The sequence below is a fragment of the Amphiura filiformis genome, chromosome 17 (assembly GCF_039555335.1).
Source record: "Amphiura filiformis chromosome 17, Afil_fr2py, whole genome shotgun sequence".
Classification (NCBI taxonomy): Eukaryota; Metazoa; Echinodermata; class Ophiuroidea; order Amphilepidida; family Amphiuridae; genus Amphiura; species Amphiura filiformis.
This window is the reverse complement of record NC_092644.1, coordinates 14,355,937-14,457,966: the sequence shown is the minus strand read 5'-3', so window position 1 is coordinate 14,457,966 and position 102,030 is coordinate 14,355,937. Positions and strand designations below refer to the sequence as shown.

The 102,030-nt window shown below is 37.9% G+C and overlaps 3 protein-coding genes across 5 annotated transcripts; 2 read left to right on the top strand and 1 right to left on the bottom strand.

Annotated features, from left to right (window-relative positions):
• Window positions 1–773: 773 nt before the first annotated feature.
• On the bottom strand, window positions 774–45,313 carry LOC140137359 (serine/threonine-protein kinase Nek7-like). 3 transcript variants are annotated; one of them, XM_072158999.1, is made up of 9 exons: window positions 45,002–45,313; window positions 36,119–36,355; window positions 34,657–34,719; window positions 32,823–32,933; window positions 31,209–31,317; window positions 29,324–29,526; window positions 12,605–12,718; window positions 11,629–11,739; window positions 774–8,160 (listed from the first exon to the last, which is right to left on the bottom strand). In XM_072158999.1, the coding sequence occupies exons 2-9, from the start codon at window positions 36,293–36,295 to the stop codon at window positions 8,053–8,055; spliced, it is 996 nt and encodes a 331-aa protein (XP_072015100.1). In that variant the 5' UTR covers window positions 36,296–36,355; window positions 45,002–45,313; the 3' UTR covers window positions 774–8,052. The 3 variants fall into 3 exon arrangements, with proteins under 3 accessions (XP_072015100.1, XP_072015098.1, XP_072015099.1); XM_072158997.1 differs by lacking the exon at window positions 11,629–11,739; XM_072158998.1 differs by lacking the exon at window positions 12,605–12,718.
• Window positions 45,314–51,578: 6,265 nt separating this feature from the next.
• Window positions 51,579–72,083, top strand: LOC140137355 (NXPE family member 3-like). Its single transcript, XM_072158994.1, has 6 exons — window positions 51,579–51,694; window positions 67,293–67,494; window positions 67,951–68,077; window positions 69,434–70,172; window positions 70,637–70,683; window positions 71,229–72,083. The coding sequence occupies exons 2-6, from the start codon at window positions 67,384–67,386 to the stop codon at window positions 72,011–72,013; spliced, it is 1,809 nt and encodes a 602-aa protein (XP_072015095.1). The 5' UTR covers window positions 51,579–51,694; window positions 67,293–67,383; the 3' UTR covers window positions 72,014–72,083.
• Window positions 72,084–77,440: 5,357 nt separating this feature from the next.
• On the top strand, window positions 77,441–95,129 carry LOC140138204 (scavenger receptor cysteine-rich domain superfamily protein-like). Its single transcript, XM_072160122.1, has 8 exons — window positions 77,441–77,489; window positions 78,900–79,220; window positions 81,747–82,067; window positions 83,119–83,439; window positions 84,410–84,730; window positions 94,020–94,340; window positions 94,670–94,702; window positions 95,089–95,129. Exons 1-8 carry the CDS (start codon window positions 77,441–77,443, stop codon window positions 95,127–95,129), a joined length of 1,728 nt encoding a protein of 575 aa, XP_072016223.1.
• Window positions 95,130–102,030: the final 6,901 nt, after the last annotated feature.

Sequence of the window (102,030 nt, the reverse complement as noted above, 5' to 3'; positions counted from 1 at the left end):
AAACTTAAAATTATCAATGTACATCGAGGGGTGACACCCCTAACTGAATTAATATTTTCATCCTTATTTTGTTTGTTACACCATGTATATTTATATGGGTCACCCTGTATAATGACTCCCATTGTATCGTTTCTGAAATCGTCTGAGTATATGCTCTCAGAATATATATACTTTTATTGGGTTCTAATGTAAACTTTTGAAGTTATAGTACAAAACCTGTAAAAGCATGTGATTTGTTTGAAAAATACACATGCAACGCAACTGGTGCCCAACATAAAAAACATGACCAGTTACAGAAAATGCTACATAGTACACTACCCTCAATGCATTCCCAGTGTTTAATCATCAATACTCCAAATTCACTTTTGATTGACTTTAAAGGGGCATTCAATGATTTACTGAACCCACACACTCCACCGTGTTTTCTACTTTACATGTATTTTGCTCTGTTGTTGTTGTTACATTTACATTGGACTCTCTGCTTAAGCACTGAAAATGCTTATCCCTCTCGTATCTTCATATCAATGCAAAGCTGGTTTCATCACTCTGCTAGCTGTCGTTCAATAATGGCAATACAGTCAGCTTATACCATATATACCTGATATGCACAGCTTCCACAACACTATACCAAACTTTAACAGACTCCGAACATAAGCAGGTACATTAAGTAACAACATTTGTATCATGCTGTGGGTTGCACCATATTTTTTTCTCATGAAATTTGGGTCACTGGAAAACAGTTTGGTAAACTGTGTGAACCATTTTTATTTAACAATAGAATGAACTTCGATGGGCCAATTGACTTGATCAAACAAATGTAATCTATTTGTGAAGCAGTTTGTAGGATAGAAACAAATATTTTTACAGAAAATCTCTCAATGCCCGTAAATATTTTTCTCATGTACTTTTCCATGAAAGAAAGCGGCATTGTGTACCATCAAGGAAACCTTACACCAACTGGCACCGTAACCCATGATACTACTGTTGATACAATGTGCAATTCCATTTGAAACTCATACACCCCTGTGGAAGACATGACCTTTATCTCCCACATAGGGAGTGTAAATTTCAAATGGGCTACCTAAATGGCTGAGTCCATTTGAAATCTACACTCCCTATGTGGAAGATTAAGGTCATGTCTTCCATAGGGGGTGTATGGATTTCAGTTCTAATAGCCCAATTGTATCCATCTGATAAGGATTTGTCAAAATTCAGCGCATATATAGTTTGGGTCTTTTTATGTCAGGCACGTAAATTACTATATCCCACTGTGTTTATAGTATGGAATTGAATGTGTCTGGCGAGAGTTCAAAAGTTTTCCACAGAGAACCAATCTAAACATTCAGAAATCCAAGACTTGACACATGGCTTCAACTACAACAATACAACATAGTATCTTACAGGACTCTTTTGTCATGACAAAACGGTGAATGAATATTCATTGCCTGGATTGATGTTTTGACAAAGGCCTGACAAAGCATTATGTACCCAATGTGGTGAGTGCAAAAACATCTTTGTGAATTGAAGATGAATTGCTGCTTCATGTCAAATGCATTCTTGTGCAGCACAACCAGCACACTGGGCCACATAAAAGTCGTAAGTTTTATATTCTATCGATTGATATGAAATTGGCTCAATGTAATAATGCAAACGGCAGCTATTGCTTCTCTGTCTACATAAGAATGTTCCTGCACATTAAGTCCCATGAAATGAGACATACTTCTGCTGAAAAGAAATGCTATTCATGAATCAAACAATTCCCTCCATGCTGCATGCTAAACAGGGTATTCATATTTGCCCTCACGGTCTTATTGTATCTACATACTTTGTTGTATGTGTCATACATTCCAAGTTTTGTTATAAAGAAAAGAGTAAATTTGATACATTTTTTATATTTCAATGTTCTCGCAACATCAATGGGCTATTCCAGTTGAAATCCATTACCCCTTATGGAAAACATGATCTTATTCTTTCACACAGAGTGTGAATTTCATATGGGGTTACCTGATGAATGGTGACTATTTGAAATATACACATACACCCCTTATGAGGGCGATTTAAGGTATTGTCTTCCATAGGGGAGTGGATTTCAACTGGAATAACCACATACACTACAATCTGTGCTTTCACATTACTGATGTTATGAAGGATCTGTGTATAAAGCATGCTTTTGAGGGGGAAAACGAGGTCACAATTCTCAACAGAAAATTCTATATGTACACAAATTAACTGTATTGTAAGCAAAAGTTTAAATGATCTAAGCATAGTATTACTAACTGCTGTAAGAACTGTATCTTAGATATGTTTTCCCTAAATCCACACCTACTTGCTTTCAAAGAGTATTATTAACAAAAGTTCAATATTTTTAGAATTATTATTAGGCACAGTTTGAACCAGTATAATATAAATAGTATCTCCAACCCAAATATGATAATTATTAATTATGTTACTCCTTTTTTCGTCAAATTGTATTTTGCCATCAACTCTGTGTGCTACCCAAGTTATCGGACAAATCCTGTTTCACAATCACTTACGGTTTCATACCAAATTAACACTGAATAAAAAAGTTTATTTGACCACTTAGATATTTAACTTAACGAACCCTGAACTTAAGTTCATGAAAGAAACAGTAGGCTGACGGAATTCATTTATATCAAATATGGAATGCTTTCCTGCTCTGAATTTGGTCAAATTTTATTTGCATAAAACTCTGTACACTCTTGGAAACATAAAAAGGTTCTTGGGCTTCCCATATGTAGGACCATACATGGTTTTATGAAGAACCAAAAAGGGTTCTGGAAAAGCTAGATTGAACCATTTTAGACATAAAAAGGTTCTGGAAAAGCCAGAAAGAACCACTTTGGGGTTCTTTAATTTTCAAGAACCTACATAAAGGAGACCCAAGAACCTTTGTTCTAAGAGTGTATAGCTAATAAGGAAAACAAAATCATTATGTACGAGGGGGTATCAAAAGGTTTTAGAAATCGCCCAGAAGTGAAAGAGCTATATCAATGAAATTTTGTCAGTGCAATCACTGGTCCTTATGTACACTATGATGCAAAAAAGGTCTTATAAGAATGTTTACTTTTTTTTACAGGCGGTAGATGTCAGTACCTGCCTATGTAACCGCATAACCAGCAAAATGGAGAAAATTGAGGCATGTAGCATGATTAAGTTCCATTTAAGGGTTACAGTGCCCAAAAAATCTGTGATGAAATAAAATTCATTTTCCAAAAAGCAACAGTGACAATATCACAATCACCACCGAAGATAACTTTCATTTCATCATCGATTTTCTAGGCACTGCAACCCTTCAAATGCAGGATCTTAATAACGCTGCTTGCCTCAATTTTCTCAATCTTGCAGTTTATGTGCAGTAACTGGGGCAGCAGGTTATTAGCATCTAGCGTAGCCTGTAAAAAGTAAACATACTTATGAGACCATTTTTGCACCATAGTGTACATAAGGACCAGTGATTGCACTGACAAAATTTCATTGATATAGGTCTTTCACTTCTGGGCGATTTCTAAAACTTTTTGATACCCCCTCGTACTTGTACAAACCAAACATTACAGAATTTACAAACACGCATAACCCATTGCTACCAAAGTACACAATAGTAATGGAGGAAAAATTATAAAAATGTTTTTAAGTGTCACAATGTTATGTTACAATACCATTAGTAAATCAGTATAATAGGTATAATATGTCTGCTCCAAAACCTTTGTGCGTATCATCATGAAAAAGACCACAGATATCCTGAATAAAAGACAGGAAATTAGTTTACGAATATTATTATTCTCTTAATCAGCAGGCATTTCAGTAGTCTTTTTCAAGCTGGTGAAACATCTTAGAACTCAAATGAAGCAATTATTTCAGCCGAATTTCACCCATCAACTATTATTTTTGGCTATCTGAAAATTAACATTCTGTATTCTAATGCCAGTTTTGGTGACAACTCTCTGGTCCCAAGGTTCCCTAGTCCCAAGGCTCAATTATTCCAAAGGTTCGCTAGTCCGAACACGTAACTTACCATTCGCTAGTCTGAATTCTGAAAAGTCAGAATCTCTGGTTCTCTAGTCCGAAAGTTGTGCTAGTCCGAATAATAAATAAGGTTCTCTAGTCCAAATATAGAATAAGGCTTGCTAACCCTAACCCTAATTCTATATTCGGACTAGAAAACCTTCGGATTAGCAAACTTAATTTGGTTTTCAGACTAGTGACCCTTCGGACTAGAGAGAAATCACGCCAGTTTTATCCCTATGGGTGAACCCAAAAGTGACGGCTGCAAGTGCACTAAATACACATATTGTGTAGAAATGTCAACTACTACTTACTCAATTCAACATAAGAATGATACGCATAATTGAAATTCTAAAGAATTTGTTTAACCGCTACTATACAAGCAAAATTAGCGATGAGATAACATTTATAATTATATTCTGTATACTTCAAATTCTAGTTATAATTACACGACAAAACAAAACAAAGTAGTACCAAGTTATAAGGGTGGTAACACAAGAAATATCAAAGATTGCACACATTTTTTTTGATGGTGGAATGGACTCACCATAAAGTTATTAAATTGGACAGTCATTTGCTACAGAATTATATCAGGTCTACAAAAAGGATTTTTAATTCCTAATACAACACAACTCAATCATGGTATTATCACTAGCTGTTCTGCATAGTAACTAATCCAGCTTACACAAAAGTTTTAAATGCCATGTTATATAAAGGGTATATAAAATGCATAACATATTTTACACTGAAACACATTTTTTGAAAACTTGCTTCAAAACTTATTTTTCAAAAATGTTTGCCCTAAAATGTTTTACAATAACATTTTTAAAACGCTGTAGTTGCATGCAAAACGTTTTCAAGGGGGTGACCCTATTGCTTTAGGATATGTATTTTCTTCAAACTTACGCAGGGTCAGGACCTTTTAATAAGTTTTCATGACCTTTATATAATCCAACATTTAAATATTATTAAGATGTTATGACCTAAACCAAAACATGTTTATAACACGTTTATACATGGTTATTCGCACAAAAATTGCTAGGTAACGTGATATTATGTTTTTGTGTGTTCGGGCAGAGTCAAGTAACATTCGATATTCAAATACCTTGTTGACCGCTACAATTGTATTCGAGTGGTGTAATGATATTGCTACTTTACTTTGCATGGGTTTAATAGATATGATAAGGCAAGAAGAGAAAGTTGTGTTCTGCAAAGAGATAGTTATGTTCTATGCAAAAGATTAAATTACACCTCAAATTTCCACTTACAATAAAAAGAAAAAGTTCAGGCATTTCATGGGTATGGTGCAGTTATCCAATCGGGTCATTGCTCCAAATTTACAAGGCTCGTTATTACAAAGGGTTATTACTCTGAAGGGTTATTACTCTGAAGGGTTGTTATTCCGAAGGGTTGTTATTCCAAAGAGTTGTTATTCTGAAAGCTTGTTATTTCAAAGTTTGTTACAAAGGGTCATTAATCCAAATTTGGGAATAACAGTAATTCGGAATAGAGATCCTTACCGTAAATTCGGAGTAATGAGCCTTCAGTACAATGACCCTTTGGAATAACGAACCTTAACTGTAATTTTTTTGGAAAAATTAACCTTCAGAATAATGACACTTTGGAATAACAAACAGTTACCCAGAGTTAAACATTTGTGACCAACAGCCATGTTCCATCTTGTGCAATGAATTGAATCTAAAGTACTCTCTTTTTGTTGTACACTTGAAATTGGCACCAAGGAAACCGTGGAAGAGGCTGAAGTTGCTACCATAGATATGACTGTAAGTTTCACCTACATCAGACAGCAAGTGCAGAAATGCACAATGCTGTCCGGTAAGAAGGTAGGTAGCTAAAGAGTAGGTACTTCAAACTGAAAAGTGGTGACTTGTTGACATATAATATATCCATATTTTCAATACACATGCAGAATGGTCGACTGCAGATCCGTCGGATAACACTTTTTCTATGGGAAATGAACTTTGCTGCTTGGATGATGTCACGATGAGGCTAGCATTTATTCCGCATTGAAAAGCGTGTTCCGACGGATCTCCACTCGACCAGCCTCCTTGATATCAGTTTTCACTCAAAACTTTGTCTTCCATGAGTCTGTTAAAATCACTAATACTGAATCGTACAAATTCAATACTACATACAAAATATAAAAGGAATCAAATAACATACAAAAAAAGTTCCATTTTTGGACCTGATATATTCAATTCTCTCTAGATATGGTGACATAAGACAATGATAAAAACAGTGAATTTGCAACATGTTCTTTGTACTTCAGATGAAAAATAAAATCCCCTTGTTGAAATATGTCCTACTTCAGCACCCCTGAAAATGATCAACATCAAAAAGGTTGTAAGTTCTTTGTTATCAGTATGCACTTATTGCCTTCTTGCATGCGACCAATGTTAGTCATGTCCACACGAGAGCCAGACACTCAAGAGGAAACTCAGAGGATTCAGTCAGAGGTATGTATCAAGAGGACCCACTTATACAGCTTTGATACTCCAAGATAAACTCACCTCAAACCCCCAATTTAGTTCAACCTCCCAAGTACAATGGACTATTCCAGTTGAAATCCACACTACAATTGATTTTGGAAATATCTTCCACAGGGGGAGTATGATTTTTAAATGGAATAAGCACATTAGGCAGCTCCATTTGAATTTCATACACCCTCTGAGAAAGTCAACTTGAATCTTCCCCTGAGGGAGAACGAGTTTCAAATGGAGCTGCTAATGTGTTAATTCCATTTGAAATTCATACTCCCCCTGTAGATATTTCCAAAATCTTCCAGAGGGGTAGTGTGGATTTTAAATGAAATAGCCCAATGAGCGGAAACTTGCAGGATTTTGTGGACACATTTGAGATTTTCGTTCGGACGTTCACCATATGATTGTACATAGCGATTGGTCAATTCCTGCTTCTACACCTTTAGCTCATGTTTAATAATCACTTAGCGATGAAATCAAAACTCGACTGGCGATTGACCCCCGGTTCCGTCCATTTACCATTGTTTAGAACATTAGAAACTTGACGGAAATGGACAGAACTGGCGGTCAATCGCCAGTCGAGTTTTGATTTCATCCCTTAGGAAGTGGCTCATGTGTTTCTGTTGGCAAAACCACCATGTGAGCACAACTCGTGAGCGACTTAAAATTTCAGATATATTTGGAGTTTCATGCCCGTGTGAACATATCCGTAATGTGAAATTATCAAAGGATACTTAAAACCATACAGCCCGCCCAGGTGAGTCAATTTGTACTTGTTTGTGAAACTAGAAACTCAAAGCTATCCGGGATAAACATAGAATTCCACAGAACATGAGACATGTTAAGCTTAAGCATTGGATCTATGATCATCAAGTCCGTGTTACCCGAGACAGACGTTATTGAATTTGGAAATGTTGAGTCCCCAGAACATTAGGAGAATTCCATTTACCAATCCCTGTCAATTACCTTTTTTGAATATTTGACATATCTTCTTATCCAATGCATATATTCATTGTGGAATATGGATGAAAGTTGAAACTTTATATTTGACAATGTAATGATACATTTGATTTACATGCCTGTTATAGGCATCATGTTTCCTTGGAGGAGATCCCGTGCAAATCGGTCTGTTTGTAACATAATTGACATATATTTGGGAAAGTTGCACAAGAATCTGAAGCCCAGGCTCATCAGCGGTTGTCACATTGATAAATAAGCGTGATACATGCCTGACTATAACAGTCTCATTTTATGAGACTTGTTTAAGAATAAGGCAATTTGATATGTCTGCCCTCCCACATGATGTAAAATGCAGTAAACAACAAACAAATTCTTAAACACTTGAGAAAGTTCCTGCAATCTTATTGGTTCAAAGCAGTGTTATATGACACAATATTTATAAAACAGTTGGACAGAAATCATATATAAACAAAAAAAGTTGCAAATACTGCCCTCATTGTCTTAAGTAACCATAATTCTTATGATTTTCCCAGCATTCCATTATGACATCACTTCCTGTTTGTATTAATTACTGTACGGTGATCATGTGCATCTTTGTGGCGATATCGTGGACTGTCTCGATACTGGGCCTGTTTTCCGGTTTGGGAGATATACACTGCTTGACAAGTTCTCGAAGCTGGTGGTGAAAATGAAGGTATAGAAAAGAGTCAATGACATGACATGATTGTATAAAACAAAATACAATACACACAAAAAATCTTAAACCATAAATCTAATGAGATGCTAGGTTAACTACTATAATATTTTGCAGTAAACCTTTGCCGAGAGCGTATTTTAAGCGTACATCATATATTAACTGCGTTGAAACAGATTTGTCTCTGATTGGCTGCCGAGGCGATCTGCTGTTGCCGCGTGGAAATTTATGAATGAACTTTGCGCCGTACGCGTTGTTAGCTCCACCTTTGCAACAACACGGTAGTACGCGCTTGTCAAAGGTTTACTGCACAATATTATAGTTCACCATACACAAAGTAATTGGGCTTATCCATTTGAAATTCAAACCAAACGAGGAAGACTTTGGAATTCCACACAAATTGAAGAGTTTAAATAATTCCACATTCATCCATTTCCATTGATAAAGTGTAAAATGTGTGGGTGATTTTGGAATTCCAAACAATATTTCTTTGAGGCCAATCCATGTAAACTTCAAGTGGATTTGATATATTTCAACAATTTTCAACTGGAATTTAACATGTAAATCGGGCAAAAATGTCCAGCTGGATCAAACTAAGGTGCAACTGTAATTGAGATGGAAGTGTACTGTAAAAGTAGACATTTTCGTGAGGTTTTTATTTTCGCGAATTTCGCGAGTGGACATAAAATCGCGAAAATAAAAACTCGCGAAAATAACCTTTTGCATTAGGTTCCTATTGTATCAATATCAAAACCGCGAAATGTAATTCTCGCGCAATTGACAAAATGTTCAAAATCGCGAAAATATCTTCTCGCGAAAATATTGACTTTTACAGTATTCATTCACAGGGGGTGTGGATTTTAAATGGAATAGCCTCTTATAATTACACCATATTCTAAACAGGTCACAATTTCTGGGTAACCCAAAGACTTTAGACTAGGAGAGTCTGCACTCTGCACAGCCCAATGCAAAACCTGCAGTATTGGATTGTCATGATTGAGACCAAAATAGTAGCGATTTTGTGACAAAGGCTCAAATTGAACGATATTCTGCATCTTAAATCATCAAACACTCTATCCCACATTACACAAATATTGATATACACATCTAGATAATTCACATTTTCTATACCACTTTCCACCCTAATGTGGCAGTGACATCAGTGCGCATTTAATTGGGCGTAGTCTCAAAACTCTAACGTTTGCTCAAAGCGATGGCGTATTCCATGTACACTGCTTAAAGACGCCACATAGATGTGCGAGCAAAACAGCTGCTTGCACATGTTGATGGCAATGCCACATCAGGGCGAAAAATGGTATATAGGTGCATGACTAAAAATGAGGTACTTCTCCAGAGCAAAATATAACCATAACGGAGTCCAGATTCTCCTAGATTAATCTCTTTAAGTTACCTATACCTCTGACTATGAAAATGGTGCATGGGTAGAACAAGAACAGCGGGAAGCACAGCAACCTATCAACAACTTAAGGTCATTCACTTGCCAGCTTCCAACATATCAATATTGAATAAAACGATTAAGTACTGTGTGAGTGGATATATGTTGTGTTCTTATTTTCACGGTACCGTAAAAACTCGACAGTTAGCATATGTGCTTGCTATCCGCTTTTGAAAACATGAAATTGTACCATAGTCCGGCACTTCAGCTAATGGGGTTGAGACACAAATTTGCAGGTTTACTTGTTCATATAGAACTATGTGTATCAATGATTTGCTTAAAATCTGTTGCACTTTTGTGGATGGGGCTCTTCATGTTTGCATGTTTTAAAAGCGCTCATATATGCTAACTATCGAGTTTTTAAGGTAGATGCTTGAACTGAGAAAGAGCAAAAGTATCTACCTGTCTCAGTTGGAATTTGGGTATAAAGAAGTACTGAAAATTAAATACATGTTTTTCTGTTCTTTTCTTCTCCTATCTCTCTCATAGCAATGTTATTGTGAGTTTGTTGGATTGATCCCCACAGAATTGACAGGTTCTGAATTTTTTGCTCTCTAATTTGATTATCCGATAGCTTCGCCCAAGTTTCCTTTTTCGTTCAACTTCAAAAGTTTTGAAGAAGCTACTGCAAATTTAATTTTCAAAGGACCTTGAGATATTGATTCACCTATGCATATCGGCTCCAAATAATCTGAACCAATGTGAATTGAAAGGAAAAAAAAAAAGATTCTCAAATTCCTATTAATAAAATTGCAGTCATCCTAAGAAACAATCAGTGACATTCATTGAAGCATGTATATTTCATTAGGAGTTTGGGTCTCAATGACATGCTCACTCTACGACCATACATATTGATCCAATCATATTGGGTTTCTTTATTAATCGGATTCATGAAATTTGAGGTATATTTGTGTGTTACGTATACTTCTGCACTTTGTAAAACAACCCACATGGACTCATGCTTTCTTCTTACTTTTTTCTCCCACCTCATTTTTTGCCCCATTTCTCTAATTTCGTTATAAACTAGATTAAATCACACATGTGGTAAGCTTACTCCTCAACCATGTATGTGATCTGATAGGATTCATGTGCTCGATATGGGAAAAACATGAAATTTGAGTTGTATTCACTTGTATAAGCATGAGCATCACATTATGAAAACTAAGCCTTGCACAAATTGTTCACACCAAAAGTTTCACAATTAAGTTCAATATCCACACACACAAAAAAAAGGATTGTCCATGTATGAAGGCAGACCTATGCACCACGAAGTGGCCATTGTTTGTGGGTGCTCTATTTTAGTTAAAGGGATTTTCTGCAAGAACATAAAAGTTTTTATTATACTTTGATAAGCTTGTAATCGGGGGAATTATTAGGCTTTTACCGCTACGCCTAAAAGTAGATCAACATTAAGAAGGATATAATTGATCTGCCTGGTCTATATTTTGTGTGTTAAAGAAAGTAATCAAGTATACATGTAGGACTTCAAATAATTTGTAATACTTCTGGCGAAATGTCACAAGACAATTCTCCAAATAAAATATATTGATATTAATCCGCTATGTTATAAGGCACGTCAATTACGAGCTGATCAAACTACAGAGTAGCTTATGAAGCAAGGATAAGTCAATAGAACTACTTTTAAGTAAAAGATTTTAAAATACTTTTCAGGATAAATCAACAAAATAGTAAAAACAATGAAGTATAAAAAAGGTTTTCTTGTTTGACTCTCGTAAATTGAGATTTCTTTTAACCGTACTCAGGTCATGACACATAATGGCGCTATTCAAAATAATGGGAATATATTGAAAGCTTCTTGAGTCATAAATCTACATATTTAAGAAGAGTAACAGTATACAGCTTCATAAATAATTTGTTTAATGTTAGGAAACACTTTCTGTTCTTTTCCTATAGGTTTTTTTTATCTAAAGTTAGTTTTAAAACTCTTCTTCTTTTTTTTTTTTTTCCTTGCCTGGACATCAATTTATTCTTACCTCTGTTGAAAAATATACCGGCAAAGGAGGGTATTCGCAACGATCTATCTTCAGACACAATGTAAATAAGTCTAAGCCCTCGCTATAGAACGGTGAATTGAGGGCAGCAAGCTGACAAACAGAAAAACACACCGAAGTAGGGAGTACACAAGAAAATACAATTTAATCACCATGGAAATATCTATTGCCATGGAAACATGATATTGTTTGACTAAATAGTATAGTACTGGCTTTTAAACTTCATCACATCAACTTTATGCATGGAAATCTGTTTTGAACCGTATAATTTAGTACAGTTCTTTCATCCCTTTGTTAATGCACATGAATGGACAAATTGTTAACATGTAAATCACTCTGTGGGCCATTAACACAGCCGTTTGATTTACTAATATTGCAGACACTTCGTAATCTACAGCTGTCGCCATATAGGAGGCCTAAACTATGGTGAAGCACCAGTTCATACTGTTAGTCATACAATTTTATGTTTGATGAAATATAATATATATTTTTTCAAATAGGGTGATCCAATTCCAATGTTTGTTCAGATAGAAATTTAAAACTGCTCATTGCACTGAAAACACATCAAACAGAAATTGGAAACAATGGGCTATTCCATTTGAAATCCACACTGCCCCTGTGGAAGATTTTGGAAATATCTTCCACAGGGGGAGTATGTTTTTCAAATGTAATTGGTCAGGGTTAATCATTTTGAAACCCATACTCCCCCTGTACTATGGCTTAACCTATATCTTACAACTGGAGTGAGTATTTCAAATGGAAGTTTCCCAATTGGCTATTCTATTTGAAACCCATATTCCCTCTGTGGAAGACTTTAGCTAAATCTTCCACAGAGATAGTGTGGATTTTAAATGGAATAGCCCAATACTATAACACAGTATGGTACCTCACAAAGATTGAAAATTGGATCACCCTATCCGTACACACATTATATGCAATTTTTTTCGAATCCACTCACCTCTTGCGAATAATGGTCTGCTGGGAGAGGGGGATAATCACATTGCTCTATCTTCTTACACAATGAATACAGGTTCATCTTATCTCCATAGAATGGAGACTGCAAGGCAGCCATCTTGGAGGGTCATATGAGGTCACAGGTCAATAGGTTGTTGATTGGATGGGTCATATTATGGGCAGGCAGATGGTGGTGATGGATGTACGTTGTTTTTGAAGTAGTTTGGTAGCAGGCAGCAGGCAGTGCATGATGGGTAACATATAGGGGTGGGATAAAAGAAAAAGGCAAAAAAGGCAAGCAAAATATGAAGATTAGATGTGGCCCTATCACCATTAATAAAAGTTTGCACCCTGTGACCCAGCCCAAACTATTCACAAATCGTCAGCCTGCTACGCTAATTGCCTAAGCCATTTTTTGTAATTTTGAGAACAAAGAACAAAATGTGGTTCAAACATGCATCAGTTACATAATCAACCTAATTATTTTGGATTATTCCCATTTATTAGTATCATTATCATTTATTCTTGTGCAAAGATTGGTGAATAAATATGTTTTAATGCATGCTTGAATCATATTTTGTACGGTACTTTGTTCTCAAAATTACAAAAAATGACTTAGGCAATTAGCGTAGCAGGCTGATGAAATACTTGTTGAATCTGTATATCAACATGCCATGGCAATACAACAATTTACAGAACGACAAACTATTACTTATTAATAATAGAGGTGCAAGTGACGACATTTTTGTTCCTCCATCACCAAACGAAAAATGTACAGACCCAATTATTTAATTCGTTAGTGAACATCACAGTTCACGGACAGTTTCTTTTCAGGCACATTAAACATAACACAGAAACAGTAAGATTGAATTTTAACACTATATCCACACACATAAAATATTATCTCTACAAATGGAATTGGCCCTCCCATCTTTCATTAACAAGCTTTAAGAGCGAGAGTCTGCACTCAAGTGTCAAGAGGGCTGTCTACGATTAGTATCAAAATAGGATTGAGCCATCACTTAATACTGACAGGGACAATTTCCAACTTCTCAAGAATCTACGATTCAAAAGAGGTCATAACCTGATGAAGATGGCCGACTCATTCTTACTGGCGACAGATGAGATGCCATCTGGATAGTCCAAGAATTTTTTTTTAACATTTCTGATAAAAAGTTTCAAACTCAAATATATTTCTACCAACACAAATGAACTTTCACGAGCAGCAGTAACAACATCTTTGCACAACTTCATTTAATACCTCTACCAAATTCTCAAGCAACAAATGATTAATCATAAACGTCATGTACACTTAACATATAAAGTAACTACTCAGTTTTATCAGCCGTCATCGTTTCCAAGTTATTCAATAAAACAAAATCTGAAATATACGTTTGGTGTCTTCTTTACTTTGGCATCTCATTTCTTTAAATTGAGAAAAGAAATGGTGATCTCGGGCAAAAAAGTATGTCATCATCAACAACAAAAAAGTTGATAAATAATAATGAGATTCTGGAAGAGGTTCATTTGGATAGCAATGTTCAATTTGTAGCTTAAGTTCAATAAAACATATCCATGTGGCTCAAAATATGCTAAGGTGTCATATTATAGCCATATATTTTGACATCTTTTTTTTAAAATAATAATTATAGAAATGGAATATTTGCTAGTTTAGTGGCAAGTTTAGGTAGTAAAGACATAGCATACACAATTTAAGTAAAATCCTTTCACTCTAAATAATAATAAAAAAAAAAAATAGCTGTAAAAATGCCTATTTTTTACACTTTTATTTGTAACATGCCAAGAGGCGCCTTTTTTCAACAGCTTTTAATTTTTTTTATGGATCCTTATAGAAATTCATGTGACCTGTTTCCCAAAATGGTGCAGTAAACCAATCAAAAAAACAGAAAGAGGCATTATGAATTATAAGTTAACAGATCAAAAAAAGGATTTAAAAGTTTGCCTTGTGTATGTTACTATTGTCTGTCAAACTTTTGATTGATTTTGAAGTCCCTCAGTTTTTTATAAACAAAGACTTGAAGCATAAACTAAAGGGTAAATCTATTGTAAATAACTTCATTTCTCCATATTATAATCAATTTGTAAGTGGCTGCCATCTTTTTTGAACATATATAACAATTTTAAAATTTTTCTTGAAATGTCTGTCAAATAGTAACATACGCAAGACAGTGCTGTAATTCCTGCTAAACTAGGGTGATACAGCTAATTATGCTACATGACATAGCATTTAGCTCCACCTAGCTTTGTGGCACTATCACTTTGTGAGGAGAAGCTTTTTTGATGACACAATCCATTGTTAAGTGTTGTCTGTCAAACATTTGTACGCAAGTAACATACGCAAGATTTGTATGTGTCCGTCAAAAGTAACATACATGTACGCAATACGTTTAAAAAAATTAAAAATCACTTGATGTTCACATTATGATGATAGTTTAGAGTTTATAAAAGTGTTTTAAAACATGTGATTTATAAACTGCATGTGATCTTTATTCAATTTCCCATCTTGAACTACTGTTTTTGCCAAATTATTATTCTGTATGTTACATTTGACAGACATCTTGCTTATGTTATGGCTTGACAGACACACATATTTTATTTATAACAATTTATCCTCCTTATTGTAATATTTGGACACATTTTTTTCCACAATCAGTTGCTGTAGGTCCTACACCTAAATAACCACAAAATACCTTATGTAATACTTTATAAATTTTTATTTGATTGCAGAAAATCATCAAAATTGTGTCTGTCAAATATAACGTACGCAAGGGCTAGAAAATTTAATTTGTGAAGTAAATGGTCTATAACTTATCTTTCTTTTAGTGTATTATGAACGATATATGTGCATACTATAATTTAAACCTGGTTGGAGACCAAAAGAAAAGAGCTGGAAAAATAATTGTGTGTTACACTTTTATGACACCTTAGCTTATTTTGAGCCATGTACAAAGTACTCACAATTTATGGAGACTTGACATTTCGAAACCTATTTGCCTTGTTTCCTAGTCAAGAGGTATGACTTGATCCAACAACACTGGTGGTGTTTCTAGAAACACCACCAGTGTTGTTGGATCAAGTCATCACTCATGACTAGGACACCAGACAAATAGGTTTCGAAATGTCAAGTCTCCATAAATTGTGAGTACTTTGTACATGGTTATGTTCTAAATTTTAAAAAATAATGAGATTGTCAATTGGATATCATGGCATGGCTTTAGGGCACACCAAAGCTATGACATTTGCTAGGTTTTCCACTGATGATGCACGCATGAACACACACTTACTGTGTTGTATGAATGTTGCAAATGAGATGTCAAATTAATGAAAACATCTTCCATAACTAAATGTATATTTTGGATTTTGTTTTATTGAAAAACTTACCAGCAATGGCAGCTTATAAAACAGAGTATTTACTTTATGGGTTAAGTGTACTATGCAACTCCATGGGTATTTTGCTTATCACACAAGTTGTAGGCAACCACCGAAAGACATACATGTATACAGCATGTTCAAAAAGTAATTTTCCCTTTTTAAAATTTATTATTTTGCCATGTTCCATTGAAAGCAAGCAATTATAGATTAAGTTAATTAGCTCCTTTTTTCACTGTATGAAAATAAGTTCAAATAATTATGCAACATGTACACCATTTGTTCCATAAAGCGTAAGTCAATTTACAATATTCTTTAACATTGTTTTCATAACTATGTGTAACAATGCCAAAAAATAGTCATCCATTTCAGTGCAATGTGCAGTGCCCTTAATATTGGTGACTTCTAAATGATGAGTATACAATACACAGTAACCTAAACAATGGGAAATTGGTATAGTTGTAGATCATCTTTTGGACATGAAAATTATATAAAACTTGTGTTTCTTATAACCAACTTGTACTATTCTCACTTACTGCCTCGACTCTAGAACTTGAAATATTCAATGTACTTTTTAATGGAATATCCAATAGAAAATAAACAGTCTGATGTCTGGAGCAGTTTGGACACTTTGTGTTAAATAGGTAAGCTTAAAGCGGCAGCTACAAACGATGTACATGTAGAAATAAGAGTATAAATTGACCAGTAGATACCCGTTGTAGTCCTACTAATTCATGGCACATTGAATAGCCCCAGGGAAATGTTAGCCAATATTGCAAGACTAGTATCCATGCCTTCTAGGTGAAATAAACCTGCTCATGTTACAATCAGGCCACAGCTGGCCTGTTGTCTGATCTTTCCCTGGGAGAGATTAAATTCTAATCTCCCACTTCAAAGGCCAGCCCAAAAATCTGGAATTCCATCATTTTAATGTCTATTTAATCCAGTGGCAGATGAGTGGCTAGCAGTGATGCCAACGCCGCGCCTTAGGCGCACAATTGGGCTACTTGGCGATCACTTGCGCTACTCAAAAAAAGCATGCCGCTACTTGTCTAAAATTGGGCTACTTTTGCCAGTCTCAGGCAGCTGCACTAATTTGATGTATTTTCCTTTCAATTTAGCCGATTTATAAAGGTTTTGAGTCTTTGAAGCTCCAAATTGAAATTATACAATGGGTTTTGTGACTATTTATTGATCGGTCAGTAACTTCCCAGTAAGTACCGGAAGTTTTAAAGTTTTAAAGTCAAGTGCTTTTCCGCCCAATTGGGTGTTTTTGCGTTCTAAATTGTAAATCCACCCAAATATTCGGTATTGGGCGCCTTTTTGGAAGCTTAAACAATTGGGCTACTTGAGAATCCTTTACCGCGGCCTGGCGAGTCAATGCGCCGCGCCTTGACGCTGAAAAGTTTTGGCAACACTGGTGGCTAGACATGGGATTGACTGCACCAAAACCCCTTACATCCACTTGCCCAATTTTGAGAACACATCAAAAAACCATCAAAATAATCACTGATATAAGGTGTTTTTTAACAAAAGCAATTTTTGGCGGACGCTCATCCTACCCAAGCATCCCGCCAAAAACTGCTTTTGTTGCAAACCCCCATATATATCATCAGTGATTTTTTTTTGATGATTTTTTGATGTGTTCTTAAAAATGGGCAAGTGGATGTAAGGGGTTTTGAAACAAAGCTCTTCATATGTCCATATCCCACAATGCAAATTGATTAAGATGGCCTTCAGGTGCAGATAGCGTTTACAGTTTGAAAAATATCATGCAGAGTCCCACTGGTCAACTGGACAGGCCTTTAACTAAACTTTTTGGATGGGCGGTAAATAGAAAAGATTTGTGGGTGGGAGCCTATCGGGCATAGACGCTTAATGGAACAAATACAGAATGTTTATAATCATACATTGGAGTTTTTGCAGGATCAGCAGGATCTCATAATTAGTGTTTCTTGCATTCCTAAAATCATCCTTTCATAAAGTGGCCTTAGTATCTAGTTAATCTATGGCAACTAAATGAGTACAATGAAAAACACCCACATTTCAGTTAGTTTTTGTTGTATTCCTAAACCCCTTAATAATGTTGATTTAGTATGAAGTTCATCTATGGCTACATAGCCGGGAGGATGATAAACCAATAATATTTTTAAAGATAATAAAGTCTTGAGTTCAAATTTATTACAAACATTCCATTTTCTTCATAGTTTTCTACACTGCGCCCAAAGAGTCATTTAATACCTCTACCAAATTCTCAAGCAACAAATGATTAATCATAAACGTCATGTACACTTAACATATAAAGTAACTACTCAGTTTTATCAGCCGTCATCGTTTCCAAGTTATTCAATAAAACAAAATCTGAAATATACGTTTGGTGTCTTCTTTACTTTGGCATCTCATTTCTTTAAATTGAGAAAAGAAATGGTGATCTCGGGCAAAAAAGTATGTCATCATCAACAACAAAAAAGTTGATAAATAATAATGAGATTCTGGAAGAGGTTCATTTGGATAGCAATGTTCAATTTGTAGCTTAAGTTCAATAAAACATATCCATGTACAAAGTACTCACAATTTATGGAGACTTGACATTTCGAAACCTATTTGCCTTGTTTCCTAGTCAAGAGGTATGACTTGATCCAACAACACTGGTGGTGTTTCTAGAAACACCACCAGTGTTGTTGGATCAAGTCATCACTCATGACTAGGACACCAGACAAATAGGTTTCGAAATGTCAAGTCTCCATAAATTGTGAGTACTTTGTACATGGTTATGTTCTAAATTTTAAAAAATAATGAGATTGTCAATTGGATATCATGGCATGGCTTTAGGGCACACCAAAGCTATGACATTTGCTAGGTTTTTCACTGATGATGCACGCATGAACACACACTTACTGTGTTGTATGAATGTTGCAAATGAGATGTCAAATTAATGAAAACATCTTCCATAACTAAATGTATATTTTGGATTTTGTTTTATTGAAAAACTTACCAGCAATGGCAGCTTATAAAACAGAGTATTTACTTTATGGGTTAAGTGTACTATGCAACTCCATGGGTATTTTGCTTATCACACAAGTTGTAGGCAACCACCGAAAGACATACATGTATACAGCATGTTCAAAAAGTAATTTTCCTTTTAAAATTTATTATTTTGCCATGTTCCATTGAAAGCAAGCAATTATAGATTAAGTTAATTAGCTCCTTTTTTCACTGTATGAAAATAAGTTCAAATAATTATGCAACATGTACACCATTTGTTCCATAAAGCGTAAGTCAATTTACAATATTCTTTAACATTGTTTTCATAACTATGTGTAACAATGCCAAAAAATAGTCATCCATTTCAGTGCAATGTGCAGTGCCCTTAATATTGGTGACTTCTAAATGATGAGTATACAATACACAGTAACCTAAACAATGGGAAATTGGTATAGTTGTAGATCATCTTTTGGACATGAAAATTATATAAAACTTGTGTTTCTTATAACCAACTTGTACTATTCTCACTTACTGCCTACGACTCTAGAACTTGAAATATTCAATGTACTTTTTAATGGAATATCCAATAGAAAATAAACAGTCTGATGTCTGGAGCAGTTTGGACACTTTGTGTTAAATAGGTAAGCTTAAAGCGGCAGCTACAAACGATGTACATGTAGAAATAAGAGTATAAATTGACCAGTAGATACCCGTTGTAGTCCTACTAATTCATGGCACATTGAATAGCCCCAGGGAAATGTTAGCCAATATTGCAAGACTAGTATCCATGCCTTCTAGGTGAAATAAATCAGACAACAGGCCACAGCTGGCCTGTTGTCTGATCTTTCCTGGGAGAGATTAAATTCTAATCTCCCACTTCAAAGGCCAGCCCAAAAATCTGGAATTCCATCATTTTAATGTCTATTTAATCCAGTGGCAGATGAGTGGCTAGCAGTGATGCCAACGCCGCGCCTTAGGCGCACAATTGGGCTACTTGGCGATCACTTGCCGCTACTCAAAAAAGCATGCCGCTACTTGTCTAAAATTGGGCTACTTTTGCCAGTCTCAGGCCGCGGCACTAATTTGATGTATTTTCCTTTCAATTTAGCCGATTTATAAAGGTTTTGAGTCTTTGAAGCTCCAAATTGAAATTATACAATGGGTTTTGTGACCATTTATTGATCGGTCAGTAACTTCCCAGTAAGTACCGGAAGTTTTAAAGTTTTAAAGTCAAGTGCTTTTCCGCCCAATTGGGTGTTTTGCGTTCTAAATTCGGGTAAATCCACCCAAATATTCGGTATTGGGCGCCTTTTTGGAAGCTTAAACAATTGGGCTACTTGAGAATCCTTTACCGCGGCCTGGCGAGTCAATGCGCCGCGCCTTGACGCTGAAAAGTTTTGGCAACACTGGTGGCTAGACATGGGCTTGACTGCACCAAAACCCCTTACATCCACTTGCCCAATTTGAGAACACATCAAAAACCATCAAAATAATCACTGATATAAGGTGTTTTTAACAAAAGCAATTTTGGCGGACGCTCATCCTACCCAAGCATCCCGCCAAAAACTGCTTTTGTTGCAAACCCCCATATATCAGTGATTTTTTTTGATGATTTTTTGATGTGTTCTTAAAAATGGGCAAGTGGATGTAAGGGGTTTTGAAACAAAGCTCTTCATATGTCCATATCCCACAATGCAAATTGATTAAGATGGCCTTCAGGTGCAGATAGCGTTTACAGTTTGAAAAATATCATGCAGAGTCCCACTGGTCAACTGGACAGGCCTTTAACTAAACTTTTTGGATGGGCGGTAAATAGAAAAGATTTGTGGGTGGGAGCCTATCGGGCATAGACGCTTAATGGAACAAATACAGAATGTTTATAATCATACATTGGAGTTTTTTGCAGGATCAGCAGGATCTCATAATTAGTGTTTCTTGCATTCCTAAAATCATCCTTTCATAAAGTGGCCTTAGTATCTAGTTAATCTATGGCAACTAAATGAGTACAATGAAAAACACCCACATTTCAGTTAGTTTTTGTTGTATTCCTAAACCCCTTAATAATGTTGATTTAGTATGAAGTTCATCTATGGCTACATAGCCGGGAGGATGATAAACCAATAATATTTTTAAAGATAATAAAGTCTTGAGTTCAAATTTATTACAAACATTCCATTTTCTTCATAGTTTTCTACACTGCGCCCAAAGAGTATCCAAACACTTACAACAAAAGCCATATCTTGAAGACACTAAATCTAAATTGTAAAATTAAGTAGTCAATAGATGGTGGAGAATTTTGTTCTCAGTTCTTTGATAAAAAAAAAAACTTATTCGGCACAATGCGATCGAAGTCTGCTCTAGAGGCTTGATCGACACCGACAACAAAAATAGGCAGACTCGTTTGTCCAAACAACTTAACAACCCAAAAAATTCAAGGTATTGAAAGAGCAAATTACCAAGTCTGTTCTCATGTCATCGTATTCAATCTTCAATTCGAGACATGAGCCAAAGTGGAATGTCCAAGAAGTCATCATATAACGTTTTCTTCCCACCATGATGTATTTCCTCATTGTTTATATGTATTTGCTGTTTGTAATCGTGTTTACCCTTGCCTGAGATCGGTATGGATCTCAGTTGATCTTGGGGTTATATGTTTTTCTTCTTTTGGTTAAGGCCAAAAAAAAAAGGTTCGTCCCAAAGCTTGCGCGCGCGTTTGTAAAATCCCACGATTTGACAAAAAACAAATGCGGAAATTTTTTTATTTCAAAAAAAAATTTTTTATAGTTTTCTAATCTAAAAAAAAAAAAAAAAAAAATCGCATTTCGCATTTTTTTTTAAATTTCTCGTAAGCTTTGAAAAAAACCTTTTTTTTTTTTTGCCTAATAAAGATGATTAAATAAAATAAAACCAACAGCAGGTTTGGCATCATGATACCAACAGCATTTTGCACAGGCTTCTCCAAGTCTTTCCAAAATGTAAGTTTTATATTTTCAAATAAAGTTCGTCTATGGCCAACTCAAACATCTCTCTACTGTCCAACAGACTAACCATTTTGGGGAGGCCCTTACCAAAGATTACACACTTTGGAACACCCTGTATAATACACATTGCTTACTGTATATTAGAAATGAGTCCCACCCACAAATGCCATTGCCATTAAATGCATTTGTTAAATACAGGGCAAAACTAATGATCAAGCATGTTATTACACATCCACCTGCGTCGTATCCGGGTATAATATTCCCCCTTCAAATTAATTATCAAGCTGTTTGCAGACATCATTGAAACCTTGTTAATGTGTCTATGCCATAAATAATCTTATTAAGCCTCTTCAAATTTCAAATGTATCAAGGTTACAAAACACTTGTGTTTTAAAAGCCTGTTTTAATCTACTTGATACAGTTTTAAAAGCTGTTCTTTGAATAATTAGTGGCTACATGTGATTATCAATCAAGTGATTTTGACCAAATTTGCATACATGTGGGCAGAAACATCCAATTTCTTGAACCTAACAATCTATAATTCTGTTGAGCTTGTTAAGAATGAAACCGCAATTTGAATTTGCTTTTCATGCTATTTTCAGAGTTTTATTTCACTGAAGAATCGCTATCATTGGATTTACAATTCTACTAGTTTTGGCTCAAAATCAATATTACTGACAAATCACTCATTCAGATTTAACAAATACATGAACTCCTGCTGTCTGGTTGGTTTTGCATGTCCTATTAAATTATCATTGAGATGACTGTAATTATTGACCTTCATCTCCTTGTATTTCAAGTGTGACTGACCTTACCCAACATACAGGGCTAACCCTAACTACCCTAACCCTATTCATTGTCCTTTTTAACCCAAACCCTAATGTCCTTTTAGAGAACTGTGCATTGGCATATCTGTCAGCCTCTTTCACAGACCTCGTATTTCAATAACCCTCTCCAAGCTGAACAATCTCCTAACGAAAGCGTGCTTTTAAAAGTTTCATTAATATATTTCTGTGTTATATTTAGCTTAATCAGGGTTGATGAAAAAAATAGTATTTAAAAAAAATGTAAATCGGATTTTTTGTAGAAACATTGCGAATGAAGTATAAAACTTGCATTTATCAAAAATGGTAAAAAATGAAAAAAGTTGTGATTTATGAAAAATCAAGTGATTTAATTCATGATTTAAATCATTAAATCGGTGTGATTTAAATCAAACAACCCTGGAACTTTTTCTTATCCAGATTTTTCACTTAACTCTATCTCTGTCTAGACAATGGTCCTCTTTTTTCCTTTTAAACTTCATGCACTTTTTCCATTTGCATCGAAAACAATTTTATACAGGCAATTGACAAGACAATTTTGTAAAAATGTTATCAATACTTTCCATATTTAAACAACAAGTATACATTGTACACATTTAAAATGATATCTAACATACACCGACAGATTCCACAAAATTTCACAATATACAACAAGTTTCACCAAATGCCAACAAGTTTCACAAAATGCAAACAAAATTCACAAAATGCAAACAAGTTTCACAAGTGCAAACATTTTCAACTACAAAAGTTGATGTGCAAGTTCCACAGAGTGCAAAGTTTTAAAACTAGAAAGCCACAAATTTACTACATAAAGTGTCATGCTATAAACAATTTATACTCATGCAAAATATCCATCATTAAAGCATATTCACAACAAGCTCACAGAGTTTCTCAAATGCTCATATGGATAAGCCATAATCCTAACACAAAACCAAATTAAAACCCTAACTACCAATTTAACCCGACTATAATCCTAGTTTTAACCCTAATCCTATTGCTAACACTAACCCTAATATCTGACACGATCTGGTCCATGGGGGTCAAAGGAGGCCGCCTTTGACCCCCATGGACCAGATCGCGTCACGTATTACTAACCCTAGCCCTCACCATTTCCCTAATTCTCGGACTAATGAGATTTCGACAAATGGGCTGTTCCCAATGCCACACCCAAACCTAACAAGTGCTTTGCTGTACTAAAAGAATTCCTCCAAGGAAAAGCAGAATTTTGTATAAATAGGTACATACATGTATGCTGGAATAGTAAAACAGACTCACTGTGCAGGAGCTATAGTAGCCCCCCCCACACCCCATTTGAGGAGTTTGGCCCAAAGCGCTGAATAAGAAGAGGCACCTGTGAACATTCATCTGGCATGAATTTATTTTTAATTATTGATTCAGTTCTAACCCGGAGTAATTCTAAAAACGGGATGTAACTTTGTGCATCATTTAAAGACACATCCAAATGTCTTCAAATTATGTATGAAGACATGCTCTGTGTTCCAATTACTGTTTAGTTAAGCAATAAATGCAGCGTACAGAGAGGGCATAATACGACAGGGCCCTGTTGCTGTAAGTCAAGCAGACTTTGGACTCAATTAATCACATGGGCGCGCTGAATACATGGCAACCATGGTCTGTGTATTATGACAACCTCTCTATACACTCCCCCATCCTGCTTTTAGTGCAATATAGAATGTGATTGCATCCCATTTGTTGACATGATCCCTGATTAACCAACAAAAAACATCGCACAGAATACCTCTAAATGAAGCCTGATTAGCATATCAAAATTAGTCACTGCATGCAAGGTTAGTAAAATCACTTCAACTATTATACACAGGGGTCTCAGAGATATAAGAACCGACAAGTACTCTAAATGTTGCTTTAAATAATAAATGTTTGGTTATTTCATTTAAACCCAGTTTATTTTGACATCATAATATTATCACACACTCAGGCAAAAAAAATGTGTTTGTTCTCATCCGACCGGAGCTAATCTAGAAAATCTGGAAAAAAGGTTTTACTGTACAAAAGAATAATGACCCTAATTTTGGAAATTCCAGAAAAAGATTTTTTTTCTTCTTTCAAAATGTTTGACATGGTGAAAAGTTGTTTCAACAGTTTGAAGAGATATATTCGCAAGATACAGATGAGAAATATCTGAATTCACACCTATTTGGCCAATTTATTATGCTAATTAGGAACATGCATTTTTAGCTAGGCCTATGACCTTCAATAATTTTATTCAAAAAAAAATGTTTAGAATGGAAAATCAAACAATTTCTTTTGGCTTTATACAATGTAGTGATTGATGGTGTATGTCACTCCCAGTAAATAAAATTGGCCATTTACTCTCAAGCTTGATTTTTCACTCTCATACATTTTCTCTTGTTGAGAACATTGCATAACCAGAGTTTCTGTCTCACAAGACAAGTTTTGAGTAATTTTGAAGTCAGGCTCTTTTATCTCCAAGATCATTAAAAGCATAATTGTTTTGAAATGAAAGATTATGGTGAAGTTAGTAAATATACAGCAAGCATTAGCACATACATGATACACCAGGCAAGGCAAAATGGGATACAAGTTAGTGCCATTCACATATAGATGGGGTGACATTTGTTTACATTTAGTATGCCCTCTGTTGATCTGATGTGGACCAACTGATAGTCAAAGCATTTTTGCATTAACTTTTGGTTTTAAAGCAAATAATACCAAAATTGTTATCAAATTTGATTACAGGTGCCACTAGCTACATAATATCATAAGATTAAAACATCAAAGATTTTGCAAATTGAGTTTTGAAAAGATTTGATGTGTTCTGCCATAGATACTATGTATCATTTTGCCCTGTGGGAATCAATAGAGGGCGCTCTGAATGCAAACATGTGATGTCACCAGTCACCACCCCATCTATAAACTGGGCATAAACAGTTTTGTTATACTTAAACAGACGGCAATATCTTCAAGAAACTGACACTCAATGAAAAAATTAAGTGTTTAACAGATGGATTTGTATATAACTTGAAATCCAGGATTTGTTACAATATTACCTAAATTGTTTCATGTTTTCCAAAAGATAGAATTTATCACCAAAATGACAACATTTCCATTGGATTTTCTTTCTAACGCACCAGCAATGAACAAAGCACACCTAAAGCCACTCAAACCCCCATGTTGCAGTACGCTCATTTCAAAAGGGGAGTGGTTAGCTCACTTGTTCATTTTTGCAAATCTTACCTTTCTTCACTTTAATTTCTGTATCGATCTTTCTCAAATCAAGTCATATTAAATTAAATTGGGTATCAAAATGGGCAAATTTCTCCATCCTGTTGATTTTCTCCTTGAGTCTTTAATTTTTATCAAGAAATCACCTCTTTATAATGATACTTTGCATTCAGAAATAAGTAGGCAGGGTTATACTGATAAGTAGGCACTAGGCAGGGTTATACTGATGATATTAGTGCCAAATTGGCATGCACAAAATGTGAAGACACATATTTTTTAAGGATAAGAAGGGTTCCAGCTAGGAGAAAATGCTAAGCTTGGAGGGCATACAAGGCAACACAGCTACTTCAAATATTGCTGACATTGCTGGCATTGCATAGGGTGAGCTGAGTAAGAAATGTGTCACAAGGTCATAAAAGGGATACAGAGATACATGTCGTCCGCATAAGGTTGACATGTAGGTGCGGATATCGTTGGAATGGAGGTAGGAGAAAATGGCAACTGTACTGTCACTTGCAACTGATGATGTCATGGTCATTCTAAATTCATTGTGCATTCCGATGTTTATGACTTATTCACGAGTGTTGAGAATTGAAGAATTCAGTGATAAAGCAAAACTTTTTTGTGGGGGGGGGGTGAGAAAATCAATATAAGTATTGATGCAAATTGGAACATACGGTATCATGACTATGAAGGTGGTAGCAAATATTCACAACTTGCTTCCACATAATTTGGACAATTAATTAATGATGATAAGAAAATGGCATCAGATCTGCATCAAGAAAATATGTACTTCAGGCTATATACAAAAATATGTCCGTTTCCCGTCAGAACTAAAAAAAACCAAGATATACAAGATGCACTATCGAGATCCAGTTCTAGGACTAGTGGATCCTAGTGACTGTAATTTATGTGTGGATGTGTCACATTTTAGGTTTCACATCAGGGGCCAACAAAAATGAAAAATGCTCAGATTTTAATGAAACCGGTCTCAAATTCATTGTCATGTAAAACCAGTAAGGAGTCATGTAAAATTGCCCAAAAAGCAAAATATGCGTACCCTACATAAAACAGCCACATTATTGAAGCCATATCTTTTTCTCTTTATTTTTTGTTTTTACCTATTTAATCATGTTGCATTGCTTTTACTGATTAATTTCAAACAATTCTCAACACTGTAGAATAACATTCAACAAGGGCAAGTACCTATCAACTGCTCAGTGCCAGAAGTGGGTAAGTGCAATAGCTGCCATGTGTAGCTGCCATGTACAGATGAGCATAATATACTGTGTGTAAATTGCCAAATGTTTACAGGGCAGCTATTGCACTTACCCACTTCTGGCACTGAGCAGGCGATGTGAAGAGCTCAGATGCAAAAACAAATATATCCATTTTTCTAATATTGGCAAATATCGGTCAAATATAAAAATACCAGAAAATGTGTGCTACTTTTGACCATATTGTCACCCAATTTTCCTTAGAATTTTTAAAGTAGGGTGTCACATTAAAGCCAGAATTATAACAGGGCACATATTGGTGGCCAAATCTCGAAAAGTTTGAAAATGGTGTTGATCTTGTTTTACATCTGAAATCTTCATGTGCAAATTGGATAAAATCACAGCACACAATTTTGTTGAAAAATGAAAATCACTTCTCACTATGGGCTATTCAGGTTGAAATCCACATACCCCCCCCTGGTAGACATTACCTTAATCTCCCACACAGGGGTGTAAATTTCAAACCGAGTCACCCATTCAGGTAACCCCATTTAAAATCCACACTCCCTGTGTGGAAGATTAAGGTCATGTTTTCCATAAGGGGATGTATCGCATGAATTTCCACCTAAAATTGGTGATGCAATTTGAAATCTACACCCCCTGTGTGGAAGATTAAGGCTATGTCTCCCACAGAGGGAATGTGGATTTCAACTGGCAAAGCCCAATTCTATGCTTCATACACTATATACTCACAAAACAGATGTAGGTATGCACACTTCCTGAATGATCAATGTTACTGTATCAACAAGTCAATTTGGTGAAATTTCCAAAGCCAAATTTCACATGACTTGTAGTTCGTTGTTGATCTCTAAACAATATAATTGATCCACTGAAAGTTGTATGCTCAGCTAAAGGTGAACAAACTTTCAAGAGTGCTGCATAAACCTAAATCTGTGTTGATGAGAAATGTGCATACACACATACACGCTCCCAAGGAAAGGCACAGTACCTGCCATGTTTAATGTAGCTGCTGTGGTTTTCCATGGGAGGGCAGACATACACAAGCACACCCATGCACTGTGCAATATGAATGTCACACTGCAAACTGACTGGTGCAAAGATAACTTGGCATAACTTTGGAATATTCATCACAGTTAGGCATGATGAACAACAAATTCACTACTTTTACTACCTGTGAAATGTATACCAAAAGTTATACCAAATTCTCAATATTACACACACATGCTGTCATAGTTTCTAAAGCAAATGCTACTTAAAAAACGCCTTTTCTTATCTTTATTTTTTTCACTCATTTGGAAGTGTGGAAAAACATTAAGTGTGCCAATAGCAGCATATTAATTTACTTTAGAAAATATGAAAAGCAAAAACCAGGAGTAACTTGTGTCCAAAATAACCACAAATTGACTAGTTATCCTCAATCTTCCACTCGGAGAAGGGGCAGGCCAAATTGACCTGACTAGTTGATTGAGCTTCTTATCCAATTGCAAGTGGTAAAGCATTGGAAACAAGCTGCACCTCAATGTGAAACAAACATGAATGAATTCAACACTGAACTTTGATCCTCTTATCACTTGGCCATTTAAAATAATTTACGTTAAAGCTCACAACTTTGTTCATCACAATGTTTTGGAACCAGTAACTTGGTTTGTGTCATAGGACCAGTTTTCAGTGTTCATTTCATAATGTATAAATTGTCACAATGCTATCACTCCATGATGCCGTTAGCACACTCACATCAAGCAATATTTATAACATTTTAACCAAAAATCATAAAAAAAAAAAGGATTTGGTTCTAAAATAGCATCCTTCAGCCATCCTCAAGATTTTCAGATGCACACAAGACCATGTCTTTTGCAAACCTGCAAAGGAGCTTTAAAATTATATTTATATCAGCTCCGTTGAGTGTTTATGAGTGAATTAAATGAATAGTCACCCAACAATGCTCATAGATCTAGCTGTAACAAATAGTAGCCATGTAGCTGTAACTACACAAGATGCTTTTTGAAACAAAATCCTTTTTACAACACACTAAATAACAAAACAAAACAAAATACATCAAATTCAACTAGTCAACACCTACCTCATATAACAAGCAACCTAGTGACCAGATGTCTGACTTAAAATTGTAGCCATTTTCATGTATGCGTTCTGGAGACATGTAGTACGGGGTACCCACCAAAGAGTGGGCGGCTGTCGTCTTTGAACTGAAGAAACGACCCAGTCCGAGATCTCCTAATTTGACCACACCGGTTGCCGTAATAAAGACATTGGCTGGTTTGATGTCTAGAAAGAGATGGGTTTAAAAAATCAATAGTATAAAAACAGATTAATTAATGTTTATTCAATACTTCCAAGAAGTTTTCTTTTAAACACAATTTAACTGTGTGATTGAGACCTGCAAGATTGTTGAGATGAAGATGAATGTGCTATAAACGGCTCAGGCTAAATTTCTATGCTTTGATGAAACTCCATCACAATTGAACTTACGGTTCCTGAGGTTATGGTAATTTTTATTTATTATTATGTTATGGTGAATCCAAGTGTATGTAAATATTGGATCCAAAACAATGATGATGATAAATTGGATGCTTTACGCCCAATATTTATTGGTCGAGCTTTGAGTTTTAAAATATTGGACTCTACAAAGTCAAAGCTCAACCAATTATAACAGGGGTGTGATTGAGGATTTGTAAAAATCCGAAAGCTACTCGGAGATAATCCAAACAACACCAGGGTGTCCAGGGGCCACCTTAGGGCCCCCTTGAAGCTCCTAGTTTCTAGCACATTAGAGAGCATTCCTACACATAAATCAACACTTACACGCTCCACAACATCGCGATGATGTTAATGACCTGCGTTTCATGATCTCTCAAGCATTGTTAATCTCATTTCCCAGCCGTTTCAAGACAACAAGAAGTTCTGCAATCAGGAATTTTTTTATTTTTTCTAATTTTAATTTTTCCTTTTAGTACTTTTTTCTTAAAGGTCCACCACCACATCTGGAATAATGAACTACATAATTGAGTTATGTGGCCCAGGGCATGTCATTCCAGACACCACCAAAGTCCAGACAAGTATACAAGTATACAGGAGTGTGATCTACAAGGACAAGGTTGACCAGGCCAATGATTGTGGACCTTTAATCACATCACAAATAATAAGCTATATACAAATAAAATTCATGCATTCAATTTTGAATAGTAAGTAAATATGAGTATCTTTTCCCAGACCTGTGTTGAGTGTTGACCCTAAATGAATCAAATTGGGATGTCGCCACTTGGTCCAAACCCATTTGGTCCATTGCCAGTTAGTCCATTAGTACTTAGTCCATTTCTACTTGGTCCAATTCCTGTTAGTCCAATTGCCTGTTGGTCCAAAACCCAGTTGGTCCATTACCACTTGGTCCAATTGCCACTTGGTCCAATTGCCACTTGGTCCAAAACCCAATTTAGTCCACTACCACTTGGTCCAATTACCACTTGGTCCAATTGCCAATTGGTCCAAAACCCACTTAGTCCATTACCACTTGGTCCAATTGCCACTTGGTCCAATTACCACTTGGTCCAATTGCCACTTAGTCCAATTGCCACTTGGTCCAATTACCACTTAGTCCATTACCACTTGGTCCAACTGGGTTTTGGACCAACAGGCAATTGGACTAACAGGGAATTGGACCAAGTAGACACATAAGTAGTCACATAAAAACATTTGCCCTGGCTTATTCTGTTATGAAACCAAGTCTCTCGACATTACACTTTATTTGTATGCCCCTGATATACCCACCATGGCCATTTGTCTAAACTTTCAAGTGAAATTAGTAGTATATGGCTTACTTGAATCTGTTGCTTTTCTGTACACATGGCCAGGCACTTAACCCTTATTTCCTCTCCCTACCTAAGCGCATAAACATCAAGTACTAAGTAAATCTTAATCATGTCACATCATTATATTGTTGTTCTACCAACCTCTGTGCATCACCCTTCTTGAGTGCATGTGTTGTAGAGCTCTGCACAGTTGCACAAAGTACTTCCATATCGTTCTTTCTGGAATAAGGCGTTGTTGCTTTTTAAAATGCTGAAATAACAAAATTCGTTGACTGTTATGTTAATATTCTTTACAAAACCAGCAATGTACAATGCATTCATACACCCTTAAATATACATGTGTGTTCAAATGGTTGCGCATCTACCAGCCCTCATCAATTTCATGGGCCACAACTCAAATAGTAAAATTTTTTATGACACTTTGTAGTTTGTAAGACTTCAAACTCGTAAATCAACAATAGGTGATGACACTGATTGATATTGAAGTCAGCATTTAGTCCATCTTGCTGACTTTTGACTTTGGTGACAATATTTCACGGCCCTGGGGGTCCACAGAGTAGCGTCTCGGTGGCCCGCAGTGATTTACACACAAGCTTTTGGTCTGAGGGCTCGCCTTATTTTGAACAGTGAATATACCATGCAAATTTGCAAAGTCCACAATTAATAGTAATTAAGGTTCTATTGCACACAGCTCACAAATTATGTAGTGTTGGCGGTCTCTACATTACAATGTAAGTGAAAAATACCACAACTGCAGCTTTAAAATGCAGGGTGAGTTTAACCATTTGGTTTTGTGCACTTCTTGTAACAATAGGCTGCCAACAATGATTTTGCATTTTCTTCCAATCTGGTTCTTATTCATAGAGGTGAGAGAGTCTGGACTATGTATAACATAATGGTAATGTATTGACCTGTCGTTCATGAGGACGATAAAGTGTTCATCCGTTAGTTTTTGGCAAAGGCCCAAAATTGACTGCAGTATTGGCACCTTAAAGCATGAGTGTTACAAAGGTTTGTACACGTAACTTTTTCTGCGTAATTGACCTTTTTGGTAAATCTTGCAGTTAGACCCAAGAGACATCGTCATTAGACATCACACCGACTTGCAATATGCAGTTACGATGTTCACTAAACGATGTGCGCATATCGGTGTGATGTCAAATAATGACAATTGGATTTAACAAAAAGGTCAACTAGATAAAAATTAGAGAGATACATGGTTTATTAATATGCTCATTAGCATTACAGCACATGTCAAATCAAAGCTTGCCAGGATAATGGCAAAATATTCTATCACGAGGCACACTAGTTTCCCTTAATGAGCAACACACAAACATGGCAGATTCTGTACTCCCCTAGCCTAACTAGACTGCTGCCCTCAGTCGTCAACCGTCTGGATTGACGACTGAGAAAACTATGTGGAAAAAAAGTGACGGATTTTGCAACAGGATTCCTGTGGCATAGAGCATGTGCAGTTGTGTCCAAATTGACCTTTTGACCGAGTTTGTTGTTTTTAGAAGTTCAGAGCGCGATCTTGTCACAGCGACGCGGACACGGGCGCCGCTAGTCAGTCGCGCTACGGCGCACAACCAAAGTCGCATTGAATAGTTTTCAGAAGTCCGTCATGATATGGACTGTAAGATAATCAGTCGTCACTACGAGGCATACACAGTACATGCGAAGTGTAGACGGCTGATTGGAATTAGTCTATAGTCTAACATCTTTGCTCTCTATTCATTCATCTATTATTCATACCTTAATCATTCTAGATAAGTCTCCTGCATCAGCTAGTTCTAATACTATGTTTAACTCATTATCTTCTATGAAGGATGCCAAATACTTGATGACATTGGGATGATTCAATTGCTGTGGAAGAGACAATAAATTGAACTGGTAGTTAAGTACATATTTGTTTTTTTAAATCCGTCTTTTAATCTTTTTTCCCCACACAACAGAGGCACCTAGTCCAAGTTTTTAGTGGCGAAGCCAGCTCAAGCAGTATGCTTGTCCTTTCGTTTGTCCCAAGTGAACGCTTGGTAAAATACCACACAAACTTTGAGATGTGTAGTTTGTGATATGTTAGTACACAGTAAGGACATTTTACGTGCATGGAACGGGGAATTGAAGATTCACATGCACATGTGCTTTAAGCAATGGCGGTACACATATTGGTTTGCTAAGTATAGGGCAATTCCAAGCACCATCATTCCGCAACTCGAAGTTTGCACATGAATTCTGTTTAATGCAGCAGCCAATTAGGTAAGTGAATAGTTTGATTTGATTTGATTTGTTCGGGTTCTGACAACCCTGGATGACCCAAGAAAGCCTCTATTGAAGCTTATTTCCATTGGGGTCCATTTGAACACCGGGACGGGTTGGGAACAGTCAGGGGTTAATACCCTACTCTTTTCGAAACTGGCTGCGAAATACATGTACAGGTATGGCTCTCTGCACTTATAATGGAAACTATCTTTGGTAAGTGAAAGATTAAGGTGGGAGTTTAAACTTCAGTTTGAATGTTCAACAAACTCAACATTTTAAATGTCAATTCAACTGAACGTAAATATAACTAGACTGTTTGGTGGCAATAGCAGTCCATGGGGCACTTGCAGTGGGCCCCCCAATTGATTGCAAAATTTAGAAAATCCCATAGAAAATTGCTGAAAACGGCTTGTGCCCCCCTATCAGACCCAGTGCCCCCCCAATATGATGACCCACACTACGCCACTGGGTATTGCAATCTAAGGCAATCTTGTTCAAAATTGTAAACCTACCTAGCTTCACTGTGATTCAATCAAAAGATGTCAACATTGGGCATTTTATTGTCCCACCATGTGGACATCACAAAAAGATCTCCATATACCTAATGCTGGTTTCATACTTTCCTGCCGTTTGCCCGCAGCGGCAATGATGTTGCTTCACTGCGCAGTCGCACCAAAAACGCTAGCGGTGACCAGCTGCAAACTGATATATGGATCACTCCACCGCTTTGCAACACCGCTGGGAGTTGGATTCAAGTCAACTCGGAGCGGTACAGCTTTGACGTATGAGAACAAAATATTTGAGCGGTGCTGAGCGGCAAGAGCGGCTGTCAGAGTCATGCCGCTGCCGTTTGCAGAAAAGTGCAAGCGGCATGATGAAACATCACACCGCTCACTAGCTTCACTGTGATTCAATCAAAAGATGTCAACATTGGGCATTTTATTGTCCCACCATGTGGACATCACAAAAAGATCTCCATATACCTAATGCTGGTTTCATACTTTCCTGCCGTTTGCCCGCAGCGGCAATGATGTTGCTTCACTGCGCAGTCGCACCAAAAACACTAGCGGTGACCAGCGGCAAACTGATATATGGATCACTCCACCGCTTTGCAACACCGCTGGGAGTTGGATTCAAGTCAACTCGGAGCGGTACAGCTTTGACGTATGAGAACAAAATATTTGAGCGGTGCTGAGCGGCAAGAGCGGCTGTCAGAGTCATGCCGCTGCCGTTTGCAGAAAAGTGCAAGCGGCATGATGAAACATCACACCGCTCAGCGGCAAGCGGCAGAAAGTATGAAACCAGCATAAAACTATATGAGTCTTACCTTTAACAGATCAATTTCTTTAATACAATCAGCTCTTGCTTTGGCATCCATCATTTCAAATATCTACGCAAAGAATCAAAATAACAGGTAAACCATTTTATCAGTTTTCTTTTCAAAATATTTAAAGACTTTTTTGTCCTCTTCCCTCACAAGAAAACACTTTCTTTTCAAACATTGATTTCAAGATGGTAATTTTTATTAAAAGACTCATGCAGAAGAAATTTGCAAATTATTACATCTGCATGGTCCTTGGGATTCTCCTGTTAGATGGCTACATTACTACATCCATGGGCCATCATCAAGCTGTCTGATCTTGTGTGGACTTATAGACCCATTGTCACATAATGAGAGATGTTTAAGGCTCTTCTTAATTGCAATGTCAAACATCCTTGTTTTTTGTTACCAATTGTGTTGGAGTTAATTACCCTCCACTATTAAAGGCCCATTCAGTGATTTGCTCATTCAGACGATCGTAAAAATCATCATAATTCAGATTTTGGTACCTTTGTCATTGTCATAGATGTGCTGCTAACATAGCCTGTGAGTGGTTCAGCCAAAAGTTGTGTATTTAAGACAAAATAAGACATTTTACACAAATCTGTAATTTACATGCTGACAGTATTGAAATTACCTACATGTATTTGAATGGGGCTTCAACTTCGTCAGTACTGCTGTTTTTTTTTTTTTTTGCCAAATTTGTCATTTCAAAAATATCAAATTATAATTTGAATTACTTATTCTATAAACAATTTTAATTTTTTTAGACTTGCGCTGGGATCACTGAATGGGTCTTTAATTAAAGGAAGTCTCCGGCAATCACAACACTATGCCTTATAGTTAGAAAAATATCAAGCACAAATTACATAGTTTTATTTAAAACAAACTCATATTGACCATGAAAAGGAATAAAACAACAGGTTCTTCAAAAATTCCCGGGCACCAAAAGTGTCTGGGGCAATGACGTCCCAGTAAAACAATGAATGCTGACGACAATTGCGCACAAATAACCATGACGTCATTGCCTCAGACAATTTTGGCACTGGAATTTTGAATATCGTGTGTTGAGAGCTGGCTTGATAATTATTTTTTAACACATATAAGGCAAAATGTTATGATTGCCGGAGACTCCCATAATGATTAGATTGATTGCTTGTTTAGGTCAATAATGTACCTACATTATGTCAAATCAAATATAGAGACCAATCACTAACAGGCAAAGTCCCAGCATCACCCATTAATGAGGGCCAATCATTCCATGAAGTGCAAGCGCCATCTCGTAATGCAAAGGTACGCACACTGCCATGATTTGTGAGACATCCACAATTAATTGATTGGCATTCATGAATAAGCAACAATTCTCACAGGAACCATGCCTGTTGGCGAATGGTCTGTATAGTTTCTCCGACTTCTCGTCTGTGGTTGTCCCTCTGATGTACATGTACCACATATCCAATAGCCTCACCTGTACTTTTTTCAGAGCTATTACACTGTTATCTATGATACACCTGGCTTTCCATACTTCACTGAACTGTCCCTTGCCAATTTTCTTCTCGATTTCAAAGTTCTTCAGGGTGCCAAAGATGTCGGCAGAATCTACATTGGCTCCAGCTCCTGTGTCCATCTGTTCTACCCCGTCCATCCTGACTAACTACCTGCTCTCCTGGCTTGTCAATGTGAAACCAGCCGTGTTACACTCAACCTGTGTATATATAATAATAAACAAATTCAAAAATTTTTCAAAACAATTAGTGATAGCCTATTCCACATACCGTATTCGTTCCAATAAGCGCCCATGCCCCAATAAGCCCACCCAGTGTATTTTCAATTTGCTAACCTAAAGGGTACCATTAATGTTGATAGATGTCGATACAGTGAAATAGCTGCAGGACTACAAGTCCTGCGTAAACTTGCAATACATTTTCTGCATCAGAAAAGCTACTAGAACATCTCAGGACCCTTTTATAACATACATAAATTTGTCACTAATAAACGCCCCTCATGAAAAAATTAGGTAAATGAGGTAAAAAAATAAGCGTCCCCAAAAAATGACTTTGTTAAGCGCCCTGGGCGATTATTGGTATGAATACGGTACATGTACTTTATATATGCACTCTTGGTCAGACTTGGTTATTTCTTTTTCTTACACCTCAGTCAGTTTAGACTCTGAAGGAAACAACAAAAGAAAATTGGTGACAAGAACAGCCTAAAATTGCACAACATTCAGATTGGTATTTTTGAACTAGAATTAATCGGCTATTTAAAATAATTTAAGGAATCGGAGAGCAACGTTGCATTCTAAATACTTGGAATGTCCTTCTGATATAAAATAATTTTGATTTTTGAAATTCACAAATGTTATGGCAAATTATTAAAAAAATGATATTTTTGATATTCAACAGTCCTCAGAGTAAACATTATAAGCATGATAAATGTACTTAAAATGTATGTAGCTGGGAGGAAAAGCCGTCCACCAATTGAACATTTTGACCTTTCGTATTGAAGATATATACATGTTGTCCCAAAAAACTTCAAAAAGACCCATTTTTAGTTGTTTAAGATGTATTTCATGAAGGTAAGACCGTCATGTGGGCCTAACACAGGCAGGGGCGTTTATTCTTCCGTTAATCGCCCCCAAAGGGGAGGGAATAATTTTACCCCTTTGGGGAAGAATTTTGCATTTTGAAAAAGAAAAAAAAAGAGAGGGGAAAAACAGAAGAAAGTCAACAGGATTCAAGGAAGATTAAAAATAAAATTTTAACTAATTTGGGGAAAAATGTATAACTGGAACATGTATTATTATGTTTTATGGTATTTTTGGAATGAAATAGATGGTCACTGGCTGGCAGTGACTGCTCTACAGGGTGGATGAATTCATCAAGTGTCATTTAGGGAAGAATTATAATGGGTACATTTAGCATACATGTAGTGGTCCCTTGGCCTTTAAAAAACTCATTCCCATCCCAAAAATAATTTTTGAGGGAAACCATGGACTTTATCATAAAACAGGGAAAAGTTGGGTCAGTAATTCTTCCCTGCCTGGGCAATAGTGACTAGTGGTCATACTATAGGTAATAATGCACAGTTTGCACACTAAGATTAAGGGAGCTCTGCTTTGCATACATACAAAATCCATTTTCCTTTTAGTTTGGACATCTGCCTATCTAGGGAAGCATTTGGGATTCTAAGGGAAGAACCATCAATTAGTTAACAGGTCTATTGTCCAAGTTTATCTTCCCTTTTAAACCTCAGCTTCAGATCCAAATCCTTGATTATTCTTCCCTAGATGCAATAGTTCAGTGGCATTCTCCGAACTCTGCAACAGCAGAATTTTAATTCTAAGGCTTTATAAATCGGGGGCATGCGAGTCACCACATAATTATATAAAAGAGCTGAAAACGCAAAAACCAGATAGCAAAAAGCTCAAAACACCTAGCAAAAAGATGCAATTTGGGAAGATCCTATACTTTTATACAGAGCAAGTGTACTGGTACAAAAAAAGCTGAAAATCAAAACAAAAAAGCTGAATTCTCACACCCCTGTAAATAATAAATCACAGCTAGCTCTGAAAATAATAAAGAGCCTAGAGGTGTTTACCAGCCTGTCTTCCCTTTGAACCATTAGTCCTTAGATGCAATGGTTCAGTGTCCAGGAAAGAATTTGATGTTTTAAGGGTAGACAGAATAGAACAACTCACAACACACCTATGTTCAGTCAGGGAAGGGAGGAACAAGAAAATAAGGAAAAGTACATGTAGATAGCACCTGGGAGGCACTCGAATATGAAAGTGACATACCTGTGCCCACCAGCGTATGAAACTAGGGGTCTATTGGTGTGGAAATTTTCAGAAAAAAGGGGGTCATTCGGTGTTGGCTATGTAAAAAATGGAGTGATTTTGTATGGGAGCGCCTAAAATTTCACATCATTGACAATCAAAAATAGCTTTTTACCCAAATTTACAGTACAACATAGACAAAACTCATTTATTTTGCTCAAAATGTGTGTGAAGCGCCAAAATTTCAATTTTGAGGACTAATTGTTCAAGAAAGGTGGTCATTCAGTGTAGGCTACTGAAAAAACAGGGTCATTGAGTGTAGGATTTGCCAAAATAACCGGGTCTTTTCATGAGCTCATAACGTATGTCAATATATGGGAGTGCCCCGGAGATAGCAACCAACCTAAAATTCTCCCTTTTTGGTCCATTTTTGGGGTTTTCAGTTGGGGAAGAATCTGGGGAACGAATGTGACACAGCGCGGTAGGGTGAGGGAATAATTTCAATTTTCTGGAAGAATAGACACCCCTGAACACAGGTTATTAAATGTTAGGAATTGGTGTCATTCTCTCATAAATGGTCGCATGTCATAAGGTGGGCATGCAAAAAGGGTGGCGGTGTTACATTTTATATGTACCGTGTGAGGTGTAATTAAAGAAAATACTACACTACTGGCTACATGCCTACCATGGGTAGTACCACCCCTCACCCTTCAGGTGGCCTGTAGCTATATAATGTCTTCAGGTTCAGGGTAGTATGCCTGTACATAGCCATTTACCTTGGTAAAAGTAGTTTCCCCTATTTTCCTATTACCCCGACATGGATCATGATGTACCGGTATTTGTTTATATGCGTTTTGAACTAAACACCCAAAAAGGGTGGTGGTGTCACACTTTTCGCCATGATCGTTTTGTTTTTTGAGCATATCTTTGAAAGTAAAGAAGCTATGGCAATAAATTTGGTAGCAAATGAAAGCTAATATATTAATGATGAGCTATGGAAAGTTACATGAAGGTATCTTGAACAGAAGCAGAATGGCATTCAATCCAATGACCCAAGTCAGGGGTGGTGGAGGCAGCGGCTCATGAGGCAGCGGCTCACTATGTGCAAACTCAATGGGAAATTTCATTTTTGGTGCCTCGCAGTACGAAAATGTTGAAATTTTCTTTAAAAACTAGTGTATATCAATAAATTTGGTATCAAAAGAAAGCTGACATTGTTATCTGAACTTTTATTCTGTAAAATAGTTGAAACAATAAACTGCCTTGAGCTAATGATAGGGGCAAGTGCTTTGAACTCAACATCTAAAATGGGTGAGTGGCGCCACATTTTTCACTGTGGTCATTAGTTTTTTAATGTATCATTGGAATAAAAATAGATTTGATAGTAAATTTGGTATCAAATGACAGCTAAAACACCATTATTAATTGTGGAAAGGTGTCAGTAAGATATCTTGAACATCTATAGAATGGGACTCAATCCAATTGGCCAAGGCAGGGGTGGTGGAGGTAGCGGGGCACTCTGTACAAAACTGTAAGCTTAAGTTTTCATTTTGGGAGCCTCGTCGTCAGTGTGCAAATAGGTTGCTATTTTCCTTAAAAATGAGTGTTTATCAATAAATTTGGTATCAAAAGAAAGCTGACATTATTATCCACACTTTTATTTTGTACAAAGTTAAAATAGTTAGCTGCTTTAGGGTATATGATAGGCCAATGTCCTCCAAGACAATAAGACAAATTTATTATATTTTGGTCACTTTCTGAAAGGTTGTATCATTTTATGAAAGTGATAACCCCCATACATTTATATATTGCAGGAAAGCCCTTACTCTGATCTATTAGAAAATGACATAAAAGAAGATGCAGGGGTAACACAGAAATGTTAGTGACACTATACCCCTGTACCACTGTCAGTTGATGTTTTGTCTCATTTACATAAATGTAGCATTTGAACCTTACATCTGACAGTATTTCTGAGTCTCTTGTTGGATTCCTTGTTCAATTTCCTTTCAGAAAATGTATACTTTTATCATGCTGGGGGGTATGGTTTGAAAAATATGGGCATTTGAAGGTGAAAGAGTGTCGCGAATTTCAAAAATCAGTGTGTGACGAAAAGTCGGCGACATTAAAACGCATGGCCATATGCATCATAAATATTTTCACTATCACAGTAAAAGTAAACAAAAGTCAAAACTCTGGTGTCGATGAGCATGACACCCGGCATGGTGGTTAATATGTTTGATATTTTGCTTTTAACTTTTTAAGGTCATGTTTTTTAAGTTGGGACCCCAAATATGGTGGTTTTGTGACATGCAAGACAAAATTTCTCACTTTAGATGGTGATATTTTTCTAGTGCTACATCACTGAGACCTGGTTTTGGTCTTATTTTGTAAGCAATTTAGTAGGCTAAAAGAATCAGAAGAGAAAACTAAAACAATTCCCTTTGACTAATTAGTAAAGCTCGTTAAGTGGAATTAGACAGGGGTGGTTGAGGTGGCGGAGCAGAGGTGGCGGAGCATGAGGTGGAGCAGGACAATGCTGTACAATGGTGATTTAGTACACATTGTCTCAATTAACATTATTGATGGGTTTCTACTTGAACTGTACTTGATATCAGCCAAGTGATACCACTTTTAGCATTCACTGCCTCAGAATTTGTTAATTGGACAATTGAAAATTACTAATTACTTGTTGCTACATGAATAAAAGTTCATTGACCTCTGTGTATTTAAATAGGGATTTCATAGGGAATATTGAAATGGGTGCTACGGATGAACGAAACATGATAAAAGCCTCAAATTTTGTAAGCAGACCTTGGTTGTGATCCTTGTTACTTTGGTAAACTAATATTTATTAAAACGTAGAAAGTTTGCGACAAATCTGAAAGAGCGCCCTCACGCTCTAATTTGATCCGAAAAGTCATTGTTTACGAAAACGCTTTGTCAAATTTTCTTTTACCTTTCAAAATTGGATTGTTGAGCTTATTTTACATCTAGTTACACACATCAATCATCAAAATTTGCATCTCCAGTGCCAGATAAGGGGTGTTTTGACGAAATTCATATAAATAATATTGATAGATTTTCGACCACCCTGTATTTACATAATCGAATTACTTGACTGGTAAAAGTTCTGTATGTGGGCAATTAAGTTAGATATATCAAACACGTGTCAAAACTTTACATTATCAATCTATGTTCAGGTGTGACCCCAACTGAATTAATATTTTTGACCTAATTTTGTTTGTTACACCCTGTATTATTATGAGTCACCCTGTATAATGACTCTCATTGTATCGTTTCTGAAATCATCTGAGTATATGCTCTCAGAATATATATACTTTTATTGGGTTCTAGTGTAAACTTATGGAGTTATAGCACCAAACCTGTAAAAGCATGTGATTTGCTTGAAAAAATGTCACACAATTGGTAGGGCCTACGTACCCAGTATAAAAAACATGACCTTAACCCGATTTAATTGGAGGATTTCTGTTCAATTGATTTAGATTTGTTATGCTAATTCTCTTAGTAACACTTCATAAATAACAAATATTTTGTTAAATGTTTAATAAAATGACGTATTCACTTCTTATTATCCAAAATTTAACTGATGGCCCAAAGTACATAGTCAAATTTTTTACTCAGGCTTTCAACAAAGTGGTAGATTCCAAAATCAGAGTTCTGTATTGAAGTGAGCCAGTATAAAATTGTGCCAAGATATGTTGCATTCAATTTTCTTAGAAACACTCCATAACAAATATTTTATGTAATAAATGACTTATTCACTTGTTATTATCCAAAATAACTGATGGCCCAAAGTACATAGTCAATTTTTTTACTCGGGCTTTTAGCAAAGTGGTAGATTCCAAAATCAGAGTTCTGTATTGAAGTGAGCCAGTATAATTGCGCCAAGATATGTTGCATTCAAATCAATAACATACCGTACCTGACTTTTACTGTTATTACAGTATTTTATTACAGTTATTTACTGATATTTAAAAGATTGAGCTCCTTGTTGAGCACCTTAGACTTTGTAAACTATGGAGAGTAATCAACAGAGCTCTTGTGATTTTCAAAAATGAAGGCCTTTCCAGGCCTTGTCTTTAGAGGCGCGTGAGCTAGATCGTGGCCCACCGCGCACCTACTGGCTAAAATTGCATCGAGGAGCGTGATTTATCAGCGACCCCATCCGTACAAAGCTCCGATCGCTTCTGCTTCTTTTCTAATGATAAATATTAACAACACATGAACAATACCACAGGTTATGCCTGCCACTTCCACATACTTGTGCATAATACGGAAGGTCGATTTGTGCCCATAAATGTTTAGGCCTATGTTAAACTGTATGTTATACAAATTGTACAGCTATCATTTCTACCCTATGACGAACCGACATACCTGTAAATCAAATAGCCCACAAAAAACTGGTCATCGCTGGTATTTTTCATGAAGAAAAACGACACTTTTTACGCCGAACATGTCCAAAACACGCCAGCTGACGTACAAGCCTCCCCACGCATGTACATAAACAAGCCGTGTTCATTGTTTAATTGTCACCTGCAGCTGTTCGCAAGAAAACTTTCTGCATAAAATTACCTGGGGTCGTTATCAGGCCTGAGACACACTGGCGCTAGTTTGAGGACAGTCACTATGAGTTACTAATGTCGGCACATGCAGAAATGTGTGATGGGTCACCATTTTGTGACTCGTGCAAACTAACACAAACAAATTATTGGACTTAATAATCTTTTCAAGTTTTAATAAAACGTGCATCTATCATGATAATATTACATTTTATTATTTTATTATTTGAATTACATAAGCTATGTCAATTTTGTGTCCATGTTAATTTTTATATGGATTTACCTGTGTTGATTTTAAACTGTTGTGAACGTGGAGCTACGCAAATTGGCAGGCGATTACCCACCATGCAATGCGAATACACGGAAACGATCCAGTTTAGGATGCATCGCAGTTCCTGTTGTGTAAACCAGGCGTAAACCGCCCATCCAACCTGATCGTGTGCACAGGATTTGTGCTGGAGGCTAGTTAATGCGCACAACCAATGCGCAGAAGAAGACCTTGATACTAGGCGGAGCTTACGTTTCACAAGAATGATTGACAGCTGTGAGTAAGTGAAATTCTGTTCTGTGATTGGTACAAAAATATGGTTCTCGATAAATGAATATATTATCCATGGCTTCAAAATTAGGAACGTTTCTTCCACAGAGCCCTATATAGGGCTCTATGGTCTCTACTCATCATACACGACCGTAGAAGATCTGGCCAGCGACGCCGCTTGCCAATCAGGCTAGCTATTTGTACGGAGTGGCCTCTCATCCTTTTTATTATCTCTGGTCTTGTCACGCTGGTAGATTCGCCCACCTGTGATTACTGACCTGGATCTGACAGAAGATTGTGGAATTTACGATTTTCAGCAGCAGGATTTTATGAAACTGCCAATATTTGCAAGTATTCTGAAGGATCGGTAATAATTAAAATATTTTTCATGGTGTCGGTAGTGCAAGTTGAAGTTAGTGCATTTGTGGTTTTGTATGTTATGTGCAAGAGTGTTTTCAGGAAGCGTAAATAGGCAGGCCGTTATGCTAAGCTCTCCATGTTATATGCAAGTTCGGCGACGAACTGGACACATCACACGGTAGTGTGATGTGTCCAGCCTGGATATAACCACAGGTATCGGCAAAATGTGAATAATCTACCGGACGCTTAATGGTCATTTTTATTTTCATCAAGTAAATGTGCATGAATTGCACGGGGAATAGCTTAAAGCTAATGTTTTGACATGTGGAAATCTGACAAGACGGGGCGATTGCATGATTTTTGATGTTTTTGGAACTTTTTTAAGACCAAAAATCATGCCGAATTCGGTGCAGCTCAAGACATTCCAAACTTGGAAGGTAGAGGCTGCTTATGGGTTCGAAACGGAAGTGAAAGATGGAATTGTTATGGTTCCAGCATGTACCGTACTGTAAAACATGGTTCATACTGGCCGGTCGCAGGACAAAGGAGTTTTAAGTTGTAAAAGTAAAGTATTATTCAGATTTCCTTTTACAAATTAACCATGTCGCGTATACGTGCGCGACGTCAAGCATGTGTATTGGACCATGTGTAAAATAATACACGCTGGACGGCTAGCAGTACGCTTCATTTGTAAAAGGAAATTATCTGAATAATACTTTAGCCAAAGGCTAAAGCGAAGACGTCAAAACATACACCGAGAATGCCAAGCGAGGGCACAAATTACATTGACAAAAAAGTCAAAATACACATGTATGATGACTGAGTGATGAACCCTCGCCTAAGCTTCCCCAGGAGAGCGATGAACCACTCACCTAGTCCTAGAGCTCAATAACAGAACTTTGTGAGGAGAGCGATTTGTCATTCGCCTACAATTTTCAAAAGAAAACAATGAAAAGGCCTGTCGGTTGTCCTACTAATGATTCTGATCAGAAAATAAAATTGGTCTTCAAACAAGTCTTAACAATGACAAAATGTGAAAGGTAGAGTCAACTTGAACTTGAAAATAGAAATGGAATTTTTCTACCTAGTACCTACAATGAATATTGCAAACGAATTTGGCAAAGTTTGGTAAACAAGAAAATCCGTTTTCCAGTTCGACAGTCTAGGCTTTTCACTCAGCACAACAGGTTGCTGTCATCATGCTGGCTGATGGTGCAGATGGACTTCGATATTCGTCAGCTGTACGGCTGCTTGTGGAAACTGACACTTGCAGGAGACAATATAGCTTGATACCTTTGCCCCTCACGTCCCTATTGATATTTTCATAATTGCCAAAATATCAAAACAAGGGTTTTAATTAGTGTACGGAAGCGCAGGAACGCTGAATATCTTCGATCGCTTCGCAACGGGAAATACCTGGGTTGCAATAACGTTTCTAACGTGTTGTTTGCGTATCAATTTATAAAACGTTTAAATTAATTTTAGCTATAATATATCTTTTTAAGTAAAAAAAAAAAAAAAAAAAACTATAAATAATATTTAAAAAAATTATTTGTGCAATAAATGTACAAAAAATATATAATTATGTATAATTATTGTTCCTTTCAACTTGCGATATATTCTAAAATAGTTAAATAACGAACGTTACAATATTTTCAGCTTTCGCATTGATCGGGATTGTGGTTATACCCGTGACCTTTTAATACCGACAGTGGTAAATATCCTATGCAAAAGGAGCCATAGTAATAAATAAAGCACCAAGCTCTTCGAATGATTATCGATCGATCATTCATGTCATATCAAAATCACTAAAATCAGGCTAGGGATGCAATAAGTGTGTAGGGCCTATTTGTTTGTTTGTTTATTTGTTTGTGTATTTGTTTGTTTGTTTGTTTGTTTGCTTGTTTGTTTGTTGGCCTAGGCCTAAAATTCTCAAAGTGGTCTGCCAACTTGCCCCCCTTTGGCCGTGTCAAAAAAATGCGGGTGCCATGAACCTTCCCCCCCCCCGCCCCCCTTGACGTGCAATATGTGTACCCGGGTTGGTGAATTTTCAAAATGGTCTGCCAAAAATCGCTTCCCCCCCCCCTCTGGCCGTGCCAAAAATTCCCCCCTTTTGACGTGCCAAAAACCTTTGCCCAGGCCCTTTTGACGTGCCAAAATTCTTTGCCCCCCCCTTACACATGCAAGAATTTGGGGAACCCGAATTTAAAACCTTAAATTGTCTAGTACCATTATACCGTAATGCGAGCGCAGCGTGCAGGAAATTTTGCATATATTTGACTGTGTTCCTAGCGTTTTCCTACCCCTTTTTAGGGCGTAGGCCTAATGATATAGCAATGTTGCCCAAAATATCTGTGCCAATAATCACATGCCCCCCCTTTGACCTGTCAAAATCGCTTGACCCCCACCCCTTCGACTTGCCCAAAAATGCTTGCCCCCCCCCCCACCCCCTTTGGCCTGCCAAAGAATCTTTGCCCCCCCCCCCCCTACCAGACCGGGGGTAGGCCTACAATTATTGCACCGTATATACCCCTAAGGGACTGTGCAATAATTATGAGCCCGGGGGCACCTTTGTTTCCAATGGATTTTGTGTGAATTTTACATCCGAACTATTATGTGCTATTAAATTTTTACGAGCCTTTTTATTTTACATGTAAAGTCTATGGGGTGACGATTAGAAATGGACGGCAATATTGAAAACCCCTCATTTTGGGCATTTTAGACACTAAATTGCTCATAAAAAAATAGCACTTAGTTCGGATGTAAAATTCACACACAATGCTACCTGAGTGAGTACAAACATAATTAAATACATTTCATTCGGGGGCTATAGCAAAAACAAACTCGCCAAAATTGCTTGCCCCCCTCTCAGCCCGCCAAAATGGCTTGCCCCCCCCACCCTCCCTCTCAGGCCGCCAAAAATCTTTACCCCCCCTTGCACATGCCCAATTTTTGGGATCCCAATTTGCAAACTTTAAATGGTCAATATACATGTTGCGAGCCCCCTCCCTGTCAGGAAAATTTGCATACCGATTTAAGCGTTTCTGTACGGTTTTCGTAGGCCTTTTTAGAGCGTGTTATTTAAAAGGCGCCCCAAGAATGTGTGCCAAAAATCGCTTGCCCCCCCCTCGGCTTGCCAAAAATTGCTCCCCCCTTTCGGCTCCTAAAATTTCTCCCCCCAATTTTACCCTCCCCAGGGCTCATAATTATTGCACAGCCCCTAAAAAGTAGGCCTACGCGTGCCCAAATATCTATCTATGCAAAAATCGTCCCCCCCTCCTTTTCGACCTGCCAAAATCGCTTATCCCCCCTTCGACCTGCCAACCCCCCCCCACCCCATGTGACCCCGCCCTTTTGGCCTGCCAAAACATTGTTGCACCCTCCCTGTCAGGCCTTATTATTGCACCACCCCTTAAGGGTAGACTAGGTAGGCCTCTTATGGTCGAAGCACCCAAAAAAATACCGATTTAAGCGTTTCTGTACGGTTTTCGTAGGCCTTTTTAGAGCGTGTTATTTAAAAGGCGCCCCAAGAATGTGTGCCAAAAATCGCCCCCCCCCCTCGGCTCCCAAAAATGTCTTGCCCCCCCAATTTTACCCTCCCCAGGGCTCATAATTATTGCACAGCCCCTAAAAAGTAGGCCTACGCGTGCCCAAATATCTATCTATGCAAAAATCGCTTTCCCCCTCCTTTTCGACCTGCCAAAATCGCTTACCCCCCCCTTCGACCTGCCAAACCCCCCCATGTGACCCCGCCCTTTTGGCCTGCCAAAATATTGTTGCACCCTCCCTGTCAGGCCTTATTATTGCACCACCCCTTAAGGGTAGACTAGGTAGGCCTCTTATTGGTCGAAGCACCCAAAAAAAGCGATTTTCAATAGGCCTATCAGTATATAGGGCCTCATTATTGAAAAATAACACTTTGATGTTTTGCAAACTGCGTTCATTCTCCAAATAAAAATACTTTGAAAACTTGCTTGATTTGTTGTTGTGAATGAGTTATGTACCGGTATAGGCCTACGTTTTACCATGGAAGAAAGAGATAAGAAGGAACCACAACGAACGCATTCACTTTGTCCACTCCCTTTACCGACATTTAGTTGACATTGTTATTCATGAGGATTTACTTTGATCAATACCCCGCGTTAAATAGGTGATTGGTATTGTATTCCATGTATTTGCATGTCTCCTGGAGCGTGTGTGAAGGATGATTTGAACTAATGACCTTCCGTGCAAGCACCCTATAGGATTTTCTTTGGTGACGTGATCATCGGTCATTGATGGCCTACATCTTTTCTTCCATTTTGCCCAATTTTCCCGAACTTTGATGACTTTTTTTCTCAGAGTTGGCAGTCTTTGGCACTGAAACGAGTTAGCTAGTTACGATTATACACATATAAACTATTAAATTAAACAGGTTTTATGTACCGGACTCAACCGGAACATTGTGCATTATTTAAGAACATTTTACATCTATTTTTCATCGAAAAGTCACCAAAATCTTACCTTATTTGCTAAAGATGAAACTCAGCAAAAAACGGCCGATTTTGATTACCTTTTCGATGTTTTATAGGACATTTTCTACACAACACGATCAAGAAAACAGTTTGACTGTAGATCCCAAAACAAAGCTACTATACATGTTCAGAGCATCAGTGAAATTTCATAATCTTACTTCTGGGTAGCGTTTGTTTGTTCGTGGATGGGTTTGTTATAAATTTTTTCCAGTAATGATTTTGCCAAGCATCGATCGCGGTAAATGGATCATACATGAAAGTAAGTACCATTGATAGCTTTTCTTTTCATGCGTCAATAGATAAGCGGATTAAAACTTGGCCGATCGAAGTCGTTGTGGTTCCTTCTCATCTCTTTCTTCCATGGTTTTACAAAAGTGTTGTTGTTCGGCCCTCTTTACAACATAACCTAACTCAAGAACCACAGAACCTACAAAAGTGTACTACGCGTGCATGATATTTAATCTCTTCTGCATACTCGCTATCACGAAATGATCAATGGTTTTTACAAAGCTCACTACCATTCGCTAGTGTTGTGAGGCTACAAAATCACAACAGTTTAAAATAGTTGCTAACCTTAAAAATAAATACAATTTTAATATTATTTATGCACGGGTATATTTAAAAAAATTTTATATACCTACATGTATACCTTTGGACCTTTACCTTGGACCTTCGATGACTCTTTTATCACAATATCTCTTCAAAAGTGGTAATTTTGTTATTTTTCCCAAATGTGAGGTTTATAGAGCCGTATCAAAATTGCTTAGGGTGCTGTATAATACGAGACGAAAAAAAACCTTTTTAAATTACATTTTTTTCTAGGAGAGCATTAGTACCATGATTACCACGAAATACTTTAAGAATACATTTCAAATGACTAATAATTAAGAGTCTATTAATTTTACTAAAACAGGTAGTGGTTTTTCGCAAGGGCAAATCATGTCGTACTCCAATTTAGATACTCGGCAATCAGAAAGTCTAGAGAAGTACTCGGGACGCAATGGAGATCAGAAGCTATCAGAAAGAGGGGGACAAAGGGGACAAAGACCACGAATAGACAGGAAGGCACTTATTTCCTAAGTCACGTATATGACCCACTTTTGAAGACATGGAAGTAAGACTACACACAACCGGAAGTCAGTCCCGGGAAAGTGGATCAGATGCTCACATCTGATGAAGTCCTCCGATGAGATGGACGAAATATTATTAAGTAGGCTAAACCTTACTGGTTTTGTCATAAAATTGCCATCAAATGTGTATTTTAACGCAAATTTCAAAAAATCAAAATTATTTGATATCAGAAGGACATTCCTCGTTTTCAAAATGCAATTCCATAGGCCTATGTCTTGTGTGCTCTCAGGTCCCATAAAAAATACGTCAAAACGTCGCGACGCGTCGCTATCCGACCAAAAAAAAACATGGTTCCCGGCGCATTGGTTCCACTAAATATATCAAAAGAAATCCCAAACCCATACGCTTGCGAAGTTACGTAATTAATCGGATTAACTACCGTAAAATGGGGTAACTTCGGTCAACGGGGTAACTTTGGTCGGTCAAATATATTTTTTTAAATGGTCATTATTTTCGTACATCAATATTGTTTTTAGTCATATTTGGTGTCAATTCGTTAAATAATAGTCGCTCATGTCCAATTTCCTCGAAATATACGAAAAAATCATGATTTTGACCAAAAATGAGCATTTTTACCTTTTTTTAGAAAAAATTAAAATCGATATTAGTGAGCAAGGATGTGTGCTTGATTAATTTTGCAAGGGGTCAAATGTCACAAAAAACAACAACTTGCACATATACAACGGAGATCAATTTTTTTGATTTTTTTTTCTTCATGGAATGTAATACTCTGACCAAAGTTGCCCCAAATGCGGGGTAAATTTGGTCAGGCTATTTTGAACCCCTAGGGCACCCTTACAAAATTATTTTTCAACTTCAAGGTGTAGAAGGAAACCCTAATGTCACAAAAAAGAGTTAATTAGAAATGTAATTGGTTTTGTTTGGAAGCAGTGATTTAAAAACTCTGAAAAGTGCCCAAAGTTACACCATTTTACGGTACCATAGCAATAGGTACAAACAATTTGGAATATACCGCGCTGCACTACAAGCAGGTTGCACTCATCACCTGTCTTCAATCATATAATAGATTGAATACAATACCGCTCTTTTCAAAGAGACTAATCTTACAGGTGCAAGTGATTAGCATTTCTTTGACAGCTATGGTTCAATGCAGAGGTACCGCATGAACGTAGTAGTGCAGAGCGATATAATCAAAAATTGTTTGTACCTATTGCTGTATAGTTAATCCGATTATTATGTAACTTCGCCAGCGTATAATAGCGCCAAGGCTGTACTATTTCAGAGAAGTCTAGTCTGTCTAGCTCTAAACGACGCATGCCCGGATATCAATTTGTTACGTCAGTTGACCGCGAAATATAATTTCTGTATTGTTTGGCATGACTGGCTGCTAAGTTTGACCCGAGATCCCTGTGAAAAAGACCCGCATTTTGGATCCAAATAGCATTTTGGACACGTTTGGACACAAAACGGGAGTATATGGAGAAACTGACACGAGTTTGAATTACTGATTACACTGGTTTTATGTTTCCGTAAACTGCCGCAAATATTCAAATAGTTATCATTTAAATTTCTTTTCCTTTGACCTTATATTAATTTGACTGGAAAATTAATTATGCTTGACTTTCCATAACTTAACAATTTTTTGATTTTTTAATGGGAGTTGCAATATATATAATGCTTCTTCACTCGTTTAAAAATCATGGTCACCCTAGTTAGTATTATTTTTTTAAACAAAAAAAGCATGATTTGACTGCAAAATTGGGACTTTAACGATGTACTTCCGTGTGTGGAATATTTTCTCCACTGGAGAGAACTACCAAATCAGACGAGCGTGTGGCGGATGAACAGATTACCACAAAGGAAGTTTCAAGTGGTGTTTTAAGTAGGCCTACCCCAAACAAAGAAAAGTGAATAGAGGTTAACTGTGGGTAATCGGATTATATGTTCGAGCGATCTCCTCTTTTCTCATCTTCTCTGACTATTTGCAATAATTAATGCATGATTAAGCCTTTTGTAATTAGCAATTATTCTGCACACCACCGGGTTTATATCAAACATATGGTCTGCAATCACAGATCCCGCAGTGCATGTCACTGTTTCCGAGTTTTAATTCCGGATTTTATAACATGTATCGAGGAATATTTTGGTTGAATTTGGTTGTTTGGGGAAAACGAAAAAATAGGTAAGTAAATTGAAATAAAGTGAATTAAGACGTGTTCTCGAAAAAGTTCAGCAATTACGTACGGTACTATGCCGCATAAATTCTTTGCCGTCGCAATTTTTTTGTCTGGAACTCTTACTTACCGTAGGCTACTATATGAGCCTGTTTATAGTGAGCCAGATTATCCGGTATTTAGGGTATAAGTACATCTTATACGGTATTAGTCGCCACTATAAACAGACCAATAGCGCTATTTGCCGCACATATTATACGGAACTGATATCCTTCGATATCGATGGATATTGCAGTATATTCATTCCGTATACGGCCACTATAAACAGACAGGGATTAACGATACCGTTATTCAAGGAAGTGGAGCAGGGTAATATAACTCTCCCAGCTCAAATTTGTCACTGCAATAACACATCACCTAAAAATATAGTACGGTACTGTTGCAATAATGTTTTAAAAATGGCCGGTATGGTTTCGACGGTAAACTATTTGAAACTGGCTCCATATTTGTGTCTCCCACATTGCATTGCGGTGACCTCGAACACGCTGAGTTCAATCACCTCGGATTCAGAATAGCGCTATTGATTGCCACTATAAACAGCCGAGATAACGGATAAGTCACATTCTATCCTAATCCCATATGCGTATAAGGATACCGTATAAATACCGTACACCACTATAAACACGCTCTATGTCGCTTGGGGAATGTACCGTACATCAGGCCTTGTAGTAGGCCTAGTCAATCCTTCATGTATAGGCCTAATTATTCGTCTAAGCTAAACCTAATCATTACCCTAATCAGGAAAGTTGAAAAAGAAGGAGGGAGAACGGAATTATATCCTTGAGATAATCCCGTAGGTAATCCTGTCGCACCTATTCATAGTCCTTTATTCTCAAGTAGTTACACATCTACTTGAAAGTAGCCTTTGATGTGATGTGGGTTGCCGACTACGGTTGATTAATTTTCACTCCAGAATTGAAACCATATCCAATGTTTCTATACGCTGGTGAAGTTACGTAATTAATCGGATTAATTACCATAGCAATAGGTGAAAACAATTTTGTACATATCGCGCTGCACTACAAGCAGGTTACACTCATCACCTGTGTATGTCTGCAATCATAGATTGAATACAATACTGGTCTTTTCAAAGACACTAATCTTACAGGTGCAAGTAATCAGCATGATATGGTTCAATGAAGAGGTACCGAGTGAACGTATCAGTGCTGCGCGGTATATTCAAAAATTGTTTTCACCTATTGCTATGGTAGTTAATCCGATTATTACGTAACTTCGCCAGCGTATAGAGAATCCCTTGAAAGTATGACACGTGTGTGTTAAGTACCTGATGTTGCTCTGAAGGGATGCCACACGTGGATACTATAAGAAAGAAATGTAGTTTTGTAAAGATTCCAAAAAAATCCGCCCATTTTGGAACATATATTAATTATTTAGGAGAGTGTTTTAGGATTTTGTTAGAAAAAGGATGATTTTTGATCATCTATATTTTATTGTTTTATGTATTTTCCTGTCATTTCCTGCAAACCTAATAAAGATATTTTGATAATTGAAAATAGGCTGTATCATAAATCGTAGAGGTTGAAAGCGTAACCAAGCGTGCAAAATTATTATTTGCCATGGAACTTCGGTCATATTTTATTTGAAATAAACTGGATGTTAGGATCTGCATGCATGGTATGCATAGTATTGATGGTATACAGACACTGACCTTTCCCTAAAACTAGTAAGCAGCAACTTGTGTATCACACCCGTCATGGGTTCGAACCCTTTTGTTATATTTTATTGTTAAACCTAAATAGCGTGATTGCTTTTGAATGAGCGGCAACACACATATTTTGTTTGAGGATAGCTGGATCTATCTCCTTTCTTTACATCTTCTCTGCCCTAATCCTCCCCCTTTCGGCCTGCCCCCCCCCCCTCCCTTTAGCTCCCTTTGCACATGCCAAATTTTTAGGATTCAAATTTGCAATCCTTAATTAAATGGTCTCATTTTTTTTAATGTTCCGACTTCCGAGCGCAGCGAGCAGGAAAATATGCGTATTTTAAAGCGTCCGTAGGGGAGAGCGGGGAGTGTTCGCCCTATATTTTTCTGACCAGCCTAGCAATGTCAATTTTAAGGTTAGGGATGACCTGATTAGCCCATGTGAAAGCCCTATGTCTTAGCTATATACAGCCACAACCACAGAACTATAGGCCTTACAATAGCAACAGGATAGAGCAAACAAAAAAGTTTTGCAAAGTGGCGAACTTGCCCCATATTGGGGCAGGTTCGCCCATATATGGGTAAGTTCACCCTAATCACAAAAAAGTTTAAACATTGCATAACAATAACATATTAAATGCAAACATTTAGCAAGAGTATACAGGGCATTCATTCTCTTCTGGGGAGTCACTAAATTTGTTGCAGGGGGTCGGGTCAGGGTCAATTGTATAGGGGCTCAAAGTGAGCTTAAACGTATCATGTTTACAACTTCGGGGAGATTATGGATTAGGACATAAACGGTGGTAGGAGTAATACTGATACCACATAGCTTTAAAAAACAGGCTTTTCAGTAGTTTTACCTTGTTTAATGGTATAATTATAAATATTTTGCATACTACGCTGATGGGGCAGGTCCGCCCTCCAGTTTGGGGTAAGTCCGCCCGGGGAAGATATAGGGCGAACATGCCCCATCCTCAAAAGGGCGAACGTGCCCCTTGCATACATTTTTGTAATTTCTTCAGGGTATGCAAAATACAAATCGAATAAGGGGTTTATAACTACATTAAATCTTTGACAAATCCCATATGTTCCCAATACAGATTTCCATTAAAACTATCTGTATTTATGTATCAATGATAATACAACATTATTAATGCAAGAAAAAATTACGTTTTGGTGTAATTTTTTTGTTTTGGCTGCAGCTTGATAAACACGTCCCTATATGTCGCGTAGTTAATATGAGAAGTTTATAATGACCTATGTCACCTAATTTTGCCATCACCAAGTTCCCCGATAGCCGCAGTGCTGAGAAACAAGGGGTGGGCGAACCTACCCCTAGGGCGAACACTCCCCGCTCTCCCCTACTGTTTAGTTTCCTCAGCCTTAAAAAGCGTTTCATTTAAAAGTCAACATCAAAGGAAGTCTCCGGCAATCACAACATTATGCCTTATAATTAGGTTAAAAAAATAATTATCAAGCAGGAATCACGTGGTTTTATTAAAAACAAACTCACATTGACCATAAAAACGAATGAAAAATCCCAGATCTCTCAACACGCGATTATCAAAATTCCCGTGCCGAAATGATCTAGGGCAATGACGTCATGGTTATTTGTGCTCAATTGTCGTCATCCTCATGGGGCGATTTGCATCATCGTTCTGATGGTCAATATGAGTTTTGTTTTAAAGGAGGATTTCGTGATCCTATCATCCTCTTATTATGACATTTTTCAGTAGATATCCACGAAAAAAGCTTATTTCCAAAATTTCAGTTGATTCCGATTTTGCGTTTGCGAGTTATGCATGATTATGTGTATTTCACTGCTCCATAGACAATGTGTTGAAATTTCGTTCTGGTGCACCAGAACGAAATTCAAATTTTAACGATATTTTTGCTAAACGAATTAATCTGCAAGAAATATTTGGTACATAAACATTATGTAGCCAGAGGTATCCAGTGGTGTAAAAATCTCAACTTTTTTGGGAAAAGTGGGGGATGAGGCTGTGGATCACGAAATGCCCCTTTAAATAAAACCACGTGGTTTGTGATTGAAAGTTATTTTTAAATAGAGAGGGTGGCCACTTTGCTGTGTCCTAGCAGGACATCAGTCAATGTGAGACATGGAGCTTAGACAAACCGGCATTATGATAAAGGAGAGAAAAAATCAGAACCGTTCGGATTCGAACCAGCGCGCACTCGCGATTACATATCACCACCACACGCCACAACACCGGCGGATCTGCCGGCGAATTGAACATGTAATGATTCAATGTCTCACGGCAATGTAAATTAATTATAAAAAGAGAGGGTGGCCTATCTGCAGTGTCCTGGCCTATCTGCTGTGACCCCTTTGTAATGACCTTTGACCTCGGTTGACCTTGATTTTATTTCGCGCATATATTCCCCTCGTATTAAGGATTACACCCACCAAGTTTGGGCCCGATAGGATAAAGTTTGTAATCCATGACCTTTGACCTCGGATGACCTCCATATGTTTTTCATGCCCCCCTCATACTGAGGTTTCGACCCACCAAGTTTGAGCCAGATCGGACAAAGTTTGAAATTTGACCCCTCCGTAATGACTTTTGACCTCGGTTGACCTCTATTTTATTTCGCGCATTATATTCCCCTCCTATCAAGGATTCTACCCACCAAGTTTGGGCCTGATCGGACAAAGTTTGAAATTTTGACCTTGACCTCCGATGACCTTCGAAACTACCCGGTAAACAGTGCACGCCCGATACCCATCTATGTGTGAAATATCGGAACGATGCGTCAAAGCGCGGCAGAATGCATAGCCGGACAGACAAACAGACAACTAACGGCTATTATTTTAGTAGTACTAGTGCACCTGCAGCTGTGAGAGCCCTGATGCTGTGAGAGCACTGGCATGATAGCAATACTGTTTGACCCCAGATGACCTTTGACTTCGGATGACCTCGGTGTAATTTTTTCATGCTCCCCTCATAGACTAATTCCAATCAGCCGTCTACACTTCGCATGTACTGCGTATGCTTCGTAGTGACGACTGATTATCTTACAGGCCATATCATGACGGACTTCTGAAAACTATTCAATGCGACTTTGGTTGTGCGCCGTAGCGCGACTGACTAGCGGCGCCCGTGTACCGCGTTGCTGTACTGCGCCGCTGTGACAAGATCGCGCTCTGAACTTCTAAAAACAACAAACTCGGTCAAAAGGTCAATTTGGACACAACTGCGCATGCTCTATGCCACAGGAATCCTGTTGCAAAATCCGTCACTTTTTTTTCATGTAGTTTTCTCAGTCGTCAATCCAGGCGGTTGACGACTGAGGGCAGCAGTCTACTCCCCTCATACGAAGGATTCCACCTATCAAGTTTAAGCCCAATAGGGCAAATTTTAAATTTAGCCCCTACATGACCTTTGACCTCGGTTGACCTCAATTTTGTTTTGCGCATATATTCGCCTCGTATCAAGGATTCCATCCACCAATTTTGAGCCCGATAGGATAAAGTTTGTAATCCATGACCTTTGCCCTCGGGTGACCTCCATATAATGTTTTTCATGCTCCCCTCATACGAAGGTTTCGACCCACCAAGTTTGAGCCCGATCGGACAAAGTTTGAAATTTGACCCCTCCGTAATGACCTCTGACCTCGGTTGACCTCGATTTTATTTCGCGCATTATATTCCCCTCCTATCAAGGATTCCACCCACCAAGTTTGGGCCCGATCGGATTGAAATTTTGACCTTTGACCTTGACCTCCGATGACCTTCAAAACTACAGGGTAAACAGCGCCCGCCCGATACCCATCTATGTGTGAAATATCGGAACGATGCGTCGAAGCGCGGTGGAACGCATAACCGGACAGACAGACAGACAGACAGACAGACGGACAGATAACGCTTATGATTATTATAGTATAGACTAGTGCACCTGCTGCTGTGAGAGCCCAGATGCTGTGAGTGCACAGGCATGATAGCGATACTGTTTGACCCCAGATGACCTTTGACCTATCAAGTTTAAGCCCAATAGGGCAAAGTTTAAATTTAGCCCCTACATGACCTTTGACCTCGGTTGACCTCAATTTTGTTTTGCGCATATATTCCCCTCCTATCAAGGATTGCACCCACCACGTTTGAACCCGATAGGACAAAGTTTGAAATCCATGACCTTTGACCTTTGACCTCGGATGACCTCCATATAATGTTTTTCATGCTCCCCTCATACGAAGGTTTCGACCCACCACGTTTGAGCCCGATCGGACAAAGTTTGAAATTTGACCCCTCCGTAATGACCTTTGACCTCGGTCGACCTCGATTTTATTTCGCGCATTATAGTCCCCTCCTATCAAGGATTCCACCCACCAAGTTTGGGCCCGATCGGACAAAGTTTGAAATTTTGACCTTTGACCTCGACCTCCGATGACCTTCAAAACCACATGCCCAACATGCTTTTCCCGATACCTACCTATATGCGAAATTTCAGCGCGATGCGTCGAAGCACGGCGAAACGCATAGCCGGACAGACAGATAGATAGACAGATAGATAGACAGACAGACAGATACAGCCCGCTTATTATTTTATTAGTATAGATAGATATATTTTCTCAAGCATGTATCCTCTGGATCCTCACATTTAATATTTAATGTCCATGATGAAGTCATGTCTACAGTAGAATTCACCACGACCTTTGCAGGACTTAAACCCCATTAAAAGCGATTAAACCAAGATAACACTCATTGAAAACAGCTCAACTGATTAAATCAGATCTTCTCTGGTTAAATCCACACTACACATGTTTCTGTTTTACCTGTGCAATGAGCAATGAGCTGGTATTATTGTTTCAGTTGGGTGAACGATTATAAAGCGACGCAAGGTAACAATACTGTGTGGGCTTTTGTTTACGAAATGAGACAATAGTCTGCTTATTGTTAACCAGCGTTCTTGAAAATGAGAAGCATAATGGTTGCAGACTTAACACGGTTTGGAAATAATTTCTTCATATTTTTTGGTGCTATCTGTCGTTTACATATCCTTCCTAAAACACAAAAGTGCGAATATTTCCAAACACCTAAATTAGCTAAAAATTTAGGACATGTTACAAAACTATATTTTTAGAATTTCAGAGAATACTTTAAATATTGGCCGGTTATTTTTCACACAGTGACGTTAACTAGGCAATGTCCTATTACCTATAACATACACTAAAACACCAAAGTGCGAATATTTCCAAACACCTAAATTAGCTAAAAATTTAGGACATGTTACAAAACTATATTTTCTAGAATTTCAGAGAATACTTTAAATATTGGCCGGTTATTTTTCACACAGTGACGTTAACTAGACAATTGCCTATACTTCTAACATACACTACTTGTAGAGGTCACGCGTCAATGGTGAGAGCACTGTGTATTGTGTATAGGAAAACGGACAGTAACTGCAGTATGCTAATATTGACTGATGTCCTGCTAGGACAAAGCAGATAGGCCACCCTCTCTTTTTATAATTAATTTACATTGGCCGTGAGACATTTTCGCGCGCTGGTTCGAATCCGAACGGTTGTGATTTCTTCTCTTCTTTATTATATTAAATGCTAGTTTATCTGAGCTCCATTTCTCATTTACTTTTGATAATTATTTTTGTAACATGTGACATAAGGCATAATGTTGTAATTGCCGGAGACATACCAGGTTCGCAACCATGACTCGTGACCCGTCAACGCACGTCGGGAGGGATGTGCCTCCCGAGAATTTGGATTTTTTTCTTCAAAATAAGGCCCCCAATTAAAGCCATTTGGTACAACATATTTACAAACTAAAGTACATTGTTTTTGGTGTTTGATAATTTGCAAATACGATACGTGTCATTATAGACATAGACATTATTAACATATGGTGATATACTTACACTGTCAGATGGGTAAAAGTGCGTCAAACATAAAAATATAGCGTACCATTTAAAAATCATGCATAAATATGCGGGAAAAATATGCAATAATTGCTATTTTAAATTAAAATATATATTTTCTGTGCACATTTGGGGCAATTATATCATTTGGGTGCGTGGTTAAAATCAAACCACCATATGAATTTTTGAACATGTAATCTGGAAATGTGGGGCGGAACGGTTGTATTTGTGGGTAACGTCAAATTTGAATTTGTGAGATTTTACGGGTGGTTGTACTATAAACCTTTGAACCAGAGAATTGCAATACCAAGCTGCGATTTATGACATTAGTATTATATTCTATTTATGACATTAATATTATAATTACATTGTAGTGACAATATAATTATTTGTAGGCGGGAAATGCCCAGAAATCCAAGATGGTGGCCGGCCAAAAGTAGACCTACGTTAAGAGTGCTCTTAGTTGACCTGTCTGGTCTTTATTTTGTGTGTTAAAGTGGACAAAGTGTAGGACTTGAATCGATAATTCGTGATGAAATGTCATAAAAAAATTCTCAAAATAAAATATTTTGATATTAATCCGCGATGTTATAAGGCCCGCCGATTACGAGCTGATCAAAGTATAACTATATTTTTTGTACGGTTACTAATTCAGAATACGTGGGTAACAACAAATTGTCAAATGGTTATATACTTTCATGGAAAAAAACATCCTTCGAACGGGGGATAACTATTTGGCTAATTAGCATCTCTTTGACCATACAATCCACATCTTTTAAGACAAATGAAAGACCCCCAGGGTTTAGGCCTATTTATAACAAGCAGGGGTGTGATTGGTGCTTTAAGAAAAAAACCCAAGGCAATTAAATTGCGAAGCGGAGCGAGTGAAGCGAGCGGAGCTCTCGCCTGTTGCAGTAGGGGGTCCAGGGGCCGCTTAAGGGCCCCTGGTGGGGTCCAGGGCAACGCCCGGTGGGAATCGGGTGGGCGAAGCCAGAGGGTTTACACACTTGAGCACCACTGGAGATGCAATTTCATGGGGTAAAATGCAAAAATGAGAAACTGTTAAAATACTTCACTTTATAGTATAAAAACATTTATTACAATGTATCTGTGAATACATACTTCCAGTATCATATCATTCACATACACATGAGAAATTTTACAGTGTGTCTATAAATCATCCAGTCAGGGTTCTAAGGAATTTTAATTTTAAAATTTGAGATTTTCTCGTATCCGGAATGTGACATCTCTGTTAAGCATTTAGCTCTTGGTCCAGGGCCACTCCAAAAGCGAAGAGTGGAAAATCCGGATTTTTTTTTTAATCCCAAAAATCCGGAAATCCGGAAAAATCCGGAAAAATCACACCCCTGTAACAAGTTTAAAGTATGGAGTAACTACCACGTGATGACCACCATGATAATAAAAACATTGAATAACATTAGATGCGCCATTTGGTTATGGCATTTAGTCACGAGCCCCCACCCCACATGAACAGTAGCCTGGGCGATTAGCCCGAGGTACAAAATTTTACCTATAGCCTGAGGGACAAAGTTTTAAATAGCCGGAGGGACAACATTTTTACTAGCCTGGGCGACCAACATTTAACTAGCCTGAGGACAAAATTTTAACCAGCCTGAATGACTAAAATTTAACTAGCCTGGGCGACCAACATTTAACTAGCCTGAGGGATATAATTTTACCTAGCCTGAAGGGACTAAATGTTTTAACTAGCCTGAGGACAAAATTTTAACCAGCCTGAATGACTAAAATTTAACTAGCCTGGGCGACTACTAGCCAAAACAGTACGCCCTCTATTGATTTTGAATTTAACTATTTTGCCAAATGCTAAAATTGAAGACAGAATTAAAAAGACTAGTTTGCGTATCACGTCCTGTCAGCCAGACCAAAAATGCTGTACTGCGCATGTCAGCAACCAATCACGTCGCGCCTTTGCCCTGACGTCAGACGCAAACTAGTCTTTTTAATTCGGTCTTCAATTATAACTAGCCAAATAACAAATCCCCTTCGAACGGTAATAATTTTGCTTAATTGCTTACTTGCTCGTTGTGGGTGGTTTCCTCGCACAACAAAAATGCTTCTCTCTTGAAATCTCGTGCCCCCCAGTCAAGTGTCCTTTTTGAGGATGTCAATGTAAGTAAGGTTGGGTCTTGCCGGTTCCTCATGCTTCAGAGGCACCATGTCACAGGAGAAATTACCCAAAGTTGTACAGAATTGTCAAAATTGACAAAAAACTTCGCAAAATTGTGCTAAATTGCGCAAACCAATTTTATGCAACTTAATGAAAAGTTTATACAACTTTGGGCAACTTTGTGCAACTTAATTTGCATAATGATTAGACACCTTTGGGCAACTCTGCGCAACTTTGCAAAATGTTTAGGCAATTTAATGCAACTTGTGCAAAGTTGTCATTCGACTTTGAGCAAATTTATGCAACTGAAAAGTTTACACAACTTTGGGCAACTTTGCGCAACTTTGCAAAATGTTTAGGCAAATTTGGACAACTCTGCGAAACTTTACAAAATATTTAGGCAACTTAATGCAACTTTGTGTAATTTTGGACTATTTTGTCAATTTTGGAGCATTTTGGGTAATCATCCTCTGTGACATGGGAACTCGTCAGTAGCCAGTAGACCAGTGCGGACTCGTGCTCCTGACTCCTGGAACATGATGTCCTAGTTGCCTGGGAGGACTTGCATAATTTCTGGCCAGGTACCCATGCTCGATCTATAGTCTATAGCGCTAGTCCTGAGACTCCCACTAAAGTCCGGCGCTTTACCAGCTGAGCTAATGGTAATAGTCAAAATAAATTTCGACAATTTTTGTTTTAATTAGTAACTACTATAACATTAACAACAGCACAATTTCGTAGCACATTAATCTTTTATATGTTACAAGTCGTACGGACTCAAGGCCAACATCACCTTTTACCCAAATTCACACGAATGCACAACACATACACTGTTTGATTAAAGGGCATTTCGTGATCCACAGCCTCATCCCCCACTTTTCCCAAAAAAAAGTTGAGATTTTTACACCACTGGATACCTCTGGCTACCTAATGTTTATGTACCAAATATTTCTTGCAGATTAATTCGTTTAGCAAAAATATCGCCAAATTTGAATTTCGTTCTGGTGCACCAGAACGAAATTACAACACATTGTCTATGGAGCAGTGTAATACACATAATCATGCATAACTCGCAAACGCAAAATCGGAATCAACTGAAATTTTGGAAATAAGCTTTTTCGTGGATATCTACTGAAAATGTCATAAAAAAGAGGATGCTAGGATCACGAAATCCTCCTTTAAATAACATTATCAATGACCTGGCCTGTCTCACCACAACATGATAATCACTTGGCATTTGAGATAGTTGAATGTTTATTGACTACATATGCACCCACACAGTCTTTAATTGAAAGTAAAATATGATTGGTACATCAATAATTGCATATACAATAAAATCAACACTAAAAGCAATAATTTATACAATAATATTTTATTATCCATGAATGGCTTCAATTTGGGCCTTCGGTTTTAGCTTGTATTTATATTATTTATTAACATAGGCCTATTTGTTTGTGAAATTTCAAGCGTTTTAAAATTTCAAAATAATCCCATTCAATTACACGGTTGACGATAAAAATTTACTGAATTTAGAGAATGCACCTGGAAAGGACAGGAGAAACGGTAGATTATACTAGAGAAGATGAGAAAAGAGGAGATCGCTCGAACATATAATCCGATTACCCACAGTTAACCTCCATTCACTTTTCTTTGTTTGTGGTACTTAAAACACCACTTGAAACTTCCTTTGTGGTAATCTGTTCATCCGCCACACGCTCGACTGATTCGGTAGTTCTCTTAGTGGAGAAAATATTCCACACACGGAAGTACATCGTTAAATTCCCAATTTCGCAGTCAAATCGTGCTTTTTTTCTTTAAAAAAAATAATACTAACCAGGGTGACCATGATTTTTAAACGAGTGAAAAAGCATTCAGGGGCGTTTATTCTTCCGTTAATCGCCCCCAAAGGGGAGGGAATAATTTTACCCCTTTGGGGAAGAATTTTGCATTTTAAAAAAAAAAAAAAAAAGAGAGGGAAAAACAGAAGAAAGTCAACAGGATTCAAGGAAGATTAAAAATAAAATTTTAACTAATTTGGGGAAAAATGTATAACTGGAACATGTATTATTATGTTTTATGGTATTTTTGGAATGAAATAGATGGTCACTGGCTGGCAGTGACTGCTCTACAGGGTGGATGAATTCATCAAGTGTCATTTAGGGAAGAATTATAATGGGTACATTTAGCATACATGTAGTGGTCCCTTGGCCTTTAAAAAACTCATTCCCATCCCAAAAATAATTTTTTGAGGGAAACCATGGACTTTATCATAAAACAGGGAAAAGTTGGGTCAGTAATTCTTCCCTGCCTGGGCAATAGTGACTAGTGGTCATACTATAGGTAATAATGCACAGTTTGCACACTAAGATTAAGGGAGCTCTGCTTTGCATACATACAAAATCCATTTTCCTTTTAGTTTGGACATCTGCCTATCTAGGGAAGCATTTGGGATTCTAAGGAAGAACCATCAATTAGTTAACAGGTCTATTGTCCAAGTTTATCTTCCCTTTTAAACCTCAGCTTCAGATCCAAATCCTTGATTATTCTTCCCTAGATGCAATAGTTCAGTGGCATTCTCCGAACTCTGCAACAGCAGAACTTTAATTCTAAGGCTTTATAAATCGGGGGCATGCGAGTCACCACATAATTATATAAAAGAGCTGAAAACGCAAAAACCAGATAGCAAAAAGCTCAAAACACCTAGCAAAAAGATGCAATTTGGGAAGATCCTATACTTTTATACAGAGCAAGTGTACTGGTACAAAAAAAGCTGAAAATCAAAACAAAAAAGCTGAATTCTCACACCCCTGTAAATAATAAATCACAGCTAGCTCTGAAAATAATAAAGAGCCTAGAGGTGTTTACCAGCCTGTCTTCCCTTTGAACCATTAGTCCTTAGATGCAATGGTTCAGTGTCCAGGAAAGAATTTGATGTTTTTAGGGAAGACAGAATAGAACAACTCACAACACACCTATGTTCAGTCAGGGAAGGGAGGGAACAAGAAAATAAGGAAAAGTACATGTAGATAGCACCCGGGGGAGGCACTCGAATATGAAAGTGACATACCTGTGCCCACCAGCGTATGAAACTAGGGGTCTATTGGTGTGGAAATTTTCAGAAAAAAGGGGGTCATTCGGTGTTGGCTATGTAAAAAATGGAGTGATTTTGTATGGGAGCGCCTAAAATTTCACATCATTGACAATCAAAAATAGCTTTTTACCCAAATTTACAGTACAACATAGACAAAACTCATTTATTTTGCTCAAAATGTGTGTGAAGCGCGCCAAAATTTCAATTTTGAGGACTAATTGTTCAAGAAAGGTGGTCATTCAGTGTAGGCTACTGAAAAAAACAGGGTCATTGAGTGTAGGATTTGCCAAAAATAACCGGGTCTTTTCATGAGCTCATAACGTATGTCAATATATGGGAGTGCCCCCCCCCCCGGAGATAGCAACCAACCTAAAATTTTCCCTTTTTGGTCCATTTTTGGGGTTTTCAGTTGGGGAAGAATCTGGGGAACGAATGTGACACAGCGCGGTAGGGTGAGGGAATAATTTCAATTTTCTGGAAGAATAGACACCCCTGAAAGCATTATATATATATCGCAACTCGCCATTAAGAAAATCAAAAGTTATGGAGAGTCAAGCATAATTAATTTTCCAGTAAAATTAATATAAGGTCAAAGGAAAAGAAATTTAAATGATAACCATTTGAATATTTGCGGCAGTTTACGTAAACTTAAAACTAGTGTAATCAGTAATTCAAACTCGTGTCAGTTTTTCCATATACTCCCGTTTTGTGTCCAATGTCCAAAAATGCTATTTGGATCCAAAATGAGGGTCTTTTTCAAAGGGATCTCGGGTCAAACTAAGCAGCCGGTCATGCCAAACAATACAGAAATTATATTTCGCGGTCAACTGACGTAACAAATTTATATCACGTCATGCGCCGTTTAGAGCTAAACAGTCGTGACTCTCAAAGCCACTTATCGTATTAGTTGATCAATCGGATTAGATCATTGTTTCCATCAACAGGCGGATGCACACATTGTTTATTTGATGTGGACAGCGAGCGATCTCCTCTTTTATCATCTTCTCTGATTATAGACGAATCCAACGAGCCAAGTCATGGTCAGGATTTGGTCGGCCATCTTTGGGTCCCCGTAACACCAAAAAGCCGCTTAAAAATCGATGTTAGATTCATTTGTGTTGTAAACTGTCATCATTCTTTTGTCTACGTGTAACACGGGTGATAAAATGCAGTTTAAAATACCCTCCAAGGCCGCAATTTTTCACATTTTAGGTGAGATTGAGCCGACGGGGACCCAACTTTGGCAGCCATTAAGGTATAGGAATGCATGAAATTGGATTCGTCTATACGTACTTCATTAAATGAAATAGGATATCTGCACTTTTAGTATCTAATTACATCTAGTATTTCCCTTATTGTTTGGGATAATATGGTTATTATTTAAATGGTGTTATAGACGAATCCAACGAGCCAAGTCATGGTCAGGATTTGGTCGGCCATTTTGGGTAGCCGCTAGCACCAACCTGGTGTTTTGAGCGCCCCATTGTGCAAATAAAAGCCGCCTAACACCTAAAGAAGATGCAAGGACGAGGAGGGTTAATAGAATAATATATACAAGAGATAATTCCGCAGGTAACCCCGTCGCATCTATTCATACATAGTCCTTTTGTTCGCAAGTACATAGCGTTTGATATGGTGTATGAGACCGCCATCAATTTCCAATGTTTCTATAGATAATTTGTTGGAAAGTATTAAAGACCCCCCCCCCCCAAAATAAATATAGACCTATAAGTTTATGATTGTTAGCATTTTTTCAGAGAAGTGACGATTATTGATCATTTTTATTTAGTTTTTTCTGTATTTTCGGTGGTTTCCTGAAGCCTGATAACCAAGATATTCTGGTACAAGCACTACAAGCAGGTTGCACTCATCACCTGTGTATGTCTGCAATCATAGATTGAATACAATACCGCTTTTTTCAAAAATACTTATCGTACAGGTGCGAGCAATCAGAATGATATGGTTCAATGCATAGATACCGCGTGTAGTTAATCCGATTATTTATGTCACTTCAACAGCGAATACGCTGGCGAAGTTACGTAATAAATCCGATTAACTATCATAGCAATAGGTGAAAACTATTTTGAACATATCGCGCTGCCCTACAAGCAGATTGAACTAATCACCTGTGTATGTCTGCAATCATAGATTGAACACAATACTCGTCTTTTCAAAGATACTAATCTTACAGGTGCAAGTGATCAACATGATATGGTTCAATGCAGAAGTACCGCGTGAAAATATCAGTGCAGCGCGGTATATTCAAAAATTGTTTTCACCTATTGCTATGGTAGTTAATCCGATTTTTACGTAACTTCGCCAGCGTATAGACCATGTAAAAGCTGGTGTTTTGCCGAAGGGAGGGCCTATTGTGTTGTAAACTTTAATCATTCTTTTGTCTACCTGTGTTTTCGCGGAAGGTGTAAAACGGGGATGGAATGCAGTTTAAAATTTCCGCCAAGGCCGAATCATTTCACATTTTGGGTGCATTGTAGCCGACGGCTACCCAACTAAAGGCTGCTAGTCAGGTGTAGGAATGCGTGAATTTGGATTCCTCTATACTCTAATAGGTCATAAAATTATGCCAGGCAAGCTGTCACCATAATATTAGGCCTACTCCATTAATATGTGACAATGAATTACTTACTATAATTATGCAAATCATATAATCACGTATTAATGAAGTTTTTAATTGCATTAATACTGATTATGAAAGGTATAATTATTGTATTGTGCATATTAATATTTACAGATGTAAGCGTTTAAGACTGCCTTATCTATATCATTCAAGATCAGTTAATCGGTAATCTACTTCATCGGGGAGGAATCGAGACAAAATCCAGATGGCGGTGAAGGACACTACAGAGCAACCACAAAGTTTGAAACGATACCGCACTATGATGATAGTTACATGTATGTGCGCTACTATTACGTTTACACTTCTCTTGAACTCGGTAAGAATAATTAATGTCTAAATTGTTTTCTTCTATTATTTAAAGGCCCATTCAGTGAACCCAGCGTATAGTATAACCTAATTAAAATTGTTTCTATATTGCCTAAAAATGAAGAATAAGTCATTCAAAAATTGTCATTAGGTATTTTTGAAATGAAAAATTTGGCAACGAAACAAAGAAAACAGTAGTATTGACAAAATCCATTCAAATACATTCGTGTAAAATGACTTCTAGTGTCTTTAAGAACAAAATGGTCTATTTTCAAAATTTAACAAGTAGCCTATATGAGAGCTACATGTATTTTACTGTATGCATAAAATATTCGATCATATTTGATTCGAGCAATACACTAATCATTTAAGTTTCAGACGGTACAGTTCTGTCTAATGTATTACGCCAATATAATAGTGACATAGTGTCATTTATTGTTGTTAAATCATTGTTCTTACTATATAGGGCACACAACGGTCTGGCAGGATGATCGAAACGGCAGTGTTTGGACCACCAAATCCACGTAACAATAATTTCTCCTTGTACAGTGATAAAGAAAATACAGTAACATCAACTTTTCTGGCACAAACAGGTACCGTATTTCCTTCTTTTAAAGGGAGTCTTCGGCAATCATAACATTATGTTTAATAATAGAAAAATAATTATCAAGCACGAATCACGTGGTTTTATTTAAAACAAACTCGTATTGACCATAGAAACGAATAAAAACAGTCGGCTCTCAACATGCTATATTCAAAATTCCCGCGCCGAAATTGTCTAAATGCAATGACGTAATGGTTATTTGTGCTCAATTGTCGTCAGCCTTCATTGTATTACTGGGACGTCATTGCACTGGACAAATTCGGCGCACATCGTCATCATCCCTATATCTTCGTGTCAAAAATTGCCGTGATAGTACAACGAATCCTCTCGTTTTTCAAAAGCTACGCATGGCGATTTTGTTCGAGATAGGCCGAGCGACTCAGGCTAAGCATACCATTTACATGATATGAGATATCACACAGAGCCTGCCGCATAGTTTCTATTCTATGATTTGTGTATGATGATCAGTACCACATTATGGTGTTGCCATTATAGAAAATTCGATTTGTCAGGAAAAACGCAGGTTTTGTTTCCAGTACACTAACTCGAAAAACAATACACTAATTAGCGGGGCCTTGCTGTTTGCTGTGGATATATTTTACTGCATTTTATAAGTAAAGATTTTGAAATCCAAAGTAAAAATTGTGATATATTCAAGAAAGATTTATACAAAGGAACCCGTGTAAGATCCAGCTGCTGTTTCTATAATTCAATGCACATTATCGACTTTCTTTATCTGCGTCAATAATAGAATATCGATTTCAATCGAATTGAATACATGTCTCCATTTTGAGTTTGTACTACACCTCTGAGCTATCAGCGATCGATTTCTAGCCAATCAGATACGGTAGGCCTCCTTTTCTTGCGTTCGGTGAAATACCAATCGCCCGTCGCTCACCAACCGAGTATTAAGTTTATATTTATAACACTGGCTGTCGACACTGTGCGGCGCCCGATAATTTTGAAAATCGAGTGTTGAGAGACGAATGTTTTTATTCGTTTTTATGGTCACTTTTGTACCCAAATTTTCAAAGGTCATTCAATGAATGTACAAATGTATTGGGTTTAAAGAACTGTGCCCGGATAGATGAGCATGTTGTCGATCCTAGTGTTGTTTTTCCATATCTTCTTTATTGGCTTCTTGTTTTGTAACTGGCAAATTTTACAACCCTTGTGTGATTTTGGTTTTGTAGGCATCGTTTCAATTTATTTTATGCCAACATTGGGGCTCATCTGGCATGTAGCCGAATTTTGTCGGAAATTTGACACATGTTCCGTGATATTCAATCGATATTCCGATATTTTACACTAACAAATGACATTTTGTATCTCTTAAACCATACAGGCACTACTGAGACGACCACAGACTATTTTAACGATATCAAAAACGCAACAGACAGCACAGTGACCGCAGAGAAATTTAACGACAGTTTAGCGTCGTACCTCATGAACAACACAATGACGTCAGAAGCATCTGGCAGAATAACTGACAAACCGTACATGGATGACAGTACAATAACCTCAGCTAACTATTCAACTTTGACATTGCTGAACATTCCATTAAAAGGACAATACCTCCATCTGTTGATCCACGCTGCAGATGTCCAAGGAAGGCCAAAGACATCTGGTGGCGACGTCTGGTTTGTAACAGCATCTTCGGTAGATGACAAATTCTATACATCTGGCAGAGTGCTCGATCATCTCAATGGTACTTATAGTGTGTATCTGTTTGCTGGATGGACCAATACGCCGACGATTAAAGTAAAACTCGTTTATACCAGCCATGCTGCACATTTTATAGAGAACAGTTATTGGACAACTCCCTTACCACGTGTTTATTGGTCTGCACATTTCATACAAGGGAACAGAACGGAGTCCTCAAAGTGTTATATAGAAACTGTAGAATGGGATGATACCAAGTGTGCCTACACGAGACCAATAGCAATGGGAGTCCATACTGCATTTGTGTGTAACAAACCACGGTCTTTACCATGTGTAGCTTTAAATGATTATTTAGTTGACAGTGGGAAAACGAACAGAGCAGTTGAAAATTTTGGCACTGGAAACATGTGGTTGTTCAGTGGGTGAGACCTAAATGTCCATGATTGTTTTACGCAGAAGGGACTGGTTGTGGTTGTGGTTGTGGTGGTGGTGGTGCATGGTTGTGGTGGTGGTGGTGGTAGTGGTGGTGGTGCATGGTGGTGGTGTATGGTGGTGGTGGTGCATGGTGGTGGTGTATGGTGGTGGTGGTGGTGCATGGTGGTGGTGGTGGTGGTGCATGGTGGTGGTGGTGGTGCATGGTGGTGGTGGTGGTGGTAGTGCATGGTGGTGGTGGTGGTGGTGATGGTGGTGGTGGTGACATTGGCATTGCATGTCATTGTTGATGGTTCCAGGGGCGTAGCAAAAGCCTCGGGGACCCATGGCCAAGGAGCAGTACAGGGCCCTTTTAACATCTCCTTTATCAGCCCTATCCTTTCGCTTTTGCTTAGGGCCCCTGGACATCGTCCACAAAAAAGAAATGACACGTTTTGATGCTTATTCTACACAGGTGCATGGAGTACATTGGTAATGGAACAATTGTGACATTAAAACCAGGTAGGTTTATTCGTATATATAATTATTTTCAATTAAAGTGTCAAAGATTTCCCTGCATGTAATACCACCGTCATTATTCTATACATTCTTTAGCTTCAAATGTTCCCAACTATTTCCGTCATTTCTCTTAACCCCCTGAGCACTACCTGCCGATCTAACATTGCCTCTGATTGGTCAATCACATGATATCTTCATTTTAATCACCAATCAGAATGGAGTTTTGCAAATAATTCATCCTTATTTTTTTTGCGTGGTGAAATTATTGTAACAATGTTGCTGATTGGTCTAATTGATAATGAAAACTTCTTTTTGACCAATAGGCAGGTAGTTCTCATGGGGTTAAATACTATCAATTATAAGAATGAGAAGAGTAGAAGGTCACATATCTTGAACATAATGAACCCTGCAGGTGATCACAATTGTACTTCCAACAGCTTTATGTAACTTCAGCGTACGATATGTCGATGACACCTTTGTAACAATGTTTGTACATCTCGTTTTGACTAACAGTTATTGTACAATTTCTTGTATTCTTATATCGTAAGATGTAGACGCCGTCAACGATTCCACACCTCTCAACGTATGTTTACCAGATGAACCGAATCCATGGAGCCATGGTTACTGGTCTCAGTCGAAGTGGGTTTCGTTTGTTTGCAAAACTCGCCAATGGACACGCCCTGAAGCTGGCAAATGCCTTCAAGACAAAGAGATCATATTATTAGGCGATTCCACCACACGGCAATGGTACACTGAATTGGTACATCTCTTGGGAGGGAATAGTAACCTTAAAGGAGTCGAACTTGTGGTTAAAACGAAGAGTATCCCAGCATATAACACAACAGTTTATTGGCACTTTCATCCATGGACGATTGGTAGCGTTCGAAAATATATAGCCAATTTGAAATATGAGGTTGATATTCTGGATGAATTAAGCGAGACAAATTGTTCAAAATATGTTATTGTTGTTAGCCCCTGGGCACATTTTACTCAGTGGAGAAGATCTGCATATATTGAACGATTAGGGCTTCTAAGGCTAGCCGTTGAAAGGCTTCAAAAACGATGCCCAGGAGTACCTGTAGTTGTTAGAGGGCCTCATCCACGCCTTGAACTTGTCGGAACACCGTCAGACTTATTCAGTGCTGCCGATTATATATTGTATAAAATGAATACTATTATGAGAGATATGTTTTATGGCATAGGAGTACATTATATAGATATTTGGGACTTGAATTTATCGTATCCGTCCAAGAATACAATACACATGCCCAGCCGTGCAGTAGCTCAGGAAATATTTATGTTTTTGTCTTATTTGTGCAATACAGGTAAATGAGTTGGGGAGCTATTGTTTTAAAACATTACAGTATTATATAGTCGTTAATATATTAAAAAAAAAGATGAAATTATATTGTTCAGTTATGTGGAAGTATTAAAGTCTATTGTGATATGCCCTGAGTAATTTAATTTGATCATTTAACTTTGTTTACAATAAATATTTAAAGTTATTTCATAAGAGACGGGAGCCCCTTTTAAGTAATCACGCAAGAGTTTGCGTGTAATGACATTTCTGGGGAAGTGCATGTTATCAGAATGCATGTTATCAGAGAAAAAGAATTCATATCTATAATTATCTTGACAATCCCTATTTATGGGTCAATGTGACCATTTTATTGTATCATGTTAAATGGAAAATACCTGTGATCAGGAAAACAAATTAATCCGTGGAAAGGTTTGGAACTTTTCAAACATATCAATTATTTAGTTATGTTTGGTTTGAGCATTCAAATACCAAAAAAATTAAAACAAATCAGGCAATACAGTTCTTTCTGGGACACCCTGTATATTAACCATAATCCAAAATATCAACTTTAATCAAAATATCTATTCCAAAGACGGGAGGGGCGGTTCTTGTCGCCTATAAAAGAAAACTGTCAGATGTGATGAGTTGACAGTCTGATGAAACCACTAGTGTAGTGGTGAGATATCACTAAAATATGACTAATCAACAACATTTTTACCGGAATTGTAACTTGAAAAAAGAGCCATGTTAAGAGTTGAATCAAACATTCCAAATGAACTTGTTCAATTGTACAAGTATACATTAAGTATAAATTAAATGTAGACCTATTTAACACACATTTTTCAATTTAGCTTATAGTATGTCATTGGTGGTATTCGTGGTAACAACATTTCCAACCCGGTTAGTTGTGCATGTGCTACACACAAAAAATTTAAAAAAATCCAAGTACTTGTCAATGTAAAATTATGAAACATGAATTTCATCCATGGTGTTGTCTTTTTAAAGACATTTCTTGTTAATACGTTTTATGGAAAAGAAATACAAACCTATTTTTAATAGAAATTTTCACCCAGGATCTGTAGTCGAAAGGAAAGCATGTTGTAGCATTGATTCCACTTGACCTATATGGATTTCACTAACTACCCCCTCTATCATCTAATATAACCGTTGAAGAGTTGACACGTACGGCGCTATAACACTTTGTAATGCGAAATAAATCTGAACTTGTTCTAATACTGTCAGATCAGTATTTAAAATAGAATTTCGATTTTCATATCACGTACTTCTTTATGGTGTTCGATTAAAAAACACATTGAAAGAAACCAACATGTCATTTGAACGAAAGATAAATAAAAATCTGATCTACCAGTGGCTCATCTGAAAAAAGAAGAGACAGAAGAGCTATAATAAAGACTTCGTTACAGTTAGTCCCAATCAGGGTACACTCTAATGACAGCCTATTCATTTTTTTGAATAGAAAGTCTATTCATTTTTTTTTAAATAGAAACTCATCAATTTGAATAGATCCCTTATCATTTTTAAATCGAATCACATCGTTTGATGCGATTTAGTATCAACATCGCAGAAAACTTTGAATCGACACACTCATCAAAATGACGTCAACGATAATGAGGGATTTCATTGGTCAAAAGTACGCACGCTGCTGTATCCGGGGTCTTGGTCGGCCGCCATTTCACATTTGTACAGTACGGTGGGGACATAGGCACTAGTAAGAAATCCACTTTTATTGATATATTAATCTAGCATCTGTATTTTTGTGTTCATTATGTTTTAAAAGTACGTTAGAATCTCAGTTGAAATAATAGGAAACAAAACCACGGGTGAAGAACACAGGGCAAACGCTATTTAACACCATAGATTTTATATTTTCAAGCAAATACATTATAATTTTCTGCCATCCTCTTTTAAGACCGTAATTTTATAGATAATTTCTGTAATACGTGTCACCATGCTATCAAATACACTCGATGGCTATTTAACACCACAGTGTTGAGTCGTATAGTGTTCCTCTCTTAGCGTGAAGCGGACAAGAGATGACGCATTTCCCCAAATTAACATGACTAGAATTTTAACCAGATTCTAGTCAAATAGATTCAAATAAATTGAATGGATTCTAATCAACTGCAACTAGTAAATATACATTTTTTGATATATTACGTATTATTTTGATAAGGATCAAATCAAATTTGAATAGTTATCTAATCATTTTGATTAGATAACTTGTAAAAAAATGATTAGTTCCCTCATCAAATATTTGATTAGACTCTCCGTATCATTTTGATTAGATTCTAGTAAGTCACCTATCGATACGGCAGTCTAATCAAATTTGATTAGTTTCTAATCATTTTTGATTAGTTTGTTTTAAGAGTGTAACGCCCGATTGGCGGCTGCACTTATTGTATGTCCTGTAAAAATGCACCGACCCGTTATCTGAGGCGATACTCACCGAACCTACACATCTCATCCTACCCCTGAAAACTACGCACAAACTACATACAAATTATATTTATCGTGTCAATACGGTGAAAAATATTAACATCGTAAAACAACGTCATTCAGCATTGTCAAGCATTTAGAGAACTGTTGTAATAAAAAGTTCTCAAGCTGACAAAAGATCACTTTATGTTTTCGCATTGACAAGCAAGCCGAGGCAGGCTATGGAAATATCAGTATTGTTGAACCAGGGAGATGCAACTAATGGAAAAATCACTTTATGTCCACGTATTATTGAACCAGGGAGATGCAGGTAATGGAAAGATCACTTTATGTCCACGTATTGTTGAACCAAGGAGAGGCAGATGATGGAAAGGTCACTTCATGTCCACGGATTGTTGAACCAAGACGAGGCAGATAATGGAAAGGTCACTTTATGCGCATGTATTGTTAAACCAAGGAGAGGAAGGTAATAGAAAGGTCACTTTATGTCCACGTATTGTTGAACCAAGGAGATACAGGTAATGGAAAGGTCACTTCATGTCTACGGATTGTTGAACCAAGGCGAGGCAGATAATGGAAAGGTCACTTTACGTCCACGTATTGTTGAACTAATAAGACGCAGGAAATGGAAATACCACTGAATGCCCATGTATTGTTTAACCAAGGAGGGGAAGGTAATAGAAAGGTCACTCCATGTCCAACGAGAGGTATGTCATGACACCAATTACGTCATGATTAAGATATTGTAGGATGTTATTATTGCAACCATTTTGGACGCCATCTTGGATTTAGAGGTGACTGAAGTAAATGCACAGCAAGCGAATATTATGTCATATGCGTTAAGCAAGCGGAATAAGTTGCACTTAGTGTGTACGCATGTTGCAGTGGAACTCCAAAACTAAGCATGTTTTTGAGAAATGGACCTTTGACTAAGGTACTACGATAGCATACTCCAATATGTAGCGTTCGCCATTTAGTACTATGGTTGCAAGCGGCAATATATGACATACATATTATTGGAGAGTCGCGCGTACTTTATCCTCTATAAACACGTGAAAATGTAGAATGCATTCCCATTACCTGCCTGCCTCGCCTGGTTCAACAACACGTGGACATAAAGTCACTTTCCCGTTACCTGCCTCGCCTGGTTCAGCAATACGTGGAAATAAAGTTATAAATATTTGCATTACCTGCCTCTACTTGGTTCAACTATACGTAAACAAATTAAACAATATATTTTATAATTACCTATCTAACAATAAATTGTATACATTGCAATTTTTAATTTAGAAAAAAATAAAAGAGATCATGGCAAAATAATTGTGATATGCAGTAGAAGTAGTAACATATTGGCTAGCCGGCTTGACTAGTTCGGGCTCAAAGACTATGCTCAATTTACTAAATCGTCCAAATGTTCGGGAATATTAAGCTTGCATCGCGTAAAAATGACTTTCATGATTAGCACGGGGATTAGCAATTGCATTTTTGCTTTTCAGAAAACAAAATAATAAGGAGGTCATGGCGTAAATGTGATATGCAGTAGAATTAGCAATATCTTGGCTAACAGAAAAAAACTTTACATAGTTTCTTTCCTAGTTCATGTTTAAACGTTATGCCCGATTTTACATTATCGTCCTAGTTGGTCCAATTTTTTTGCCCTGTTTGTACCGCGTAAAATGCAAAAGCAAAAGTTTTCAGTTCTTTCACTTAATTTACATCAGTAAATAAATAACATGATATTTATTTCAAATTTAGAAATTAAAATACCACGTCAAATGTCCCATTGTTAAAAATTACCCATCTTAAGATAATTCAACTCAATTCAGTCACTTTTGCTAGACAAAGACAAGCAAGTGGCAAAAGCTGTTTTAGGACTACTTTACACAATTGGCCATATCTTCATTTGTAGATCACCGATGTTATTGATACTAAGCTTATGTAGTAGCTTCAGAAATTACCTTGCCGACCTAGTAAAACTCAATACATTCAATAAGTAACATGCTGTCCTAATTTACTATTTTCTATAATTGTATATATTTGTTTGTTACAACCTGTACTTCTACTTAGTTCAACACTACATGGATATAAAGTGATCTTTCCATTATCTGCCTCTTCTTGGTTCAACAATACGTAGACATAAAGTGATCTTTTCACTACCTGCCTCTCCGTGGTTTGACAACACGTAGACATAAAGTGATCTTTTTATTACCTGCCTCTCCTTGGTACCACATACGTGGACATAAAATGATCTTTCCATTACCTGCCTCTCGATGGTTCAGCTGTACGTAAACATAGAGTGATCTTTTCATTACCTGTCTCTCCTTGGTTCAACAACACACGTAAACCTAAACTGATCATATTTCCATTATATATTTTTTTAATGATCTACATTTGCTACAAAAACAATGGGAGCGCCATGGTGCATGCTATATTAGAAACAAAGTTTGGCTATGTCCAAGGGGGGGGGGGGGGGCCCATCAAAATTTTTTCAAAAAAAGACTGACTCCGGGACCAAATTATAATGATTGAATCGCGAGGGATAAGCTATCGCCTTCTTACCAATTCTTGTACTTTTTTTTAAAGATATTAGTTATTCCAATATAGTAATACTACGACGACAGATTTCGGAGCGCGAAAGTATGCCCGACGGCAATACAGCGGCTACCGCATGATATAAAATAAAAATAAATAGTACCGGAAGTGTAATAGAATACATAACAAAAAATCATTGAAGCATAACTTAATTCTACCATAAGTTACAAACAGAACAGAAGTAACGTACGATGCGTGCGATGACTTGGCATGCAGTTGGCTATTTTCTCATTTAACTTGTATAATAACCGTTAAACAGGTTTAATCGTGGTAAAAGGTTCAAGTGCAATCAACTGTATAGTGGTGGTAAATTTCCTGACGTTAATTTATAGGAGCAGAAGGAGCTGTAGTTTACATAATTCTACATTTTATACAACTTCCCAGAGTTGTATTACGAGATTGGGAGCAAAGATGTTTGTTTTAACCGTTCTCTTGGTGACAGTGTTAGTTGCTGCACAAGGTATAGTGTAATAATTTGAATCAACAAGGAATATGCTTGTAGTCTTTTTTGTGCCACAGAACCAATTTATGCATATTTGTTATAGGCCAAAGCGTGTCATTTGAACGCCCTTTTGCTTTCATTTTATTTTGTTTGTTTGTTTTTTGGATTGTTTGTTTGTTTATCCAGTCGGTCCGGGTGGACAGACACTTGGGTCCTGATGGGACCAGGCTCAAGCAAAAGACAGAGAGAGAGAGAGAGAGAGAGAGAGAGAGAGAGAGAGAGAGAGAGAGAGAGAGAGAGAGAGAGAGAGAGAGAGAGAGAGAGAGAGAGAGAGAGAGAGAGAGAGAGAGAGAGACAGAGCGCAGCGTAGCACACTGGTTAAGGTCTTTCCCTTTGTTGAGAGAGGTCCGGGTTCAATTCCCCACAGGACCCCCCCCCCCCCCCACACACACACACACACACCCACCCACACACTAAAAAAACAACTCCGCTCTCCCCGTGAGTCATCTGTTAATGGCGGGGCAGATAACCCATGATAAAAGACCTCGTTACAGTCGGTTCCGATCAGGGTAACTTCAGATTGTCGGCTAGACTTGCCTGTACTGTCCGGTAAAAATACCCCGACCATGTACCAGCTATCTACGGGGTCCATAATATGCTTAAGCCAACCTTAAGAAAGAAACAGGATTGAGGAAAAAAGAACAAGGAAAAGAAAGGCCACTCCCAACAAATCAATTGTACAATTTTGCTCTTCGCCCTTGGGTCGAGAAAAAAGAAATTGGGAATTCTTATTCACCGAATAGGCCCATTTATTTTTGTTCACCGAGTAGAGTAGTACATGTATTTGAAACATTTGAAACTTACCATGTTCACAATTAATGCTTTGTTGTTTAAATGATAACAGAAGTGTTAAGACATTAAAAATGTTATTAAATTGTGTTCAACTTTAACACACATAAATGAACATTTTCACGTTTAAAGCGTTCAAATGTTTTTTTTAAGTGCTAAAATATTAACACGAGTGTTCATGCAGGTGCGGTAGTGTTTATTATCCGTTACCCTAAAGCGTTAATATATGAACACTTGGGATTTGCAGTGTACATGTATCTTACGTGTAAATTCAACCAGTAACTACGGGGTGTTGCAAGTGCAACCCCCTAGCCATGTTATTTAATGTGCCAATGTATAGCGACGGGTCACCTCTATCCAGTGAATACCAAGAGCTACCAAGATGACGTCATAATGTGAGCGAGCCCCCTGGCTATGTACAGATATAAAGGCTGAAATTGATTTACGTGGGGGGGGGGGCATTAACATTAAAGGGGAAGTCAGAGGCCCCTCAAAAGTTGGACAAGTTTGGAAACATGCATTTATGAATATATTTTATTAATTAATTTATGAACATGTGATGTGATCTCTAAACTTCAGAGCCAGTTGAATTTCGCCTTGTTGATGGCAGCAATTCTACCGAGGGTCGAATTGAGGTGTTATATGACAGCGTGTGGGGTACACTGTGTGGTACGTATTGGACTGCAATTGAAGCAATGGTATTATGTCGGCAGCTTGGACTTCCATACGGATCTCCAGTAGCCCTTAAGAATGCATACTTTGGAGAAGGATCCGGAACAATATGGTTGGATGATGTAAGGTGTGCAGGAACGGAAATGAGTTTGGACAGATGCAGCCATAGTGAGTGGGGAATGAATTTTTGTGTACACTACATGGATGCTGGTGTCATTTGCACTGACGGTATGTACTGAATAAATATGTATGCAATATGAACATGCGATTAAAAGGGTTTCCGTGTTTGAGATAAAATTGTATCGATTGAGCCCATATACTTATTGGTAGGGCTAAAGGAATACCGGTATTGGGCTAGACAAGGTCGAGCCCAATATTTTAAAATTCATAACGAGACCAATTAATATTAGGCGTAAAGCATCCAATTTTATCATTATTTATGTTTTGGATCCAATATTTTCACACACTTGGATTCATCAAAACATAATAATTATTTAAAACAGTTTAGGTAGGTTCATTCCAGGAACAAACTAACACTTTTCCATATGATATTTTAATATCATAATTAAAATTATCATACATTCTAATATCTCGCGATTCCCAAAATTCAAATATAGACCTGCTTGAAGATTTCATTGTAAATAAGGGATTTCCAAAATTATCTATCATGGGATTCATACTTGCATAATTCATATCGCAGTACCACTCGGTAGGCTGATTATTATCAATATTATTGCAGTCAGACAAAATGAAACTGTGAACGAATGCTTGCGGGGCCGGGCGCTTACAGTATCACATTCTCTCTACCGTACACAAACACACCCCACACACCCCAACACACCCCACACCTAAAACCCACCCACTAGACCAAATTTGTTTTAAGAATAAACTATAATCATTATTGTCCGAAATAGTTAGCCTACCTCAGCCAAAATCAATTTAGTCATTAGAGAGATTGCGATGTCCCATACGTGCAGCGTGGACCGTGCGTTCGTGGCATTCAAAACGTGCGTACATATTGCTAGTCTCAGTTCCAAGCTGGATTGTGCTGGAACAAAGACTAACATCTGATCTGGTCACTAGAGGGCGAAGCGCTTGAAATTTAGTGGTCACCGGGTCTTATTCTATTTCAATACAGCATCCCAGCAAAATGTTCTTAAAACCTTTATTCAAACGTTTTAATAACATTTAAATTTCGGGTTATATAAAGGTCATGGATACGTTTTTAAAACATATTGTAAAATATTTTGGGCGCACATTTTTACAAATATTTTGTCAACAGTTAAATAACATTCTGTTGGAATGTTTTTCATCACGTTTTCACATTTTATCTAAACAATTTTATACCCTTTATATAACCAGATATTTTAACCTTTTCTATAAAACGTTGTGTGTTTGCTGGGATGCTGCTTAAAATTAATTGTAAACATCTCAAAAAAAGTAACTTTAAACAATGGCCATTATTCAAAAAGGGGTATTGTATTGCAAATCTGACAAATGCGTTGGCAGCAGAATTTATTTCTGCGCATTTTGACACCTCATTAATTGATACGATAGCCCAGAAAACGATAAAACACCGGTCAATTTAATGCAGTGAGGTCCAGATTTGAAAGTTGCACTTACATACAAATTTTTACAATACAAAAACACTCCAATATCATTACACAGCTTTCCTTCCATTACACTGAATGCAAAATCAATAGAATTTACTGCAAGTTTCAGATCTTTGGCTACATTGATTTAAATGTACGCTGTGACGTCAATATAGTCAATTGCTACAAATGAGGTGTCAAAATGTGCAGAAATAAATTCTGCTTCCAAAGCATTTTACAGATTTGTAATATAATCACCCGTTTTTGAATACTGGTCATTATTTAAGGGGGTCAGTTACTTTTTTTTAGATGTTTATTTCAGTGCTTTCCAAATATTATGGTTGCCAAACAACAAATAGTTTGGTAGATTAAGGACAACTACATCCATCTCACACATATTTCAATGGACAATCTGTACTGTGCATATGAATGAAGTCAAATTTTTACATCAGTGTGTTGCTTTATTATAATGATTTCTTACAAACAAAAAGGACCATTGTGTTTCTTACAAATAAAAAGGATCATATTAATAGTTGGACTTTCCTTCGTATGTTAATTATCCTTGACTGTCTTTACCATATTATCACATTTAAATCAAATTTCAACGTTGTCTCCACGTTCATTTCGTACGTGCAAAATCTCGCTTCGATACAGGAGAGTGATTTTGGATAGACAGACGTGCGTACGATCACGGCGTTTGGAAATCGAAAGCTCGTTAATAAGAGGGATGGGACGTACATGGTAACAAGACGCACATAACCATGAATCCGGACTTTTGGATTGGTTGTCATGGCAACCGGAGCAGAATTTTGCATAATTGCAAACCATATCGCGGTTTTGTAGGTATTGATCAGATCATCATAATCCCAATTTGCAAGTAAATCGAACCTTATGTTATTGAGTTACGATTGTTCCCGTGTTTAACCAATCAGAGGGTTAGCTCATACCAGTTATACACATTTGTGAATACTTTAAGTACTAGGTATCACGGGCTGTAATGTGGTATATAATATAATTGCCTGATATTTGGCATAGTCGTGAAAAATGCGGCTCAAAATGGCATCAAACAACCTTAAAACCCCCTTCATTTATGATAAATTAAAAATTGAATAACAATTGCGTGTACACTATAGTAACGGTTGCAACGTTGGTGTATTTCTAGAGCCTCAATATCGCCTTGTTGGTGGCATAGATTCTACTGAGGGTCGAGTTGAACTGCTTCTAGGTAGTAGATGGGGGACAGTTTGTGATAACTCTTGGGATACAGCAGATGCAAAGGTAGTATGTCGCCAACTTGGACTTCCATACAGTTCTGCGGTAGCTCTAAAAGCCGCCTTTTTCGGAGAAGGATCGGGAGACATTTGGACTGACAATGTAGGGTGCTATGGATCTGAAACAAGTTTGAACCAATGCAGCCATAGTGACTGGGGAAGTAATTTATATTGTACACACTACATGGATGCTGGCGTCATTTGCACTGAGGGTATGTATGAGCATGGAAGAAAAATTTATCTCTTTCTTCCATGGTATGAGTAATGTCATGAAAGAATAGATGTCTGCATCATAATATATGAAGAGCTTATTTTCAAACCGTGTTAAGTCCACAACCACACGTTTCTCATTTACAATCACAATGTATAGTTTGACATGTTTGACATTAGCAACAATGAGTTGTACCATCAACAAGCCATTATTTAGCAATGGTGGTTAACAATATGCAGACTACTTATCTCACTTGGGAAACAAAGGCCTCACACAGTATTGGTACTGTCCGTCCATCCACTGCTTGCTTAATGGTGCATCCAACTGAAAATATAATACCTATAGCATCACAACACATAGCAATATCGCACAGGTAAATCAGCAACATGTGTTTGTGGGCTTAAAACACGGTTTGGAAATAAGCTCTTCATATATAATACAATAATATATATAATACACAGAAACTGACCAGCTAACAATTTTAAATGACGAAGTTGAGCAAAGATAATTTTACTCGAGTGACCAAAGCTCTGCCATCTTAGCTATCCAGCTCAATAATGGACGACATTCCCAAATGACCAACATCTGTTCTCGGGGGCTGGTCAGAGTCATGTAAACATGCTGTCATGTCGCCGATAATCACTTCCACATTACAATACAATCAGGGAAGCCACTATAACAGAAGAGAAGATCAGTGAAAATACGGCTTTTAAATTCTTATAATAAACAATATTATACAAAGACTCTGACCAGGTAACAATATTGAATGGAGAAGGGTACAAAGACAACTTGACTGAAGAGGGATTTGAACTGGTGACCTGCCTGACAGTAATCCTCCATCTGAGCTTTACATTCCTATGATGGATGACATTGCCAATTACCAAAAGCTTTGCTCAGACACTGGTTTGATGCACGACACCGTAAGACATCGTAATTGGTAAGTTGTGAAAACGCTGCTCAAAATGGCCCCAAACAAACTCAACACCCACTCTCCTATGAACGATTGTGTGTACTCTATAGTAACGATTGTAACGTTGACGTGTGTTTTTTAGAGCCTCAATATCGCCTTGTCGGTGGCATAGATTCTACTGAGGGTCGAGTTGAGGTACTTCTAGGTAGCAGATGGGGGACAGTGTGCGATAACTCTTGGGATGCAGCAGATGCAAAGGTAGTATGCCGCCAACTTGGACTTCCGTACAGTTTTCCAGTAGCTCTAAAGGGTGCATTTTTCGGACTAGGATCGAGAGATATATGGACTGATAATGTAGGATGCTATGGATCTGAAACAAGTTTGGACCAATGCAGCCATAGTGACTGGGGAAGTAATTCATATTGTACACACTACATGGATGCTGGTGTCATTTGTACTAACGGTATGTATGAAGTAATGTCACGAAAGAATATGTATGCAATAATAATACAGAGAAACTGACCAGGTAACAATATTAAATGCAAAGGGGAGCAAAGACAATTTTGCTTGCATGATCAGTGCTCTACCATCTGAGCTATCCAGCTCAATAATGGACGACATTCCCAATGACTAACATCTATTCTACGGGGCTGGTCAGTGTCTTGAAAACGTGCGGTCATGTCGCCGGGAATCACTTCCACATTACAATACAACCCGGGAAGCCACTATAACAGTAGAGGAGATCAGTGAAAATGCGGCTTTTAAATACTTATAGTAAACAATATTATACATAGAAGCTGACCAGGTAACAATATTGAATGGAGAAGGGTACAACGACAACTTGACTGAAGCGGGATTCGAACTGGTGACCTGCCTGACCGTAATCCTCCATCTAAGCTATCTATCCCTATGATGGACGACAATCACCAATTACCAATAGCTTTGCTCAGACACTGGTCAGATCCACGACACCGCGCATGATATACCGTATTTGGTAAAGTTGTGAAAACGCTGCTCAAAATGGCCCCAAACAAACTCAATACCCACTCTCCTATAATCAATTAAAAATTGAACAATTGCGAGTAAAATTCTAACTTGACTCAAACTGTTGACCTGCTTGACCGTAATCCTCCATCTGAGCTTTACATTCCTATGATGGACGACATTGCCAATTACCAAAAGCTTTGCTCAGACACTGGTTAGATCCACGACACCGTAAGAGACCATAATTGGTAAAGTTGTCAAATCGCCAATTACCAAAAGCTTTGCTCAGACAATGGTTTGATCCACGACACGACACCGTAAGACACCGTAATTGGTAAAGTTGTCAAAACGCTGCTCAAAATGGCCCCAAACAAACTCAACACCCACTGTCCTATGAACGATTGCGTGTACTCTATAGTAACGATTGCAATGTTGACGTGTGTTTTTAGAGCCTCAATATCGCCTTGTCGGTGGCATAAATTCTACTGAGGGTCGAGTTGAGGTACTTCTAGGTAGCAGATGGGGAACAGTTTGTGATATCTCTTGGGATGCAGCAGATGCAAAGGTAGTATGCCGCCAACTTGGACTTCCGTACAGTTTTCCAGTAGCTCTAAAGGGTGCATTTTTCGGACTAGGATCGGGAGATATATGGACTGATAATGTAGGGTGCTATGGATCTGAAACAAGTTTGGACCAATGCAGCCATATTGACTGGGGAAGTAATTCATATTGTACACACTACATGGATGCTGGTGTCATTTGTACTAACGGTATGTATGAAGTAATGCCATGAAAGAATATGTATGCAATAATAATACATAGAAACTGACCAGGTAGCAATATTAAATGCAAAGGGGAGCAAAGAAAATTTTGCTTGCATGATCAGTGCTCTACCATCTGAGCTATCCAGCTCAATAATGGACGACATTCCCAATGACCAACATCTATTCTCCGGGGCTGGTCAGAGTCATGAAAACGTGCGGTCATGTCGCCGGGAATCACGTGCACATTACGATACAACCCGGGAAGCCACTATAACAGTAGAGGAGATCAGTGAAAATGCGGCTTTTAAATACTTATAGTAAACACTATTATACAGGAAACTGAGTAACAATATTAAATACCGGTATTAAATGGAGAAGGACAACTTGATTGAGATCCACGACACCGTGATGGCGGTGTGGTCAAGGGTAACATCCCCATTATGATACAACCCGGGAAGCGAGAGTCACTCGGAACAGTGAGGATGCCGCTTTGAAATACTTAAAGTAATAGAGAAACTGACCAAGTAACAATATTCCACCGCGTAATATAAACATTATTTTGCGTAGAAAAGCTCTTCACGGTTTTGTATGTATTGAACATGTTGATCAGTTCATCATATGACATATTGCATGTAAATCGAACCTTTTGTTGTTGAGTTACGTGTGTGCCCGTGTTTAGAAAATCAGAGGCTCAGCTTCGTTTACCCTGGCAAAAATAGAGAGAAATTATGCGCATTTTGTAAAAAGGTATCATGAGCTACAATATGACAATGAATATCGCTTGGTATTTTGTAAATTTGTAAAAACGCTGCTCAAAATTGCTCCAAACAACCTCAACACTCAAAAACTTTATGATCAATTAAAAATTAAACAATTACAAGTCTAAATATTATCAAAATTCATCCGCACGGCATCGGTTTTTTTGTAAATATGCACCCTACCTAATTGTAGGTAATTGAGTTTCGGTATTGTTGGCGTTTACCTCTTGAGATTTCTGAATATGAGAAAATTCCGTCCCAAATCAGTCATTTTCCCACTGAAAACTGTGTAATAGACAATTAGTGGTATTGAACCTAAAGCGGCAACAGAGTGGCAGGGGTGCTAAGAATCCGCCGGATGTTTGGTTGCCATCTCCACAGGTACAGCCAGAGGAAGAAACAAGGAAGACAACCAGGATCAGCGTAAGTAGCCGGAAGTCGACAAAATGCCAAAATGTGACCAAAGCCACAGTCAAGCAGGCCTTAAATACAGGGAGCTGCACTGTGACAAATAAGCCAAAAGTGACAAAACGGCCAACTCTAACAAAGACTGCTGTAGAGGAATCTACAAAGAAAAGGAGCTCCAGTGGTATTAATGTTGGAACCTGGAACCTGGACGGAAGGTCATTGGGAAATCCTCCTGGATGAGGTTATAAGATTTGGTCTTGACATCCTTGGCCTTTGCGAAACACACCTGACAGAATCCGAGACACTCATCAACAAAGATGAATACACCATCCTTCTAGCAGGTAGGAAAGATGGCATAGGAAGAGAAGGTGTTGGGCTTCTAATATCACAGCCACTTCTTGAATGCCTTGTCAGCTATGAATCTGTCTCTTCTAGAATCCTAACAGCAAAGTTCAAAATGAAGGAACTAATACTCAACATCATTAATGTTTACGCCCCCACCACTGCGAGAGTGATGAATTTTATGATGGGCTACAACATCACCTTCAGAAAGTCAATAAGAAGGAGAAACTTATCTTGATGGGGGATTTCAACGCCAAAATAGGCTTTGCCAGTAAAGCTTGGACCCCCGCAATGGGCAAGTATGGTATTGGTAAGATCAACAGCAGAGGGGAGAAACTGTTGGAATTCTGCATGCTCCACAAGTTGACAGTCTGTAACACCCACTTCCAGCATAAAGCCTGTAGAAAGGTAACATGGACTTCACCTTGTGGGAAATACAAAAATATGATTGACTTCGTCATAACTCAACAGGAGAACCTAAGTAGCGTTCAGAATTACCGATCATACTGCTCAGCTGATGTGGGCTCAGATCACAATCTAGTGATCGCTAAAGTGGTGTCAGCACCAGTCAGAACCAAACGCCTGAAAACAACTCCAAAAAGCTATGACGTCAGTAGATTTACCAACCCCCTGATTGCAGAAGAGTTCAGAGCCAAGATTGGTGGTACTTTTGAACCCCTGCTTCAACTGGAGGATACTGATGTAGAAGACCTGTGGGCTAAGTTCAGAGACACCACAAACAGAATTACTGAAGAATCAGTTGGTATTAGGAGGGCTCGCCAAGTGAAGGGATTGCCTGAAGAAGTCAGGAAAATGTGCCACTTGAGAAGGAAAGCTAGAGTCTTGATGTTAAACAACCCGCCAGCTCCAAACAAGAAGTTCTATCGGAAGCTGAACAAAGGGGTCAAATATCAAGTGAAGCAGTGGAAAAGAAAACTTCTTGAAAAAGACGTTCAAGAAATGGAAGAATCCCATGCAAAGAACATAAGCCATGATCTCTTCAAGAAAGTCACAAAGCTAGCAGGTGATAAAACCAAAGTTCATACTGCAGCCAAAGACAAACATGGTTCACTGAAAACAGCCCCAGAGGAAGTAATGAAATGCTGGTAGGAATACTTCAGTAAACATCTGAATACAGAATTCCCCAGGGACTGTAATATACTTAACTCCATCCCGGAGCCTGTCAACACTGCTACAGCAACTTTTTGAATAAGTTCATCAGGATTGTTAGATATCAATAATTGGTAAATTATGCTTTACAAATCCACTTGATTACTCACGGTTTTTTTTAGACGTTTCATCTTCCTACGGAAGACTTCATCGTAATGTGATGAACCAGCAACACTCCTACTCTCATCTCCAGAGGGTGTAGTTCTTTGTAATAGCTGGTCATATACATGATTGAGTGAGTATGTCCCTTCATCGCGGTTGATAACGTTGGCCTCCCGTTTTCTGATCCACATTGCTTCTCTAATCCATCTGGTTTGCTTACACGAGTCTTTGTCGATTACTTTGGCTCCATCCCAATCAATGACATGGTTTTGTTGCGAAACATGGTCTGTGATGGCGGACTTGTTAATTTCATCGACCGACTCCTTTCGAACAGCGCGTGTGAATTTCCTCTCTGTTATCTTTTCCGATTCTTTTAAGTGTTCTTTCAGTCTTACCCCGAAAGGTCTGCCGGTTTCCCCAATGTACGACTTCTTGCAACTTTTGCATGGTATTTCGTAAACACAATCGCAAGTTTTGGTGGCTTCTATTTTGTCTTTGGGGTGTACAAGGTTCTGTTTCAGCGTATTGTGTGGTCTCATCGCTGTCTGGATGTTATGCTTTTTAAACACACGTTGCAGTCTTTCGGATACACCTTGGACATATGGTATCACTACCATGCCCTTACTTCTTTCTGTGTTCTTGTCCTTTACTTTCTTCTTCGCTTTGGTTTTATCTCTGATCTGATGTTTTACTTTGTCAATCGTCCAGTTAGGATATCCACATTGTTTAAGCGCATGTTTGATGTGTTCCTCCTCCTGTTGTTTATCCTCCTCTTCCGTTACAATCGCGTCTTTCCGATCAAGCAATGTTCTGACTACACCCAATTTTTGGTGTAAGGGATGTTGCGAAGCAAAGTTTAACTAGACTTAGCTGTGGTCTAAGACCACGAACACAGCTGTGTTGTGGTGACCCCTTAATGACCTTTGACCCCAGAATATATGAAAACGCCCATAGACATTGGCTAATGTCAATGCATGGGTGCACGTGGCACCACTTTGCTATGTTATTTGTGGCAGAAAGGGCATTTTGAAGGTTTTTCGTCTCAGACCGGAAGTGACCCCTTAATGACCTTTGACCCCAAATGAAAAAATACCACAAGTACAATAAGTAAACACAATTCACGTGTGAATATACCATCACTCTCCTATGTTTTTCTTAGCAAATAACAAATTTTGAAGGTTTTTCGTTTTATACCGGAAGTGACCTCTTAATGACCTTTGATTCCAAATTTGTGAGGACCCCATAGACACTGGGTAATAACAATGCATGTGTGCAAGTAGCGTCACTGTCATACGTAATTTGTGGGAGAAGAAGCATTTTAAAGGAATTTCGTTTTATACCGGAAGTAGCCCCTTAATGACCTTTGACCCTAAATAAAAAAATACCACATATGCACAGAGTAACTATTCTTGAAGATATTCATCAGGACTGTTCATGATAAACTGGTATTTGTAATTTCTTACAACTAGTCCAAAGATTTCCACTTACTTGCAGACGTTTCGAAAACTGACAGTTTTCTTTATCGATGCTATTGTTGCAATGACGATCTGTGTACAGCTGATGATTTCTGCTGCTTGGCAACGGAGTTGCCAGTTGATTTTCACTTATCAGATCGTCAAAGACGTGACTCAAGTTGTATTGCCCCTCGTCTCTGTTCATGGTATTGCCCCGCTTTCTGATGGTGATCGCCTCCTTAATCCATCTCTTATATCTATTACTCTCTTTGCCGACGATCCTAGCCTCCTCCCAATCGATGACATGATTGTTTTCTACTACATGATCGGTGATAGCCGATTTGTGAACAACTGATTGGGATGCTTTTCTGGTGGCTCTGGTTTTTATATTATCACCAATTTTCTCAGCCTCAGTTTTGTGCTCCTCCAAACGTTTGCCGAATTTCCTTCCTGTCTCCCCGATATATGCCAAATCACAGTTCTTACATGGTATTGAATAGACGACGTCCGTAGAATGATGGGGATCCCGTTTGTCCTTTGGGTGGACAAGGAGGTTGCGCAACGTACAATGGGGCTTCATCGCGGTGGAGATGTTATAAGATTTGAACACTCTCGAGACACGCTCTGAGACTCCCTCCACATAGGGAATGACAACAAGACCTTTTGATTTAGCGGAATCGTCTTTCTTAGATCTGTCTTTCTTGGGCTTAGGCGTAGCCATCTGGTGTTTCACTTTTTCAATGGTCCAATCTGGGTATCCGCATTTTTGGAGAGCCCCCTTAATGTGAGTTTCCTCCTCTACCTTGTCTTGCTCTTCAGTGACAATTTTGTTCTTTCTATCGAGAAGGGTACGAACAACGCCTAGTTTCTGGTGAAGAGGGTGGTGTGACCTAAAGTTCAAATATTGGTCAGAGTAACTACAATTTATTGGTCAGAGTAACTACAATTTATTTGTAAATATACCGTTACTGTCCTATGTTTTTCTTAGCAAATAAAATTTTTTGAAGGTTTTTCGTTTTATACCGGAAGTGACCCCTTATTGACCTTTGACCCCAAATCAGACACTGGATAATAACAATGCATGTGTGCAAGTGGTGTCACTCTCCTACGTAATCTGTGAGAGAAGAAACATTTTGAGTTGAAATCACGTTTTTGACCCCTATGACCCCTGCTTGACCTTTGACCCCACCAGTTTCATATGACATATAGGGCATGGTCAATGATGGTTGTGACCAAGTTAGGTCAAAATCGGTACAAGCATGTAAGTGCTAGAGCAAATGTAGTGGTCGGCAGAAGAAAGAAAGAAAGAAAGAAAGAAGAAAGAACCTGTAAGAAAAAAAGACACAGCCGTGACTAACGTCACGGCTGTGTAAATACTGGTCGGTGTGCGTTTTCTTTCTGTACACTGTTGTCTTTACCGAACCGTCTTCTTTCCGATTGATCAGCGTATCGAGGAAAGGTATTTTTCCTTCTGCTTCTTCCTCGTGCGTGAATTTAATGTTGTTGGTTGGATCCGCTTTGTTGAGGTGATCTGTCAGTTCTTGCGTAGTGCCCTTTGGTATAATCTCGAGGATATCGTCGACATATCTTTCCATAATTTCGGACGACAAGCGATGGGTGCATTGGCTATGGCTTTTTGTTCCAGCCATTCCATGAAAATGTTCGCGATAATCGCGCTCACTGGGCTTCCCATGGCCGCTCCAAATTTCTGCATGTAAATTTCTCACCAGAAGGAAAAATATGTCGTCGTCAAGACAAATTCAAGTAATTCAATAATGTCCTCGGTGTTAAGTAATGTTCTTTGTTTCAGCGTGGTGTCCTTGTCCAGATAATCTCTCACTATCTCCAGCGTTTTATTGATAGGTGTATTCGTGAACAGTGACACGACATCATGTGAATTAAAAATGTCCTCGTCGTCAATTCTGACGGTAGCTAGTTCTTCCGCTAATTCCCGCGAGTTCGTGACATGATGGGCTGTCTTTCCTACCATGGGGGACAGAATCTCCGCTAACGCTTTAGATGTCTGATACGCGATGGATCCAGTGTAATCCACAATTGGTCTGACCGGGTATCCCTCTTTGTGAATCTTTGTTGTGCAGTATATACGTGGCGTATTTTCAGCAGTGGGGTAGAGCAACTTATATTGGTTATTGTCAATCTTGTTTTCTTTCTTCAGTCTCTGTAAGGTACCCAACAACTTCCGCTTGTACTTTGAAGTGGGGTCTCTTTTAAGTTTCTCGTAAGTTTTTTCATCACTAAGCAAGTTGTTTACCTTTTCTTCATAACCGTCGGTAGATGTAACCACCGTGCTTCTACCCTTGTCTGCACCCATTATTATGATTGACTTGTCCTTTTTCAACTGTTTGAGTGCTACTCTTTCCTCTTTGGTAATGTTCGATTTTGGGATTTTCGCTGATTTTAAAACTCCTGCGACTTCCGCACGTAGGTTTTGTGCTTCTCCGGGTGGTAATTTCCAGCTCACTTTCTCGGCCGCGACAATGAAATCCTCGTTGGGAATCCTGTCCACCGACACCGCGAAATTTAAACCTTTTGCCAGCAGTGAATTCTGCGAGTCCGTAAGCTTCCTTTCTGTGTTGTTTACAACCCATTTTTTCAGCTGTGTTCCCGACAAGTCAATATCCGGTACGGCATTTCTTTTCTTCGCTAGATCTTCATTTTTGTCTTTGAGGCTGTTTAACTTCTTAATTTGTCTTTCCTTTGACTTTTCATGTTCCGTTTTGCGTTTGTTTTCCAAATTAAATTCAAGATGGCGGCGCACATCGGCTTGCTCGTGGCCATCGTTTTTACTTTTGAGTGTTTCTAGAACTTGTCCGTGTAATTTTTGACTTGTTTTGTTTATATCAGCTATTCTGTTGCTAACGACGCGAATGCGTTCTCTTACCAGTTCGTTTTGTGCTTTCTGTATTATATTCCGTGCCTTGATGGTGTTGATCGGGCAACGTAATTTCAAACTCTTGGGAGTGATCCCGCTATCTTTACAGCGATGTGTGAAGGTTAAATGGTTGCGATGGCGTGCAATTTTCTTCTCAAAACTCTCCAAATCACGTACATTTTTCACTGTCTCTTGACCATAACGACTTCTTAACTCTTTGAATAAGTTCATCAGGATTGTTAGATATCAATAATTGGTAAATTATGCTTTACAAATCCACTTGATTACTCACGGTTTTTTTTTAGACGTTTCATCTTCCTACGGAAGACTTCATCAGTAATGTGATGAACCATGTCATTGATTGGGATGGAGCCAAAGTAATCGACAAAGACTCGTGTAAGCAAACCAGATGGATTAGAGAAGCAATGTGGATCAGAAAACGGGGGGCCAACGTTATCAACCGCGATGGAGTGTTGCTGGTTCATCACATTACTGATGAAGTCTTCCGTAGGAAGATGAAACGTCTAAAAAAAACCAAAAAGGTGAGTAATCAAGTGGATTTGTAAAGCATAATTTACCAATTACTGCTACAGCAAGTTTGCCCTTTTCAATAGATGAAGTTGAAGAGGCCATTAAGAAGCTGAAAAACAACAAAGCGTGTGGTTGGGATAAGATCTCAGCAGAAGTGTTGAAAGCAGGAGGACCCATGATGAAGCAAATGTTGTTGAAGATCATCAACACTGCCTGGGTTGAAGGAAAAATCCCTGAAGACTGGAGTAAAGGTCTAATAACCCCTGTATACAAAAAGGGCGACAAACTGGACCCAGCCAACTACAGAGCTATTACCCTCTTGTCAATCACAGGAAAAGTATTCTGTAGGATGGTTCTGAACCGAATACAACAGACTGTAGATAACCATCTGAGAGAGGAACAGTGTGGGTTCAGGAGTTCCAGAGGCACCTCAGATGCGGTATTTACAGTACGCCAAATCTATGAAAAGGCTAAAGAAAGACGCATTCCAATACACTGGAACTTTGTAGACTTCAAAGCAGCATTTGACACCATATGGAGGGAGGCCCTTTGGAAATGTCTGCGATCAGTAGGAGCAGACACCAAATTGGTGAACCTCATTGCAAAAATGTATGAGCAAACCAAATGCTCAGTCGTGGTAAATGGAAAGATCACCGATTGGTTTGAAGTACTAGTTGGTGTTAGACAGGGACGCTTCTCTCACCATGCCTCTTCAACCTATATCTGGAGTTTGTCATGAAGGACATCCAAAATCTAGGCTCAGGTGTGCAGATGGGTGACATGTGCATCAACAACATCCGATATGCAGATGACACCACACTCATGGACATGGACTATGAGAACCTGCAAATCTCCACTAATGAACTGAAAAAAGCATGCAGCAGCTGGGGAATGAAAAATAACCCAACAAAATGCAAGATCATGTCTGACGATCCAAGAGATATCATGCTGAACCAAATGCCCATTGACAAAGTAAATAACTGTGTCTTTCTGGGTAGCAGTGTGCCCTCAGTAGAAGAGGATATTAAACGTCGCACAAAGTTGGCAGCCTGGGCATTTGGTAGATTGAAAAATACCATCTGGTCTAACCATGACATCACCAGATCGCTGAAAGTAAGGATCTATCAGTCGCTCATCCTCCCTATTGCCACCTATGGGTCAGAATCCTGGGCGTTACGTGAATCCGATCGTCACAGACTGGATGTTTTTGAAATGCGATGCCTAAGGGCAATGCTTGGGGTTTCCCTACTTGACAAAATACGCAACAATTCCATCAGACAGAGTCTCAACATCACTTGCTCCATCAATGATGTTATCTGCCGGAGGCGTTTAAAATGGGCTGGGCACATCTTCAGGATGCCTCTACATCGGCTTCCCTACCAAGCCTACATTAATGACTTCAGCAAGAAAAGACCACCAGGTCGTCCACCAACCAGATGGAAGGACCAAATTCAGATGGACTTGGGAATGACCCCACATGAAGCAAAGACGCAAGCAACAGACAGAACTGAATGGAGGAGGCTTACTCGGCAGAGAGCAAAGGGCCACACCGGCCTGTGCATTTAAGTCAAGTTAAGTCAAGTCAAGAACCTAAAGCTAGGACTATTTACAGTAACATTTTGATTGGGGTTTTACAGGTCCAACACAATATCGTCTGGTCGGTGGGAGTAATTCTAATGAGGGTCGAGTTGAAATTCGTCTGGGTAGCGTCTGGGGTACTGTGTGTGATGACCATTGGGATATCAACGAGGCAACGGTATTATGTCGCCAGCTGGGACTTCCACATGGTGCTCCAATGGCTCTTGCAGGTGCTTACTTTGGTCAAGGAGATGAACTAATATGGATGGATGATGTAGGATGTGCGGGATCTGAATTAAGTTTGGCCGATTGCCCTCATCCTGGATGGGGCGTACACAGTTGCGGGCACTATAAAGATGCTGGTGTCATTTGCGCTGGTGGTATGTACCGTACAATACATTTTCAAAAATTCAGGGTTTTTTTATCGCGTGTCATAATGATCCATACGACTTGGACATCCATGGATCAGCAATCATGTTCACTAGGTACTACGAGGAATCGAACCCGGGTCGCAATAATGAGAGGCAGTGGCTACTTACTCACATATTGCAGCAAGGAACCAGACTGCTAAACTGTATCAAAATACAATATTAGATAGTCGAAATGTAATAACAGTCCTTAAACTACAACTCTCTTGTCATTTTGTGAATACAATGTTGCAATTAAAAGAACTGTACACTTTTTAATCGACTTTGTTTATTCGTTCCAGATATAATCACTACAGCCAAATCGCAAGAAAAGGGTAAGTATGTGTAACAGTATTATGTCATAGCAGTTCCTTGGATTACGAGGCTGCGAAGCACCTGATGGCGCGCGAAGCGCGCCCAGCGAGGCCGCGACCAGAACACTACAGAGCTTCAGAGCACTACTTCCTGCGGGTACTAGTCACGGCACTGGGTCCAGGGCTATTATGTTACAATAAATGTTGTGGGTTTCTCCATTCTTGCTCTATATAAGTATTACAATGCCACGTTTAGAGGCTCGATTTCGTTTCGTTTCGACTCCAAAGGGGTGGGGTCACTCTTACCCAGGTAGTCTTCCCACCTTGAAATTGTACCTATCCAAAGGCCAAACATCTTGGATACCAACACTTATTATTGCTTTGTTGTTCTTACGTTTCGTTTCCAGATATAACCACAACAAGCAAATCTGAAGTAAACGGTAGGTGACATATTTGTCATAAGTGTAATTAATAAACATGATAAACTATGTAAAATGCAAAGCTATAAACATGTAAGCATCGAAAACACTCAAAACAGATACGACATGATTATAAGGCCATAGGAAAAATGGACCAACACTTTATTACCACTACGCATTTCTATATTGCAAATGATAAAGGTTAACTATTCATCGCGCAAGATTGATATCTAGACCTTTAGTGATTTCGTTTACACGTTGTATTGTCTTGTTTAATTCTCGGGGTTCACAATACGATGCGCCGCCAGCGATTGCTTTTGGCAGTCAAATTTTCGACTCTGGAGTCGACATCGCCGTTCTAGCTGCTATTGAATTTTCACGTGAGTGTGATAATAAATATGTTGAAAACAGCTCCACGAAGGATTCCCTGTGATCAATAGATAGAAAATGGATCTACTATTAGGGATGCCCACTGTCGATACAGTTTCCACTAGAACGATTTTTCATTCACTGTGTGCGTGGACTCACACACGTATTGTCTATGGAGAAACTGATCGATACAAGAAATCCCAGGTAAGGCCTGTTAAATGGCGCACAGTGACATCGCCCCGATATCTTCACGGTAGAAATCGCCATGGTAGGATGAATCCACAGCTACCCATGGCTATTTTATTCGGACCTTATGAGATGTATAATTAGCGAAGTGACCTGACTAAGGCTACTGACAATAGAAGGGGTAATTGATTTCTCGCTGTGTGAGTAAGCTTTTATACGACATTGCGGTCAATGGTTATACTGTCTCCACTTGAGTGAGTGCCGCTATAGCCTGCTGCGCGCTGTAGTCCATACAGGACCAACGCAATATAAAATTAGAGTTTTGGTCAAATTTTGAGTTCAAAGCGCACGGCCAATTTTCAAAGCGCACATTAACGACTATCATATCTGTTCAACACGTATTTTCAAGTGTATGAGACCACATCTGGTTTCTTGAGAAAAATTCATTACGGGAGATATTCATCATTTTCTAACCCAGTATCCGAAGATTTTCGTCTGATATCAAATTCGTGCATAGCAATTCACGTGTATCGATCCCGTGTATTCATTTTAATGTCTCTGCTGCACCAAATAACAATTAGCCAGGCGATGTCGGTGTGTGGCGTACATGACTTGTTTTGATCCAAATGTAGGCCTATATCAGGGTGTTTCAAGAAATTCCTGATTCCACCAGAAAACATTAACCAAACTTTTTCTTGTTTGGTCAGTAAATAGAGAGGACCTTCCTTCATGAAGAGATCAACTTTTTTTATTGAAAAATTTAATGAGATGAGAACTACAACAGGTTGAAGTGCCACCATTCCGTGCATCAGGTGTTCAAACGCAATTATCTCCGAATTTGGAGTGAATCAGACAAGCAAACTTACATACTCATAAAATTTAACTATTTTTGAAGACAAAATGTGTAGGATGTTAAGAAATTTAAGAATGTTTAAGCCTACCTCGGCCCATCTCAAATCATGCACTTCCCCGTGCACTTCTCACTACCATGTCCATTTCATATGCTATCCATCATGGCTTCCATGCACACACAGTGTATTGCTCAATGTAGTAAAGATAACCTTTAAGTTGGAGCAAATTTCTCAAAATTGGTAGTGATTAATGTTACCAAACTTATGCCATGATGAAATATAATAATTTTTTAATATAAAATGTGCTGACCTTAAAAGATTGAACAATGTTTAAGACTGCCGCTTTTCATTTGAAATAATGCACTTATTCTTCATCTCCTCTATGGAGATATTTTCCATGGCGGCCATCTATGATCATGCTTGAGGTTTCACCAAACAAACCATGGGTTTTGAGGTCTTATATTTTTGGTTGTATGACAACAAAATCGATTTAATTTTCAGGATGATCTTATTTTCATGTTGTTATAAGCAAATATAATGTTCCAGATCAGCTAGTTAATAAATACATTAAGAAAAGGTACCTTAAAGTTGCACTTTCTGTTAGTATTCCTTTTTGGACTTTAACTTTTTAACATGTTCTAGCAGCCCTATATAAAACCGTGACACTCGAAAGGCCATATCTCTGGAATGAAACTTCAATTTTTAGTGGACATGCCTACTACTATAGTTGTAAATTGTTGTTTTAATGTGCATTCGCGTGTAACATCATTATAATGACATTTAAACCCACAATGATGCATGTTCCTGTATTGTATTCGTATTACGCGGGCTTTGGATGTCGACTCATTTTCCCATGATGCACTGCGTATTTTGGTCTCGACCCAGCGACCGCTGGAGGCGCATCGTATTGTGAAACGTGAGAATTGTAACAATATGTGTTGGGTTTTTTCTATCAATATGTTGACATGGTCAGATAATTTACTTTAAAAAAGTTCCCTTTTTGCATTATATTTTCCAAGCCTTCCAAACCAAAATTGCAGTGAAATATGACAGATAGATGGAGCTGGCTAACACGGTAAAAGCCGTGGGCGGGTGGGGGAGGAGCAGTCTTCCACCTGAAATTGTCCATGCTGACAAAACGCCGGGACAAGTAGTCTCTTTCAATAACACACTATAATAGCGGTCGATTATTGAATCTATTCCTGTAGCCGTGTATAGAGCAATTAATGATATTTCAAGAAGCATAATAAACATTAATTTGTTTGTCTATTTTGCCGTGATCCAAACTAAGATTCATTTTCACTTGCGTTCACATTTATGTCCGAAGTTAAGGGATCTAAAATGAGCGTTTATTGCGTTTCGACAGTATTTTTTGTGGGACATGAGAGCACCTCAGACCTATCAATTGCATTCTGAATACGAAGCATGTCTTTCTGATATCAAATAATTTTCATTTTTGAAAATCACAATATAATACAAATTTTATGACAAATTATAAAAATTTGATATTTTTCAAATTTTGATATATAACAGTCCTCGAAGTAAATTATATAAATCTAATGATATATTCTTAAAGTGTATGTAGCAGGAGGAAAAGCCGACGGTCAATTGAAAATTTTGACCTTTCATATTGAAGATGGATTTTTTTCCCAAAAGACCTATTTTTTTTGGGTGGTTTGGGAAAAAATCCATATCTTCAATACGAAAGGTCAAAATTTTCAATTGATCGTCGGCTTTTCATCCCACATACATACACTTTAAGTATCAATCATCAGATTTATAAAGTTTACTTCAAGTACTGTTAAATATCAAAAATATCAATTTTAATGATTTGCCATAAAATGTGTATTAAATTGCGAATTTCAAAAATCTAAATTATTTGATATCAGAATGACATTCTTCGTATTCAGAATGCAATTCGATATGTCTGATGGGCTCTAATGTCCCAAAATAAATACTGTCCAAACGTTCATACCCCAGCCCTTAAGAACCAGCTAACGAATATTACAAAGCAACGCATATGCAAACCTCAGATATTATTTCACGCAAAGAATTATCTACCAAAAAACGTTTCAAAACGTAAAAAGCGGCCAAAGTTTAAAAAATCTTTCCTGTGTGGCTTTTCACCCTTTTTTAAACTTGGTCCCATTTATGAAGGTTTTTAAAGACGCATACGAAGTCATCTATAGGCTAGTTGTTGGTTTTCTTAGTTGTCAATGTTTATTTTGTAGAGCAAATGAATTAATGTTCGTGCGTAATTGAAGTTTTTCCGTATAGACGTTATAATGTATTTTGTAGCAAATACTCACTTTGTTAAATTCTTCATCGTCATGTGCGATTCTGCGCCTTATGTACAGATGTAGGGCCTGTATGTAGCAGGTGACACACAGTCAATTTGCTAAGTATATATAATACTCTACTACTCTTTATGATCACGCAATATAATAAAACATAAACCTTGAAATGTTTTTGATAATACATACGGTAGCCTACGTCATATTGCACCGCTTTTGAACAGTCTTAAAGCTATAAGAGTACATTGTTGCATGTAAAAATTAGGACTCATTCTTCATGTTAATACTACTTTACTAAATGGGACCAAGTTTAAAAAGGGTGAAAAGCCACACAGGAAAGATTTTTAAACTTTGGCCGCTTTTTACGTTTTGAAACGTTTTTTGGTAGATATTAATTCTTTTTTTGAGGTAAAAAAAATATTGCGCGCTAAGTGGTTCTTTGTAGCCATGCGAGGTGAACTAGTTGGATATCCATATTTCGCGGTTAATGGTGCTTTGTAGCCCTGCGGGGGCAAACTAGTTGGATATCCATATTTCGCGGTTAGTGGTTTTAACGACCCGTAACCACCCCAATCAGCTGCATACCGCATCCAGCTATTTTATTTATCAAAATACTAGTTTTTTAATGCTATGGGGTTAACAGAATTATTAAAACAATTAATAGCTGAACCCAATAGTTCAGCCAAGGACTGGAAACGACATATTGATGACTTTATATAGAGTGTATTCAATAAACCCAAGGCGGAACGAGAGTTGCTAAGTAACCGCTATCCGAACCATAAACACACATGCATGATCAGACAACGAGTATTCAATTTCCTCATAGCATCCCACGTTGTTCACACGTCAGTCGAATTTGGCGGTGTTGGTTTGTTAGCCCTCCAAGTTATAACATCGTTCACTTTGTGTTGAACATTGTATGTGAGCCTCGCTGTAATAACATAAAGATCAGTCTGATCAGTGTGATATCACAGAGCAGACCCTTGAGAGGGCACTTGGCTCATTTGCATGGCAGTCGGACTCTCCATTGTATTTGATCATTTGTGTATGGAGTGCAATGGCGACCCGTCATTGTATTTGTTCATGTGTGTATGGAGAGCCACTCTTGGAGCCCATGGGACTTAGGCTAGGTCCTCAGGTAGAGTCAGACGCTGTATGTACTAGAAACGCCCATTCTTGATTCTGCGTTCATTCAATGTTAGCATTAAATTTGTATGGCCCGGCGGCCCCGCGTAATGGAAAAACCTGAATTTGTTACATAAAAAGAAATGAAAATTAAAAAGGCAAGGTTCCACATGAGTACATATTAAATGGGTGTAGAATTTGTTTCAAATATATATATGAATTTAGACAAACATACGGGATATAATGAACCTTTGACATGACGCCATGATGACATGATTTTATTAGTCGTTTTATATATCACCTATACCGTGTATCATAATACCAGTATTTGTAATTTTATATTATATAGAACTAATATTTTGCATCATAAATGCGCAGTTCATATGCACAGACGATTACTAATCTTCACGTCTTCAAAATAACATGTTACAAAGCAGGTAATAGGTGCTGGCCTATTGTACTTGTTCATTTGTGTATGGAGAGCTCACTGACCTGTTAATAGAGGTCAATGGAATAGCTTCTTTATGGGGCACCTCTCCATCGGTTTCAGGGCGCAGTTCATTGAACTCAGCGGGATTCTATTGCAAGTGCTTTTATATTATTACAAAACGGATCGTGGTTATTGCCTTGACAAACCTAATAAATAATTCATACCAGGGATGAATAAATCCAGGGGTGCGGACATTTCATTGGTCGCAAACCACCGGGATTCGATACAAGTTTGCGTTGTAAATGAATGCGTGAATAAGAGTGTCATCCCCTTGGCGCGATATTTGATTTCTGAATATACTCAAGTTGCCGTTGAAAATGCCTAAAATCATCAAGATATTGCAATACTGTCTAAAGTGATGTAAAATTGTGGCAAATTTGTATGATTTATCGCACATAATTTCTGCGTAGCGTGGAGAATCATTTACATAGGATTTTGGAGAAAAAATGTGATAATTTTAGGGAAATATAGAATGGCGGAAGAAAGAAATAAAACATTTTCCTGGAATGTGTAGACCATACTCTTTCTGTTCCTATTGATTTCTATACTGAAATAATTCTTAAAATGAAGTTGTTGGATGATTTTAGTTGGCATTTCTAGAACGTAAACATGTAGGCAGATAGTAGAGGTGGCACTCTATTCACGAGATTTCTTTTCCAACGCCAAAATAGCACGAATTTTGGTGGTTTGCGAGTGAAGAGTGTCCGCACTATCGATGGACTACGTAACTGTTCAATAGGTTTTTGTAAATGAGCTAGTATTAGTGGGTAAGCTGTACATCTCTTTTGCATTGTTAAGACAACCACGCTAGGTTTTTCGATCAACGTACTATGCGTGTTTGGTCAAGCGAGGATAATTTGTAAAGCAGCAAGTAATGGTGAGGATGTTGCCCTTTTCACTACTTCTGACTTTTGATTTAGCCCAAAATGAATCAATAAAATCGTGTATAAGATATTTGTGGGAATATTTGGGCGCTATTACAACAATTTAAATAAATGGGCACTTCTGGGTTGGATATATTATAGACTCTATAGAATTTAAGTATGATATATTTTCGATGGTAAATATATTTTCACTTTCAAAGTTTGTAGTTTTCATAATTGCAATTTCTTAATATTATATAAAAGGTGAGAATAAGACTATAAATGTAAGAGTATGGGATAAGTTTGATTGTTAATAAATGCAAAACGCCGGCGGTAGACATCAGCAATATCAGGGATTGCCGCGATTCTTGCAGTAGCTTTTATGAATAGAATACAATAGCGGATACAATAGCGGAACAATAGAGCTCTCTTACGGGCAAATAAACCTCGTCGCGTTTTGCTAAATTTCACTTCTTCTTTTTCATGAACTAACCGTTATTTTTTTAAACTTGTGGCAAAACTTCGACCGAAGTTTTTAATCTAAAATGGTTTCTGTTTTCTTGTTTATCTTTTCAAGGCATATCAATATGTTATCATTATTATTATTATTATTACAAAAACATTTTTATGACGCTCTACAAAGCACAGAGCGCCTTTTAATAAAAACATATACAAAATCAATCAAGCAAATAACAAAGCAGCAAATAAAGTAAAAATACAAAAACAAGCAGTAATACTAAGCTGGATAAATA

Excerpts from the sequence above, each read along its gene's own strand:
- LOC140137359 (XM_072158999.1), bottom strand. The coding sequence starts at position 36,295 with ATGGACGGGGTAGAACAGATGGACACAGGAGCTGGAGCCAATGTAGAT. Across the intron at positions 34,720-36,118 it reads TAGCTCTGAAAAAAGTACAG|ATATTTGAAATGATGGATGC; the intron begins GTGAGGCTATTG and ends TTCTTTGCGTAG. Across the intron at positions 32,934-34,656 it reads AAGAAATTGATCTGTTAAAG|CAATTGAATCATCCCAATGT; the intron begins GTAAGACTCATA and ends TCTCTTCCACAG.
- LOC140137355 (XM_072158994.1), top strand. The coding sequence starts at position 67,384 with ATGGCGGTGAAGGACACTACAGAGCAACCACAAAGTTTGAAACGATAC. Across the intron at positions 70,173-70,636 it reads AACATGTGGTTGTTCAGTGG|GTGCATGGAGTACATTGGTA; the intron begins GTGAGACCTAAA and ends TATTCTACACAG. Across the intron at positions 70,684-71,228 it reads AATTGTGACATTAAAACCAG|ATGTAGACGCCGTCAACGAT; the intron begins GTAGGTTTATTC and ends TTATATCGTAAG.
- LOC140138204 (XM_072160122.1), top strand. The coding sequence starts at position 77,441 with ATGTTTGTTTTAACCGTTCTCTTGGTGACAGTGTTAGTTGCTGCACAA. Across the intron at positions 79,221-81,746 it reads TGGTGTCATTTGCACTGACG|AGCCTCAATATCGCCTTGTT; the intron begins GTATGTACTGAA and ends GTGTATTTCTAG. Across the intron at positions 94,341-94,669 it reads TGGTGTCATTTGCGCTGGTG|ATATAATCACTACAGCCAAA; the intron begins GTATGTACCGTA and ends TATTCGTTCCAG.